The sequence below is a fragment of the Emys orbicularis genome, chromosome 1, assembly GCF_028017835.1.
Source record: "Emys orbicularis isolate rEmyOrb1 chromosome 1, rEmyOrb1.hap1, whole genome shotgun sequence".
NCBI classification, from domain to species: domain Eukaryota; kingdom Metazoa; phylum Chordata; order Testudines; family Emydidae; genus Emys; species Emys orbicularis.
Genome location: NC_088683.1, coordinates 151,922,526 through 152,063,088, shown reverse-complemented (window position 1 = coordinate 152,063,088; position 140,563 = coordinate 151,922,526). Strand labels below are relative to the sequence as shown.

The window sequence follows — 140,563 nt, the reverse complement described above, 5'->3', positions numbered from 1 at the left end:
AGGGAAAGCTTCACTCAGGCATGGACCTCTGAGGTTCAACACCTGGAGGCTGAATTTGCACAGCCAGAGAGCAGGGCTATTACAGGGGCCCAGCGCGGGGCTGCAAGGATTAGGGATGCCTTGAGGTAGCAATTTGAGGCTGAAAACCAGCAGTGATATCTGGTGCCCTGCACGGGAGTGAAGTGCAGTAGTTCCAGTCTTTAGGAATCAGTGTTTGCTAAGCAAACAAGCAGACTTGCAGTGCCTGTTTATTTCCTGGGCTAAGGAGTCTTTTACTTTATGCAATAATAAAGAATGTTTTCAAAGCCAAAAAATCCATTTATTGAAAAGAAAAAAAAATTATTTATTGAAAAGAAACAAGGGGGTGGAGTGGGGAACAGTACAATCACAGATTCGCGTATGTCCTGTCTGGTGTGCTGTGCAGTGAGTGCTGCACTTCAGGACAGCTATACTGCATGGTTGTGACAATGCGGTTCTGGCGGAACCCAACTGAGAGTGCCAACTCAGGACAAATTGCTCAAACAGGGCAGTTACAGCCCAAGGCTGGGGTTTTTCCACCTCTAAGGCAAACCAAACCAGCCAGACTAAGAGGACTTCGGTCTCACCCCACTGGCTAACCGCAAGTCTCACAAGCAATCTCCTTAGGCACTCCAGTTTCCCAGTATCACCACCAGTGCCACTCGTTATGGGGACAAATGGTTATGAAAACCAAGACCCCAGTAAAAGAAAAAGGTTCTCCTGATCCCAAAGGACCAAGCCCCAGACCCAGGTCAATATACAAATCAGATCTTACCCACAAATCACGCTGTTGCCAATCCTTTAGAATCTAAAATCTAAAGGTTTATTCATAAAAGGAAAAAGATAGAGATGAGAGCTAGAATTGGTTAAATGGAATCAATTACATACAGTAATGGCAAAGTTCTTGGTTCAGGCTTGCAGCAGCGATAGAATAAACTGCAGGTTCAAATCAAGTCTCTGGAATACATCCCCCGCTGGGATGGGTCCTCAGTCCTTTGTTCAAAGCTTCAGCTTGTAGCAAAGTTCCTCCAGAGGTATGAAGCAGGATTGAAGACCAGATGGAGATGAGGAATCAGCCTTATATAGTCTTTTCCAGGTGTAAGAACACCTCTGTGGAAAATTACAGCAAAATGGAGTGTGGAGTCACATGGGCAAGTTCCTGCATACTTTGCTGAGTCTCAAGGCATATTCGCCTTCTCTCAATGGGTCCATTGTATAGCTGATGGTCCTTAATGGGCCATCAAGCAGGCTGGGCAGAGCTAACACCAGTTTGTCTGGGATGTCACCCAGCAGCATAGCATAAGTTTGAAATACAGACAGTATAGAGCCAATATTCATAACTTCAACTACAAAATTGATACACACATATAGACAGCCTAATCATAACCAGTAAACCATAACCTTGTCTTAGACACCCCATTTGACCCCCTTTATACAAGATTTGCGTGCCACTACAGGACCTTGGTTGCAACAATGATCTATATGGTCCCAGATTATATCAATAACGTCACAATGGTGATGGGGGTTGAGTGCAGAGGGTAAGGGTCGTGGTTTTCAGGGCTGGGTGGTGAAGATACTGGTGTTGGAGGCAGCGGGTGGCGTGAAGAATACGGAAGTTGGGGAAAGTGGGTTGGAGGTGACAGTGGGGCACAACGGAAAGAGTTTTGGGACAAGGGCTGTAGGGGGGGTGGCGTTTGCGGTACTGCTCCTCTTTCTGCATGGCTACCAGCTCCTGGATAGCGTCTGCTTGGCGCTCCAGGATGCTTATGAGCCTATCAGTGCTTTGCTGCCGGTGCGCGGTGCTTTGCCGCCGGTGCGCTGCATTTTCCTGACGGATCCTGCTTTCTCTCTCCCTCCAGTTCTGTGCTTTCTCATTCTCTTTAATAGATTGCCACATCACTTCTTGCAGCATGTCTTCTTTGCTTTTTCGCGGTCTCTTCCTGAGTCTTTGCAGTCTCTGAGCAGGCGATAAGAGGGATGGCTGAGGTCTCAAGGTTGATGCAGCTGTATAGGCAAAATGCAACATTTAACAGAGGCAGCATTGTTTATACCAGACAGAGTAATGATTCCCCCCGCACTTAAGGAGTAGAAAACACACAGTGTCTACACAATAGCATAATTTTCCCGTCCGAAACAGAGCACACATATCCCACGGGAGCCTCAAAATGGTGAGTAAGGGGGACTGATTGTTTCAGGGCTGCACTGTCCTCTGGGTTTCTGTGCCTTGGGGAGAGCCAACAGCTTCAGGGGGCACCTACACTGAACACTGTCCCAACATTTTCCACAGGAGTTCATCCTGGACGATATCTCGCTGCTGAGGGTGACCTGGGAAGCAAGGGAGGGTCTTCTACTGCAATGCGGCTTCCGCCCTGGCCCATATGCAGCTTGCCTGTGTGCAGCAATGGTCCCCCCGCCCCTCGCGGCACAGTGGCGCGGACACGTTAGCCTGGCTGGGACAAGGACCACGGTGGCTCTCCTGATAAACCTGCGCAAGCGCATTGCACACGTTCTGGATGAGACATTCGAGGAGATTACCGAGGCCGATTACCGCGATGTGATAAACCACATCAATGCATGATTCCGCATCTAGGCATGCATGCCTAACCCTCCTCTCCCAAACAGCCCGCACCGAAAAAATTCCTTCCCGAAAAAAAAACCGCTTACCGGGAACCTGCTCTTCTGTTTGTCCTCCACCAAGTACTGGCCGCTGCGACTGGCTACCTTCCTGGCTCGAGAAGAGCTCCTGGCTGCATGGCTCCAGGGATTCCGGGGTGTCTCCATCCGGCCCATCACCATCACTCCCGTTTTCCTCCTCCTCCTCTTCCTCCTTCCCCCCCCCCCCCACCGGCTCTGAAGTGTCCATGGTGGTGCTCGGAGTGGAGGTGGGGTTAACCCCAAGTATCGCATCCATCTCTTTGTAGAATCGGCAGGTCGTGGGGGGAGCACCCGAGCGGCCGTTTGCGTCGCGGGCTTTGCGGTAGGCACTCCGCAGCTCCTTCACTTTAATCCTGCACTGCAGGGCGTCCCGGTCATGGCCCCTTTCCATCATGTCCTTTGATACCTTCCCAAAGGTATCGTAATTCCTACGGCTGGAGCGCAGCTGGGACTGTACAGCTTCCTCCCCCCAAACACTGATGAGGTCCAGCAACTCACCATTGCTCCATGCTGGGGCTCGCTTGGCGCGTGGAGGCATGGTCACCTGGAAAGATTCGCTGATAGCACTCCACACCACGCCGGGCTGAACAAACAGGAAGGGGATTTTTAAAATTCCCGGGGAATGTAAAGGGTGGGTCACATGGTTGGTTACCTGAGGGCAGTAGAGTTTGAACTGATGACCAGAGTGGCTAGAACAGGCATTGTGGGATACTGCCGAATAATTCTGGAGGCCATTCACAGCTCATTGGGCGGCCACACTGGCGCTACAGCGGCAGCGCAATATTCGCTATTCCTCTCGGAGAGGTGGAGTACATGCAGCGCTGCAACCACGGAGATACAGCACTGCAAATGCCTTGCCAGTGTGGACGGGGAGTGAGTTACAGCGCTGGGGGCGGCTTTACAGTGCTGTAACTCGCAAGTGTAGCCAAGGCCAGAGAGAGCTGCCAGCATTTTCTTTCAAATTAGGTAAGCTTCTGGGGCCTCTCCTGGTTTCTGCTCTTCCATTATATACAGTTTCTTAAGGGAAGACGCAGGCAGTAATATTTTAAGAGCACTTATCATCCATTCCCGGGGTCCAGTGGCAGTCCGCTCCCAAGAACCTATGCCTATGTCTAGAGCATCTGCATCACAAGGAGAGGCGCATAACTGAGCCAATTGTGTTAAGTCCATGCCATCAGCAGAGGGCATTTGCCAAACTTGGGCCAGCCATGGAATGGCTGTGTCACACTGTGGCCCCAGTCTCTCAGCAATAGCCTTGGCTTGACTAGGAGACCATCTTACTACGTCCGTGACCAGCTCTGTTGTGGGAAGATTGGCTCCTGCAACTACGTGTTTAACCTCCCTTGTGGCAACATTATGCATGTGTGGCCAATCGGGGTTAAATGGGTTTTTGGGGACAGCATCAGGGACTATCTTTATTTTCCCAGGGGGCTCCAAATCACAATCCTCTCTTAACCTTACAGCTGCTACCACCCCCTTATGGGCACTAAGTTGGACACACAATTTACTAATCTTTGCCTCACACTCCTGATGGTCTGCTGCTGCCTTTGCTGCCCTGTTCTCTTCTGCCAAGAAGCGATTTGCAGCTCTTGCTTCTTCTAACAGAACTTTTGTGTGTGTTAACTCTTTTCTATACTGTTCTGCATTCCTGCTTGCCTTGTCTCTCTCCTCTTGTATATCTTTAAGGCCTGGTCTACACTAACCCCCAAATTCGAACTAAGGTACGCAACTTCAGCTACGTGAATAACGTAGCTGAAGTCGACATACCTTAGTTCGAACTTACCGCGGTTCAGACGCGGTCCACACGCGGCAGGCAGGCTCCCCGTCGACTCCGCGGTACTCCTCTCGCCGAGCTGGAGTACCGCAGTCGACGGCGAGCGCTTCCGGGATCGATTTATCGCGTCCAGACCAGACGCGATAAATCGAACCCGGAACTTCGATTGCCAGCCGTCGAACTACCGCGGTAGTGTAGACCTGGCCTAAGTATAGTCACCATTCTGAGCTTTTCTGCTATCAATTCACACCTCTGTCTCACATTTATTCAAATGTTGTTGTAACTGCTTTTTCTCAAGCTCTAGTTCCTGCCCTCTCTTTACCATTTCAACCATGTCCAGACATGCATAAAATAATGCCCATGCAGCAGCTGCATCCTTTGCACTACCACGTGGCTTAAAGGTTGTGCAATATTGTTCAAAGCTCAGACTAGCTTCAGTCAGGGGATTCTCACCCTTAAAACACCCCCTTTCTCAGGGGCATTTCCCCTTTTTCATTACCCATCTCTCTAACGTGTTGGTTTTCTCCTGTCTCAAGTGAGCATCTTTTTCAGCCATCTCTATTTCCTTATTTCACTAATGATCCCCACCAACAGCTCTTTCTAAAACCTTTATTTTTAAGGCACTACTCTTAACTCCTTATTTCACAGTTCTACAGGTATTCTAATTATGATTCTTAACAGAAGGTTACCAAATAGTGTATCAGAGAGAGACCTTGCTAAAGGAGCTTGGTCTGAAAAAGGAAAAGAAAGAGAGCTTACTCAGGTCAGTGCCTTAGTTTCCCTACTCCACAGCAAGTACTCAACAATTACCATCTGATTAGGGTCACGCATTCTCCACCAATTTGTTACCAGATCTGCCCGTTACTTTGGGGAATGCTCATTTATTTGGGTTACTCTTCGGGGGGGGGGGAGCGGGAAAGGGTGTCCTGTTCCCTGGAACTGGACACACACACACACACACACACACCCCTCTGAGCGGACCGGGTCAATCAGCACTTTCAACCTGACCCCTTATATGTCCCTGTACTCAATGGCCTGGATCATGTTCCAGATTCAGCACATCCCTATCCCCACTCTCACATCACAATTGTACTGGTAGCAACCTTCTTGATGAGCAAACCCCGCATCAGAACACTTACTTGAACATAGGTAGGGGTTTTTGTAGAGAAACAACAATGGTTCAAGGGAGAACACTAGATTTGTTTATGGGTAAACTGATGACTCAAGGGTTTTCTTTAGGCTAGACAATAGGAGCTGATCACTCTTGGCTATGGGTGGTGTTTTCTTCCAGGGAGCTCACAATGCAACTAGGCTGCTTCAGTATTTTGGATATCCATCAAGGATTCATTACTAGAATTGGTCTGATAACTGCTGAGCTGGGTGTGGGCAGGCGTAGGTTCATTAACATCTGGAGCAGAGATTCCCATGATGCAGTGCTTCCCTACTTTTCTGGTCCCAGAGTTCGTGTGGTCCCTGTCCCATCTTTCATGCAGATGAGGCTAGGGGAGTTGTCTCTGCTCTCCATTCTGTATGCAAATGGAGATGTCTTAATTTTGTCACCCTTGTCAGGAAGGGTCTAGGTGTGTCTCCCAACGCCTTTCACTGCTCTCTGCAAGTCTTTTCTCTGATCGGTCTTGGTTCGAGCAGAGACTGGCTGGGGTGGGGTGGGGGGGGAGTGTCCCTCATGAGTCAGACAGGCCAGACACTGCGCCCTGGTTCCCCAAAAACACAGAGCTGACTGGTATCAGTTTTGGGTTCCTGTATTCCATGTATAACATGTAGCTGTGGATTTACCAGTAACAGACCATGAAAACAACATCCCTATGGTCAACACCAATAAAGAGATGCATCACAAATCCATAATCAGGATGGAAGAACAGCCAAGGGTGGGTCAGCAACCAGATCACTCCCACAGAGCCAGCCATCTGATGCCTGATTGGAACTGGTCCATGACTTCTACAAGACACTCACTGACCTTCCTGAATAAGTGAATTTTAAACAGTGGTCTATAATTGAAAAAAAGAGTGGATAAAAGGGGCTACAAAAGAGCACAGCATTATTAATTATAATAATATGGCATCACTGCAGCTCTATAAGTAAGGTTTGGTTGAGTGTTGCAATTACAGTATCCTCAGTGGAACATTTAGGCCCTGATCCTGTACTGAGAACAGCATTGGTGGATTGCTGCATCCATATGGACTTCCATTGTAGTCTGTCCATCACCGGAGGAAGCCTTGCTCTGTTCTTCTGATATTTTCAAGTAAATCCGTTAGTTAGTTATAACCATTATAAAATGTGCCCTTAGGAATTATTTTATGGTGAATCCAACCTTCTTTTGGTTCCCTGTAGCAAATAGAAGGCATAGGTTACTGTTAAAGTTTATTAATAAGGAGAGTTTTGTATTTAACATCACACTTAGTCCTATTTTTTTCTACTTCACAGTAATCATTAGCAAATATTTTGTTCTCAGATATGATTCTCATTGAATTATAGCTTTCATTTAAAAAAATTAAGTTTCTAGTCCTGAGTGTGAAGAAAATTTTAAAAGAACAAAAAACATAACCTGAGTGTAATTGATTATAGACTCATAGACTCATAGACTTTAAGGTCAGAAGGGACCATTATGATCATCTAGTCTGACCTCCCGCATGATGCAGGCCACAAAATCTGACCCACCCACTCCTGGAATAATTCTCTCCCTTGACTCAGCTGTTGAAGTCCCCAAATCATGATTTAAAGACTTCAAGTCGCTGAGAATCCTCCAGCAAGCGACCCCTGCCCCATGCTGCGGAGGAAGGCGAAAAACCTCCAGGGCCTCTGCCAATCTACCCTGGAGGAAAATTCCTTCCCGACCCCAAATATGGCGATCAGCAGAACCCCGAGCATGCGGGCAAGATTCTCCAGCCAGACCCACATTGACCATTGATACTAATTACCAGCGATGGCATATTATTGACTTATTGACTAAAATCACGTTATCCCATCAAACCATCCCCTCCATAAACTTATCAAACTTAATCTTAAAGCCAGAGAGGTCTTTCGCCCCCACCGTTTCCCTCGGAAGGCTATTCAGGAACGTCACCCCTCTGACGGTTAGAAACCGTCGTCTAATTTCAAGTCTAAACTTCCCGACGGCCAGTTTATATCCATTTGTTCTCGTGTCCACAGATGCAGTATTATCTGCCTGAGTCTGCAGGAAGCCTGAAACATGGGCTCTTAGTTGTCAGATTACCTCTATTCATCTCAGAGGGGTTGTTAACTTAGAAACCTGATGATGACCATTTAAATAGAAATACTGTTAATTATTTTACAGATGGTCATTTAAGTAGAAACATCCAGATAATGTGATGAGTGGATTTGATAATAAAAATGGTTGTTTTGAAAGTTGCATGTAAAGCAGGGCTTGTCTACAGTTAAAATGCTACAGCAGCACAGCTGTGCCACAGCAGTGCTTCATTATATACACTACCTATCTCAACGGGAGGGCTTCTCCCATTGGCATGGATAATCCACCTCCCTGAGAGGTGTTAGGTAGGTGGATGGAAAAATTCTTTAGTTGACCTAACGCTGTCTACATAGGGACTTAGGTTGGCTTAACTACACTGTTCAGGGGTATGGATTGTTCACATCCTGAGCAGCATAGTTATGTCGACATAATTTTCTAGTGTAGACCAGGCCTTAGTTATATATAAATAATATAACGTATCCTCCCCAAACTTATATAATTTACTCTTTGAGTACAGAATGAGTTTTGTGAACATATACAATTAAATTTGTTAATTAGTATGAGCTAAAAGCATTTTAAAATGACTCCTTTCTAAAAATGTTTTTGGTATTTTTTGGATTCTTCTAGCAAAGAAGTTCCCGTAGACTGACAGTAGACGATTTATTTATAGAGTATTCCAGAATCTAAAATATGGGTTATTTTGTAACTTGTCAGGTCTTGCAAAGGCCTTGGGCTTGGTCTACACTGAAAAGTTATATTGGCATAACTACATGTGTCGGGTATGAAAAAACCACAGCTCAACCGGCGTAGCTCTGCTGACACGGCTCCATCTACATTGGGAGTTATGTCAACAGAAGAGAGCTGTCTTCGTTCGGGAAGGTGGTGTTCCTACAAGAACAGAAAAACCCCTTCTGCTGGCATAGGCTGTGTCTACAAGATGAGATTATACCATCAGAGCTGTGGCAGTATAGTCTCTGTAGTGTAAACATACCTGCACACACAAATTGATGGCATTTCTGTATTTCGTCTGGTCTACACTGGCAATTTAAATTGGCATAGCTACGTCTCTCAAGGGTGTAAAAAATCTACACCACTGAGGGTATGTCTTCACTACAAAATTAGGTCGAATTTATAGAAGTCGATTTTTAGAAAGCGATTTTATACAGTCAATTGTGTGTGTCCCCACTAAGCACATTAAGTCAGCAGAGTGCGTCCACAGTACCATGGCTAGCATCGACTTTCGGAGCGTTGCACTGTGGGTAGCTATCCCACAGTTCCCGCAGTCTCCGCTGACCATTGGAATTCTTGGTTGAGCTCCCAATGCCTGATGGGGCAAAAACATTGTTGCGGGTGGTTTTGGGTACATGTTTTCAGTCGCCCCCTCCCTCCGTGAAAGCAAAGGCAGACAATCGTTTCGCGCCTTTTTTCCGTGCAGACGCCATACTGCTTTCAGCAGACGGTGCAGTAGGACTGCTAACCGTTGTCATCCAACCACCGCTTCCGCTGCAACTCTGCTCTCCTGCTCTCCTGGTGCCATGAATTGACCTCGCAGGTCCTCTCGTCGTTCTTTATAAATATCTATTCTCGTGGCATCCCGTCATCATCCACCGCTTCTTCTGCAACTCTGCTCTCCTGCTCGTGTCTCGATAGCAAATTTCTCCATGTTGTCTGTCATGGGCTCCCGGGAACGTGTGTTCTTCCTCGGGAAATGTGCACGGTGCTAACCATCATCATCCACCGCTTCTGCTGCAACTCTGCTCTCCTGCAGACGCCATACCACGGCAAGCATGGAGCCCGCTCAGCTCATCGCTGCTGTTGTGAGCATTGTAAATACCTTGTGCATTATCCTGCAGTATGTGCAGAACCAGAACCTGCAAAAGCAGGCGAGGAGGCGACGACAGCGTGATCACGATAGTGATGAGGACATGCACACGGACATAGACTTCTGTCAAAGCACGGGCCCTGGCAATTTGGACATCATGGTGGTAATGGGGCAGGTTCATACCGTGGAACGCCGATTCTGGGCCCGGGAAACAAGCACAGACTGGTGGGATCGCATAGTGTTGCAGGTCTGGGATGATTCCCAGTGGCTGCGAAACTTTTGCATGCGTAAGGGCAGTTTCATGGAACTTTGTGACTTGCTTTCCCCTGCCCTGAAGCGCAAGAATACCAAGATGAGAGCAGCTTGCAACGCCAGACAGCTACCGGTCAGTCGGGAATCAATTTGGAGTGGGTAAATCTACTGTGGGGGCTGCTGTGATCCAAGTAGCCAACGCAATCACTGAGCTGCTGCTATCAAGGGTAGTGACTCTGGGAAATGTGCAGGTCATACTGGATGGCTTTGCTGCAATGGTATTCCCTAACTGTGGTGGGGCGATAGAGATATGCGTTTCGTCTATCTTGAGACCGGACCACCTTGGCAGCCAGTACATAAACCGCAAGGGGTACTTTTCAGTGGTACTGCAAGCACTGGTGGATCACAAGGGACGTTTCACCGACATCAACGTGGGATGGCCGGGAAAGGTACATGACGCTCGCGTCTTCATGAACTCTGGTCTGTTTGAACAGCTGCAGCAAGGGACTTACTTCCCAGACCAGAAAATAACTGTTGGGGATGTTGAAATGCCTATATGACAGGTTTCAGAGTAGCAGCCGTGTTAGTCTGTATCTGCAAAAAGAACAGGAGTACTTGTGGCACCTTAGAGACTAACAAATTTATTAGAGCATAAGCTTTCGTGGGTTGTAGCCCACGAAAGCTTATGCTCTAATAAATTTGTTAGTCTCTAAGGTGCCACAAGTACTCCTGTTCTTTTTGCGAAATGCCTATAGTTATCCTTGGGGACCCAGCTTACCTCTTAATGCCATGGCTCATGAAGCCATACACAGGCACCCTGGACAGTAGTCAGGAGCTGTTCAACTATAGGCTGAGCAAGTGCAGAATGGTGGTAGAATGTGCATTTGGACATTTAAAAGCACGCTGGCGCAGTTTACTAACTCGGTTAGACCTCAGTGAAACCAGTATTTCCATTGTTATTACTGCTTGCTGTGTGCTCAACAATATCTGTGAGAGTAATGGGGAGACGTTTATGGTGGGGTGGGAGGTTGAGGCAAATCGCCTGGCCACTGATTACGCACAGCCAGACACCATGGCGATTAGAAGAGCACAGCAGGGTGCGCTGCGCATCAGAGAAGCTTTGAAAACCAGTTTCATGACTGGCCAGGCTATGGTGTGACAGTTCTGTTTGTTTTTCCTTGATGAAAACCCGCTCCCTTGGTTCACTCTACTTCCCTGTAAGCCACCCTCCCCCCTTCGATCACCGCTTGCAGACGCAATAAAGTCATTATTGTTTCAAAATCATGCATTCTTTATTAATTCATCTCACAAATAGGGGGATAACTGCCAAGGTAGCCCAGGAGGAGGGAAGCACCGGGTGGGATGGTGGATGAGGGGAGGAGGGAAGGACAAAGCCACACTGCACTTCAAAACTTATTGAATGCCAGCCTTCTGTTGCTTGGGCAGTCCTCTGGGGTGGAGTGGAGGGCCCCCCCCCCCAAGTTCTTGGGCGTCTGGGTGAGGAGGCTATGGGACTTAGGGAGGAGGGTGGACAGTTACACAGGGGCAGCAGCGGTGGTCTGTGCTCCTGCTGCCTTTCCTGCAGCTCCACCAGATGCTGGAGCATATCCGTTTGATCCCCCAGTAGCCTCAGCATTGCATCCTGCCTCCACTCATCGTGCTGCCGCCATCTCTCATCTTGCTCCCGCCACCTCTCATCTCGTTCGTCCCTCCTGTCCTCGCGTTCATTTTCTGCTTTCCTGGACTCTGACATTGTGTGCCTCCACACATTCTGCTGAGCTCTTTCAGTGCGGGATGACTGCATGAGCTCAGAGAACATTTCATCACGAGTGCGTTTTTTCACCACCTTATCTGCACTAGCCTCTGGGATGGAGATGATAAGGGTAGCGTTGAAACATTTGCAGCTGCAGAAGGAAAAAAAGGGAGAGTAGTATTTTAAAAGACACATTTTAGAGAACAATGGGTAGACTCTTTCATGGTGAACCAAGCTGTTAACATTACATAGCTCATGTGCTTTCGGTACAAGGTCGCATTTTGCCTCTTATATTGAGGGCCTGCCGGTTTGGTGTGACAGATCACACACGCAGGGCTGGGCAACAGAATTCGGTTTGCAGGCAGCCATGGTAAGCCACAGTCTTTCAGCTTCTTGAACCTTCAAAACATGTGGGAATGGTTTCAAATAGCAGCACCCTCCTTTCCCATACCAAGCACCCGTTGGGTTGGCCATTTAAAAGGAGGGGCTGTACTGGCCACCAATGCATCCCAAGTCTTCAGGGCAAATTAAACATTAAACACGCTTGCTTTTAAACCATGCATTATATTTACAAAGGTACACTCACCAGAGGTGCCTTCTCTGCCTTCAAGGTCCGGGAGCCCGCCTTGGGAGGGTATTGGCTTCAGGGTGATAAACAGTTCCTGGCTGTCGGGGAGAATGGTTTCTCCGCTTGCGTGTTGTGCGCTATCCTCATCCTCCTCCACCTCCTCATCTTCCTCGTCCCCAAAATCCTCATCCCTGTTGCATGAGATTCCCCCCTTGCAGGTGTCCACGGACAGGGGTGGGGTAGTGGTAGGGGCCCCCCTAGAATTGCATGCAGCTCATCATAGAAGCGGCATGTCTGGGGCTCTGACCCAGAGCGGCCGTTTGCCTCTTTGGTTTTTTGGTAGGCTTGCCTGAGCTCCTTAATTTTCTCACAGCACTGCTGCGGGTCCCTGTTGTAGCCTCTGTCCTTCATGCCCTTGGAGATTTTTTCAAATATTTTGGTATTTCGTCTTTTGGAACAGAGTTCTGATAGCACAGATTCATCTCCCCAAACAGCGATCAGATCCAGTACCTCCCGTTCAGTCCATGCTGGAGCTCTTTTGCGATTCTGGGACTGCCTGGTCACCTGTGCTGATGAGCTCGCCACACTGGCCAAACAGGAAATGAAATTCAAAAGTTCCCGGGGCTTTTGCTGTGTACCTGGCTAATGCATCTGAGTTGAAAGTGCTGTCCAGAGCGGTCACAATGGAGCACTCTGGGATAGCTCCCGGAGGCCGATAATCCCCTCATTGGGGAGGAGTACAGAAATCGATTTTAAGAGTCCTTTAAGTCGACAAAAATGGCTTCTTCGTGTGGACAGGTGCAGGGTTAAATCGATCTAACGCTGCTAAATTCGACCTAAACTCATAGTGTAGACCAGGGCTGAGAGATGTAGCTATGCTGACCTAACCCCGGTGTAGACAGTGCTAGGTCAACAGAAGAATTCTTCCTGTATCCTAACTACTGCCTCTCTCACGGAGGTGGATTACCAGTGCCAGTGGGAGGAGAACTCCTGCCAGAGTAGATAGTATCTATGCTGAAGTGTTACAGCTTACAGCAGTGCAGCTATGCCGCTGTGGCGGTTTAAGTGTAGACATAACCTTTGTCTTTATCTCTTTCAGAATTTTTGTAATGCAATAGCTTTTGAACAGCACATCCATTCACTTCCAAAATTTTTGGGACTGTTCAAGGCATCAGTGGCCAGAACCCTGTTTATTTTTGGGAAAATCTGAAAACCCAAAGGGGAAAAGTGGGGAGGGGCACATGGAGCTCTACCATCTGCTTAGCATAGCTTCTAGCACCTCTGCAATTGTCTACAGATCAAACAGCTGGTTGATAGGGGTATTACTGGAGGGTGTTAATCGCTGTCTCATCTCTCACCACCTTCCCAGTAGAATTTAATATATTGAAACCCTGAATGATTTATCTCCCAGACAAATAACAATGGAGGGGAGGGGAGGGGATGTGCTTACAGGCCCTGGCAATGGGAGGAGAATGGAGGACTGGTATGAGAGTGAGGGATAAATGGGGCACACAGAACCCCAGGCATGTGGGGTAAATGGGGGAGCATGCTATGGGGATGGGAGGCACACAACACTCATGGCAATGGGGAGAAATGGGGGACCCTGGGATAGGGAAATGGGGGCACTCAGAACCCCTGATGGGGGAAAGAGAGAAATGGGGGCACCCATTGAGCCCCTGCCATGGGGGAGAACAGAGAACCCTGATTACTCCTGGGGGAATTCTGCAGCACTGCGTGTACACAGAATTCATGTCCCCCGCAGATTTCTTTGCTTCCCTGCAGAAAAATGATTTTCTGACAGGGAAGCCAAGGTAAGCTGCAAGAGCAGTCATGCACCACTCCCTAGCTGCATAGGTACATCGTTTCAGACAGCTGGTGGAGAAGTAAATCACCACAGGGCTGGGGACACCCCAGCCAGTGGCTCCTACCCTGAGCCAGGATCAGCTGCTAGTCCCAGCTGGGCTGGAGGCAGAAGAAGATGGGACTTCCTCTTCCCCTGCAAGGAGTGGTTGGGGCTGTGTCAGACCCACCCCCAGAAACCTCTCCCAGCTGCAAGAAGCTCAGCATCCTCCCCTGTTTCCTCTTCCCATTACTCCTCAGCTGTGGGGTGAGAGGTCACTGTACTGGGAACTGCTCCCCCATCCACCCAACCCCCATGCATCCAGACCTCCCATACCCAGACACCCCTGCCAAGCCTCACCCCATATGTCCAGAACCCCCCCGGCCCTCCATACCCAAACCACACCCCACTGAACCTCAACACCTGCATCTAGAACCCCCCTGCACTCAGACCACCCCCCCACTGAGCTCCCTGCACTCAAACCCCCACCCTGATGAGCACCACACCCCTGCATCACGCTGAGCCCCTACATCCAGACCCCATGCCACTGACTCCCAATTAGCTGCACCCAAACCCCCTACCCCACGAAGCCACACTCCCCCAGCACCCAGACCCCCTGCTGAGCCCCCCACACTCAGACCCTTCTGCTGAGCCCCAACCACTTTCACCTGGAAGCCCCTGCAGAGTCCCATTGCCCCGCACTTAGAACCCCCCAATGAGCCTCTGTGCATCCAGATCCCGCCCGCACCTAGAACCCCCCCCCCCCACTGAGTTCCCTGCACCCAGATTGTCCCATTCAGAATCCTCTCACTCCACCCTGGATCTCTCCCCCCCCCCCTCCGAGCCCCTCCACACTTGGATCCTGCCTGCTTGAGCCTGCTTGCCCCACACCTGGTGCGCCTGGTGCAGAGGGCCAGGGCCCCAGGGTGTTTCTGGGGCAGGCCCAAGCCTTGTGCTATGGCAGGGTCAGGTGCAGCCTCACCACTGAGTCCGTGTCTCCGGGGAGGGTGGTGGGGAGACTGCAAGGTGATCTCCCACTTTTGTGCAACTAGTGGCCTGTGCTCCCCACTGGCATGCTGGAGCCTCTGCATTTATTTAACAACAAATAAAACTTGCAGAATTTTAAAATATTGTGCACATAATTTTTTGGCGCAGAATTTTTTGGCACAGAATGCTCACAGGAGTACCTGATGTAGGGGAAGGAAGATGTGGGGGGCCCACAGTACCCTTGGTGTGGGGAGAGATTGGTGGTATCTAGTATGGAGAAATGGAGGACACAGAGAGCCCTTGCCATGGGGAGGAAATGGAGGGCATTGGGGAAGTGAAAAGGGGGTGCATGCAGAGCCACTGGCATCAGGGGGAGTGTGCAGGACCCTGAGAGGAATGGGTGAAGACTCACAGAGCCGTTGGCTGGGTGGGGAGCTGCAGGGAATCCTTGAAATAGAGGGGTACAGGAGGGAGGCACACATGGAGCTGGGGGTGCGGAATGGAGGCATGCAAAGAGCCCCCGATGTGTGCAATGTAGTCGGCCTACATAAACTACAAAGTTTAACAACATATTTTGGATTTATGAATAGTTGAAACTGTTTCTGTTTATGCTGCAATGGTGATCCTGTAATATTTCTTTGTCGACTTGTATCTTATAATGAATATTGTGGTTGATTATTGATTTTGTTTTTGTATCAATTATTTTCAATTGACAGTTGGTGATAGTGTATTACTGCATGTTAAATGATCTGTGAAAAGCCAACAGCAAACACGTTCTTCATCCATAGCTCAGCTAGTTGGGCAAATCAGCACTTGTATAGCTGAGCTGCAAAAAAATACTTATGCTCTGAGCTTGTCTCCTGGACCTTTAGAAGTCTATAAGAGGGAGAAGAGAGTTTCTGTGCTTTGAACTTCTGAAGAGCTACTCACCTGGCCATTCTACAGAACTTGGGAAATCCCCTTGCCAACTGGTTTGAGCTTTGGCCTGCTAAACCCAGGGTTGTGAGTTCAATCCTTGAGGGGGCCATTTAGGGATCTGCGGCAAAAATCTGTCTGGGGATTGGTCCTGCTTTGAGCACCGAGTTGGACAAGATGACCTCCCTTCCAACCCTGATATCCTATGAATCTATGAAACTGCCCCGCCCCCCCAACCAGTGCTTCCATGAGCCCATTATGCTTCCCCCACTGCTGCCCCCCCCCCTTCCCAGCTATACCCTCTGCTTTCCCCCCCACCATTTTCTATTGGTAAATATAAGCACATACACTGTATGTATATGTACATTTGATGCCCAAATAAATCTGTTAGTCTTTAAGGTGCCACCAGACTCCTTGTTGTTTACGTTTGATGTGTTATTTTCAAGGGCAAAAATTCTCTTTCATTTTAACAATGTTCCCCCTCAATGCATATATCAAAGAACTGACAATCACTCTGCAACACACAACCTGAGCTCTGACCCATTAGTTTGGTATATAACATCGTGTGTGTTTGCGTGTGTGTGCACACACCTCCCACCCTCTCTTAATATTATTAAAGTTGCAAAGTCAAGCTCTCATAAGTTAGGAAATGCCAGAATTAAGTTTGCCCTTATATAGCACTTTATATGTTCAAAGCACTGTATAGATATTAACACTACTAACACCTTTTGGTATTGTTATCCCCATTTTGTGACTTGCAGAGAGAAAAGCAAAGTGACTTGCTCAGAGCCAGTCAAAGGATCTGGAGAAAAAAATCTGTCTGGGGATTGGTCCTGCTTTGAGCAGGGGGTTGGACTAGATGCCCTCCTGAGGTCCCTTCCAACCCTGATATTCTATGAATTGCTTATTGCCTGATTCCCAGCCCTGTGGTCATACCTTCCGACCACGCTGTACTCCTGCTCAAAGTGCTGAGCATGCACAGCTCTCATTGACTTCAGTTGCGTATGAGCACTCAGCACTTCTGCCAATTAGGCCTTAGATGTCTTACGTCAGCTGCCCCAGGTACTACATCTGGGTGGCATTCACCTGCCTCCACCAAAAAACCATCCTTTCTCTTCCTGAAGTTCCCTGCCTCATTCACTCACACCTTGCAACTTCTGCAACAAGTGAGACAAGAATCCTACACATCATTCCCTACACAGCCCTGATTGATTCCCAGAGCAGGTCCATCCTATGCACTGAAGAGGGAGGGGGGAAATGTGATTGTATAATTTAAAGACCATATCGTTGCCGCTTTTCAACCTGAGGGACTAGTCAAAGTTTGGGGCCCTATGAGTGTTGGGAGTAGAAATAGGTGATAGTCGGTTATTTCTTTGATGTAGTTTTGCTTATTTACCAAGAACGTAGAAAGTCGTGTGTCTTTCAGTGCAGAAGGATTCAAAGAGCAGGAAATGGCTTCTTTTGCTCACAGCACCAGGAACATTCTTTTTAAATGTAACTAAAAAGAAACTAAATGGATTCTTTGCTTCAGTCTTCACGGCTGAGGATGTTAGGGAGATTCCCAAACCTGAGCTGGCTTTTGTAGGTGACAAATCTGAGGAACTGTCACAGATTGAAGTATCACTAGAGGAGGTTTTGGAATTAATTGATAAACTCAACATTAACAAGTCACCGGGACCAGATGGCATTCACCCAAGAGTTCTGAAAGAACTCAAATGTGAAGTTGCGGAACTATTAACTAAGGTTTGTAACCTGTCCTTTAAATCGGCTTCGGTACCCAATGACTGGAAGTTAGCTAATGTAACGCCAATATTTAAAAAGGGCTCTAGGGGTGATCCCGGCAATTACAGACCGGTAAGTCTAACGTCGGTACCGGGCAAATTAGTTGAAACAATAGTAAAGAACAAAATTGTCAGACACATAGAAAAACAAACTCTTGAGCAATAGTCAACATGGTTTCTGTAAAGGGAAATTGTGTCTTACTAATCTATTAGAGTTCTTTGAAGGGGTCAACAAACATGTGGACAAGGGGGATCCGGTGGACATAGTGTACTTAGATTTCCAGAAAGCCTTTGACAAGGTCCCTCACCAAAGGCTCTTACGTAAATTAAGCTGTCATGGGATGAAAGGGAAGGTCCTTTCATGGATTGAGAACTGGTTAAAGGACAGGGAACAAAGGGTAGGAATTAATGGTAAATTCTCAGAATGGAGAGGGGTAACTAGTGGTGTTCCCCAAGGGTCAGTCCTAGGACCTATCCTATTCAATTTATTCATAAATGATCTGGAGAAAGGGGTAAACAGTGAGGTGGCAAAGTTTGCAGATGATACTAAACTACTCAAGATAGTTAAGACCAAAGCAGATTGTGAAGAACTTCAAAAAGATCTCACAAAACTAAGTGATTGGGCAACAAAATGGCAAATGAAATTTAATGTGGATAAATGTAAAGTAATGCACATTGGAAAAAATAACCCCAACTATACATACAACATGATGGGGGCTAATTTAGCTACAACGAGTCAGGAAAAAGATCTTGGCGTCATCGTGGATAGTTCTCTAAAGATGTCCACGCAGTGTGCAGAGGCGGTCAAAAAAGCAAACAGGATGTTAGGAATCATTAAAAAGGGGATAGAGAATAAGACTGAGAATATATTATTGCCCTTATATAAATCCATGGTTCGCCCACATCTCGAATACTGTGTACAGATGTGGTCTCCTCACCTCAAAAAAGATATTCTAGCACTAGAAAAGGTTCAGAAAAGAGCAACTAAAATGATTAAGGGTTTAGAGAGGGTCCCATATGAGGAAAGATTAAAGAGGCTAGGACTCTTCAGTTTGGAAAAGAGAAGACTAAGGGGGGACATGATAGAGGTATATAAAATCATGAGTGATGTTGAGAAAGTGGATAAGGAAAAGTTATTTACTTATTCCCATAATACAAGAACTAGGGGTCACCAAAAGAAATTAATAGGCAGCAGGTTTAAAACAAATAAAAGGAAGTTCTTCTTCACGCAGCGCACAGTCAACTTGTGGAACTCCTTACCTGAGGAGGTTGTGAAGGCTAGGACTATAACAATGTTTAAAAGGGGACTGGATAAATTCATGGTGGCTAAGTCCATAAATGGCTATTAGCCAGGATGGGTAAGAATGGTGTCCCTAGCCTCTGTTCGTCAGAGGATGGAGATGGATGGCAGGAGAGAGATCACTTGATCATTGCCTGTTAGGTTCACTCCCTCTGGGGCACCTGGCATTGGCCACTGTCGGTAGACAGATACTGGGCTAGATGGACCTTTGGTCTGACCCAGTACGGCCTTTCTTATGTTTATGTTCTTAGTTTGCACCCCTGACCCACAAACCCCCTCCCAGGTTTCTTCCAGAGTCAGCCACCATGTTTCAGCTGGTCTTTCAGGCTCTGTGCCTCCCAGGGTATGACTACACTTGAAACGCTGCGCTGCTGTAGTGCTTCAATGTAGACACCACCTACGCTGATGAGGGAGGTTTTCCTGTCACTATAGGTACTCCACCTTACTGAAGTAAATTCCTACTGTAGACAAGGCCTCAGTCTTTTCCAGTTTAATGTGTGTTCTCCCCCTCCTGCACCCTCACTCACAATACCTGGTTAAACCCTCTAGCCACCAGGTGCTAGTTTCTGGATGGCCTTTATTAGACTTTGTTTTAGGTGTGGCCCCCTGTCTCTTATAACTATCTTAAATGGGGGACTCATTCACGCATCAATTCAAAGGAGGTTTTATCTCAACCCGTAGTTTCCCAACTTTTGAGCACTTGATCTTTGCAACTCATGTAGCTTTGTTAGCATAGGTTTTTTCTGTTAGTGGTTTCTCACATTTTTAATAAAGAAAAAAGGCAAAACCTGTTTCTGTTGTATGCACCTGTTATAGACCCTGCCTGCCTCGGCAGCAGGGTTTGAATGCTGAACCTTCAATACTGCAGCACAGACCTCTACCACTCCAGCTAAAGGACTAACTTCACTAGCTCTTAAGAGGAAAAGGCTGTTTTCCTCTGTGGACCAGCCCTTACAGGCTGGTACAGAGAGCCTCTCATTCCTCCCTCTTCTGGGGCTATGTGACCCACCTAAGGACTAGTTGGCTCTGGGTTCTTTGCACCTGCTACCTCCATCTAGGTGCATAACTTAATAGACACTCCCTGTGACTTCTAGGACATTACAGATTATAGTTACAAAGAATCAAGGACAGACCGTTTATAAGGCAAACATTGTATTCCTTAGAAAGATAGGAGTATGTGATGTTCCCCTGGTGTTATCTGGACTGGTGATCTGCTAGGTCACTCCAATCCTTGGAGGGCTCCAGCTAGGGATGCCAGCTCGGGTGGGGCTGGGGATGAGGGTTGGGGGTGCAGGAGGGTGCTCCAGGCTGGGACCAAGGGGTTCGGAGGGCGGGAGGGGGATCAGGGCTGGGGCAGGGGGTTGGGGCACGGGAGGGGGTCAGGTGCAGGCTCCAGGTGGCACTTACCTCAAGCAGCTCCCAGAAGCAGCGGCATGTCCCCCTCTGGCTCCTACGCAGAGGCACGGCCAGGCAGCTCTGCACACTACCGTCTGCAGGCGCCGCCCCTGCAGTTCCTGGCCAATGGGAGCTACAGGGGCAGCACTTGGGGTGGGGGCAGCGTGCGGAGTCCCCTGGCTGCCCCTATGCGTAGGAGGTGGAGGGGGGACATGCCACTGCTTTCAGGAGCCGCGTGGAGCAGGACAAGCCCCTGACCTTGCTCTCCAGCTGGAGCGCCAGAGCGGGGAAAGACCTGGACCCAGCTCCCTAGCAGGAGCTCGAGGGCCAGATTAAAACATCTGGAGGGCCGGATGCGGCCCCTGGGCCGTAGTTTGCCCACCACTGCTGTAGTTGGAGGTGGAAGTGAGAGGGAGAGCATGGCAAATGTCTCTCCCTTTTATCGTGTTCTTTCTTCCCTCTTGGCTTTGCCCCTCCCCCCCATTCAGGGTCAGGTGAGCATTACCTTATCATAGTTCCTGACTGACCAAGGACTCACTGGAGAGTCCAACAGATCCTTTGTTGCTGCCTAGGCCAGTGTCCTTTGGTCCTGTGAGGCTGGGCTGAGTTTGTCCCATACATGCCCTGACGAGGTGTGAACTGCCTCTCTGTTCCTGGAGAGTTTGCCTGGGCTTGTTTTAAGCCGTGAGGACACATTTTCAGCCTCATAACTATATACATGAAATTGCAACCTATAACATTACTATAACAACAATGCTTAGTGCATCATGAGCTTTCTGAAGACACCGACATGACAAACTTTGCATTGGATACCACACAGTCATATTAAAAGGATGAACATGGGGGTGTAGGGTGTTCCCCCAAGATACAGAATGTCACAGGGTAAAATAAAAGAAGGGGGAAAGGTAGGGAATTGGGGATACTAACTGAATAATTAACCAATCACACAGCAATAAGTGAGATTCCCATTAACTTCAGTGGAAATTGGATCAGGCCCTAAATGCTCACAGACTAAGAAAATATAACAAAAATGCCCACTAGTCTCCCCGCAGCTTTAGGTGGCTGGTTGAGTTGGAGCTGAATGAGAAGCAAGTGGTATCCCCAGCTGGGAAACCAATATATGTCCTGTTTGTGTGGAGTGGGTTTCGGGTGTATGCCTCAGGTCCTGCCCGGCTCCAGTGCTGGGGATAGGATGACCAGATCGCAAGACTAAAATATCAGGACACATAAGGGAGGAGGACACACAGCCCTAGGAAGCTGTGTGTGTTTTGGGGGATGTACGGCCCCTGCTGCAGCCTTTGCTGCAAGCCATGGGGCAGGGGTGCAGGGCCCCGGCTCCAGCCCTGTCTGTGCTGCTGGCTCAGCCCAGCTGACAGTCACCTCACCTCCCAGCAGGGCTGGTGAGTGCGGCCAGGGGAGGGGACAGGGCATGGGGGAGTGAGTGTCTGGGAAGTCTGTGTGGGGGATGCTGGGCAGTGGGGGAGATCTGTGTGTGTCGGGGCGCTGGGCAGTGGGGAGTCTGTGTGGGGCACTGTGTAGTTGTGGTGGTGGGGCTGTGGGGAAGGGCACTGGGTAGTGGGGGAGGGGGAGATCTGTGTATGTTGGGGAACTAGAGAGTGGGGGGTTGTGTGGGATGCTGGGCAGTTGTGGTGGGGCTGTGGGCAGGGGGGCACTGGGCCGGGGTGATGGTGTGCAGGGCACCATGCATTTGTGGTGGGAAGGTTGTGCATGTGGGGGGGGGGCATAGCGGGTCTGCGAGGCACTGAGCACAGCTGGGTGACGTGGCATGGGCCTGCCCTCAAGAAGAAGGGGCATGCTGGCAGCACAGGGCAGGAAGACTAATGTGCGTCTGGCCATGCCATGCATGCCCCATTGCACCTGGCTGGCCCCCCCACCTACTGCTCGCCTTCTCACCTGAGGGCTGGGGCAGGGGGAGGAGGGGCGGGGTCTGGGTCTGGGCGGCGCTTATCTGGATCAGCTCCCAGGAGGTGGCTGGCAGGTCCCTCTGGCTCCTAGGGTCAGGGGCGGCTAGAGGGGTCTCCACATGCTGCGCCCGCCAAGAGTGCCGGTGATGCAGCTCCCATTGGCCAGGAACTGTGGCCAATGGGAGCTGCGGGGGCGGGGCCTCCGGGCGCAAGCAGCGCGCAGAGCCTCCTGGCTGCCCCTGACCCTAGGAGCCAGAGGCACCTGGCGGGGGCAGGGTCTGGGCAGGATGGCTCCCGGGAACCGGCTGGCAAGTCCCTCTGGCTCCTAGGGTTAGGGTCAGCGGGCGCAGCTCATGGAGACCCCTCTGGCCACCCCTGTGCCTAGGAGCCGCAGGGTCCTGCTGGCCACTTCCCAGGAGCTGTGCAGAGCCAGGTAGGGAGCCTGCCAGCTAGGGTGATCAGTCCAGCCCCGTGCCAAATATTGGGTCAAATGGCATCCCGACGGTACATCGGTCGGGATGTGGGACAAACAGCTAAATATTGGGACAGTCCCGATTTTATCAGGACATCTGGTCATCCTAGCTGGGGAGGTCTGCTGGGGCCCGCTGATAGTTAGTCATCTCAGATGCTGTGGAGGCTCCATCTGCCCTTTTTGGTCTCAGGCCCTTTGGCTAAGGCTTTATCTACACTACCCACCTTTTAGCGACACAGCTGTGCCGCTACGTGCAGTGTAGCTGCTGTTTGTCGGCAGGAGAGAGCTCCTCCCACCAACAAAAATCTTCCACCTCCAACAAGTGGCAGCAGCTTTGTCAGCAGGAGAGCGCTCCTGCCAACAAAGTGCTGTTCGCACTGGCGCTTTTCTTTGATAAAACTTTTGTCGTTTGGGGGAGTATCTTCCATCGACTTAGTGCTGTCTACGGCAGGGTGCTTAGGTTGGCTTAACTATGTCATTCAAGGGTGTGGATTTTCATACCCCTGAGTGATGTATTTATGCAGGCCTAATTTTCTAGTGTAGACCAGGCCTGGGGCTGCTGCTCCTCAGCTGCTGTGTAACCTCGCTTCCCTGCAGCCAGCTTTCACCACACAAACAGTGTCCTAGGTGGGCTGCACTCTTGTGATGGGGCTGAAACTGTTTGCCCTGCTTGTCAGTCGAACTCACAGGTTGTTTGTGTCTCAGGCACAGACTAGACAGGTCATGTCCAATTTCCCCATCCTCTGTGCTGCAGTCTGTGGGAACTGCATTTTCAAGTCCCCCAAACTGACTACACATATAACACACTGAAATCAATGGGTTACACACGGAACTTAAATTCAGCCGGAGCTGTCCGGAGAGGAGATCTGGTAAATATTTTCAACCCCCTTGGAGTTTTTACAGCATGTTGAGGGAGAGGGAAGTGGGGGGCATGTCTGGGAAATACTGTGTAAGAATCTAAGCCCTGGTTATGCGAGCAGGAATAGCCCCATTTTGCAGGCAGCTGAACCAACTACCAGTATTTGGCAAACTCTTTCTGAGAAATAGTGTAGCTAAGTAGATGAGCCTTGAGCCTGCTGTATTAGGGGGCAAAGTCTATCCCCAGCTTGTGTAACCTGTGAGACCTTGCTCAGTGATAAGAGTAAAGGGTACACAATTATTAGTATTAGCAGAAGTGAGACTAGAACTCTTGGTCTCCTGGTTCCCAGTGGACTGCATCTTCCCCTAAGCAAAAGGCTATGTAGATTTGGGAAAGGAGCAGGATTTATTTTGTCTTTATCCTGCCTGGAGGGTCACTGTGTGTGGACTGCTGAAGTGAGACACTGGGCTGGTGCATGCCCAGTGTAAATGGAATCTTGAATGGTTTTGGCAGCAAGCCAGAAACAAGCTGTGCGGTGTGAAACACAGACAAACAATGGCAATTTTCAGTGTTTTACAACTCAACCATATTTGGAAAGATTTTCATGAGGCCAGCAAAAGTCAGCTCCCAAGTCCTGCTGCAAAACCACGTAGGGAAGGATAGACAGTCACCAAGAATTTTTAATAATGGGAAGTGTAAGGTACCCATATGAACATAAGAACGGCCAAACTGAGTCAGAACAAAGGTCCATCTAGCCCAGTATCCTGTCTTCCGACAGTGGCCAATGCCAGGTGCTCCAGAGGGAATGGACAGAAAATCATCAGGTGATCCATCCCCTGTCGCCCATTCCCAGCTTCTGGCAAACAGAGGCTAGGGACACCATCCCTACCCATCCTGCCTAATAGCCATTGATGGACCTATCCTCCATGAACTTATCTAGTTCTTTTTTGAACCCTGTTCTTAGTCTTGGCCTTCACAACATCCTCTGGCAAAGAGTTCCACAGACTGACTGTGCATTGTGTGAAAAAAATACTTCCTTTTGTTTGTTTTAAACCTGCTGCCTATTAATTTCTTTTGGTGACCCCCTAGTTTCTTGTGTTATGAGGAGTAAATAACACTTCCTTATTTACTTTCTCCACAGCAGTCATGATTTTATAGACTTCAATCATATCCCCCTTTAGTTGTCTCTTTTCCAAGCTGAAAAGTCCCAGTCTTATTAATCGCTGCTCATATGGCAACCGTTCCATACCCCTAATAATTTTTGTTGCCCTTTTCTGAACATTTTCCAATTCCAATATATCTTTTTTGAGATGGGGCGACCACATCTGCACGCACTATTCAAGATGTGGGCATGCCATGGATTTATATAGAGGCAATATGATATTTTCTGTCTTATTATCTATCCATTTTCTAATGGTTCCAAACATTCTTCTTCGAGTGATTGCTCATATAGATTCCAATTAGGTGTGTATGCGCCGCATGCACAGTCGTTGGAAAGTTTTTCCCTTAGCAGCACCCATCGGGTCAGCTGTGGAGCCCCCTGAAGTGGCGCCTTCATGGCGCTCAATATATGACCCTGCCGACCCAGCGCCTCCTCAGTTCCTTCTTACCGCCAGTGACGGTTGTTGGAACTGTGGCGTCTTGCTTTGCAAGCTCTCCACATTTCCCTAGCTTCTATTCGGACTGTTTGTATTGTGTAGTTGTTTAGTTCTTAGTTATTGTAGTTAGTTAGCTGTTGGGTTGGCGGGTTTACCCTCCACCCCGACTGTGTTCTCCTTGGGGGACTTACATGCCTAAATCCCAGGGGTTCAAGCCCTGCAAGTCCTGCAACAAGCCCACGCCAATGGGCGACCCCCACGACGCTTGCTTAAAGTGTCTGGGGGAAGCACACCAAGTGGACAAGTGCAGGATTTGTAAAGGGTTTCGCCCCAGAACAAAAAAGGAGCAAGACTTTTGCCTCAATCAGCTCCTTCTGGAGGCGGCACTCAGACTGCAACCTACATTGGCGCGGCAAGACCTGGCACCGAGCTCATCGGTGCGCAGTGCCCCAGCGGCAGTGGTGGAAGTGGCACCACGGAAGGACTCTGGGAGAGACCTGTGGCACCACTGCTCCCTGGCACTGAAATCGGCAGGATCGATCTGGCACCAGTCCCATTCCCTGACATAGAAGCGGCACCAGAAGCAGGGGAGGTGTGGATCTCTGACTCAGAGACCCACCCCTTTGGAGCCGACCAATGGGGCGCATCCCAGACAGGAGCACCCAGGGCCGAAGTCTTTGGAGCCAGCACCGTTGACTTCGGCCCCGCAAGGGTGACCGTCGAGTTTGGTGCCGTTGGACTCCCCGAGCCAGGTCATTGAGGAGGTGGAATTGCCATCCACCCCGGACACCTTTGAGGCTGCGAGGGACCTCATTGCCATGACAGCACCAATGTCCCCGGTCCTTTGAGCCAAGTCTCCTGTACCGCAACATGTGGCACCGTCTTGAGGCAAACTGGCGATGCTCCATCCCTCAGCACCACTGGTGGAATCATGGCACAGCTTGGAGTCCTGGCACCGCTCACAATTGCGGCACTGGTCAGACTCGCAGCACCACTCCAGATCGTGACGCTGATCCTCACGCCGATCCCATCTCGCAGCAGGTCCCGCTCCCAGCACCGGTCATCCCGGCACTGGTCAGTGTCCCCACACAGATCCTGATTTCGGCACCACTCCCCAGCATCGCGACACCGCTCCCCAGCATCGCAGCGCCACTCACTAGTCCAGCTCCGCTCGGCACCGCCCTGGCCATCGCGGTCCCGGTCCCTGTCTTCGGACTCAGAGACAGGGTCTAGATTCTCAGAGCAGGGTCGGCACCGGTTGAGCCATGGAAGGCCTGAGGTGGGGGGCAGGGCCATGGCCTTTGCAGTGGCAGGGACCAGCGCAGTGGCCATTTTGGACCCTGTGGGCGTACCACCAAGCCCAGAGCACCCAATCCAAAGGTTCCCATTCGGCGACCTCTGAACTGCAGGTGCCGGAGGCATCAGCCAGTCACCCCACCCCTAGGGGTGCCGAGGAGGTACCCGTCGCTCGACCTCCCCTGGAACCAACCCCAGTTCCTGAGCCTGATCCAGGTGTGGTTGGCCCCGACAGAGAAGCAGGACAGGAGGCCCCTGGAGACCAAAAGGGTCAGGAGGACCCTGTTCCCCCATTAGCCTCCTCGTCATCCTCCCCGGATGAGACGGTTGCAGGCACCTCTGTCTGTGGACCGCCCCCCATAAACAGCTGCGCCCACCAGGACCTCCTTTGCAGGGTGGCACGAAATATGGGCTTGCAGGCCGAGGAGGTGGTGGAGTTGGAGGACCATCCGAGGGTGGCTATACAGAACAATGCTAAGACCATTTGGCAGACCCCGGCCTCCATCCCTCCCACCGGGAAGGGTGTGGAGAGGAAGTATTTCATCCCATCTAAGGGGTACGAATACTTCTTCACACACCCGCAGCCTTACTCATTGGTGATGGCTGCAGTAAATGAGAAGGAGAGGCAGTGACAACAAGCCCCAGCACCTAAGTCCAAGGATGCCAAGCGCCTAGATTTATTGGGGAGCAAAGTGTATGCTATGGGAGGGCGGGGGTGTTGCAACTCAGGATTGCCAAGCCAGCAGGCAATTCTGAGTAGATATAGCTTCAGCTCCTGGAACTTGATGCTCAAGTTTAAGGAGCTGGTGCCAGCGGAGTCCAGGGAGGAGTTTAGAGCGATAGTGGAGGACGGCAAGGCGGTGGCATGGACCTCTTTACAGACCTCACTGGACGCTGTGGACTCAGCGGTGCTCACCTTGTTCTCTGGTATCACCATGAGGCGTAGCTCATGGCTGCAGGCTTTGGGACTCCCGCCCCAGGTTCAACAGACCATGCAGGACCTGCCTTTTGATGGGGCAGGTCTGTTTGCAGAGCAGACTGACTCTAGGCTGCATAGCCTAAAGGACTTCAGGGCTACCATGAAATCCTTGGGTATGCACACCCCAGCAACCCAATATAAACATTTAAAGCCTCAGCAGCAGCACTCCTATCCTTCTCGGCCGAGGCAGGACTTTTATAGGAGAAGGGGCAGGAATGGCAGACGAAAACCTTCCCACCTCCCGCCCGGGCAGGGCCAGGGACTAAAACATCATTGGGTTCAAACCAGGCCTTTTGAAGGTGGCGTGAGGATGGCGCACCAGCCTCACTTCCGGATCCTTCCCCGTCTTTCTTGAATTGTCTGTCCCACTTCTACTGTGCTTGGTCCCAAATAACTTCGGACTGCTGGGTTCTTCGCAAGGTAGAAGTGGGATATTCTCTCCAATTCTGCTCCCTCCCACCCCCCTTCCCCGTCCCTCTTTAGGGTCTCTCTTCAGGGACCCTTCTCATGAGCAACTCCTTATCCAGGAGGTGCAGGCACTCCTTGCCATGGGAGAGGTTCCTCAGGAGATCAGAGGCAAGGGATTCTATTCCCGATACTTCCTAATCCCCAAGGCCAAGGGGGGATCTCAGACCCATTCTAGAGCTGTGAGGTCTCAACAAGTTCATGGTAAAGTTGGAGTTCCGCATGGTCTCCCTGGGCACCATTATTCCCTCCCTGGATCCGGGAGACTTGTACACCGCCCTCGACATGAAAGACGCATACTGCCATATAGCTATTCGGCCTGCACACAGGTGATTCCTATGCTTCGTGGTTGACCACAAGCATTATCAATTCACAGTCCTACCATTCGGCCTCTCAACAGCCCCCCGAGTATTCACCAAGTGCATGTCGGTCGTGGCCGCTTTCCTCCATTGGAGGCAGTTGCAGGTATACCCCTACCTCAATGACTGGCTGCTCAGGGGCCACACCGGGAGGCAGATGGAATCTGAAATCTGATTGGTCAGATCCACATTCGAGAGACTGGGTCTCCTCGACTGGGTCTCCTCCTCAACTTGAGGAAGTCAACTTTGGCAACGACTCAAAGAATAGAATTCATCGGGGCGGTGTTGGACTCGGTTCCGGCAAGGGCACTTTTGCCAGAGTCCCGATTCCAAGCCATGATGGACATCATTCAAGGGCTCAGGCAATACCCGACCACTACAGTAAGGGAATGCCTGAGTCTCCTTGGCCACATGGCAGCCTGCACTTACATGATCTGGCATGCCAGACTGAAGCTCAGGCCTCTACAGTCATGGCTCACTTCGGCCTATCACCCGTGACATGACAGCCTGAATTCAGTGGTCACAGTGCCAGGGCAGGTGCTTGATTCCCTTCAATGGTGGCTCGACCCTCGGACAGTGTGCAAAGGAGTCCCCTTCAATCAGGGCTGGATTAACCTTTTGTGGACCCAGGTGCCAAACATATTTGTGGGCCCCTAAGTAGTCATTGTGGACTCCGAGTATGGGCTTGGTGTGGTAGTGCCATAGTATACCCGGTACTGAATCTCAGAGACATTTTTCATTTTGATCACACACCTCTACGTGACTATATGCATTGCCATACACAGCTCCCTCAGCCCCCAGTTTCTCATTGAGCTGTACACCCATGTGGGTTTACCAGTGTCCACAGTGAGTAGAACTTTAACAGTGATCAGGGAAACTTCCCACAGTTTTATCTCCTTCCTCATTCAGACCTTCTATAGCCATGTCTCCAGTACAACCCTATTTCACCAGTCACAGTATGTGGTCCTAGTCTCAGCTCAAAGTTCCAAAGCCAGCAGATACCTGATCAATTCTGACAAATCCCTCCTTCAGCAACCCATCCTGCCATTTGAGCAAGCCACTTGCAAACACCATTTCCCCAAAGTGAGGACTTAGCCCTTGGGAATCTGAAGACACCAGCCTTTCTCCCTCTGCTCCCATCTACATGCTAGTCTACTACCTGATCACCACTACATGCTTGTTTCTATTTTGGACTTGCTCCCCAACCAGCTGGGGCTATTCTCCTGCTGCAAGCCTGACCTGCTTCCTCTTTCCATGCATCCTTTGACATTCCTTTCCTACTGATGACCTCTGTTCCTTGAGGTTAATTCCAGTTTCTTTATCAGCTCTAGCTTAATGGCCCCCAGTAGTCATAGAGCCACCTGCAGCTTCTCTGGCTATAGACAAGGGGCCAATTGCCAGAAGCCAGCCTTAGATAGCTGCAGCTACTAGTCAAGAGAGGGGTGGCAATTCCAAGGCCGAGCATGCTTGAACCTTGCAACGGCGGCACTAGGGACTCTAAATCCTCTGCACTGGCCCTAGGCAGCTGCAGACTCTGCAGTTAAGCGCTTCCCTCCTCTAGGCCATGGCTTTAAGTACCTGAGATGCCCATCACCTGCAGCAGAGGCCACCATTTCCCACGCACCCCTCAGCTAGCACATAGGTGTGCAGAAAGTGCAGCCTGAATGATTTTGGAAGCTGGGGTGCCAGGCGGTTCCCATCCCTGAGCAGCAGCTCTGCAACAAGCTCACATGGCCCCCCTCTGCTATGGGACCAGGACCCTATGAAGACAGTGGAGTTACCCCATGTATAACCAGTTCTGTCCAAAGCCTGCTGAAGTGAGTGGGAGTCTTTTCATTATCTTTAATGGGCTGTGTATAGAAGCAAAGGACCCCATTCTAGACTCTAGGAGCAAAGTGCATTCTATGCTGCACTGGTTTACTATTGTAACAGGAAGGTCTCACATTACCTAGTGAATAAGCAACACCTCCTACAGCACCTAACTTTTTCTGAGAGGCTTCCCACCCAATTACTAAATGTAAACCTGCTTCGCTTACAAGGGCTGAAAATATCAGGTAGTATGGTCACAAAAGCAAGGCACTTCTGAATTCAGTAGGAATTTTGGATGTGCACAGAACACAGACAGGACTGGTTCCCACATGGTTACAGAACTGCTGTAAAGTGGAACCATTTTCAGCTTGTGTGATTGGAGGATATCTGGATCCATATTATAAGACTGTCCTACATAAATGAGGAAAAGTTGAGGTGCCTTTGTTATTCTTTTGTTCCACTCTTCGTTTCTATGGGGAATTTGCCAATGCAATATTACTGTCTTCCTTTTAAACAAACAAAACAAAACAAAAAAAGGTAATGGCTGTTGAAAATAGCAATTCCAGTCCTAGTTAGCGCTGGGGAGATGCCAGCATTTGTTGCTCAATTTTATCCTACTTTTTCTACAGCAAGTTAAGGTGGATCAGCATATTTGATTTGGGAGAAATTATGATTTAGTTGAGCAGGGGATTAGACTAGATGACCTCCTGAGGTCTCTTCCAACCCTAATATTCTATGATTCTATGAGTCTATGATTCTAAGTAACAGCAGCCTAAATTGAGCTTGAGCACTCCTGAATTTTGAGTGTGTTCAGATCTGGAAGGCAGGTGCTAAATTCCCTTTCTGAATATTAGATAAATCTGGAAAGGAAAAGCCAATTTCTGCTTCCATGGCTCAGAAGTGGAAATCCTCCTGCATGCCTGGTACTGTATCTAAAGCTGCCCAGGTCCTCTAGTAGAGCCTCCCCTCCCTTACTTATTTTAACTTCTGGTGGGATCCACATATCTCCCCTGCTAGGCTTCAGATAGAGAGGTGCACTGTCCATTTAGTCCACCCAATTCCTTCTTTGGGGGCTGCAGGGCAAGGTCACACCAGCATCCCTAATCCAGTCTGGAGAAGTCTTCTGAGGGTGATATCTGGGCCAAAGCCTTCTACTCCTTGGGCATACTTGTTCCCCATTCACTGTGCCACCCACTTCTAGCAGCCAGCTCTCCATTCACAGCAAGCTGCAGCTCATGGGGTCTCAGCTTCCTCACTCCCTCCCACTCCCTTTCCTGTTGATAGCTGCCAAGGGAATGCTGGGAAATGTAGTTCCTTCCCTGTTCCAGGGCCAGCTCTATAGGCAGGGAGATGGCCAAGGAACTACAGCTCCCAGGGCCCCTTGGGTTCTCAGCTCCCATGTTGGATCCCTGTTGCTCTGAGGCTCCTTGCTCTCTTGGCCTCCACTTCTGCAGCGCTGCTAGAAGGGAGGAAATGAGTGTTATGCGACCCTTCTGAGCTTGGGTCCGGCACTATGGAGCCATTGGCGCTATGGTAAATCTGGTACTGCCTTCAACAGCCCTCAGCCCTCCTTGTCCCTAGTAACGGACGCTTCAGCTCTGGGATGGGGAGTGCACTTGGGAGACCTCCAAACACAGGGCCTTTGGTCGCAGGACAAGCTCTCCCTCCACATCAACATCAAGGAGCTGAGGGCAGTGCGACTAGCATGCCAGATCTTTCAGGCCCGACTACAAGGTCAGTGCGTAGCAGTTCTGACGGACAACACCACTGCCATGTTTTACATCAACAAGCAGAGGGGAGCCTGGTTCTCTCCCCTATGTCGGGAAGCCCTCCAGCTGTGGGAGTTCTGCATAGCCCACTCCATTCACCTGGAAGAATCCTATATACCAGGAGTTCAGAACACACTGGCGGACCACCTCAGCAGGTCCTTCCTTAATCACGAGTGGTTTCCCCAGGTTGATCTGTTCGCCCCCCGGAGCAACAGAAAGTTCCCAATGTTCTGCTCCTTCCAGAGACACAGCCCAGGCTCAATCATGGACGCATTCCTGCTACTCTTGGGAGGCCGCCTGCTCTATGGCTTTCCTCCATTCCCTACTCCAGGTCCACAAGGACGAAGCAGAGATAATTCTGGTAGCACCAGCGTGACCTCGACAACACTGGTACACCATACTCCTGGAACTGTCAGTGGACACCCCTGTCACGTTGCCTCTCCTCCCCGACCTGATTACTCAAGACCACAGTCACCTTCATCACCCCGACCTGCAGTCCCTCCACCTCACAGCTTGGAAGCTTCATGGCTGAACCCCGTGGAGCTTCTAAGGGAGGTCCTACTCGGCAGCAGAAAGCCCTCCACTAGAGCCACATATCTGGCAAAGTGGAAAAGATGTACTTGTTGGTGTGACCAGCGTCGTACACCCCCTCTCCAGGCACCTGTACCTCTCATCTTAGAGTACCTTCTGTGCCTGAAACAGCAAGGCCTGGCAGTGTCCTCCATAAAGGTACACCTCACTGCTATCTCGGCCTTCCTACGGTTGGTCGGTTCCTCAATGGTCTGGAATGGCTACATCCCCAGATCAGATAGCCTGTCCCTGTGTGGGACCTTAACTTGGTCCTCTCCAGGCTAATGGGGCCCCCATTTGAACCACTGGCGACTTGCTTCCTTCTCTATCTGTCGTGGAAGGTAGCCTTTCTCGTTGCCATTACTTCAGCAAGGAGGGTGTCTGAGTTAAAGGCCCTTACCTCAGACCCACCTCATACAGCTTTCCACAGGGATAAGGTGCAACTCAGACCTCACCCGGCCTTTCTTCCTAAGGTTGTGTCACGCTTCCACACTAGTCAGGACATTTTCCTGCCTGTTTTTTATCCTAAGCCTCATGCCAGTAGCCGTGAGCAGAGGCTGCACTCCCTGAATGTTTGGCGAGCACTAACTTTTTACATCAAGCTCACTAAGTCATTCAGGGAGTTGAACCAGTTGTTCATAGCGGTGGCAGACCGGATGAAAGGGCTCCTGGTCTTAGCTCAAAGAATATCTTCCTGGATCACGTCATGCATCCACACATGCTATGAGCTGGCCAAAATACCAGCCCCGGCTCTTACGACACACTCCACAAGGGCTCAGGCCTCATCAGCGGCATTCCTGGCCCAGGTCCCAATACAAGAAATCTGCAGGGCAGCAACTTGGTCCTCAGTACATACATTCACCTCTCATTACGCCATCGTCCAGCGTGCCAGAGATGATGCGGCTTTCGGCAGAACGGTGCTCCAATCAGTGATTCCATAACTAGGCTTGGAATTGGAATTGATATGAGCAATCACTCAAAGAAGAAAAAACAGTTACCTTCTCATAACTGTTGTTCTTCGAGATGTGTTGCTCATATCCATTCCAAACCTATCTGCCTTCCCCTCTGTTGGAGTAACTGGCAAGAAGGAACTGAGGAGGCGCCAGGTCGGCAGGGTCATATATTGAGCGCCATGAAGGCGCCACTCCAGGGGGCTCCACAGCCAACCCACGGGTGCTGCTAGGGAATAAACTTTCCGCTGACTGTGCATGCAGCACGCACACACCTAATTGGAATGGATATGAGCAACACATTTCAAAGAACAACAGTTACGAGAAGGTGAGTAACTTTTTTCTGTTATTTTTTTGCCTGCTGCTGCACATTGAGCGGATGTTGTCAAAGAGCTATCCACAATGACTCCAAGATCTCTTTCTTGAGTGGTAACAGCTAATTTAGATCCCATCATTTTGTATGTATAATTGGGATTATGTTTTCTAATGTGCATTACTTTGCATTTATCAACTTTGAATTTCCATTTGATAAATTGAATCCATTTTGTTGCCCAGTCACTCAGTTTTGAGAGATCCTTTTGTAGCTCTTCGCAGTCTGCCTGGGACTTAACTGTCTTGAGTAGGGGTCCCTGCCATTCTCCATGTCATTATGAATGTAGATATGAAAGGCTGACCATGTTTTTATTTCATAAATGTAAAGGTCAGAAAGCACCACTGTGATCATCCAGTCTGACCCCTTATATAACAGGCCATAGAATTTCACACAGTAATTCCTGTATTGAGCCCAATAATTTGTGATTAAATTACATTATATATTTTAGAAAGATGTAGTGATTCCAGGTGATGGAGATTTTATGACAGCCTTCAGTAATCTGTTCTAGTGGGTAATTACTCTCACTTTAAAATGTGCATAATATTTGTGTCTGTTTGAAATTGTGTGTTGTACATTTGATCTACATTTTGTAGCTATTCCAGGAAACATTTCTGATAAGAAAGAAATTTGGAGTGTATTCAGCTTTGTATTCTTTCTCTGACATGAGTGTGGTATGTGGAGATAAGACTAGTTGTCATTATTAAGCTGTTAAATAACGTAGTGTTAGAAGGTTGGAGTTAAAATTGTGCATTACAGTTTGATGTGTGACTTGAGGATGATAGTATTGTTGAATTTAAAGTGTGTGTTAGAGAGTTTATCGGCGTGTTGGTGTCATTTATGTCTTATGATGGCACTGGGCTAGTGCTTGGAAACTGCATGTGAATGTTGTCTTTAGCTTAGATTTTCCTTGCTTTTTAGTATGTGCATTATGAGGAAATTCACTTGAGAAATGTTGATTCTAAGGCCTTACTATACTATAAATCTCATCAGTTTAACTGGATTGATTTAGACACCAATGACCAAATTAAGCTAAAGCAATATAAGCAATATTGAAACTGATTCAAGTGGGTCTATGTAACAGGGTTGGGACTCACCACCCGGCGCCTCCTACTGGTCGTCTCGGGAATTAGCTCAGTCCAGTGGAGCGCCCTCTTCTGGTGGTGTCCCGCCCGTTATCTCGCCCTTGGTTGGCGTCTGAGCCCACGCTGCTCTCCAGCTCGCAGCGTCCTCTTCAGGACCACTGCCCTCCGGCAGTGCCCCTCAGTCCATCCACACCCCCTTCCAGGGGGGTTAACAGAAGTCTTTGCACTAGCCTCAGCGGCCTGCCACAACCCCCAAGTCTAGCCCCTCTTACGTCAGGGGGCAGGTTGCAGCCTGACTCAGCCCCTGCTCCACAGCCCAGTGCAGCACAAGGGGGAAAGGGGGGGACCCAGGCCCGCCCGCTACTCTGGGTCCCGATCCAGGGACCCTCTAACGGCAGCCTCTCGGCCCTCCTTCTCTCCCTTTGCCTTCAGCCTTCCCTGGGTCACTTCCCTTCTGACCCCATTGCACCCTCTAGGCCCTTCTATTCAGGTCTGGCAGTCTGGCAGGTACCAGGCTGAAGCTCCACTCTGCTTCCCTGAGCCTGCCCAGCGCTGCACTGTCCTGGGTGCTGGTCTCCTGCTCAGCAGGCAGACCTTCCTCTCTGAAGGTCTGGGACAGACTGACTGCTCTCTCCCTGAGCAGCCTTTTTATAGGGCTGAGCCTGGCCCTGATTGGCTGTCTCCAATCTGGGCCCTGATTGGCTCCCAATAAGCTCTTCTCCGATTGGCTGCCTATTTGCGCAGGCTCACTGGCCTGCTGCAGCCTAAATTCTCCAGGAGTGGGACAGCCGCCCCACTACAGTCTACATAAGGGGTTTGCACTGGTTTAAGTAGATCAGTTTTAAATCAGTTTTAGTTAAATCAGTACATTTTTCTAGTAAAGACTAGAGCTAAGTTAATTTGTATGGAAATTATTGTTATATGGGCCCTAGATGACCTGCAGCATGAGGGGCAGATAAAATATGAATGAAATTAAAGTCGCAAGTGCCTTTCATCTGAGGATCTCCAAGCAATCTGAAACTATTAATTAAATAGATCTCATACTCCCCCGAGAAGTAGGTCAGTATCAATTATCCCCATTTTATAGATGGGGAAATTGAGATACAGGAAAGAGAAGTTCCCAAGGTAAAAGAGCAAGTCAAAGGCATGGCTGCGAATGGGATCCAGGAATCCTCACTCCCAGTTCCTTTGCTTTAACCCACTAGACCCAAACTCCCTTGTTAGAGCAAGGAATAGAATCTAGAGTATCCTGACTTCCCTTGCTACAACGCTCTAGGACCCACTTCCCACCCAGAGCTGTAGGAATCCTGATTCCCAATCTCCCTGTGCTAACCCATTAAACCCCAGCCCATTCCAAAGCTGTCAGTTAGTCATCTCAGATGCAATGGAGGCTTTGACTCCTTGACCTTAATGCCTTATCCACTAGATCTACTTTTCTCTCTGGGAACTATCCACCCTAGGGATAGAGTCTGTGAGGGGGCGCATGTCCAAGAGCAGAGATGGGATAGTCTCTCTCTGTGTGGCTCTGGGGAAACCCCACCTGGAATCATGTACTCAGCCATTGACCCCTCAATCCCAGAAAGACAGTGACAAGCTGGGAGAGCTCAGAGAAGAGCCACCGAAAACACTTCAGGGATCAAAGGGGTCTAGTTCTGAGGAAAGATTCAAAGTTAAATGGGCCAGATTTTGTTTGTGGCTTGCAAAGTCAAGTTAAAGTGCATATGCTTGTGTATATTGGGCACCCCTGCAGATGTACAGCGTGAACAGGACTTGTCAGCATCTCTGTATAATAAGCTTGTTGCAAATGTGGTGCATTCATGGATGTGTGTATTGTTGGGGCTGAGTTTGCATAATGTAATAACCCCCAGCAAAGGCCACTTGGAGACCATTTCTCTGGGTGAGCTATGACTGTTACGTAACTGGGCAAGAGTATTAAGGTCTGGACTGCACTGAGACCAGCTGCAAAGAACTGCTTATAAAGTCAGAAGAATCATGATTGTGAACTTAAATGCTAATGTTTTTAAGCAGCTTCTTTTTTTTTTTTTAATCCCTCCTTTAAATAAAAAAAGTAACCAGGGAAATGAAATGTAAAAACAATTTGAGATAATGTAAAAATTCAACACTCCAAATACTGAGGGGACCGATTTCTTCCATCACATGGGTACCACTCCACTACAATGGGAGTAAGAGATAATAATCTTAAATAATTTTCTGTGGACATCCAGTGAGCAAGCATTAAGATTATTATCTCTTATTAGTGAAGATCCCCAGGTTTATAAATAAAAGATATGGCAACAGTAGTAATTTTTTGGCATTTATATCATGAGCTGAAATTTTGGTGTGAAGTGACCTCATACACACAACTCACTCTCTTTTTCCATTTTTCTGTCTTTGTCTCCTTCTCCGTCTTTCAGGGTCCACTAAGAACCTGTAGTAGCTCTGGAGTGAGCCCCCCCCTTCCGGAGGAGCTAACCCTGCCCGAATCCCTGAGGCCATCATCTCAGTCTCCCGGGGAACAGTGGAAGGGGGGGAAAGTGACACAAATTTATGTTTTCATCCAACTGGGCCAAGGAGAATGGGGGTCCCACACCCAAAAGAATGAAGACTCGACAGAACAAAGACTCGGTATGTGAAAGAGGAGGAGGTGGTGGGTAACCAAGGACTGGAAAAGAAGGAGAGCTGTGGGTCAGGACTGAGGTGCATCAGAAAAGCTATGTGGTGAATGTAGGACTGGAGCAGTGGAATGCTGTGGGTTAGCACTGAGGGCTTCAGCAGAGCTGGAAGGTGGGGCAGGGGTTGCATAGCAGGGGGAGCTGCAGGGCACACTCAGTGTGTTTTCTCACATCTTAGATGTCAATGCGGAGTGGACGGAAGAAGGAGACTCCCGGACCCCGAGAGGAGCTCAGGTCACGGGGCCGAGCCTCCCCAGGTGGCATCAGCACTTCTAGCAGTGATGGCAAAACTGAGAAATCCCGGCAAACCAATAAGGTAGGAAACATTAGTATGATATTGAGTGGTACCATGAGGTCCACCAAGATCCTGGCAGGGATTGGTTCTTCCACCCTGCCCTCAGGAACTTTCTTATCCCCCAACCATTTTACCAAGAGGTTATCCCCCACCGACCCTTTTCAGTGTTTGTTTTTGCTAGGTTGTGACCTGCTAGAGAAACCATGACTCCTAAATCCCCAGGGTCCTGTGTCAATCTGTCCAATCTGTCATTTTGTGTACAAATCACTTGTATGTCAGCTGTCTCTCACCCACTGTGGGAGCTTCGGGAAGGAGTTCCATGTGTGACCCTTCTCTCCTCTCCCTTGCAGAAAGGACGGGTGGAGGAGTCCTGTACCCCCAAGGGTAACAAGCAGGGCCGGATGGAGGAGATTTCAGAGAGTGAAGGGGAGGACAGCAATGCCCCCAAGAAAACCAAAACTGAGGTGAGTTTCCCTTTGCACCCCACAAACACCTCCATGGTCTGGTGCAGGAAAAAAGCCTCTGGGAGTTCCCCTCCCTCCCTCTTGCGCTGGATCAGGTCCACGGACCCGTCTAGCCCGCTGCCCCGGCTGCACTGGATCACACCATTGTGTTGGTTGTGGGCTGACAGGCTTTACCAAGCAAGAAGAGACAATCCTCACCCATAAATAGGCCTCCTCCTACATTTCAGGGGCTTGGCACTTCCCTTTCTGGGGCAGGAGGTGGCTCCCCAGAACCCAGGAGCATGTAGTTCCCCAGGATATCCCTGTCAGGTCTAGCATATCTTCCGTCCAACTTGTCCTCTGGGGTTGAGATCATGCTGGCCACAAATCATCACTTGCCGGATTTAGGTCTGGCTCAGCCAGCTAGTCTGGGACCTCCAAGCAGCCCTGGATGTGATCAGCTAGCTTGCTGCTTTGTCAATTCAGGGACACTGATTGTGTGTCTGGACTGTCTGGAACTGCCCTACAGTGATTCTAGTTAAGTGGTTATATGAGTTAACACTCATGAATTCTCTTCCTGGCTCTGGGAGGGCTATAGGGCCTAACAGTTTAGAGCAGAGGAGACTGGGAATCAGGACTCCTGGTTTCTATTCTCAGCTCTTCCCCCGACTCAGTGTATGATCTTTGCCAAGTCCTTTCCCTCTCCTTATTACTGTTTGCATTTCAGTGGTGTCTAGAAACCCCAACCAAGATTGGGCCCATTGCTGTAGGCACTGTACAAACACGCAGTAAGAAAAAGCTGTGCTCTAAAGAGCTTACCTCTAAATAGACAAGACAGGTGCAGGATTTTTAAGCTCTTTGGAGCAGGGTCTTCTTGTTATATGTGAGTACAGCACCCAGCACATTGGGGTCCTGATCCATAATGGGTTCCCTACACGTGACTGCAATCCACAGAATACTAATACCATTTTACAGATAGGAAACTGAGGCACGGAAAGATGAAGTGACTGGACCAGTGTCACACAGGTCTGTGGCAGAGCAAGGGATTGATTCCAGATCTCCCAAGTCCCAGTCTAATACCTTGACTACAAGACCATGCTTCCTGTGTAACAGGGGTATCAGATATCTGGCCTGCATGATGTATTCGTGTGGCCTGCAGGACATATTCACATTCTCCAGAATCTCTGCTTTCATTTTTTAGAGAAGTAAGTTTCTTGCCCTTCTGCTTGCAGAAATGACCTTTTAAACGTGACCCGAGTGTAACTGATTCAGTGTTGTCTGCCTGGGTCTGCAGACAGCCTGAAATGAGGACTCAGAGGAGGGAACTCCTCAGTCCGTATTGGGTCTTTTGCTCTTTACACAACAAACATAATATGAAGGAACCACATAGGCACAGTGGGGTCCAAGGACATTCAGAGGAGATTCACAGAGACAGGGACAGGGAAGGTGGGGAGCAATAGAGAAAGGGGGATGGGAAGGAAGAGACATGAGGGGCAGAGATAGCAGTGGCCCAACAGGCTGCGGGTTTCCTTCCTCAGTGCTGAATGTGACGATAAGGCATTGAACAAATAATAAATAATCACTGAATATTTAGTTAGTTCATAAAGGCCATATTCTCCCCTTGATCTCTGTACAAATCTCCTACTGCTGTGGAGGGGGATAGTCCTGAATTATAGCCTGGACCACAGACCAGAATTCAGCTCTTTCTTCCAAATACGTTTGACACTCCTGCTTTATAACTGTTCTCTGTGCGTCAATTACCCCCTCTGTCAAATAGGGCTAATGATACTTACCGACCTCCCTGGGGTCATGAGACTTAATTCAAGAATGTCTGTCAAATAAGTGGAGCTTGGCAAATGGAAGGCACTAGGATTGTTATAAATACACTGCCAAAGGACATCTGCTTCCATCTGCTGTGAATCTGTTGCCTTTTCCTTTTCTGGGACATGAATAAAGTAGGGCCAGGGGAGGAGGAGCATCTCACAACCTTCTTTAGTGCCTCCAGAGAGGAGAGTCACTGGGGACTACATGTAAGGGGTGTCAGAAAAGGGTGACCTTCCTTCTCAGCTCCTATAGCGAGGGGCTGAGAACTTCAGAAAGGAGAATCTCTGGGGCTCAGAAAGGGTTAACTTTTTTGCTCATGCTCTGAGGGGCTGTCTGATATCTCCCTCCTCTCTGTACCTCAGGAGCTACCATGTCCCCAGTCTCCCTCGGATGTTGACAGCCTTGATGGTCACAGCTTCAATGATGAGATGAGCAGTGACCCACGGGACATTGACCAGGATAACCGGAGCACCTCGCCCAGTGTCTACAGCCCAGGCAGCGTGGAGAATGACTCAGACTCGTCCTCTGTGCTGTCCCAAGGGCCATCCCACTCCTACCGTCATCCCTCACTGTTCCCCCAGAGTCCCCCACCTGCCCCTCCAATTGACAGCCTAGCCCGTCCACTCGAGCCAGGTTTCAGCCTAGCAGGCGAGGTCCACCCTCAGGCCCCTGCAGGTGGCTACCACTCTCAACTTGAGACTCAGGCATCGAGGATTTTCCAGGCCCAGGCACCACCAGTGCCTGCCTCCTCTTCCTCTTCCTCTGCTGCACATGCTCCTCTTTATCCCACTGCGAGTGTGGTCCAGGGGGGGCCCAAAGCCACTACTGGAGGGGGGGGCCTCCCAGTGCCGGGAGGGCGTGAACAGACCCTTGGTGCCAAGCACAACCCACCACCCACTACTCCCATCTCCCTGGCCTCTGTGGCAGGGGGGCTACCCCCTCAGAAGACTCCCCCAGGCAACCCCCTGGTAGCACCCCCAGCTTCTGCTCCCTCCTTCCCCCATGTCACAGCCAACCTGCCTCCCCCACCAGCCCTGCGCCCACTGAATAATGCGTCCACCAACTCCAACTCACCTGGGATGGTGGGGCAGGCATTGAGTGGGCACCTCCCATCGCCCCATGGGATGGGGCAGGACAAGGCACCTGCCCCACCCCCCTCACGTTACCCCTATGCCCCCCCTCCACCCAGCTCTTCTGCTCAGTACCCTCCACCTCCCCCTGCCCAGGCCCTGCCCAGCTACAGTGCCTCCTATGCCCACTCTTTCCCCCCACCTAGTGGCCTCTCCATCTCCAGCCAGCCCCCCAAGTACACCCAGCCCTCTCTGCCCTCCCAGCCCGTGTGGAGCCAGGGTCCACCACCCTATGGCCGCCCCCTGGGCAACACCAGCTCCCACCCCACTGCCTCCTTCCCTGGCCAGCCCTCCCAGCAGCCACCACAGCAGCACCACCACCATGGCCATGGCACTGGAGCGGGGGTCTCCCCAGCCACAGCAGCTCCTCCCCAGCCACCTGGAGGTTACCCCCACCCCTTGGAGTCAGGCACTCATCACCCTTCACATGTTGCCTATGGGCTACGTCTCTACCCACCCCACAGCCAGGCCTCATACAGCCAGGCTCCTTCAGCCTCCTCTTCCTCCTCCTCCTCCTCCTCCTCCTCTTCCCAGGGGACATACCCAGGTGTCTGCGCTCACCCCCAAGGGCAGAGTCCTGCTGCCTACGCCTTCCCTCCGCCACCTCCACCCTCACCTGCGCATGGAGCTGGCCCACCAGTCACCTCTGCCTCTGTCACCCTCTCCACTGTCATAGCCACCATGGCCTCCTCCTCAGCCCCCTACAAGACGGTGTCACCCCCTGTTCCTCCCTCCACTGTGGCCCCCTATGCGAAGCGGGCAGGCTCACCTGCCCCCACATTCCAGCCCCCAGCTCCCTACAAGCCAGGCTCACCCCCTTCTTCCTCCACTTCATCATTCCGTGCAGCCACGCCCCCCGGGTACAGAATGACCTCTTCTCCAGCGGCTGGCAGCTACAAGGCCCCTTCACCTGCTCCCACTGCCCCCCCATTGCCTGGCGGCATGGGAGCCCCTGCTCCCCACCTACCACCACTACCACTGAGCGCTGCACAGATCAAGCAAGAGCCATCAGAGGAGTACGAGCCCCCGGAGAGCCCAATGCCGCCGGCTCGGAGTCCCTCACCAGCCCCCAAAGTGGTGGACGTACCAAGTCATGCCAGCCAGTCAGCCAGGTGAGCAGGGAAGAGCAAGAGAGAGAGGGAAAAATAAGACAGAGGGAGGAACATGGAGACAGAGGGAGAAAAGAAGGGGAGAGAGGAGGGTGGGGGAAGGGAGGGCAGCTTTTCAGGGCCTGCAGCAACAAGTAACCCCCACTGGAATCAAAAAGAGTGACCTATCCAGAGGGTGGGCCTTGCAGCCCCTGCATAAATTAGAGCAACCCAGTTTGCAGGGGGGGCATCGTTGCAGCCCGACACAGTGCCTATACCAGGGAATTTTCCCCTGGACTTTTGGTTTATGGTACCTGTAAGCTGCCACAGTGGCATACAGTGGTGGGAGAGGGGATGAGAATCTCACCCTGTGTGTTTGGGGAAGGAGATTGGGCCACAGAGGTAGGGTGCTGGATGCAAGTAAGGGAAAACCATATGAAAAATAAGGGACAACACTTTATTTTAAGGGACATTTTAGGAAACACCATTTCCCTTAGCATATCATGTATTTGTCTCTCAAGTGTACGTTTTTTGTGTCCTCATAGATACAATACAAATATCATAAGCTTCAGTGAATTGTTTAAAATGGTACTTATCAGTTTTCATACATTTCAATACATCTTTGTTCTGAAATCAATTCATAAAACTCTTTACATGTACAATTGAAATAAACTTTAATTTGAAGCTCAGCCTTAACAGAATCAATATTTAGCAAGTCTTTTTACACAAGGAAAATATTCTTTCCGGTGCTGCATTTGAGGTAGAAATGAACATAATAAATTCCATAAGTTTTAAGAAACTGGGAGAAGGAGCTGGCTACCATGTTTCAAAGTCCCACCCTTTCCCCTGCACACAATATTCACTGAACCTTCTTTGCTGTAACATACTAGTGCCCATATGTGGCAAGCATTTGCTATTTACTTAGTCATTAATGAACCTTTCCCTTTCCAAAAGTTTTCTAAATTCTTCCTCGCATTTCCTTACCTGTGTTATAAGTATAAAAACAGGCCTGGGGTCGAGAAACTTCTGAATATTTAGTATGTTTTAACAACAAAGTCTCAAACATGAAGCCACATCCAAGATTTTTTATTTCAGGTGCACAATTCAGTGCAGTCTTAAGACAATACCAAAAGAGAAAAAAAAATTGAGCTTTGTGGTTAGTTTTTCTTAAAAGTAGGGCTGTCAAGCAATTAAAGAACATAATCGCAATTAAGCGCACAATTAATCGCACTGTTAATAATAGAATACTATTTATTTAAATATTTTTGGATGTTTTCTACATTTTCAATATATTGATTTCAATTACAACACAGAATACAAAGTGTACAGTGCTCACTTTATATTATTATATTTTATTACAAATATTTGCACAGTAAAAACAAAAGAAATAGGTGAATTGAAAAATACTAATACAAGTACTGTAGTGCAATCTCTTTATCATGAAAATTGAACTTACAAATGTAGAATTATGTACAAAAAAACCTGCGTTCAAAAATAAAACAATGTAAAATTTTAGAGTCTGCAAGTCCACTCAGTCCTACTTCTAGTTCAGCCAATCGCTGACAAACAAGTTTGTTTACATTTGCAGGAGATAATGCTGCCCGCTTCTTGTTTACAGTGTCACCTGAAAGTGAGATCAGGCGTTCTCATGGCCTTGTTGTAGCCAGTGGTGCAAGATATTTATGTGCCAGATGCGCTAAAGATTCATAGGTCCCTTCATGCTTCAATCACCATTCCAGAGGAAATGCTTCCATGCTGATGACGGGTTCTACTTGATAACAATCCAAAGCACTGTGGACCGATGCATGTTCATTTTCATTATCTGAGTCAGATGCCACCAGCAGAAGGTTGATTTTCTTTTTTGATGGTTCGGGTTCTGTAGTTTCCGCATCGGAGTGTTGCTCTTTTAAAACTTCTGAAAGCATGCTCCACATCTCGTCCCTCTCAGATTTTGGAAGGCACTTCAGATTCTTAAACCTTGGGTCGAGTGCTGTAGCTATCTTTAGAAATCTCACATTGGTACCTTCTTTGCGTTTTGTGAAATCTGCAGTGAAAGTGTTCTTAAAATGAACAACGTGCTGAGTCATCATCCGAGACTGCTCTAACGTGAAATATATGGCAGAATGTGAGTAAAACAGAGCAGGGGACATACAATTCTTCTTCGAGTGATTGTTCATGTCCATTCCAAGCAGGTGTGTGCGCGCCGCGTGCACGCCAGCCGGAAGATTTTACCATAGCAGCGTCCGTAGGGTCGGCTTCGGTGCCCCCTGGAGTGGCGCCTTCATGGCGCTGTATATAGGGGCCCGCCGACCCTCCACCCCCTCAGTTCCTTCTTACCACCGGTGACGGCTAGCTGGAACTTCACTTGCTCTTCAGCAATCTTGGTAGTGTCCCGTTTCTTCCTTGTAAATAGTTTAGTTAGTTTTAGAGTTCGTGTAGATAGATAGTTGTTGGGGGGTTTTCCCCAACGCATTCATCGCCCCGCTGGGGCATACCCGGGTCCCCAGGGTTTAAACTCTGTAAGGACTGCGGGAAGTTCATGCCAAAGAGTGACCCGCACTCTTCCTGCTTACGGTGCCTAGGAGAGAGCCACCAAAGAGACAGGTGCAGTATCTGCAGGGCATTCCGCCCCAGGACTCTCAAAGATAGAGAGCAGAGAATCAAAGTTTTACTAATGGAAGTGGCCCGGCGGCCACATTCGGACCCTGGGCCGGCTGACGCGGCGCCCAGCACTTCATCCTCGGTGCGTAGCGCCCCGGCACCGGTAACACGTCATGAGGCTAAAGCCTCCAAACCCCGGCACTGGAGAGAGTCGGCACATAGGAAATCGGCCTATTCTCCAGCCCAGTGGCACCGCTCCCCAGCGACAGTGGGTACTGCTCCCCCTAGGTCCTCCTATTCGGAGACCTCAGACTCGGAGGCGGACTCGTACCGCTCCAGCAGATCGAGGAGCAGGCGGTCGACCTCGCGGGTGAGCCTCCAGCCTTATCCGCCACAGTGGCAACAGCAGTGGCAACCGCCCCCCCAGTGGCCGTTCTGGACTCCATGGGCCTACCATCAGTCCATGGGACAGGCGTACGGGCCCCGCTCAAGGTCCGCATTGGTCTCATCGACATCGGTGGCTCCGGCTCAAATGTCTCCACCACCGGCACCGCCGTCTGACAGGAATGTGCCACAACAGAACCTGGCACCGCCTAGTCAGATACCGTTACCGGCAGGGACCGTGGTTCCGACACCGCAGGCACCACCCAGCACACCTCATCGTTCGGTCTCGACCCTGGTACCGGCCGCGGTGCCGCATCCTGTACGTGCACCGGCCACGCAACCTGAGTACCGTGTGCCGCAGGCCCCCACAGAGGCCGAGGGCATAGAGGAAGGCCCTTTGCAGGTGATCTCCTCCTCTTCCTCTCCGGATGAGGCGGTCACAGGAACTTCAGCGGCACCGGCCCTAGAGGACAACAGGATCCTCCAACAGTTACTCACGTGTGCAGCCCAGAGCCTCTCGATCCAAGCCGAGGAGATCGAAGTGGATACGGATCCGGTGGTCGACATCCTGACCCTGTCGGGCCCATCCAGGGTAGCCCTACCTCTGATAAAAACTATTGCGGACACATCCCGCACCTTGTGGCAGACGCCGGCCTCATTAGCCCCCACGGCCAAGAGGGCAGAGAGGCGATATTTTGTCCCCTCCAAGGGCCATGAAACACCTTTATGCCCACCCTCCCCCGGACTCCCTAGTGGTGGATGCGGCCAACCAAAGGGAGCGTCAGGGATTCCAAGGGGCTACACCAAAAAACAGGGAGGCCAAGAAGTTGGACCGGTTTGGGAGAAAGGTGTATTCAACAGGGGGGCTGCAGTTGCGTATAGCCAATCAACAGGCTATAGTGAGCCGGTATGGTCACAATACATGCTCGGCACTGTCTAGGTTCACAGAACTCCTTCCTCAGGAATCGCGAACCGAATTCTCAGCCCTAGTTGAAGAAGGGAAATTAATTACCCGAGCGTCCCTCCAGGCAGCCTTGGATGCGGCGGATGCAGCCTCATGCACATTGGCGACTGGGCTGGTCATGAGGCGGGGAGCCTGGCTTCAGGTCTCAGGCCTTCCACATGAGGTCCAACAGACCATCCAGGACCTCCCCTTCAAAGGGCCCATGCTCTTCTCTTCTATAGGGGGAGGGATAGCTCAGTGGTTTGAGCACTGGCCTACTAAACCCAGGGTTGTGAGTTCAATCCTTGAGGGGGCCACTTAGGGATCTGGGGCAAAATCAGTACTTGGTCCTGCTAGTGAAGGCAGGGGACTGGACTCGATGACCTTTCAAGGTCCCTTCCAGTTCTAGGAGATAGGATATCTCCATTAATTTAAAAGACAGATAAGCGGCTGCATAGCCTAAAGGACTCAAGGGCTACCCTTTGATCGCTGGGCTTACACACCCCAGTTACCCATCGTAGGCAATTCAGGCTGCCACAGGCCCCGCGGCCGTACCAGCCTCAAAACCGCACAGACGCGTTGCGCAGGCGGGCCGGGACCGGCAGAAGGAGGCAACAACAACAGCCCTCCGCCCAGTCATCTGCCCAACCAAGACCACCACTGGGGCCTAGGGCCCCATTTTGATGGCACGGTCGGGGACAACCTACCGGTCACAACTCTGGATCCGTCCAACCCTACCTTTTTGTCACGTCTGTCCCCCTTCTATCGTGCATGGGCCCGAATCACATCGGACAGCTGGGTGCTCTGCATGGTAGAGAGGGGATATTCTATCCAGTTCTCCTCCCTCCCGCCCCACCAGCCCCCCTCCCCGCCCCTCTTCAGGGACCCCTCTCACGAGCAACTTCTAATTCAAGAAGTGCAGTCCCTCCTCGCAGCAGGGGCAGTGCAGGAGGTTCCTCAGGAGTTCAGGGGCAGGGGCTTCTATTCCCGCTATTTCCTAATATCGAAAGCGAAAGGGGGCCTCAGACCTATTCTGGACTTGCGGCGTCTAAACAAGTTTGTGAAAAAGCTCAAGTTCCGCATGGTCTCCCTATCCTCCATCATACCCTCCATGGATCCAGGAGACTGGTATGCTGCCCTCGACTTAAAAGACGCATACTTTCATATTGCAATAATCCCTCAGCACAGGCGTTACCTCAGATTCGTCGTAGGCAACGCCCATCTTCAGTTTACAGTTCTACCCTTTGGACTGTCAGGAGCCCCAAGGGTCTTCACAAAGTGCATGGCAGTCGTGGTGGCCTTCCTACGCAACCAGGGAATTCAGGTGTTTCCCTACCTGGATGATTGGCTCATCAAGGGCCGTGCCAAGGAGGCTCAGGTGGTTTTCATCAGGAAGACCTTCCTCGAGCTCGGCCTCCTCCTGAACGAGGCCAAGTCCACACTATCTCCAACCCAAAGAATAGAATTTATAGGGGCGGTCCTGGACTCGACACACGCCAGAGCGTACCTCCCAGAGACCAGGTTCCGGACCATGTCCAGCATTATTCTTGGTCTCCAACGTTACCCGACCACTACAGCAAGAAATTGCCTCAAGTTAATGGGTCACATGGCGGCGTGCACCTATGTGGTGGGCCACGCCAGGCTCAGACTGCGTCCGCTCCAGTCCTGGTTAGTAAAGGTGTACCGGCCGGCCAGGGACTCCCTAGACTCCGTAGTGACGCTCCCTCGACCAGTGCTGGATTCCCTCCAGTGGTGGCTCGACCCACGGGAGGTCTGCGCCGGAGTACCCTTTCTCAGCCCCCAGCCCTCTCTATCCCTGGTAACAGACGCATCGGATCTGGGGTGGGGAGCGCATCTGGGGAACCTCAGAACCCAGGGTCTTTGGTCACAAGAGGACCTTTCCTTACACATCAACGTCAGGGAGTTACAAGTGGTGCGTCTGGCATGCATGACCTTCAAACCCCACCTGGCAGGCAGGTGTGTTTCCGTCCGTACGGACAACACACCAGTGATGTTCTATATCAACAAACAGGGTGGTGCACGCTCCTCTCCCCTGTGCCGAGAAGCCCTTGCGTTATGGGACTTCTGTGTACAGAACGCAATTCACCTGACAGCATCCTATCTACCGGGGAAGCAGAACGGGCTGGCAGATGCCCTCAGCCGCTCGTTCCAGGGCCACGAGTGGTCTATTCGCCGAGACGTAGTATCCTCAATTTTCCGTCTCTGGGTCCATCCCCAGATAGACCTGTTTGCCTCAAGAGAGAACAGGAAGTGTCAGCAATTCTGCTCCCTCATGGGACACAGTCCCAGGTCCCTGACGTACGCCTTCCTCCTCTCCTGGGAAGACGGCCTACTTTACGCTTTCCCCCCGATTCCCATGGTTCACAGGGTAATCCTCAAGACTCGCAGGGATCACGCTCGTGTCATCCTGATAGCGCCGGCATGGCCGCGCCAACACTGGTACACATCGCTCCTGCACATGTCCATACGGGCGCCCCTCAGGCTGCCCCTGCTCCCAGACTTGATCACACAGGATCGGGGTCGCCTACGTCACCCGAACCTGGAGTCGTTCCACCTCACAGCCTGGATGCTCCATGGCTAAACCCTGTGGAGATGCAATGCTCTCATCAGGTCAGGCAGGTCCTTCTCGGTAGTAGAAAACCCTCCACCAGGACCACGTACATAACCAAGTGGAAGCGCTTCTCCATCTGGGCCGAACAGCGGGGGCAGGTTCCTTTGCTTGCCCCGATCCCTCTCATATTGGACTATTTGCTTCATCTGAGACAACTAGGACTCTCCCCCTCTTCGGTTCGAGTCCACTTGGCAGCTATCTCCGCATTCCACCCAGGAGCAGGAGGGAGCTCAGTTTTTGCAAACCCACTGGCTAGTCACTTCCTCAAGGGCCTGGACAGACTGTTCCCGCATACTCGTCAGCTGGTCCCGGCTTGGGACCTCAATTTGGTCCTGTCCACCCTCACAGGGCCACCTTTCGAGCCTCTGGCTTCGTGCTCGCTGTTATATCTTTCATATAAGGTTGCGTTCCTAGTGGCTATCACATCGGCCAGGAGAGTGTCGGAGCTTAGAGCACTGACATCAGAGCCTCCATACACGGTCTTCCACAAAGACAAGGTCCAACTCAGGCCGCACCCAGCGTTCCTTCCTAAAGTGGTCTCCCAATTTCACATGTCAGGACATTTTTCTCCCGGTGTTCTATCCGAAGCCACACTCCTCCGCTAAGGAGCGTAGGATGCACTCCCTGGACGTTCGCAGGGCCCTGGCATTCTACATTGAAAGGACTAAACCCTTCAGGAAATCAACCCAACTTTTTGTTGCCGTGGCTGACAGAATGAAGGGGCTCCCGGTCTCGTGACAGCAGATCTCCTCTTGGATCAAAACCTGCATCAGAGAATGCTACCGTCGGGCTAACATACCAGCCCCGCCTATCACGGCCCACTCCACAAGAGCGCAGGCCTCCTCCGCTGCATTCCTGGCCCAGGTCCCGACGCAGGAAATTTGTAGGGCGGCCACATGGTCCTCAATCCACACTTTTACAGCGCACTATGCCATCACGCACCAGGCCAGAGATGATGCAGCCTTCGGCCGCACAGTACTTCAGTCTGCAGTGACCTCCGACCCCACCACCTAGGTTCAGGCTTGTGAGTCACCTGCTTGGAATGGACATGAACAATCACTCGAAGAAGAAAAAACGGTTACTCACCTTTTTGTAACTGTTGTTCTTCGAGATGTGTTGTTCATGTCCATTCCAATACCCACCCTCCTTCCCCTCTGTCGGAGTGCCGGCAAGAAGGATCTGAGGGGGTGGAGGGTCGGCGGGCCCCTATATACGGCGCCATGAAGGCGCCACTCCAGGGGGCGCCGAAGCCGACCCTACGGACACTGCTATGGTAAAATCTTCCGGCTGGCGTGCACACACCTGCTTGGAATGGACATGAACAACACATCTCGAAGAACAACAGTTACAAAAAGGTGAGTAACTGTTTTTTCTCCCCTAAGGAGTTCAGTCACAAATTTAATTAATGCATTATTTTTTTAATAAGAATCATCAGCATGAAAGCATGTGCACTGGAATGGTGGCTGAAGCATGAAGGGGCATATGGATGTTTAGCATATCTAGCACGTAAATATCTTGCAATGCCAGCTACAAAAGTGTCATGCAAATGCCTGTTCTCACTTTCTGGTGACATTGTAAATAAGAAGAGGGCAGCATTACCTCCTGTAAATGTAAACAAACTTGTTTGTCTTAGCGGTTGGCTGAACAAGAAGTAGGACTGAGTGGACTTGTAGGCTCTGAAGTTTTACATTGTTTTGTTTTTGAGTGCAGTGATGTAACAAAAAAATCTACATTTGTAAGTTGCACTTTCACAATAAAGAGATTGTACTACAGTACTTGTATGAGGTGAATTGAAAAATACTGTTTCTTTTGTTTATAATATTTACAGTGCAAATATTTGTATTAAAAATAATATACACTTTGATTTCAGTTACGACACAGAATACAATATATATGAAAATGTAGAAAAACATCCAAAATATTTAATAAATTTCAATTGGTATTCTATTGTTTAACAGCGCAATTAAAACTGCGATTAATCACATTCATTTTTTTAATCGCAATTAATTTGTTTGCGATAATAGCATGAGTTAACCGCTTAATCGAGAGCCCTACTTAAAAGATTAGGTTTCTTCAGGCTGAATTCTACACTGAAAACAGGGTCTAATCAACAGTTACTTTGAAGCTGCTCTGCTAAGGTTGATTCAGCCTGTCCTTACTGATACGACAAATTAATGAAATAAGGAAGTCTAGGGATGGTCCCTTAAAATAAGGGATGGGTAGTCACCCTGCACAGAGGGGACTGCTGGGGCGGGACACAGCAAGGGAAGGGGTATATCAGGTGTGTGGGGCACAGCTGCTTTCCACAGCTCTCACTGGCTGCAAGATCCCTGTACACCCTCCATCTTCCTTGATACATTTCCAGGCTTGTGCCAGTCCTCACTATTCCCCTAGTCCTCCATCTCTCTCACACTCTGACCCTTGTGCCTCTGTTCTTCTCCACAGGTTCAACAAACACCTAGATCGTGGCTTCAACTCCTGCTCCCGTACAGACCTTTACTTCGTGCCCCTGGATGGCTCCAAACTCGCCAAAAAACGGGCGGATTTAGTAGAGAAGGTCCGCAGGGAGGCTGAACAGAAGGCCCGGGAGGAGAAGGAGCGGGAGAGGGAGCGGGAGAGGGAGAAGGAGAGAGAGAGAGAAAAGGAGAGAGAATTGGAGAGAAGTGTGGTAGGTGTTGCAGTGACCCCACTGGGGAGAATGGGGCTGAGCAAGAGGTGATGTTTAGGGATCACAGTGCCCCCTGCTGGGGGAGGCTCTTGTTAGCCTCTGACACTGAAAAGCTTCTCTGCTCTCTTGCAGAAGATGGCTCAGGAGGGCCGGCCAGTGGAGTGTTCATCTCTCGGCCCTGTCGCTCACCGTCCATCCTTTGAGCAAGGCAGTGCCGTGGCTACCGTCCCGCCGTACCTGGGCCCCGACACTCCAGCTTTGCGCACGCTCAGCGAGTACGCCCGGCCCCATGTCATGTCCCCCAGCAACCGCAATCACCCCTTCTATGTGCCGCTGGGTGCTGTTGACCCCGGTCTGCTGGGCTATAATGTGCCAGCCATCTACAGCAGTGATCCAGCCACACGGGAACGGGAGCTGAGGGAACGGGAGGCCCGGGAACGAGACCTGCGGGACCGGGACCTGCGGGAGCGTCTCAAGCCTGGTTTTGAAGTCAAGCCAGCTGAGTTGGAGCAGCTCCATGCTGTGCCTGCTGCTGCCATGGATCCTTTCCCGCGCCATGGAGGGCTGGCTCTGCAAGCAGCCCCTGGCCTACACCCTGCTTTCCCCTTCCACCCAGGGCTGGGCCATCTGGAGCGGGAGCGGCTGGCACTCGCCACCGGCCCAGCCCTGCGTCCCGATATGTCATATGCTGAGCGACTGGCGGCTGAGCGGCAACATGCAGAGCGGGTAGCTGCCCTGAGCAATGACCCCCTGGCCCGACTGCAGATGCTCAATGTGACGCCCCATCATCACCAGCACTCACACATCCACTCCCATCTCCATCTGCACCAACAGGATGCCATTCATGCAGGTGAGGGGAGTGCGAGGGCTCAGGGTGGGATCCCCAGCCTCCAATGCTCTTTTTCCCCCGTAGGTTGTCTCATTGGCTCATTTTCATACTGTATCTCTTGTCTACACCAGAAAATTTAGGTGCTTCCAGTTCTGGTTCTAGCTTCTGAGCAAGTCTTTGAATCATCTCAGCCTGCACATGTTCAGTGCTAGTGTAGAAGGAAGGCGCAGGCAGCGCCACTGCATGGGCTGTCTTGGCCCTTTCAGTGCAGTCCCTCAATGCTTATGCCCAGCTCAATTACAGCCCCGAGCACTGGTGGGATCAGATGGGAAGCTCTCCATCCACTAGACACATGTCGAGCTGTACTCAAGTAGTCCCAGCTCTGCTTAACTCCTCCACCTCATTCAGGATAGGCCTAAGCAGTCTTGGCTAGTCTTGGCTCAGCCCAGCCCCCCTAACTCCATCTTATTAGAGGCACAGAGACCTATTCCAAATGCAGTTTTATTTCATTTTTTAAAATATTGCTGTTTAATAGCATAGAACTCTCTATACAATTTTTTTTTTTAAGTTTTAAGTCTTTATCCTTTTGGACCAATGTGTTTCAGCTCCTGAAAATGCAAGCACACCAGAGAGAGGCTAGCGGACACACACAGCATCACATGGCTGCTCTTATCTTACTGGGTGCTGATGTGGGCAGTGTCTTGGCTGCAGCTCTCAGACTCCTTGATCTGAAAAAGTGAAACCAGGGGCACTAGTAACTATAGACACAGACACACCCCTATGCCCAAAGAAATCCGAGCTCTCTGCTCACCTCCTGATGTCTCCTACTGCCTAAGTTGGGAGATGAGGTGCTGGGGGTGGGAGTAGGGGAAGTTTGATGGCTGGGCTACACAGAGAGACCTGGAGGGATGTCCTCCCATCAAAGTTGGGTCCTGGCCATTTATATCTCAGCATCCTAAAGAGAAACAAGGACAAGGAGAAGTTCAGCAATGACAAACTCAAGAAAACAAACCCCAGCTACCCAATAGTAGAAAATAATTGTACCAAAGAGAGGAAGCACCATATCCCCTTGAGCACTCAAAAGCAGCAGTGCCAGCCATACCAATCTGTTGGGAACCTGGTGACTGTATGCGTAGGCACCTGGATGGTTTGTGTAGATCTGTGTCCCAGCACAGATCCATAGACGGCCCCATTCAAAGCAGTTAGAACCAATCAAAATGATAACAGGAGCAAACTAATATCCATTATTCCCCTTTTACTGATGCACCTCCTACCAGCATTCCAGCATCTAACACCACATAATGATATGTCCATCCAGAAGAAGCAGCTACCATACTAAATAGTAATATGCTGATGAGGTACAAAGTACGTGCAAGCTCGAGTGCCTGCATGTTGGGCATCCAAAAATAGAGGCACCCAAAATGAATGGACACTTTTGAAATGTAGCCCATGCAGCATATGGGCTTTATGTTGTGCATGCAATATGTGGCCTCATGCCTATGCTGCACATCTGCTCCAGAGGGCTGTGCCTAGAACTGGAGGGTGCCCAAACTGGAAGTGCCCAAATGCCACGCTCTGGTGATGGTTGCAGAGGAGGGTGTTGCGTGTGATCTTGCAGAACAATTTTCCGTGAGCTAGTGTGGATACAAGGAACAAATACAGAAACAAATGGGACTAAAAATGATTGACCTTGCAATGGTTCTGCCCCTAGTACAGAACAGCCTGGCTGTGTGTGTCTCTCTCTCCCTCCCCCTTTGTTCCTCACTTTCTTCCCCTACTTCCATAGCACAGAGTACCTATGGATATCTTCTCTCCCCAGCCTCAGCCTCTGTTCACCCCCTTATTGACCCATTGGCCTCGGGGTCACATCTCACTCGGATCCCATACCCAGCTGGTACCATCCCCAACCCACTCCTTCCTCACCCACTACATGAGAATGAGGTGCTGCGCCACCAACTTTTCGGTAAGAACACTGGTGGGAGCTGTGGGGCAGGACTGAAGGGCACCAACACAGCTAGAAGAAGCAGAACTGGGATAACAGTGAGAGACTGAGGTGCATTAATAGCTATGGGGTGCTGTAGCACCAGGACTGGAAAATCAGGGTACTGACAGGTTAGGATTGAAAGGCACTGGCAGAGCTGTGAGAGGAGAACCCAGGGTTGGAATACTGGACTGGGAGGTGCAATAGGTCTGGATTAAGCAGCATCGATGGAGCTCTACTAGTGGGGCATGATTGAGTCAGGGAGGAGTGGATGATGATGGGGCTGAAAAGATGACACGATGTGTTCTTTTTCTTGCTTTTCTTTGGTTGAAGCTGCCCCCTACAGGGACTTGCCGGGATCTCTCTCTGCTCCCATGTCCGCAGCTCATCAGCTCCAGGCCATGCATGCACAGTCAGCAGAGCTGCAGCGTCTGGCTCTGGAGCAGCAGCAATGGCTTCACGCCCATCACCCTCTGCATGGAGTGCCACTCCCTACACAGGAGGATTATTACAGGTGTGTAGAAGCCACTGCTCGGGGGAGTGGGATATAAAACCTTTTGCCTGTAAGGCACTGGTTCAAATCTGGCCCCAGGATGAGGGAACTAATGGGATAAGGGAATGGGATAGGAGGTCCTTTGCCTCAAGGTACCAGTTCCAATCAGATCCCAGGTTTGGGGGGACTGGAATATGGAGTCTTTCACTTCTAGGATGCACCAGTTCCACTATGGCCCCAGGTTGGTAGCGATTGAAAGTCATTCACATCTGATGGCTGTTCCATGGCCCTCATGCTAAATGAGTATGTGAAGTCTCAGCCCTGTTCTTAGGAGGGGCAAATGCCTGCTTCACAAAAGCTGGCAGCACAATTGGCACTACTAACTGATCTCCTTGTTGTCAGAGGACTGAAAGGGTCACAGAGCTGGATTCCCCCTCTCCTCTGTGAGGGCTGTCTCCGGGACGGGGAGAGCACATTGGCAGGGGAGCAGTATGTGTGTGTTTGGAAGTGACTGGGTTGTACTGCTCTGGGGATTTACCAAGGATTCAGTTACTGAGCCAGCAATTTTATCAGGGACTAAATTGACGTGAATAAATGAATAAATACAATTCACAATATTAAATCCTCTCTCTCTCTTTCTCTCTTTTCCCTTCATTCTGCTATTGCCTTGCCTCTCCTAGTCACCTGAAGAAAGAAAGTGACAAACCCCTTTAAATGGACCCCAACCCTCACAATGACATCATCATGTCTCCCTCTCCAGAGGAGCAACCAACCAACCAAATCCTGGGGAGGGGAAGCTGTAGAGTGATATATCCCGATCCTACTCAGCACCGTGCAAGACAAGAAGGGGTGGAGAAAACAAGACGGCCACCCTGGGAGCAAAGAGGGGGAGGGGAGAGAAGAGGGGAAGGGAGTAAAACACCAACAAAAAACTTGGAGCATTGGCTGGACTTTGAAAGGGGCACTGAAAGAGACAAAGTTGATGTTGCAAAGAGCTGGTGCTACAAAGAATCATGGGGGATTCAAAATGGCTGCTGCTCCATCTTCTCTTTTAAAAGTTATTGTGTTCAATTTTTTAAAAAATGGTGGACAGCATCTTGAGACTTTTCTCCATAGGGCGGCAGCCCCTTCTGCTTCTTTGAGTGAGCAAACATGGCCAAGAGGCAGCCATTCAAACCCTGGTGGAATTCCTTTTCCAACTGGCCCCACCCCACCCTGTTTGATTTGATGTAAGATATGGCTTAGAAGTGCAAGGCATCATGGGACTTTTCAAAAATGGGCAATGCTGCTTCCCACACTCCAAACCCTTTCAGGAGTGAATGTGGCAAAGAGATGCAAGCACCATTGGAACTTTTCAGAATGGACACTGTGACTTTCCCACACTACTCTTGAGGGACTGGGCCTGGCCATGAGGTGCAAAGCACCATAGGACTGTTTTCAAGAAGGTGGCTGTATTTTCTCCCACCTTGAGGGAACAGACATTGCCAGAAGGTGCAAAGCACCATGGGACTGTTTTTGAGATAATTGCCCCTCTCCCTCCCAGCCCACTTGGAAGGGTTGATGTGGTCAAGAGACACAGGATATCCTGGGACTGTTTTCAAGATGGTGGCTGCCCCTTTCCCTTCACCCATTCCAATTGATGTACTTTAACTCATGCACATCCCATTAGACGTGGCGGTTTTGTGTAGCAATTTGTGACTCTCCAATCCGTGTGTGTGTGTGTGTGTGTGTCTGATCTCACAGTTGTATATCTCGATCTGTCCCCATATATATATTTACTTAAAACATTAAAAAAAGCTATGGAAAAATACCCAAAGTCCCCCACATTCCCAGCCCCCAACATGCATTCTAATAATTTATATATATAAATATATATATGAAGCTCTTAAAAAAGAAAAGCAACCAAACAAAAAACCCTTCCAGAAACTGACTTTCTTGTGTTCATTTCAAAGGAGCTGGGAATAAGGGGATGTGAAAAACAGCACACTGCACTGCAGTGTGTGAAAATGGAGCGTGGTCCCCCAGATGCACAGTGGCCCTAGCTCCAGGATGGGGTGTAGGGAGATGGGATGTGGCCAAGTCATGAAGAGTGATACCTCTGAGATAGGGCCCCCAATGCGGGGGCAAGTTGGGGGTATAGAAAGATTTGACATGTGCAAGATATGAAGGGCAGCTTCTCTGAGAACACAGCACCTATGACTGTCAGCTGGGGTGTTGAGATAAGGGTCCTGTGCATGATATGAAAAAAAGGTGACCTAGTGCCAGGTTGTGGTGTGGAGGAGATGGAGATGGCGAGGGAACAAAGGGCAACACCCCATCAGTCAAGTACCCCCAGTATTAGAGAACTGTGGAAATCTGAGGCATAGCCAGAATATGAAGGGCAATACCTCCAGTAGCACAGCACCTCCCAGTGGCAAAACACAGTGTGGGGGAGAAGAGGCAGGGCCAGGGCATGATGAACAACACTGCCCCTAACAGCAGAAGGCCCCTTTTATGCCAATCTGCTTGCTAAGAGATGGGGCAATATATGAAGAGTAGCACCTCCTGGAGCACAATAGCCCATAACACCAAGTTGGGGGAGGGGAGAAAGTGCATGTCCAGGGTATGAAGGATAGAATAGTGCCGCCTAACATGAGGTTGGGGTTCTGGCAGATGCAGTGTGTCTGGGGTATGAGCAGTACAGCAGAACCTCAGACTTGCGAACACCTCAGGAATGGAGGTTGTTCTTTCAAAAATTTACAACTGAACATTGACTAATTACAGCTTTGAAACTTTACTATGCAGAAGAAAAATGCTGCTTTTAACTATCTAAATATAATGAAACAAGCACAGAAACAGTTTCCTTCCTTGTCAAAGCTTTTTTTTAACTTTCCCTTTATTTTTAGTAGTGTATTTTTAACACAGTACTGTATTTGCTTTGGGGGGGGGGAGTGGGGGAAGCTGACTCTGCTGCTGCGTGATTGCATATTTCCGATTCCAAATGAGGTGTGTGGTTGACCAGTCAGTTTGTAATTCTGAGGTTCTACTGTACTTCCTGCAGCCCAGTACCCCCTAATGCCAACCTGGGTTATGGGGGAGATGGGCATGTCCAGGAGCTGAGGGGCATCACCTCCACACCTCATTGCTGTGAGTGTGCAGAGCAGTGGTGCAAATAGAAATCATTTCTTGCCAGTACTGCAGTCATGGGAGGGACACAAGGGAGGACACATGACTCTCCATGTGACTCCTCCCCGTCCCCAGCCCGGGGCCCCCATGCACTCCCCGTCCCCTCCGACACCCCCCTTACCTTTCTAAAATGATGCTTTGGGCTCCTGGTGCCACCTGTACTTCCAGGTGTCATTGAGGATCCAGCAGCACCCCAAATTTAAAACTTCTTAAATGAAAGAAGGATAGGAAAGACAATCACCCCACTTTCCATTAACACACTAACAGTGCCTCCCTTATGTCCAAAGTAAGCATCCCCCAAACTAAGCTTCTGCCAGCTTGCAGAATTTTATCTAAGTATTGCTCTCCACCAGGCACTAGGAAAGCATCTGGGTTTGATGGAAAAGAGGCATAGAACTGTGTGTGCCATGTACATCTTGATAGAACTACAGCCCAAATTGTTTTATTATTTTTCTCAGCAAGACATACAGGAAGGGCAATCAAAATCAGCCTGGCAGACAGGGCTGTCCCTAGCCATTTTGGTGCCCTATGCAGCCCCCCAGGCCTCCGAAGGGGGGGGTCAGGAGCAGCCTTGGGGGGAAGGGGGGAACTGATCCCCAGCACAAGCTGGCAGAGGGGATCTCCACTTCCTGTCGCCCCGTGTGTGCAGGGCAGGCCCAACCCTGCACTCACGGGGCGGCGGGAAGTGGAGAGACCCGGCCCCAGCCTGCTCCGCTCTGCTCCCCTGGCTCCCAGGCTTGGGGGGCAGGGGGGAACTGCCCCCCAGCACTCACCGGCAGCGCGGCTGGAAGCCAGCAGTGCGGAGTGGGCTGGGGCCGGGTCGCTCCACTTACTGCCGCCCAGTGAGTGCAGGGCAGGCCTGACCCCTGCTGCAGTCCTCAGAGAAAGGGGTGGAGTGGGGGCAGAGCAAGAGCAGGGGCTTTGGGGAAGGGGTGGAGTGGGGACAGGGCTGGGGCGGCGCAGGAGTGTGGGCCGTGGGGAAGAGGCGGAGCAGGGGCGGGGACAGCTTTCCTGGGCAGCTCAGACGGCCGGGGGATCAGGCTGGCCACTGGAGCAGCACACAGCTGCATAGGGCACCAGGAAATTTGGGGCAATTTGGTGCCCCAAATTTCCTGGTACCCTACGCAGCTGCGTACTGTGTGTATGGGTAAGGACGACCCTGCTGGCAGAACATGCATGCAAACTCTCTCTGGATAAGCAATTGATCAAAATCACATTCTCTGATCTCTTGGGGCCAAATCCTGTTCCCATTGAGATCAAAAGGAGTTTTGCTATTGAGTTCAATGGGAACAGGCTTTGACATTTGGAGAGGAAAGAACAAAACCACTCAAGCAAGGGTTTTTGCTTATACCACAGGCATCAAAGGCTGCTGACTCATGTGAGAAAGTCAGCAGACATCTGATCTTTGTCCATTGCAAGGGAGAAATCAGCAATCAATGAGGCTAGAACAGTCTCTGTACCATATCCAACTCATAAGTCCATCTGCAAAGGATCAAGGAAATATGAAGGCTCCAGATTACCTTCAAGTCCTCAGTCCCTTGGTTAGAATGCTCCTATTAGTATATGTTCATAGTCCAGAGGCTGTAGCAGGAAAGAGGCAAAATGGATATGTTTCCAGGCCAGGGCCTTTTAGCTTCTGCCAAGTGCCAAGTAAAGGGAAATCTGTTCTTACTGTGAAAGATGGTGTTTGGAGTCACATGGGCAAGTTACATGTCCATCACCCCCACCCATATTCTAGTTAGAACAGGGGTCAGCAACCTTTCAGAAGTGGTGTCCCAAGTCTTCATTTATTCACTCTAATTTAAGGTTTTGCGTGCCAGTAATACATTTTAACGTTTTTAGAAGGTCTCTTTCTATAAGTCTATAATATATAACTAAACTATTGTTGTATGTAAAGTAAATAAGGTTTTTAAAATGTTTAAGAAGCTTCATTTAAAATTAAATTAAAATGCAGAGTCCCCTGGACCAGTGGCCAGGACACGGGCAGTGTGAGTGCCACTGAAAATCAGCTGGCATGCCGCCTTTGGCACGCATGCCATAGATTGCCTACCATTGAGTTAGAACATTCACAAAAAGTCCATTAAGTGTAGACAAGTGTTTTCCAGGGTTCATTGTGAGCTAAGTGTTACTTAATGGGCCATTCAATTTGACTTGTCCCTTCATGTGCTGGTTAAATACCTAGTGGGCATTATCACAGGAGCAAACACAGTAAATGTAGCTAATATTCATAACTTCAGATACCAAGATGAATATACCTGTATAGAAATAGCATAATCATAAGTACCAGCTATTTCACCTACATGACTATTCCCAAAAGAGATTCTGAAAAATCACACCACGTACCTGAGACCCTATGTGCCAGCACCATGCCCCACTGGAGTTTTGTTATCTGTTATGTAACAACAGAGATGGAGCCAGTGACATGACTCCGTTTAGCTTAAAAGGGCAAGGTTAATTTTTAGCTGTTCAGGTGTGACCGCACCTTTCATCAGTGAGGCTGGCTGGCTGGCACACATTCAGGTTAATGGGCTTCAGTATGCCTTTGCAGTTACCTTTTTAATGTTCATAAACCTGGTATGTGCTGAGGTGGTTTAAAGCATAACACAGGTTTTTAGGTTTGCAAATCTGTGAACCTCTGCCTCTTTGAGATTTTATTTTATTTTATTTTTTGCTGGTCATAATGTGGGAGGGTATCCTCTCCACCCTCTGCTCATGAGGTTATGTATTTGTCTTGTAACATTCTTCTGAACACCAGTTGGAAGGATTTACCCCCCACCCCATAAGTGTGGACTGAGTCTTTTCTCTCAAGAAAGCATGTAATTTTTTTCAGGTTCACACTGATGAACACAGAAAACAATTGGGGCTGTTAAACTTTCTTCAAATTCCATAGAAAATTTAGTTCAGCTATATTTTCCAGTACAGTGATGAAATGGGTGTTAATACTCACTTTTCCACAAAATGTGTAGTATTTCAGTCTGTTTATATGGAATATGGGAGTTGGATGAGGAGTCATTTCAGCGTATGTATGACTTATTAAAAGACAATTTTTAAGTAGAACTGTATCCTAAACTGCATTATGATATTGAATCTCCCATTGAAATGCAATGTTTGGGTACTACTTCCTTTATAGGAACAGAACAGACTCCTGAAACTCTTACCACAAAAGTGGTCCACAGACATGGAAATAGTCCCATTGTCTTCAGTAGGATTGATCAAATGATTAAGGGTTTACAGGATTAGGTTCCAAGTTTGTAAATTGTTCTAGATGAAACTGACAATGCCTAAACTGTCAGATTAGAAGGGGCGTCATTGGAATAAAGGTGGGCAGATGTGTGATAAATCTTAGCTCTGTTGCTAAAATGAGGGACATATTTTCAGCAAAGTTCTTGGCAGATTCCTGAGGTAGCTGGTTTAAGGTCATCAGTGTCCGGCATTATAATCTTCACTTATAGTTCTCTCACCCACAAAGCTGGAAAAGTAGGCATTTGTTTTCTTTGTTTTGCTGCTCCAGTTCCATTTAGCAAAATGCATGTTAGAGTAGTCTGTCTGCAAAGAAGAATTCTATGTACACTGGGGACAACACCTGATTCCTGTCAGGCTGCAGAACTGGTCTGAAATCAGAATCCAAACATCCTCTGGTCAGTGCAAGCACAGGCATTCCTCTAATGATTTGGACTTGATGTGATGCAGTATGAATGTCATAGATAATTCAGACCAATGGGGAGAAACAGAATCAAAAACACTGTTTAAACACCTTCCGTCCTCCCGCCTCTCTCTCCTCCCCCCCCCCACTCGACCAATTTAACAGCACAATACATTTGCTAACAAACTTAAACAAAGCCTTTGTTTAAGTTTGTTAGCATATGCATTGTGCTGTTAAAAGCCATATAAAGAATGAATGCCCTCCCTAGCCCTGTTCTCCTTTCAGGAGCAGAGTGCAGCGGGGGGGGGGGGGGGGTAGCCCCAAGTCTTTCAGGTACCCTGTACCCCCTAAAAATCTCTTGCCTGTACAGCGTACTGGAGAGTACCACCGTACTTGCACTACTGGTGCAGAGATAAATTCGCTAAAGGCAGCGCACTGTTGTGCACAAACCGGGGCTCTATCACTTCTCCCAATCTCCCCTCTAGTCTGAAAACCAGCATTGGGTGCCTGGGGCTGCGCCGGACAACTACTTCCTCCCTCCCCTTTCCTCCATCTTTCTGCCTTTCTTCCCCTTCTCCGCACGCTATTGCTGCCGGGGGCGTGGCTTATATTCGTTTACACCAATAGGAAACCACGTCATCTACATATAGCTTATTTGTTCAAAAAAGCCCTCTTTTGCGGGGCTCAAAATACGAACCGCGTGGCACTGGGGGCCCCGGCACCTTTGTAGAGGCTGTGCAAAGCCGCCAAGAGGGCTGCTTGCCTGGCCTGCAAGTCACCCTCAGCGGGAGAGCTGTACAGCCAGGGTGGGGACCCGCGCTCGAGGGGGGATTTCTTAGTGATTTCAGCTCTTTTAGTATTTGTCTAGCAGGTTTCCTGGTGTGCCAGGAAGCCTCTGAGGACGGTGAATATCAGACTTGGGGTGAGCCGTGTTGTGCTCTCAGGGCACTTAGTTTGGGGTAGGGGGTGGGGGACTGTGAATAAGCAGCCTGGGTAATAAAGCGCTCACCAGGCGGGGACGGACGGCGGGAGCCGGCCGCGGTGCGCGCGGTCAGGTGGGGCGGCGTGCACAGCCAATAGTGGCCTGCTGGGGGGGTTGTGGGCCTCTGTGCAGAGACTGCCTGTCTGCGGGGCGTAGGAGAGGTGCGGCGGGGACCAATTCCCCTCCCCCATCTTTGGCGGCATCTCCTCACGGACTCTCCCCCAAGCCATGATTCCTCCCAGCCTCTAGACGTCAGGACGCGGGCAGGCGGCAGCGGCGCAGGCTCGCTCTCCTGCCGAGGCAGCTTCCCCCGCCCGCCCGAGCCCATGGTCCTGGCCGGGGCCGGCTGCGCCGCCAGGGCGCGGTGACATGAGCGTCCCCGCCCCATGTCCAGCCTGCAGCGCCCCATGGCTGCTCCGGCCCAGGCCCCGCTGGGCTCGCTGAGCGCCGAGCAGGCCAAAGGTGAGGGCGTGGGCGTGGGGGCGGGCTGGCGGATAGGAGCCTCCCAGGAGTCCCCCTGCTCCCCCTCCGAAACTTGTCTCGGCCCCCCAGCAAAATGCGGCAGCAGCGCTGGCCCGCGCGCTGCGCGATACCCAGCATCTTGCTCATTGCAGAGGGGGGAAGCGCCCTCCCTGGCCGGCGGAGAGGGAGCACCGCCCCATCCCTAGCCCACTTGCCCCTGCTCCCTTCCCAGGGCCAGGAGCGGGCCTGACTCCTCGGCTCCCCTGGCAGAGAGTGCTCCAGCGCCGCTGGGGAGGGGGGCTTGGGCGGCGCGTCGGCCTCTCACTGCTGTGCCTGTCTGTCCCTAGTGGTTCTGGCCGAGGTCATCAAGGCCTTCGGCTCCCCGGAGAATGCCCAGCGCATGGAGGAGGCCCGGGATAACGCCTGCAATGACATGGGCAAGATGCTGCAGTTCCTGCTGCCCGTGGCCACACAGATCCAGCAGGATGTGATCAAAGCCTATGGCTTCAGTAATGATGGAGAAGGTAGGTTCGCCCTGCTTGGGAAGGCAGAGCTGGGCTGCTGCAGGTTTCCCTTTCCTCCCTTTGTATTTGAGGGTCTCTCCTGGAGCAGGGAGCATACAACCTCGTGGGTCTAGGGGAATGGGCAATGCAAGCAAAATTTCAGTTTAGCCGTTGGTTCCATATGCAGGATTCTCCACCTGTGGCTGCAGCTCCTTTGTCTGGCCACAGGATGGTATCCTTGGTAAACCTACCATCTGGGGAATCTTGTGTCAACAGTTAGACTTGTTCTGAGCTGTTTTCTCTCTTCTCCTTCTCTCTCTTAGGGGTCCTGAAATTTGCCAGACTGATAAAATCTTATGAGTCCCAGGACCCAGAGATTGCAAACATGTCCGGGAAGCTAAAAGCCATGTTCCTGCCTCCAATGACACTGCCCCCACATGGGGCTGGGACAGGGGGTGTGGCTGCCTCCTGAAACTGGGACCCTCTGCTGGCCTTCCTGGTCAAGGTCACATGACACTCAGTGTGTGAGAATTTTTGCCTAGTTATATTCCAGGACTGCTCTCCACCATTATCATCAGTGTGCTGCAATTGGTCAGAAGAGCCACCTACTTCCTGGAAGCTCTGCAGCAACTGGCTTCTTTGTGCATCTTTGATTTTTGTGCTTGTGAATAAAAGCTGCTTTGAAAATGTCCCCCTGTGTTTCTGAGTGAGTCTTTGTCCAGTCTGGATCCTACTGCTGCTTCCTGGGAAAAAGGGCACTCCTCACTGAATTTAAGGCAGAAGAGAGTTCTGGTTATCTCCTCCCCTACTGGTAACCCTGTAATCCTTGTGGCTCTGCCTTGAGGAGACAGCACGTTGCGTGAGATAAATTAGAGGAAATAGAAATCATGACCCCCCCCCCCATACCACACATCTTAGCCTGGAAGTAAAAGGCTTGAAACCAGTTAACATTTTCTAAACATCCAACCTTGTAGGCCCAGCAGGGAGTGCTGTAGGCCAGCACTGAGAGGCAGCAGAGTGAAGGGGGTTCAGAACTGGAACAGCAGGCATGTAGGTGTGGGGCTATATGTATATCTCTCAACCTGCCAAGACCCAAGAATCGGATGCAATGGCTCTGTCTAGTTTTGGAAAATAGGTTGTGTTTAAAAATGTGGTAGCAGAGACTACTTAATAACACATGTTTATACTAGTTTAGGTGTGTTTAACACTTTTAGCGGGATCCTAGGGTTGATCACCACAAGGTAACATGTTTCTAAAGGTGTTAAACTGTCTTCTTAAAAGACAGTGTTTAACAATGTGTAAATTAAAAGATGTTGGCTAAAGTATTCTTAAACACAATTTATTTTCCTAGTCTAGACAGGGCCAATGTGTGACAAAGACCCAAAATGAGGGGCACAATACATTATTGATGCATGAAATTTAAGAAGCTGCACAATTCTTGAGAGTAAAGGCCTCTATAACTCAGGGTGGGTCTACAGTAGAAAATTAGATTGACCCAGATACGTCGCTCAGGGATGTGACACCCCTGACTGATGTAGTTAAGCTGACCCAAGTCCCTGTGTAGGCAACACTAGATTGACGGAAGAATTCTTCCGTTACCCTAGGTACCACCTCTCGGGGAGGTGGATTTACTGCAGTGATGGAAGAACCCTCCCATTGCTGTAGTAAAGGTCTACACTGAAGCAGCACAGTGGTATTTTAAGTGTAGACCTCCAGGTGCTTCCTTGGCTTTAGAGGCTGATAAAAGGGACCTGTGGTGGGAGAAATAGATAGACCTGTAGCATTTAAAGTGTAGACATAGCCTCAGCCTCATGATCTGCATTTCTGATATTAATTTTCAACAATAAAAGTGAGGGGACACCACATTTGTGGGGAATGTAGGTACACTGGGATTTGAATGAGGGGCATTTGACTGATGTGACTTCAGGGCAGGAATGAAGGCCAATGACAGAGCTGTGTGGGAACTGTGTGCAGGGGGGCTGCAGGGCAGGACTGAGGGGCATTGGCAAAGCTGTGTGGGGAGCCCAGCACTGGAATAGCAGGGGGGCTGCAGGGCGGGACTGAGGGACATTGGCAGAGCTGTGTGGGGAGCCCAGCACTGGAATAGCAGGGGGCTGCAGGGCAGGACTGAGGGACATTGGCAGAGCTGTGTGGGGAGCCCAGCACTGGCATAGCAGGGGGCTGCAGGGCAGGACTGAGGGGCATTGGCAGAGCTGTGTGGGGAGCCCAGCACTGGAATAGCAGGGGGCTGCAGGGCAGGACTGAGGGACATTGGCAGAGCGGTGTGGGGAGCCCAGCACTGGAATAGCAGGGGGCTGCAGGGCAGGACTGAGGGGCATTGGCAGAGCTGTGTGGGGAGCCCAGCACTGGAATAGCAGGGGGCTGCAGGGCAGGACTGAGGGGCATTGGCAGAGCTGTGTGGGGAGCCCAGCACTGGAATAGCAGGGGGGCTGCAGGGCAGGACTGAGGGGCATTGGCAGAGCGGTGTGGGGAGCCCAGCACTGGAATAGCAGGGGGCTGCAGGGCAGGACTGAGGGGCATTGGCAGAGCTGTGTGGAGAGCCCAGGACTGGGAGGGCCCAGAGCTGTGGCTCAGGCAGCAGCTTCCAGGTGACCAAGTTTTATTTGCTTATGTGTTCTCTGTGATTCTATTACCAGTCCTCCAGTGAGGGCGTAGACTTAGTGGGGAGGAGGCGGGGAGAACAGGCAGTTCCTCCCTTGCTCACCTGCCCACCCCCTCAGGTTGGATGTCCCCTCCCCCACTTGCCTATCTATTTATTAACTCCGCTCAGGGAGAGATTTGCAAGTGGTGAGACGGAAGCCCTTTGTCCTGGGCCCGGTTGCCTGATCTCAGGCTTCTTCCTTCTCCCTCTGCCCCACCTCACCCCAACTCTTGTGACCATGTGGGGGGGGGGGGAAGTATTAGGGCTGGAGAGGTAAGTGGCATTCAGAGCCTTACTGATTGGATTAGATGCAGACGAGTCAGGGGACTCTTACCAGCCCTGATCTAGGAATGTCAGGTAGGGTGACCAGATGTCCCGATTTTATAGGAACAGTCCCGATTTTGGGGTCTTTTTCTTATATAGGCTCCTATTACCCCCCACCCCCATCCCGATTTTTCACACTTGCTGTCTGGTCACCCTAATGTCAGGTCCGTTAACCATCTTGTCCCAGGCCTCATGAAATTAGCCATGCTTTCCCTCTGGGTGCTATCCCCACTCCATGGGTCTGTAACAATCTTCAGTCCTGCACCCCCTTCCCAGGAAATTCTTCCTGTTTCCTTGGTATCTTCAGTATTGTTTATCTCCTTTTCTCTAGGCTCCTCTGACTGAGAGCTGCCGTACTCCATCCCCCTGAGCCTCTCTTCCTTCCTTCTCAGTGGGGACCCCTGCTGCCGGGGACCTGATGCCATCCTGTGGGTGAGTGTATTTCTCCAGGGGGTTTGTTGGCTTTAGGGTCTGATCAAAGGGGCCTGTGGTGGGAGAAATAGATAGGAAGTGAGAGGCAGACGGGGAAGTGAAGACCCTAGAGGGAGTGGGCAAGGGGGCTATAAGGGAGCAGGAGTGATGGGATTCAGCAGGGCTGTATTGGGGGTCAGTACTGCTCACCCTAGCAAAAGTAACGGCTCATTTGCATTGAAGCACAGATGGGGAAGGGATTGGCCCATGTCCCATGGCAAGTCAAAGGCAGAGCCATGAATAGAACCCCTGAGGCCAGGCCTCTCCCCACTCTAAACCACTCGCCCTGCTCCCCTTCCAGAGCTGGGAATTAAACCCAGCAGTTCTGACACTCACCAAAAGTGTTTGCTATGCAGATTCCAGCAGACAGCACTGCAGGAAGGCACTTTCAGAAAGCTTCCTATACAGCCAAAAGGGCTGGCAGCTGAATTGTTTTGAAATGACTGCTGAAATTCTGAATTCTGCAGAAGGGTCTGGATTCCACAGTGTCACAAGAGTCACGGAGCCTAGCATACCGGGGGTCCCCTCCACCGTGGCTTGAGCCACGTGTCCCTGGCTGACATCTAAGCCATGGTCAGTACCCAATGAATTGAAGTGCTTAGCGCTGTAGAGTTGTCAGTGAGAATGGAATGAGGACCCTTAATGAGGTCTCTCCTCTCCCTCCCTGCTCCCATGCCCATGGTACAAGAACACTGGGGCATAGCTCCAATGCTCATTCTTCCCGTCTGTCTTCCACTCTCTCTTTTCTCCTCTGGAGGAGGGACCAGGCAGAGCATTAACATAGCAACTGCCAGATCTGGTCTGTCTAGTCCAGTCTTCTGTCTCTGACAGTGGCCGCAGCCAATTACTTCAGATTAATGTGTAGAAATCCCTTGGTTTATTGTGCAATAACTTGTTTCCAGGAGAAGTTTCTTCCTTACCCACCTTAGTTAGTGATTGGGTTATGTTCGGCAGCAGGAGATGTACTATCCTGCTGTTTTTTCTTATCTAATGTAAATGTGGATGTTCTTGTTAGCCATATAAATGTCCAATCCTTATATGAATCCTGCTAAGCCCATGGTATCAGAGAGACAAGGTGGGTGAGGTAATATCTTTTATTGGACTAACTTCTGTTGGTGAGGGAGGCAGAGCTCTTCTTCAGGGCCTCACCAACAGAAGTTGGTCCAATAATAGATAACTACTTCACCTTCATTGTGTCTCTTATATCCTGGGACTGACGCGGCTACAACTACACTGCATACAAGTCCTTGGTATGGCAGTTTGCAGTGCTGAATTCCACAGACTAATAACACGTATTTAAAAAACAAATTCCTTGTATCAGCTTTACATTAGCTCCCTTTCAGTGTCATTGACAGTCCCCTTGCTCATATGTTATGAGAAACAGTGCATAGGAGTGCCTGATTCACCTTCACTATCCAAGTCCGTATTATTATTAGACAGACAGCATAGTCAGGAGACCTAGTTTCTGTTCCAGGCTCTGTCACTGACTTGCTGAGTTACCATAAGCAAGTCACTTTCCTCTCTGTGCCTTTTCACCTCTCACTCTTTGGCCTGATTTACCCTTAAAAATTAGCTCAACCTAGCTATGTTGCTCAGGCAGGGGGGTGAAAAATTTTGCACCCTGGGCACCATAGTTAGGTTGTAAGCCCCAGAACAGACATGGCTAGGTTGAGGGAAGGATTCTTCTGTTGACCTATTTACTAGGCCTGGTCAACCTAATTTCCAAGTGTAGGTATAACTGCGTTGCTCAGGGGTGTAAAAAATCCACCCGCCTGAGCAATACAGTTAAACCAATCTAATCTCCAGTGTAGACAGTGCTAGGTCCCCCAGAGAATTCTCCCGTCAACCTAGCTACCGCCTCTCTGGGAGGTGGAATACTTATGCTGACAGGAGAGCTACCTCCCGTTGGCATAGGTAGTGTCTTCGCTGATGCGCTACAGTGGCTCAGCTACACCACTGCAGTGTTTTAAGAGCCCTTAGAGAGATGGATTTACTACATTGACAGAAAAAACCCTTTTGTCACTGTAGGAGGTGACAGCTGCAGCTGTGCTGCTGCGGTGCTGGGAGTGTAGACATGGCCTTTGTTTTGTCTATTTAGACTGTAGGCTCTTTGAGGCAGAGGCTATCTCTGTGTCTAATATAAATGCATTGCCTAGCACAACGCATCTCAAGTCTCTAGTTGCTGCCCTACCGCTACTGTCATGTATACATTTCTTGTCCCCTCTTATTTGTTACCTCTCTAAACTGTCCCAGTCTTTCCAGACCTGAGAGAGGGTAACTAGAGATGAGCACAGTGTTCCAGGTGAGGACATCCCACTGATTGGTGCAACAACATTGGTATAGCTCCAGTAATTCTTCTCCATCCCATTGGTCTGCATCTTAAAGCCTTGTTGGATTCTTTGATGGCTACTGCCCGTTAAGCAGACGTTTCATTGAACCTCCACAAGGACACCCAGGTTCCAGTTAATTTAGAACCCAATAAGATGTAGGATGAGTTCACATTATTCCTTGCAATGTCTGTTACCTTGCACTTGTCAGCAGTGAATTCAATCCACCATCATGCTGCCTGTTCATCTTACTTGGGTAGCTCCTTCTGAAATTTTTCACTGTTTTATCCTGTCATGACCAACATAAATATTTTGGTGTCATGTACAAATGTTGCCACCTCACTGCTCACTCTCTTTGTCAGATCAGTAAGAAATATGTTAAATAACCGTCCCATTACAAAACTGTGGGGCATTCTACTCCTAACCCTGTGTCACAATGGAAATTGCCCATTTATTCTACTCCTTGTTTCTCTTAGACAGTTTCCATTCCATGACAGAATTTCACCTCTCACCCCATGCTACTTGCTTTTCTTAGCAGTCTCTTGTAAAAGCCTTTAATAAAGGTTTTTTGAAAGCTATGTCAGCCAGTTCTTAATCCACTATTTTATTGATAAATTCAAAGAATTATAATAGATGTTCCTTTGCAGAAGCTGTGATGTTTGTCCCTGTTTGTTATGTTCACACAGAGGGTTGGTTTATAATGCTATTTTTAATCATTGTTTCAGCCAATTTTCCTGGTACAGAAGTAAGACTCTCTGGTCTGTAATTCCCATGGTCACACTTAGCGCCTTTTTTCAAGGGTTGGTACATTGGCTCCCCTCCGGGATAGTTGCTGATTTTAATGAGAGTTGCATATTCTTGGTAGCAGCTCATCTGGTGAGTTTTATTTTTGCCCGGGTGCCTATTGCTGTTTAACTCCTCCTTCTGCTACCCTAGTGACCATCAGAATTGATCTCTGTGATCTCAACCTGCCCCTGCTACAGTGGAGCAGTAATTTCTGCCTACTGTCTACTGGACAGTGATGCCTTTGAATCATTGACATCTCTAACAAGATGTCTTTGTCTAACCTGAGTGCTCCTTAGCACCTATTGGCTGCTGCCCAGTCCTAGTTGAAGCAATTCCCCAAACTTTATTATTTTTCTGTGCCGGTAATCTAGTTCCTTGCTAAGGTGCTGCCCATTCCTTGTATAAATTCTCTCCCTCCCCCTGCCCCCCTTCAAATTCCTGTGCCAATTAAATGTAAATCCCTCTTCTTAACATCAGCTTCGTAGCCATATGTTGAGACTCTGAAGTTCCCCTAACCTAACTAGTCTTTTGTATGGAACTAGAAGTGTTTCAGAGCTGCAAAGCCCCTGGAACTAAGCATTCTTTCTAGCAATCTAAATATAGCTTCCAGGACTTCTCTCCTACACTTCCCTGTGTCATCAGTTTCAGAGTGTACCACAGGCTCCTCCTCAGCCACCACTAGTAGTCTGTCTAGATGTGTAGGATCTGCCACCTTTGTAGCTGGTAGAAAAGTCACTGAACAGTTCTTACAGTCACCAGTTATCAATAGTCTAATGATCAAATCTCCACAAAATACTCAGCCTGTGTACATCTCACATCTGTATCCCCATCTTCTGGAGCACCCTTCTTGTGGTGAGGAGGAAGGACCAGCCTCCTCTACCTCTCTTTGGAAGATGGATCCCATTTCTTTGACCCCCTAGTTCTCCACTTCTCCCCCTCAAATGGAGGATTGGGAAAGTCAGTTCTAACATCCCTATATTCCATAGCTATTAATATTTCTCTCTGCATCTCCAGTTCAGCTACTTTGGACTTAATATGCTGTATTTGGACTCTGCAGGCCCCATGCTGCTTGCACCAGGTGATGCATATGCCATTTGGTTGTGTAAGTATATGTGCTGCACTCTGAACAGTAACCTGGGTAGCCCCAACCCTGGCTAATCCACTGATGCTCTTCATCTCTCAGGCACATCCCAAAAGGATGATCAAGGGCAGGCAGAGCAAGGAAGGATGGTCTTGTGGTTAGAGCACTAGACTGAAATTTGGGAGACCTGGGGTCAATGCCTGGCTCTGCCACAGACTCTTTGGGAAAGACACTTCATCTACCCTATGCCTCAGTTCCCCATCTGTAAAATGGGAATAACTTCTCTACCTTGTAGGAGTGTTGGGAGGGCACTTTCTTTCATGCTAAGCTAGATAGTTCAGAATAGCTGAGTACAGTCTCAGCTGCTTTCAGACCTCCATGGAGTGGCTTACCTGGTGGCAACAGACATTGTGGGATGGGACTAATTGCACCACTGCAGCTGCTGGGCCAGCATTTGCTGTCTGCATTGGCCCTGCAGCTGTGCAGTGACCCCGTACAAGTTGCAATGATGCTATGATCTGCTCTGCACCATTGCAAGAAGCTTTGTGTGTTTGGTGTGAAGCATGTTACTGACATGTTGGTGGGGAGGGGAGTTACAATGCCCAAATGCGTGAGTGTAGACCGGGCCACAGAAGAGGTCACCAAAGTAACCCCTCCGTGGGTGGGCGGGGAACACACCAAGAATAACTGAGAAGAAAAAGGGGGGGGGGAGCCAAAAGGAGAAGCAGAAGTTTGTGCAAAGCAGCTCAGGGCTGAGGAGCTGATGGCTCAGCGACGCTTCCTGTTCCCTGACTTGTGTGCTATCTGAGCCACGCACTTGCCTTTCTTCTGTTTGTGCCCCGCCACAGGGAGAGTGTGAGTGAGACGGGGAGAGAAGGGGAGTCAGAGTCAGAGAGAGGCAGATGGACTGAGAGAGGGGGACACTGGAGAGGTAGATGGCCAGAGTAACGCATTGGGAGCTCAGCATTAGGGAGTTGAGCAGAGACAGCAGACGCTTACTTCCCTTTTCTTGTCAGCATTAAAAGCTCTTTTCTTCACGTTTTTCAAGTTCCTTTGGTTGTAGCTACCCAGCTCCTTGGCTGCTCTCCCTCGACGATGGTGAGGTAAGAGGGGAGCTGAGAAGGTGGTGCGGGTGGGACAGGTGTTGGGGAATCATCTCACTTGCTCTATCCCACTCACCCCCAGTACAGTCCTTTCCTGGGGATGGGTCTGGGATCATACCCCAGGGGTGTGTGACAGAGGACCTTCCCAGGCCATCTGTTGTACGACCCCCTCAAGGGTTGGGATCCTTTTTGGGGGACCACTCTGCTTACTGTACAGACCCCTCATGGAGGTATGGCTGTATACCCTCTGTCTGTCAGCGTTTACTTTTTCCTGCTTTTCTGCTCTCACCTAGGTGGTTCCACCGGGACCTGAGTGGACTGCAAGCTGAGGCCTTACTCAAGGGACGAGGAGTTCATGGAAGCTTCTTGGCTAGACCCAGTCGAAAAAATCAGGGAGATTTCTCCCTCTCTGTCAGGTGGGTAACTCAGACCCCATCCTGCCACATTGTTGCCATCCCAGGGATATGTGGATGCTTCGCTCTCTGCCCCTTCCCTTTCCCGTGGCCCCTTTCTGCCTATACCATCCCCAGGATATATATGGGGCTGTGCTTTCCAGCCCATCACTCCCTCCCTTCATCCTGCCCCCTGCCCAAAAGATACCCGAGGGGCATCATTGTCTGACCCACCCTCCGTCTCTACTTCCTGGCCCCATTCCCCCTGCACCCCGTCCTGGGAGGGACTTTACTTTCCCTTCCCCTTTTCCTGAACCTCTCCTGTACTTCACCAGACTCCTCTCTGCCTCATCCCTCAGGGTGTGTGACCAGGTGACCCACATTCGTATCCAGAACACCGGGGATTATTATGATCTCTATGGAGGGGAGAAGTTTGCCACGCTGTCTGAACTGGTGGAGTACTACACACAGCAGCAGGGTTCACTACAGGATAAAGATGGGACTGTAATAGACCTGAGGTATCCACTGAATTGCTCCGATCCCACTACAGAGAGGTATGGAGTAAGCAGAGCAACCACGAGTCTTTTACTGAGGGGCTAATGCCCACCCTCACAGCCTCGTCCTGCACACCTGTGAACTGAGGGGCTAATTCCCGTGGTACGCCCCTCTTCACCCCCCTGAACACAGTTTTGGTACCAGACTGTCTGGGACTGAGAGCATAGCCCAGCCCCTACTCCAGAACTAACTAAATATAAAATGCCCCCCTCTCCGGTCCTTTGCACGCAAGTCTGTGAAATTCAATGTGGGCCCTGCTTATATTTGGCAACTTTGACTTCCGCTGTCTCATCGGTTTTGCTATTTATAACTTGTTGCTAAAAGTGAAAATTGTGATGCTAGTTACAAGAAGAGGCCTGCAGTGTATGACCCAATGCCCCTCACTCCTGCCCTGCAGCCCCCCCAGCTATTCCAGTGCTGGGCTCCCCACACAGCTCTGCCAATGGCCCGCAGACCTGCCCTGCAGCCCCCTGCTATTCCAGTGTTGGGCATCCTGCTGATGGACCTCTCAGACTATGCTTTTCCAGTCCCCACTTGGTCTCCCTCCCCTATTTGCATATGTCTTTGGCACTGTGTTCCTAAATCAAATCAGGTGGTTTGCACTGTGTTGTGCTCTCAGCCCCCTGGTGGTGGGTGGCTGTTCCACAGCAGTGCCCCTCGCCCTGGGGCAGGGTTGCGGTCCTGTGTGGGGCGCAGCACGTGTGTCCCTCAGCATTTTGTCTGCTCCAGTCAGGGCCGTTGGCTTGGGCTGGGGCTCTGCAGCTTCCTCCCTTACTATTGCGGTTGGAAACTTCTCTCCCCCCAGCTCTTACGAAAGCTCCTTTTCTCACTCTCTCTCCCTGAGAGATTTTCCATCACGTGTCTTCCCTGAGCTGGGCCACAGGGGGGTTAACTATTTCCTCTCTGCAGATGGGGAGAACAGAGGCCCAGCCCTGCAATGAGACAGGGCAAAAAGAGCCCCTTGCCCTGGCAGGAAGGGCTGCCTGCCTCCAGCCCCCCCAGAACCCCAGGCTGGGAGGAGCCTGCCCTAGGTGTCTGAAGACAGGCCAGCTCCTGTAAGGTGTGATGAGGTTTTCTTCATTGCCTGGCCCCACTCACGTGATCAAGGTCAGGGTGACAGAGGATTTATATCACTGTTGTGTGACAGCCAGGATCCACAGCCATTTACTTCAGTGTTAGTGGGTGTGTAAATCACAAACTGAACCTCGATGGCTTGCTAATCACACAGCCATTTCTTGCTCTCCAAACAGTTCCCTCTGCCCCTAAGCTAACATGCAAAATGATCAGCCGGTAGCACGTGCTTTTACTGAGTCACCACAGCCCGATGCTCAGATGAAGAAGAAATGTTGGGAATCGTTTTGGTTTGTGAGTGGTTTCATTAATCTGTTCAAGGTAGAAACAGACCGTGAAGAGTTGGAAGCCACATTACAGCAACCACTGAAGCACAGCCTGGACTTCAAAACAGGCGCATGAAATTGCCACAGCACTGATTAAATGTGAAAGAGGGGCCAAGTGAGCAGCTTATTGTCATGCCAAACGTGCCTGGGAATAGTGGCCTCAGAAAGAGTATTTGAAGTAAATAGGATTCATTTACCAACTACTTCTGAAAGAAAATTTGACAAACTCAAATAAGAAAACACAAACGACCCAGCTAACAGCTGAGGAAATCCTTCTAGCTGGATGGTCGAGAGGAGCAGTCCAGGGATCTCCAATCTGACTGGGACCATCAAGAGGAAATTGCTGATGATGGGACCATGTACAGAGGAGGTTGTGTCATAATACAACACAGCATGAAGTGAGAAGTACTGATCATAATCCATGGCCTGCAGCTGGGTACTAAGAATGCAAAAGAGAGCTGGAGGTGGCCTAGTCCAGCCACACAAGAATGCTGCCACAAAGGTAGTAAAATTTAAATACAATACCTCCGTCAATAGAGGAAGCCAAATGCAAAGGGATGGCTGACATCACATGAGATACATGATCACCCTTGGTCTAGGGTAGAGCTAGATCAGGGGTCAGCAACCTTTCAGAAGTGGTGTGCCGAGTCTTCATTTATTCATTCTAATTTAAGGTTTTGCGTGCCAGTAATACATTTTAACGTTTTTAGAAGGTCTCTTTCTATAAGTCTATAATATATAACTAAACTATTGTTATATGTAAAGTAAATAAGGTTTTTTAAATGTTTAAGAAGCTTCATGTAAAATTAAATTAAAATGCAGAGCCCCTGGACCTGGGCAGTGTGAGTGCCACTGAAAATCAGCTCGGCACGCATGCCATAGGTTGCCTACCCCTGAGCTAGATCTACTAGAACTAAATAGGAACCTCTTATTAGTGAGCAAGTACGCAGCTTCTTAGAAGATTGAGCCGTTGCAGACCATGCTGAGTAGCAAGGGAATAACCACTGTGAAGCACTGAGCTCACCAGGGGATTCCAGACGTGTTAGTAGCAGAGAATGGCTCACAATTCACGAGTGGCTCATTTCTGCTGTCCACATTAATGTATCAGTTCCACACCGCATGCCACGCCCTTATGTGCACTCAAATGCAGTCATTTAGCAGAAATGTTGGTACAAATAGCAAAGAACTCGAGAATCAAAATAAAAAAGGGTCCTGACAAATTCATGGAATCCCTATTTAGCTTTGTGAGTCTATCACAACTCACCTCACAGGCTTCCTTAGAGTCCCCAGTTCAGAGACCTTAGTGCCACCAGCTAATAGACTTCTTCAGCCAGAGACCAGTGACCCTGGAGTGCTTACCAAAGAGCAAGAAACTGCAACATAAGAAAATTGACAAGAACGCTGGAGTCACCCCAATGCAAGCAAGAGAGAATGTTAATTCCAAAAAGGATGGGGCTGGAAACCTTGTCAACAGCTGCACCACTCACTGAGAGGTAGTGTCATAGCCTCTCCTGAGGTTCAGTCCTACAGGAGGAACAGAAGAAATCTAGACAAAACCAAGGAGTTTCCATTGGCGCTCTGTATCTAGCGGACACGTAAAATGCTACTGAGAAGCCTTGTGCAATAGGAGAAGTAACACACGTGCCTAGTGACTCACAATGAAAACTACCAAGAGTAGTGAACAGAGACAGACCTACCTCAATGGCCAAACAGATCCCTGCCGAAGGACCTGTTCTGGGACTAGGAAGTGGCTGTGTGATCTGAAAGCCATCAAGCTTCAGAGATCAGAGATGACACGTGTCCAATTAGAGTCAGAATAACCTTCTCCTTTGTCAGGGGATGCAGGTTATTTACCCAGATCAGGCAATCTAGACATCCCATCTGTGTATGTGATATTGAACTGGCTGTACTGGTTGGGCATTTGTATTATGTTTCAGGTGCATTTCATTTTCCAAATAAAGGGGGAATTGTAACTGTAGCTACTTACATCACTGGATACTGACCCCGGCTGTGCCCTGCAGTGAGTCACTGGGTAGTGACCCCTGCTGTGTTAGCCTCACCCCCGTGAGGGGACTGGGCCAGAACATACAGCTCTTAACATCGCCCCGCCTCCCCCTGTGTCTCACAGTTATTAAACCTGTCTTCCACTTAGCTTTCCTCGGGCTCCCTGCCCCTGGCTCACCTGTCCCTTCTGTTCCAGGCCCCATCCACCTTGGCACCCCTCAGGTCCTGCCCCTCCTGGCTTCGCTCAGCCACAGGCACCTTCCACTCATCTCCCCTCTAACTCTTGGTCCCTCCACTTCTTTCCCCCATACATCATCCCCATGTGCCCCAGGTCCTGTACCTCACTTGGCTTCCCTCTGGCCCTGCAGTCCCCCGCTCTTGTCTGACCCTGTCCCATTTTCTCCCAGGTGGTACCATGGGCATCTATCTGGCCCAGCAGCTGAGTCTCTGCTCCAGTCCAAGGCCATCCCCTGGACTTTCCTGGTGCGTGAGAGCCTCAGCAAACCTGGTGACTTTGTCCTGTCTGTCCTGACTGACCAACCCAAAGCTGGGCCTGAAGCCCCACCAACTGGGGCTGCTGGCACCCCTGGGGCTCGGCTTAAGGTCACCCATGTCAAGATCATGTGTGAGGTGAGAGGGATGGGGTGAGGTGCAGGGAAGGGAGCAAGCAGAGGGAGGGAAGGAAACATTTATCTATGGCAGCTGTTTGATCTATTTTTACCAACAGGAAGATATGGAAACTGCTGGAATGTTTTTGTATCCAACAATGTATATGAAATCCATGCTAAGGGCTTGGCTGCCTACTGTCGGGTTCCTTAGTCCTTGCCTGGTCTGAGCAGTGGCTGTGGGGGATGGCTGATTTTGCTGCATCCAGGATGAGGGAGGAGTCTAGTGCAGACACAAGTGGCAGGAAGACAGGAAGGGAGCTGGGTAGCAATGGGAGCTCCTACATTGGACGGAGCAGAGATGTGCAGAGCCTCAAAGGAGCCTGTGAGATTGAAGGAGAGTTGAATCTGAAGCCTGAACCAGACAGTTATGCACCTGGGACAGGGAACAAAGTGTGACACAGGGAGGCCAGAGAGGAAGATAGCGGAGAGAAGGAAGGTCAGTTGTTTCTGGTCTCCTTGGCTCTATAGGGTTCTTCAAACTTCATAGGGAGTTCCAGAAATGAGCTACTGAGCTGTGATGAGAAGCTGAGGAGCTACAAGCCTCTTGCAGGAGAGAAGACCTTGTTGAGGTCCCTAAGCCTAGTCTGGTGGATAAGATCAACCCACACATTACTAGGTCTTCTCTCACTCCATACTATGATCCTTCTTTGAGGATGATCCTGGTTTGGTCCTGCTTTGAGCAGGGGGTTGGACTAGATGACTTCCTGAGGTCTCTTCCAACCCTAATCTTCTATGATTCTAACATGGGTGGGTTTGGGACAGTGGAGAGTGTATGCAGGTGAATTATGGGGAAACAAAACAACTAACCTTAAACAAGAGCTGGGGGGGAAGTTGACTTCCCTGGGTTTCCACCCATGCAGCAGGACACCCGGGGTCAGCTCACCAACTTACAAGTTTGATGGTACCAGAACAAGCTCTCAGTTGCTCATCATGCCAGGAGGGTGTGACACATACCACATGAGATGCGGTGCTTCAAACTCAACAGGGCAAGACCTACAAGACCTACCCAGGGCTTCATGTCCTAGTGTAACAACCTCCCATGGCACTGGTTGTAAGATACACCATGGGGGGCAGTGGGTCCATTAGGTGATGTGAATAACACAGCTTTACTCTCTCCAGAATGGGAGATACACAGTCGGAGGTGCTGAGATGTTTGACAGCTTGGCAGACCTAGTGGAGCATTTCAAGAAGACTGGAATCGAGGAGGTGTCCGGATCCTACGTGTACCTGAGACAGGTAAATGGGCTCCTTATGTCAGGGATACTTTTGGGGGCTTCACCCTCTGTCCCTGTCTACAGCATGTGTCCATCTCTGTCCTATCCCTCTTGCTTACCAAGCCTTTCCCTTCTTCCTTATCCAGCCCTATTATGCCACCAGAGTAAATGCGGCAGACATTGAGAACAGAGTGCATGAACTGAACAAGCAGAGCCTGGCTGAGGAGACAGCCAAGGCTGGATTCTGGGAGGAATTTGATGTAAGTGATTGTGTTGTGACTGTCTCCATGTTCTGGGAGACCCTGCTCCCAATCTCATTCTCTTTCCCTACTCCATTAATGGATTCATCCCTATCATGACCTATGTCAGGTCATCTCTGAACCTGGCCCCCATTACCACAGAATCTGAACGCCTCACAATCTTCAATGAATTTATCATCCCCACACCCCTGTGAGCTAGGGCAGGGTATTAGCCCCATTTTGCGGCTGGGGAACTGAGGCACAGGAAGGCTGTGCAGAGCAGGGAACTCAACCCAGCTCTCACGAGTCTCCTAGGCTACTACCCTAGCTACTGGACCATCCTTACTCTCTGTGCTCCCATTCCCCTCAGTGCTCCCCACACCAATCACAGCGGGTTGCTCTGCCGTAACGATTACTCTTCCCCTCTCAGAGCCTGCAGAAACAGGAGGCCAAGCATCTGTATGATCGGCATGAGGGGCAGAGACCTGAGAACAAGGGAAAGAACCGGTATAAGAACATCTTGCCCTGTGAGTCCTGCCCTCCCATCAGGAAGACATCCAGGGGCTGCATGTTCCTGCCTCAGCGGGAGGGCCTGACACATAGAGGGGCAGTGAAGACCTGGCAGAGCCCTGCCTAGAGTTACCCCAGAGGAAGCCTCAAACTGGCTGGGGTTTATTTGCCGTCCCGTGGGGGATGAGCTACACGGGGCCCCTGACTGGGTATTTAAGGCCATAAAGGATTTAGTGAGAGGCATTGCCTCCTCTGCATGCCCTTGTGGGTGTGGGTGTGCATGCTCATCTGGATACACTGGCTCATTGGGCTGATCCGGCTCAGAGGGTAAGTGGGGGGCACTGGGTTATATGGTCCTGTTAGTCTGATCCAGTATGAGGGATGGTGGGGAAACAGGGTTTGATGGGCCCATTGAATTAATCCAGAGTGTAGGGAGTGGGCTACATGTGGGACCAATGCCTGAATTTTGGGGTGGGGGGATACCTCAGTGTTGTGTTAACCCCTTCCTTGCCTCCCTAGTTGATCATTCTCGAGTCATCCTACAAGGCAGGGACCCAAATATCCCCGGAGCAGATTATATCAATGCCAACTACATCAAGGTGAGCCTCCAGGAATGCTGCCATGTCTTGGGGAGGGGGCACAGGACACCTGGTTCCTGTAACCCCTTCCCTTCCCTTGTCCATTTGCCCCTCTGTAGAACCAGCTGGTCAGCCCAGATGAATTCACCAAGACATACATCGCAAGCCAGGGCTGCCTGGATGCCACCATCAATGACTTCTGGCAGATGGTGTGGCAGGAAAACTCTCGCATCATTGTGATGACCACCCGGGAGGTGGAGAAAGGGAGGGTAGGTGTCTCAGAGGGCCTGCTGCCATGTCTTGCACCCATCCCTCCTCCTTTCTCCTCCCCGCCCCCAGCTACTCACCGCTTTACCTTTTTTTTTCTTCTGTTAGTCTCCTCGTTTCAGTCATCACCTTTTCTTCTTGTTTCCTCACAGAACAAGTGCGTCCCCTACTGGCCAGAGGAGGGCAGCACCAAAGAGTATGGTCCCTATATTGTGGAGAATATTGGAGAACGTGATGCCCTGGAATACAAACTCCGACAGCTCTGTCTCTCGCCAATCGACAATGTGAGTGCCACGCCCCTGAGCATTAATTGTTCCTGGGACTTTCGCTGTGGCTAAGCCTTCAAGATTGGGAATTAGTGACTGTGGCATTTCAGGTGACATTAGGCAAAGGGACCTGTAACTTTTATGGTCCTGGTTCCAGTCTGGTCCTTGGTTTGGGAGGAGTGGGAGACTGGCAGGCTTGAGGATCAGGAGATGGAGCATGGGCGCTTTCACCCCTAGGTCCCTGTTCCAGTCCAGCTGGAGGGCTTCATTGACCAAATATTGTTTCCCTCTCTCTGTCATTTGTTGTTTGGGAACTAAGTTGGCCTGTTCTCAGTCTGGAGGTTAATGGGCAGAGACCCTCAGTCCCTTTGTCATGCAGGATGGGAACCTAAGGGACTGGGGGACATGGGGAGGATGGGGTGGAACTGTGCACAACCTGCCATATGTGTGTTTTGTTGCCCCCTAGTGTAAGGCTGTGCGAGAGATCTGGCAGTACCAGTACCTGAGCTGGCCAGACCATGGAGTCCCCAGTGAGCCAGGAGGGGTGCTCAGCTTCCTGGACCAAATCAACCAGAAACAAGAGAGCATCCCTGAGGCTGGGCCCATAGTGGTGCATTGCAGGTGGGTGTGGAAGCAGTGCCTGCTCATTTCAATGCTCCTACTGCTGTGCTGCAGGGAGTTGGTTGGCTGACTCCACAGGGGGCAGTCTCCCCAAATGCCACACTCCGCAGTGGTCATGGTCCTGCTGGAAGTGGTCTCTGTAAACTGAACACCCTGATTGCTCAGTCATTAAAGATCGTGTCTGTTCCCTGTGACTCGAGTGAATCCCTTTGTTCTGGCAAATCCAAGTGCTGGCACTTCCATTCCACCTTCCTAAATCCACCCCAAGCTCAGGCTGGAGATCCCATTCTCCTTTCCTGTCCTAATCTCTTGTGTAGTGTTTGTGTGCTGCTGCTAAACAATGCCACGCCACACCCCAGAGGTGGCTGCTTTGTAGCAGTGGGTGCAGGACAGCCTGGGAAACCCTTGGAGTTGCTGCCAGTGGCTGTAAGTTGCTGGAGGAATGTGTATGTATGGTACTGCCATCTCCTGACTTCTGCTTGTGCCCTTGTGTGCAGTGCTGGGATTGGCCGCACTGGAACCATCATCGTCATCGATATGATAGTGGAGATGATTTCAACCAAGGGTAAGATACTTCCCATGCCTATGCTTTACCTGCAGGGCTCTGCCCCATGGTCAGTCTTCTCCGCCAGCTGGGTCCTAAAGGCAACTTCACTAGCTGGGAAATATCAGGCATGTGGGTGAGAAAGCGGTTGCTTGAATATCCCAGGACCTTAATAGCAGGGGAGGGTGACCACACCCCTTTGCCAAAGATCCCACCATAGGGCCAGGGCAGAGGAGAGGTGCAGGGGGCTGCCACTGGGGATTGTAACTGACCCATTGGTGGAAGCCTGGCAATGCCTGCTGGCTGGCTGTCCCGGGATAGTAGTTGGATCTCTGGTGCTCTCATTTGTGGATATAACTGCTCAGTCAGTGGAGTGTTAGTGTTGCCCAGGGATTGGCACTCCCACCTGGTAGACTTAGAGGCAGGCAGGCAAGAAGGGAGTCTGAGTAGCGGGAGAGAACTGAGGGCTGAAGGTACCAGTGTCTCCTCCCACCCTAGGGAGGGGGAACCTGCTGGGATGAGGTTCCGCTAGGATTTTGTCTGGTGACCTCGCAGGCTGGGGATAGGTATATGGTGAGGAACTTATTGCAGCAGCCTTCAGCCCATAACTGCCTCTTTGCCTCTCCCTGTCCCCCAACGCACCACCTCCAGGGCTGGATTGCGATATAGACATCCAGAAGACCATCCAGATGGTAAGGGCCCAGCGCTCAGGAATGGTGCAGACTGAGGCCCAGTATAAATTCATCTACATGGCCATCTGCCAGTTCATAGAGACCACCAAGAAGAAGCTGGATGTTATGCAGGTGAGAATGGGGATGCCGTGCACTCAGTCCCAGGAGATGCTATGCTGCTGGAGGTGCTGTCTGTCATAGCCTGACCATGCCCCATTTCCTCACATCCTAGCCTGGCATAAGGGGCCACGAGGCAGCTGCCCTTTGCCCCCTGCCACGCCCCATTACCCCACACCCCAGCACTGTGCTCTCGCCCATTCTCCAGTCCTCTCTTGTCTCATTTTCTCATGCAGTCTCAGAAGGGGAGATCCAAAGAGTCTGAATATGGGAACATTGCGTACCCACCTGCGCTGAAGAACCAACATGCCAAGGCCTCCCGAAAGTCCTCTAAGTAAGAGCTGTGGCAAATCAGGAGTCCCCCACCCTCCTGGGCATTAGCCGTGCCCTTCCCCACCCCCACCCGGCCTCCCCACCATTCTGGCGCTGCCCTCCTGGCTCTCCATACCCTGCTCACCTCTCTGACTTTCTCGCTGTCTCACAGGCAGAAGGAGGAACCAACAGTTTATGAAAACTTAGAGAACGCCAAAGGAAAGAAAGATGAGAGAGTGCGGAAGCAGCGCTCGTCCGAGAAGGAGAAACTGAAGGGCTCACTTAAGAAAAAATAACCTCCCGCTGCAGGTGCGATCAGGATCTGGGCTGGGATCATATCCTGGCGAGTGGGGGTCGTTCTGTTCTCTGGGTGCCCCAATAAGATCTTCATGTGCAGACCCACCTGACTCTATGGCCTTGTTTATGCGGCATGTTTTGCCAGGATAGCTGTACTGGCAGAGCCCCCTAATGGAGACACAGCATAGAAGGAGTGTTTCTGTCATCAAGTAGCACCATCCCCCTGAAGGACATTCGCTGTGTCAACAGAGGCCCTCTTTTGTCAGCATCTCGCATCTAGGTGGGGGTTTTGCCACACCCCCAGACCAACACAGCTGAGCCGACAACTTTGTAGTGTAGACCTGCATTCTGGCAGTACTTTTCATCTGTTTTCTCTCTCGTTCCAGCTCCCCTCAGCTACGGAAGACACCCTGTCCTAGGTCAAGTGACTGGGATCCCCTCGCTGTCCTTGCACCCTCAGTCCAGTAGGCACGTCCCATCTGTTCTGCTTTCCAGCCTGCTGCTTTAAGATACTTTTTAACAGTCAGATAAATAATATCCTCTTTAATTTTCTTTGGCCACTAATGGCTCAAGCTCATCTCCAGCCCCATTTGTCCTTCGCAAGCTCCTCTTATGGGAGACAGGCCCCCACAGGGGTTAACCTCAACCCCGGCATGAGACTAGCTGCTCCTGCTAAATCAGCTGTTGTTTGACGCTGGCCCTTTAGATGCTTGCTGCTTAACCCCTTTCAGCTCTCCCTTGATCCAAGAGAAAATTCTCTCCCTGCCCACCACCTGTGCCACCATCTCCTCAGCCTTGCGGGTCCACTCGCTTCCTTGTGGTGCTGTAAATACTCATGGATTTGAGGTGTTGGTTTTGTTTTCCTTTGTAAATAAACCAGGAGTTTTGTCCGATTCTTTTATTCTCTGGTGTTTTCAGTTTTCGCCAAAAATTGGGTTTTGTTTTTTAAAATACTTTTGTTTTTGAGCCGCACAGACCTAGCGCAGGGAGTGGAACAGTCGGTTTCCTTGCTTCTGCCAGGGCCTGGTGCATGAACCTGTTAGCAGGTTCTCTCCATATGCCCAAGTGTCATTGCCTTAGGGTGAATTGCCAGTGTGCCAGTCACACCAGGCAGTCCATTGACCTGGGACTGGATTGGAACCAATGCTTGAGTGGTGAAAGGCCCCATATGGTATTCCGAACCCACCCTGAGCCAGCCAGTGCCTCTTACCTGGCCCACCTAGGATCCGGTGCCCTAGAGGTGAAAGGCTCTCTATCCCATTCCCTGTCTCTGGCTGAAGCAGACAGTTCCTTGCGTTGGGATATGGTCAACAACTGTGGATTTTACCCTGTGCAGTCAGTGGCTGAGGTCCTAACTGCTCAAAAACATGCTGTTATTCATGCAGAATAACTTTTTTTTCATTTGAGCCTCTGGAAGGGCATTTCTGGAATTAGCTAATTAAGCCTGGTACTCACACTGATGGTTGGGTAGGGCTTATATAGGGTTGGTTTGCCAAGCACTGAAATGCAGCCACATCTTGGTTCGGAGGCAGTAGCTGTTCAACGGCTGTACAGCAACACTGTCACTTCTTATCCTAAACAATTGTTCAAAGAATTCCATTCCCAATTGTAGCTACAAGCAAAATGTTTGGGATGAGAGAATGGAATGGGCCCTGGACCCTGATTCACAGCCCAACTCTTGGGGAAAAGAGCAGGGTCTGTTCAATAACACAAGAGGTTAGGGCCTTGTTGTACGGTCTCTGCTGATCAGTGCAGGCTGCAGAGCCAGGCTTCCCAAGTGTGTTTTCATTTCTGAACTAGAAGAAAAGCTATTTAAAAAAAACAAACGAGTGGGTTTGTTAACCTGGCCCTGCCGAGGCAGAGGCGTGGCCGGCTGACGAAAGTGAATGACAGTGTCAGGTACTTGGACCCTCAGTGATGAGCACAGCATATGAAACTGAACAGAATGGGGAAAAAGGGATAGCAAAACTCAAAAGGCTGTGTCTGTTTCTCCTCCCTGTCTCTGTCAGGACTTCATCCCAAACCCACCTGTCTCAGGCCCTGTCTACACTACAAAATTAAGTCAACTAAAGTTAAGTTGCCGTAAATAAAGCGATGCTCCATGTCCATACTTGTGCCTTCTCTTGGCAGTGCGTGTCCTCACCAGGAGCACTTCCACCAACTGAAGTGGGGTGTCGTGGGACACAGACAGCTAGAGCCTGGCAGCCCTCGGACTGAAAGCCTCTGCTTTAGGCATATCTGGCCCCCACCCAGCTGTTAGAAAGGTGCTGACAGCTCAGGCTGTTGGGGGGCAGGGGGGCAGCTGTGAGCCCCTGCCAGGCTCAGTTTCACAGTAGGGAATCTAAAAGCAGTGAAATCAATATTCTTGAGTTTCATGGCTGCTATTATTTCACATTTCAGCTCCAGCTCTGGCTGTCTGCCACGGGGGGGGGAGCGGTGGTTCACAGCTTTGAGCCCCATGTGGGGAATCACAACTGGAGCCCTGCCCCCGCAACTGAGAGCCAGGAGCCAGAGAGGCAATGTGAAATAATAGCAGCTGTGTAACCGACAAGAATGTCAATTTCAGCACTGGTAGGCTCCCTGCAGTAAAACTGAGCCCTGCACAGCTCTGCCTGTCAGCCCCCGGGTGGGGAGAGCTCCAGCTGTGAGTCCTGCTGCTGTTTCCCAGTGAGGGATTGGTGGAGGAGAGCCTCAGCCCAGCTGGGGCTAACAGCCAATGTAAGTAATACAGCATCTGTGTAGATATAACTACATTGACGTACACACTATGCCTCATGTGGAGGTGGTGATGTCAGTGGAAGCAGCATTGCCAGGAAGGGGTTAGGGACTGTCACTTTCCACACTGATGGGTGCTTTGCTGATCCATGGAGGTGCAGGGGAACGAGGCTGAACCAAAGGGCTGATTCTGCCCAGGAGAGGCAGGGTGCTGCAAAGGTCGGCTGGGGGCTCTGGCAAAAGCCAGGAATGGGAGAAGTAGTGAGGAGGAAAGGGCAGCGCTGACTGAAGTGACTGTTTACCACTGATGGCCCCAACACCACTATAGGGCAGGGAGGGAAGCCCTGAGCTGGGGCAGGGGAGCTGAGACAACAGCTCTGAGGCTCCCCAGGCTGTTGAATAACCAGCACTGTGGAACAGAAACCAGAAGGAAGGAGGCAGCTGCAGAGCAAGGTAGTGTAAAGTGGCAGTTGCATTCCTGACCCTCAGAGGAGCTATACTGTCTCTCTCCAGCTCCATGTGCACTCCATTCCAGGCCACAGCCAAAGCCCCAGGCCTGGGCTAGATGCCCCCATTTCTTTAACCCAAAGCTGTGTCCAGCAAATTAATGGTCCTGGTGCCAGGGTGAAACTCCAGGCTGGGGAATGACAAAAGAAGATAGCGCCACAAATGGCCACACTGGCTCAGACCAATGATCTGTCTAGAGCTGTAGCCGGTCTTCCAACTAGTGCCAGATGCATCAGAGGGCCTGAACAGAACAAAGCAATTGTTCAGTGATCCATCCCCTGTCATCCAATCCCGTCCCAGCTTCCGGTGGTCAGAGGCTCTGGGATACCCAGAGGATGGCGCTGCATCCCTGACCACATTGGCTAATCGCCATTGATGGACCTATCCTCCATGAACTTATCTAGTTCTTTTTTGAACCGTTATACTTTTGGCCGTGACAACATCCCCTGAACAGCAGCTCTGGCATGACTTTGCCGCATACCGCTAAGGTGGGGTGTGGAGACCGAGACGCTCTGCAGTAGCGCTCTACTCTGATCCTCACAGATACCTTTCACCAGTCAATTGCCATCTGTGCAGCAATGACAATTCTTTAGGAACCATCTGGATCTCTGCCTGCTAGTGCCCCTCTCACTAACACCACATTGCACAGCACTGCACAGCTGCAGGGCCGATGGGCAACTCCTCCCCCTCTAGAGTGGACAGTCTACAAAAAGACAGATTCAAGAGATCTGGGGGGGGAGCTGCTGCAGTTCCAGGCGCTCCCAGCCAGCAGTCTGGAGCAGATAGTTTTAACTGCCCTTTGTGTTTTCATCACTGTATGGAAAACAAAGGGGGGGATCCTTAACAGGCAGAGCCCCACTTTCCTGTCAAGTAGCATGGGGCTCCTACAGTTCAGCTGCTCACCATCCCCATTAATATTTATGGCATTTCCCTTTGGGGCTGCCCTTGAGTTGGGGAACCTACCATCGCAGCGTTCTCAAAAAAAAACAAAAGGAAAGGAAAGTTCTAGTCCTTTTCCACATGAAGATCCAGAAACTGAACTCATCAGGACTGACACCGCCCCCAACCCTTTCAAGAGCCTAGAATCGTCATACTTTAACCCGACAGCCACCCAAATCTAGCCATAGCTTTTTGGCCATTGTGTTGTGGCAAGGCCGAGCCACTCATACTGCAACTGAAGGCCCCATGGCTAAAACAAGCTCCAGCCCAGCTGGCTGCCTACAGCTCAGACAGCTCCCCTGTAGAGCTGACATTTAGTCACAAGCAGGTCACTTGTAAATGCCAGAAGCAGAGGTCAAGTAGTGGCCAAATAAACAAAGTCCAGAAATAGCAAGAACAAGGGGCTGTTTTCTAAGTCCAGCTCTACTGCCTGAGGCTGATGAGTTGCCTGTTCTGTGAAATGGGGATAATACTCCCAGCATGCACAAGGTGCAGAGGCAGGAAAGTGAGTTTAAGTCCATAAAACCCTGCTGTGTCCACATGGTTAATTTCAGCCAACCCTCTCCTCCCCCGGAGGGAAAGCTAAACATGGCCCAGAACACTGCGAAAATCCACGTAGGAAGGAAGCAGCTTAAATATTGGCACTATGCAGAGTGCCCAGCAAATGTCCACCCTATTCCCCCTGCAGCAGGAGATGGGATGGGAGATCCTGTGTAGGCCTCCTATAGGAAAAATAATAAAAGGAGACCATTTAATTCAGAGGTTTGAGAGGAGCAGAGGGACCAAGGGGGCTCACCATCCTAAATCCAGTGTGTGCTGAGCAAGAAAGGCAGGGAGAGGGCTGTATTAAATACAGCTCTGTTTATCCAGCCTCCCAAGCAGCATGCTCTGCAGGAAGTGCTCACAGCAGCAGTCTTGCTGTTGTGGGGCTTTTTTCATCCTCTTGGCTCATGCAGCTGACAAGGCAGTGGAATCGGCTCTGTGCACGTCAAGTAATGGAGAACATATGTATAGATGAAGCAGGTGTGAAACTGAGATAAGAGGGTGCTTAGGAAGGGAGATGATGAAGCAGCTTCTAACCATGTAGGTCTTGCTATGAGCTCAGCTCCAGAGTGTATCAGGCTGGGATACAAGAGTGACCCTGCCCAAGTGTGCTGGCAGGAGAGCTTCATGCATTAGTTACGTCCATCACTCCCCCCTAACACAATGAGGGTTTCACATTCCGTCCCCCCTACCATCTTGGTCCTGGTCACTGCCACCCCCAAGCCCCTCTTCTAAACCAAAAGAAACACAGAACTCATTTTCCACACTAAACACACCTGGGACAAGTTTTGGTTCTTTTTTTTTACTTTTACAAACTTTTGAAAGAATCACTGAGCAGATAAAATTATGTGATCTGAGAGCCCAAAAATGGCAGGAGCCCCATGAAACCTTCGTTCAAGAGTTTTCCCATGGGAAAGGGAGGGCTGGAAGAGAAATTAACAAGAGATTCATTGAACTGAAAGCTAGGTGCTGGTACCAAAACAAAGGCCTCACAGGCTTGGCAGACACAGCAGTTACGATTCTAGTCCTATAAAAATCCAAGCACTAGCAGAGGCTGGGTGTGAATAACAGGTCCCCAAGGGCTCACACTGCCCACCCCTGCCCGAGTTTAAAACCACCAAATGGGATTTAATAGGACCCAAATGAAGCAGGAATTAAACTAGCCAACTGGTTAAGCCCAATGGCATAGATGGCTCCCAACACTGGGGATTGGGTACCAGCTTGGCCATTGCATTGGGAATTTCAAAGTACGTGAGAGAGAACAATCGGTGAAAACTAACAGGCACCAGCAGAGGGCCCAGGCAGAGGGAGAATCTTGGGTGAGGGAAGATCACCAAGGTCACTCACACATCTTGCTCTGCCAGTTGGTGTGAATGGTTCTAGCAGTTTCATTTCTTCCCCGGTTTGGTCAGGAGGCTGTCACTGTGGGGAGAGAGGAATGAGACATTATAGTCTGGAAGGCACACATGCAGGGGGTACAGTTTAACAGCTGATCCAGCCTGACATTTGGAAAAAAGTTGGCCTCCAGCCCTGGCTTCACTAGCATGTCTCTCAAAGCTCCATGAGCCTCCTGGGAGAGGTAAAAATTCAACCCATTTTGCAATGGCAGAAATAAAGGCAGAGGGAGGAAATGACTCAAGATCACACAACTAGACAAGGCCACAGCGGAAACAGAACCCAGGAGTCCGGACTACCAGGCCCCCTGCTAATGTTAACCCATTAACTAGGCCCCTGAAGACTGGCTGGCCTTCCCCTGTGTCACACGTGGGATTCAGCAGGGGGACAGACTCTGGGCCCAGGAGATCACCATAAACACTAAGTCTTTGAGGGCATGGAGGGAGTTTCAGCCTGCTTGGAGAAAGCCTATGGAGAAAGGGATCCTGTATGGAAAAATACCCTCCCCCCCACCCCCCTGCAGCAGCCAAACACACCCACAGTATGCAATTCCCATGCCAACTGCCTCCTTCCATGATCCCACCCCTCCTCAGTCTGGGCTCTCCACGCCACCTGCTTGTCTCCTCCACTTTCAGGAACCCACCCTGATCCCATCTTGGCCTGCACTGACCATGCTGCTAAAAACACTGATTCACCACCCATCTGGCCTCCAACCTCTCTCATCCATCCATGGTATTATCTCACTCCCATTACCCCAGTATTGGAGCACCTCACAGCGTGATGTATTTGTCCTCACCACTCTCCTGAGAGCTACGGCAGTGCTATTAGCCCCATTTTACAGCTGGCCTACATCCTCATAGGTCTTTAAGCACCAAACTCCCACTGACTTGCCCAAGGGCACACAGGAAGTCTGACAGGGCAGAGAATTGAACCCAAGTCTCAGGCTAGTGCTCAAACCACTGGACCGTCCTCTTCCATATGGCACACCCCCCTTGCTGCCTGAAACTCGGGGATACCCAGCAGCCCTGCCTCCCATGTGATGGAAAAGGGCTCACACAAAGTGATCTGTGCCTTACCTTCCTCTGCATGTCAGGAGAGGCAGCCAAAAAGAGAACAGAGAAAAACAATTAGATTTAACTTGATTTGAATCCTGAGCTTTAGAAATATAAGCAAGGCCCTCCCGTGCTATCCATGGACTCACCCCATTCAAGAGAAATGTGATTCAGAGGGACAAAGCTCCAGAGGGGTATCTCTGGGACTCAGAACACCTTTCACTCCCTCTCTATGTGAATGTTAGTTTGGGGGAAAAGGAGGAATCCATCTTCTGGAGCTATTTGGAGCCTCTATGACACCACTGCCCCCCTTACCTGGTGAAGCCCTCATCCTGTAGGTTCAACTGTAAATTATCAGCTGTGAGATACACACGGTTCTGCGACGCCGCAATCTGGAAGAGAGACCAAGTGAGGGCAGGGTGGCTGCAGTGGGAGCGAGTTCACAAAGGGGTGGAGTGAATGAGACCCCTCCACACAACTGCCACCTTGCGCACACATTTTTGAGTGGGACAGACTCTGTGCTGTTGAGTGTAGCCTGAGTCCTTGGGAGGGGATGATGTGTTAAGGGGCTTCCAAGAGAGGTTGGGGAATCCCCATCAGATTAGCAAACACCTGTGAGGGATGCTCTAGGTTTACTTGGCCCTGCCTGAGTACGGGGACTGGACTAGATGACCTCTCGAGGTCCCTTCCAGCCCTACATTTCTATGACGCCTGCTAACTGAGGCCTTGATATTTGAGGCTGCACCAGTTAAACGTTAAACTCCGTTTAAACACAGATTTAGTTAAGGTGGTGCAAAGTCATGTGTGGACATTCTTAGTCTAATTTAAACCTGGCTTATGTTGATTTACCATAAATCAATACAGAACTGGGTTCAGTGAACCAATATAAGCCAGGTTTACAACCAAATTAGGAGTGTCTACATGGAGTTCTGTATTGGTATAATAGCACATCTTAGTTCAAGTAGTACAAGTTTGAATAAGGACAAAGCCACGTCCCACATCCAGTGCCATCAGATTTTGAGAACTAGTGCTCATTTCAACTTCCCATCACATTGACCTTTGACCCCCAAGCAGGCATGTGCCCACTTTCCCAGACCGCAGGGTACTGGGGCCTCTGGGTGGCTGTGGCTGGGTATGGGGTGCTGAAGTTTGATATAGATCTGGCTTTACGGTGGGGGGGGTCAGCTCTCCCCCTCACACACCAAGATCACAGATCAGTACAGACAACCCCCACCCTGAACAGAAGGGTGGGGGTATAAAGGGACAAGGTCAGGAGGAAGCAGGTCACATTCGCCTTAGACTCATCACATGGCCTCTGGAATGGGTGTGGGGAGTGCAAACAAGTTAGTGAAGGGGAATGAGACAACCCTAGCCCCCTAACTCACTGTCTTGGAGATGTTCTGGGCAGCTCGGATCTTGCGCAGCTTGATATAGCCTGGGTTCTTGCTCAAGGCTTCACCAATGTGAGGACGACAGTAAGTTAAGGGGGAAATCTGCTAACAGACCCTCACCCAGCTTCCTCCTCCTAACTGAGTGTCACCGGATTCTCTCTGAAACAATGCTCACTGAATCAGCTTGACCTTTGACCTCATGGGACAGCACAAGCCTCCCCAAGCCAAAGGCAATGGGACTGAGTGGCCGTAGCTGGAAGTTTGATGTAGATCAAGTAGGTATCAGTTGGGAATGGAGGCTCCAGCCTATCACCAAGATCACAGGCCAATGCAGACGGCCCCCATGTTCTGCCCAGGGAAGGGGGACAAATGATAGAAGAAGGCAAGTCACACCTGCCTTCAATCCATCACATGGCTTCCAGTATGTGTACCGTGGGCTGAGACAGACTCCCAGAATCCCTATGTCCAGCACACTTCCCCGACCACACCCACAGGGCATGAAAAGGATATCATCTTGGCAGCTGTGGCTTCCCCCTCTGCCTGGACAATCTTCTGCTTCTGTTCCTGCTTGGCCTTCTCCACCAGGAACTGGGCTCGCTGGGCCTCTTGCTGGGCTAGGGAGGGAAAAGGCCAAAACCAGAGACATTAGAACCAGGTTCCATCCTTCCAAATCCCATGGCAGGATCCTTCCTACAGTCTATTCTCTGGGGCTCGTACTTCTCAGGACCTGAAGTTATGGTATCCTGGGCCCTTGCCCAGCTAGTCATTTACTTAGATTGTCCATTTTTTGACACAGGGACTGCCAATTTATGTGTTGGCAGTACCTAGCACAGGGAGGCTGGGGCCCCTGGGCACAACCACAATACAGCTACAAACATTAATAGTCAGGAACTGAGCGTAGCTCCCTGAAGCAATAGGAACTCAGGCTTGCTGCAGGAATGGAGAATCTTCTAGTCCATCTTCCATGACCAACCACTTTCAAATGCTGCCCATCAAATACACAGGTTCTGGATGCTGGCCAAAGGAGCCAGACTTTGGCAAGACCTGACTGTGATTATATCCATGTGATGTTAGTGCTATTCTAGACAAAACTTTCGGCACTGAATTTCCTTATATGAAAAGGAAAGGAATGGAACTGCCTGTGGCTAACAGTCCCAGTCGGATTCCAGAGTTCACCTGTCACAGAGGCAGATGGCCTGAGGATTCCAAAACAGAAGGGCCGCTCCTGCAGCACTCATCCCCTAACACTGTGCTGAGGCTTGAGGGCAGCACCAACTCACCCACTTGCTTAGCCTCAACAGCCGCTGTGTACTCGCGGCTGAAACTTAGCTCTGTGATGGCCACATCATCCAAGATGAGGCTGAAATCCTTGGCTCGCTCTGTCAGTTCCCGTCGGATTAGCAGAGAGACCTGAAATGAAAGAGTGGGTAGGAGGGGCAGGACTTTAACTCACAGATCTCTTCCCAGTTACCATTCCCTCCAGAGCATCATTGCCCCCCTCCCCTTCAACCCACTTCCTAGGGACCCTAGTTCCCAGTATCCTAGGCGATAAGGAGAGGATGCTTGGGCAGCACAGGACCCTTGCATAGGAACCAAAGAATTGCCAGACCAAGACCCACGGTCCATCTAGTCCAGTACCCTGTCTCTGACAGTGGCCAGGGCCAGCTGCTTCAAGGAAAAGTATAAGAAACCCTGCAGCCAGCAGATGTGGAAAACTGTGACCATGTTAGGTTTCAGCCTGGTCTCTAATAGTCAGAGATCGGCTTAAACTCTGAAGCATAACTTTTAACATCCCTTTCAAAATGTGTGTTGCCATTAACTAACTCTGGATAGTCCTGATACCTATATGAATAGCCACTCTCTTTCAATCCTGCTAAATTCTTGGCCTCAGTGACATTCTGTGGCAATGATTTCCTCAGTTTAGTCACTTTCAATGTCATTGAGAGTCCTCTTGTTCTTGTGTTCGGAGACAGGGAGAAGAGAAGTTCCTGATCTCTTCTCTACAGGGGTCATTATTGTGTAGACTTATGTCCCCTGTTATGTCTCCTTTCTAAGGAAACAATCCCAATCTTTTTGGTCTCTCCGTTTTTCCAGGCCCTGGATCATTCTCATTACTCTTCTCTGAACCCACTCCAGTCCCACAATATCCACTGGAGATGGAGTGACCAATACTGCACACAGTATCCAGAGAAGGCTGCACCAGTGATTTATATAAAGGCATTATGATATTCCCTGTATTATTCACAATCCCCTTCCACATGCCTCCTAATATTTTCTTTTTTGACCACAGAGGCTGATGTCACGGAGCTGTCTGTGTTGCCCAGGTCTCTCTCCTGAGCTGATACGGTTAATTTTGAATCCTATAAGGTGCAGAGGTTCAGCTTTTTCCCTCCACCATACATTACTTTGCATTCATTGACACTGGATTTCATTTGCCATCATGTGGCCCATTCCCCTAGCATGTTTGGGTCTCTCTGAAGTTCCTCCCAGTCGCCTCTGGTCCAGACTAACCCAAATAAAATCTGCAGATAAGAGTTGTTTCCTCACTGCTCACCCAGGTGCTTTACAAATCATGAATACATATATTAAACAGAATGGGGCCTAGTACAGTCCCTTGAATACCCAGTTGTTAACCTTTAATCAGATGCCAACTAACCATTTATTCCTACTCTTTACTTTCTGTCTTGTAGCCAATTTTTGATCTATAGCTATATGTTGTCTCTCACCCCCACAATGACTTAGCTTCTTTAGTAGGCTCTTGTGTAGGACCTAGTCAAAGGCTTTTTGGAAGTCTAAATAAATGTCAACCCTTTCTCCACTATGTCCCTTACATGTGCAAGTAATTCTGAGATGTATGAGACATGATTTTCCTTTGCAGAATCTGCGCAGGTTAGACACTATCAGATCATGAAATTCTAGGTGTTTTGTTGTTTATAATAATTTCAACCTGTGTGCCAGGCACAGATATACGGCTCACTGCATAGTAATTCCCCAGATCACCCCTCGAGTCTTTTTTAAATACAAGTACACCATTTTCTATCCTCCAATTCTCTGGAGCAGAGGCTGCTAATGAGTGTGTGAATATTTTTGTTAGCAGCTCTGCCACTTCATCCTGAAATTCCTTCTGTAACCAGCTGGGCCTGGTGATTTTTTGCCTTTTAAATTATCAATTTGGAACAGACCTCATCTTCACTACCAGGAAAGAACAGATCATGGTAGGAATCCCTCCAACATTCTTAGTGCTGAAGACTGATGCAAAGAAAACAGGCAACTTCTCAACCAAATCCTTATCTTCCTTAATTGTAACTTTAACCTCTGATAATCCAGGGGACTCACCAATTCTCTCAGGCTTCCTACTTCTGATATGTTGAAAGAATCTCATTTGTTTTTTGTCTTTCACTATTTGCTCTTCAAACTCTATTTTGGCCCTTCTAATTTCCCTCCTACACACTGTCTGCTATAATTTATGTTCCTGTTTATTGGCTTCATTAGGCCCAACTTTTGAAAGATTTTTGTCTGGCTTGAATAGCATCTTGAATCTTATTTGGTTATATTGGTTCACTCCTTGCCTTTCTGGATCCCTTTTAGTTCAACAGTGCCCATGTCTTCTCAATTATTGTTTTTATAAGTAGCATCAATTCTACCGCTTGGGATTTTACCTCCGTTACTTTTATCATTTAACTTCTAAAAGGGCTTTTTGACTAACCTACTAATTTTATTGAAATCTCCCTTTCTAAAGTTTAGTGTAACTTTTTGGTACCCTAACTGCCCCTAGGATGTTGAGCCTTATTATACTGTGGTCACTATTACTTAGTGACTCAGCTACTGTCACTTCTTGACTTAACTATCAGTTTCTTAAGACTAAAATGAAAGTATTCTTTCTTCTCTTGTGCTGTCTAGAACTTGCTTCTTGGAACAGCTCTCTTAAAATGTTTATCAATTGCTTCTCTAAACTTGGTCCCGTTGTGCTATTGGACCAGGCTGTGTGTGGGCAGTTGAAATCCCCCATTATCTTCATTAAGTTTTCCTGCCTCTGATGTTTCTCCACATTGTGCACTCAATTTCCTCTTTTTGATCTGGAGGCCAGTAATATATTCTTACATCTTGGGATTTGTATCCCTGGAGATTCAATGGTGTGGTCCTGGCCAATGAGAATTTTTATCTTGCTGGATTCTATAGAATCTTGTAGATACAGCAGTGCTCTGCCATCTCTTCAGTCTAGTCTGACTGACTTGTATAGATTGACCTTATGTCTCCTTCCTTAGGAGTTTACATTTGGCCTCCAGGATCTCTTTCCTACATTTCCCTGTGTCTCTGGTCCCAACATGTACCAGGACGGACCACGGGCTCCTCCTCACTCACCAGAAGCCAGTTGAGGTTTCTCATGGTATGTGCCATCATTGAACCTGGCAGGAAAGTGACTCTGACCCTGGTGCCAAAGGGCTAATCCTTCCACACTAGCCTCTGTCCCTTGTCCATCCTGTGCATCTGGGGTGGGAGTGTGGGGGGGAGTAAGCTAACTCCAGGCAGGCTCTAGCACCTCAGATCCCCCACCATGGGATAATGAACAGACCTGAGCTCGCTGAGTGATGAGTTGTGAAGCATTGAACTTGGCCACAACACTTTTGAGCACCTCGTTGACGATGGAAGGAAGGACCCGCTCCTCATAGTCCAGACCCAGGCGCTGGTACATTTTGGGCAGCTCTCCAGCATTGGGGCGTGAAAGGACACGCAGAGAGATGTTCACCATCTGCAGATCTAAGAGACAGAAAATCACATACTGACTACATCCCCAAAGCCCAGCCTGGCTCTCACCAGCTCTGCCAATACCCCTAAATCTGCAGACCCCAGACCACTACTCCAGTCCCCACTTTCTGCTAAAGTCTTATTCCTGGCTTGCAGCTCCACCCCCATTATTCCAGTCCACTGCTTAGGCTCCACAAATACCCTAGTATTCTACCATTGGGCTAATACAGAAACAATGGGCAAAGGACTGTGTCCCTTCCCCTGTCCTGGTCAAGTAAATGGTCTCACCTTTGGAGCCCGTTGGGGAGGAGATTTTTCGGGGTCGAGCTCGGATATCATAAATTATTGGATACTGAAACCAGGGGATTCTGAAAAGCCAAGGACGAAATCACATGTTATACAATCAACAGAGGTATCACAAAGGAGGGAAAGGAGATTGGGATGGAGAGTGTGCAACAGGAGGCAGGGGGAACAGTGAATCCAAGGACTGAATAATATTGGGGAAGAATGAAACCATGTTTAGGGCATTAGTTTAGGACCTGGAAGACCACAAACTCCTTCTCTACCACAGCCTTCCTGCATGACCGTGGGCAAGTCAGTCTCTGTGTGCCTCAGTTCCCAGACTGTAAAACAGGGATAATAGCATCGCCTTGCCTCACAGGGGCATGGTGAGGATAAATACATCAAAGATTGTGATACGAGGAGCTTAAATTCTACAGTAATGGGGACTAAACCCCCAGAAGTACCATAGGTAGATCAGTACTAATGGGGCAGCTGAGCTGTTACCTCAGATGTTTTCTGCTAAAAACTTTAACTTTTTCCTGTTTTGATGATGACATTACAACAAGTGGATTTGTTGTATTCTCTCCCTATTTTTTAAATCCAGAAAGTGGATGTGTCACACGTGATACAGTTATTTTGACAATCTCAATTTAGCTGTGATGTTGCCACCTCATTGCTACAAGTTCCTAACTTTGCTGCTGCCATGTGGCTGGTACCCTGCAAAGCTCTGTCAGCAGCACAGGTCCTTTCGGGATCTTTAGAATAGATAGGAGATTGTTTTAAATTAAGATTTAGGAACTACAAGAATGTCTCTGCTCCTGAGATTAAGGCTGCTTTTCCAAGAAAGAACTTACTGGGGGTAGCAGTGAAAGTCTTGGTTTGAACGAGGAAAAAGATCTTTTACCTGCAAGAGCAAATTAGCTCAAAAGGAATCTAGGGATGTGGATGAAACCCCATGAGTCCCCTCCCGCCAAGTACCTCTGCCCCTTACCTGAAGTGCAGCCCCTCGGCCAGGATCGTGTCTGGCTGGATCCCACCGATACGGTTGAAGAATATCGCCCTCTGGCCTCCTTCCACTGTGGGGAGAGCGGGCAGCAGTCAGGCAGGGCCGGGGGTGGAGCGCGGGCCGGGCCGGGCGAGTAGAACACCGGGGGGCGGGGGGAAGTGGAGCACGGGGAAGGTGTGCGGAGCACGGGGCCAGTCGAACTCACCGGTGAAGATCGACTCGCGGACCCCGTAGGCGACGGCGCCGGCTCCCAGCAGCAGCTTGAGGGCGGTGCCCATCCCGCGCGGCCCGGCGGGGAGGCGCCCCGCCAAGTCCTTCAGGTTCTGGGCCATGGGGAGGGAGCTCGGTCGGGCGCTGCGGGACGGACGGACAGATAGGCTGCCGCGTAAATCAGACAGACAGTCCCCCTCCCCCCAACCGCCCGTCCCGTCACTTCCCTGGGCCCCGTCGCGGACTCCTCTACGGCTGGGAGCTCAGTCCGCGCTCCCCGAACCAGCCCTCACCTGCCCCCACGTTGCCGCTACAGGAGGAGGAAGAGGGAGAAAGGACACCGGAAGTGTCCGTTTTCTAATCCCTCCGACTGGAACTGGTGACCGGAAGCGGGTCTACCTTTTTCCAACATGGCGCCCTGAGATTAAAAAAGCAACCGGGTAGAGGCCGTGCCCGCTTCAAAGATAGCGGACGGAAACAACCCTCGCCGCGGGGAGGCTGACGGGGAGCGAGGCACAGGGAGGGTAAATATCCGGACACAGGGCACGTGACATCGATGTTTAGGTTCTCTTACCGGAAGCAGCCTTTCGCACACCGGAAGTGCTAGGAATATGGCCGATTATTAGGCTCTCTCTCCGCGCCGCTGGGGGAAGCGCGAGGCCCCGGTTTAGAAGAGCACGAACTGTAGCTGTGACGCCGCTTCCGGTTCTAAGATGGCGGCGCCCACGCGGCAGCTCCGGAGACCAGCAGGGGACGCGGCGGCGGCGGAGACGGCCCCGGCGGCGAAGCGGCCCCGGGGGCAGCGGCGGCGGCTTCTTGTGCTTCTCGAGGGAGCGAGTCTGGAGACCGTGAAGGTGCCGGGGAACGGGGCTGGCCCTGGTGGGGACTCACCGTGACCCGCCTTGTCCTCACTCTCGCCTCTTTGGTTGCAGGCTGGAAAGACGTACGAGCTGCTGAACTGCGACAAGCACAAATCGCTGCTGCTGCGAAGTGGCCGCGACCCGGGGGAGGTGAGGCCCGACATCACACACCAGGTACGACCCCGTTGTGCAGGTCCTAGGGAGGGCCAGGTCGCTGTGCCAGCAATCAGCTCCTGCAGGAGGCGCTTATGCAAAAGCCACCCAAAAGGGAACGTTTTCTCTGGACTCCCTTTAACAAGAGATCAGCTTGTTCCTTGAAGCAGGATTGGCCCTTCCAAAGATTTTTCTTTTAAGTTTATAAATCACATTGCCCATGTAAACACCTACCTTTTTAAATTCTGCTGCAGCAGAGCCAGTGTGCCTTTTTGGATCCTTTTCTCACCACTTCCTCAGCAGAATAGTCCCGTCCTGCTCACTGTGCCCAGACCCTGATGTCTGAGAGTTGATCCTTCCTTTTAGCATCAAATTCTCTGGTGTCATGTGCTTCCCCCATTGTGTGCTTTCTCTCTTAAGAGCCTCCTGATGCTCATGGACAGTCCCCTGAACCGGGCTGGCCTGCTGCAGGTTTACATCCACACCCAGAAGAATGTTCTCATTGAAGTCAATCCCCAGACCAGGATTCCCAGAACCTTTGATCGATTCTGTGGTCTGATGGGTAAGAGGTTCAAACTGCTTCATCCCCATTCTGGCTCCCCACTTATGACCCTTTGACCCTCTAGCCTGTCTCTGTTTTATTATTTGCTTCTCTCTCCTCCACTTGTTTGAGCCCCTGGTTCAGTAGTTCCTCCCCTTAGGCTGGGGGAGGGGCCTTCAGATATGAAGGAGCACAGGATGGAAGGAAGCCATAAATATACAGGGCTGAAAATTTTGAGGAAAGACTCAAAGAGTCATATAGACTCAGACTTTAAGGCCAAGGTCTCAGCCTCAGGGGTGCTGCCCCAAGGGAAGGTTCTGCATTGGAAATTAGGAGGCTCAGACATGAAACTTGAGGCTTTTCCCAACTCAGCTTGCTGAAGAATAGGTACTCTAATGTTGGCACATGAAAATTTCCTGGTTCTCTTCTTCTCCTCCTACCAGTTCAGCTGCTACACAAACTCAGTGTCCGTGCAGCCGATGGGCCCCAGAAACTGTTGAAGGTAAAAGTTTCTATTCCTAACTGTTGAGGGGGAACTTAATGACTCTGTGGTGCTCTGTAAGGGCTGAGGATCTGTTAGGAAGTGAGCCTCTGCTGCTGTACAGAAACGTTGTTTTGAGCCCCAAGATCTCACCTCTAAACCTCAAGCTAAATGTGTTTTCCCCATGCAGGTCATCAAGAATCCAGTGACTGATCATCTCCCTGTGGGCTGCATGAAGATAGGCACCTCTTTCTCAGTCCCCAACGTGACGGATGTGCGTGAACTGGTTCCCACTGCAGAACCTGTTGCAATTGTTGTGGGAGCTTTTGCCCATGGCTCGGTAAGGGTAGTGGTGGCTGACACACCTCTTCTCCCATCACTGATTGCCTGGGGGAGCAGTAGACCTGTCATGGGAAGTAGGGGACTCTTTCCTTTTCAGTATAGATCATGGTTTTCCTGCACTAGAGAGGGGATGCTGTTGATGCAAGGCCTGTGCTCTGCTGCATGATCGCTTATGTTAAGGGGGTATTCCCTTTCAATTCCTCTCCCAGAATTGCACTGAAATTTTATGATCTTATGCCACACCCATGCCCACCCGCTTCACCTGGATACAAGATGTTATGAGTTAGTAGCTATCCTGCTTCAAGGGTGGGTGTATATCAGTTTTGGGTGGATTGCAGTACATAGTGTGACAAGTACTGGAAGTGCAGCAGTATTGTCAATGGTTGGGGGTATTAACTGACTGGATAGTAACATGGATTTCCTGCTTCCCCCTCATTCTTCTCTCTCCCCAGCTGAATGTTAACTATACAGAGAAGATGATCTCCATCAGCAACTATCCCCTCTCTGCTGCCCTGACCTGTGCCAAGATCACCACAGCCTTTGAGGAGGCATGGGGGGTGGTGTGAGCCCTCCATAATTGGCCCGGTGGAGTAGGACTCTGATCTTTCTAGAACTGGCAGCTATTTTTCTACTTGTGTGTGTAAAGAGCAGAGTCAACCTTGGCTGAAGGCTCAGCGATAGAGTTCAAGGCATACCGTGCTGAGCTTTCCTTCCATACAGGCTGCTCCCATGGTGAGAGGCCAATGGGCACCCCTCTGGGGGTGTTCTTTCTCCTTATATTAAAATTACTTTTGATAAAAATGCATTTTTGTGCTGTGAATTTTTTAACTGCAGGTGAGGAGAGATGCTAGAGGGTCTGTGCCTGTATTATGACCTTTGCTGCCATAAACCTATTCCTCAGCTGCAGTGGATAGCACAGTCAAGAGTAACTGTCACTCAACCATAGCCTGATAAACATGAGCCAGAGAGGTCTCCCACAGTAGATATTTAACATTCCTTGGACCTATGTTCCCTGGGGAGGAGGTTTCACCTCTCCCACTCACCAGAAAAAGCAGCTGAAGCAGGAGTGGGGAGGGGAAAAAAACAGGGAACAATTTTTATCTGGGATGACTGAAGTAGAAAATTCAGAGGTGGTTCCATCCCCACATAGTGGTGGTGTTTAGTGCTTTACAATCATTTGAAGTCAGCATAAAGGAGTGTCCACCAGAGGGCAGCAGAGAGATAAGGCAACATGTAGAGGGTGTGGAAAGTGGAGAGGCATTGCCCTCTGCACTCCTCACTAGTGGGTCTCTGACCCTGTACTCTCTGTTCCCCTCATCACATTGACAGAACAGTTGAACTTGAACACAGCAAACTTGACAGGTGATGCTTCAGCACAGGATGAGTCCATCCCCTGTGCCAGTTCACGCATGGTACAAACTGAAAGGAGACAACAGGCAAAGTTAGGAATAAAGCAGCCCCCATTGACATCGGTTATCCCTCAATCCTGACCTGCACCTTTGCTGTTCTAGGCCCTGCCCCACTCTGCAGCTGTACCCAAGTCTCACCTTTTGGCTGTTACTCTGCTTTCTTTAGCTTTTCTTTCCGTGGCACAAATGCTCTGCGGACGTAAGGCAACACAAGCAGTAAGGTGAGGAATATCATGTGGCCTACGAAATAAATAGAGCTATACACCTGTGTGGAGAGAGAGGGGATTAATGATTAGCTTGCATGGTGGTCTCTCCTGTCCCCCAAAATCTTGCTGCCCTTTCAAGGTTTTTGTACCTTGATCCACTTGTCCCAGGTAAAAAGGCAGAATGGCACCAGTGAGTAACCCATGAACATCCAGTGGATGGTTTGCTGCAGCACATAGTAGAGAGGCTGCAGGAAAGTGATGGAGGCCCAAGCACTCAGAACAGGAGAGTCCCGCACTAGGGTGATTGCCTGACAAAAAAGGAAGGAGTGGTCAGTATGATATTCCTACTGTCACTTGACATCTGTATGCATTACACACAGGGCCCTGTACATTCAGTGATCATAGACAGAATTGGCCTCTATGCTCTGAAAGATGTAGTGTTGTCAGACTGCAGACAGTCAAACAATGACTCTGAAAAAAGTTCAGTAGAGTTTTAATATGAGCCCTAAAGAGATTAGCTGTAAACTAGGGTGGTCAATTGCAGGTAATGCCTGCCATTAATAAACCACAATTAACACATTAATGACATACCTGTGGGCAGGGTGGAAGGCAGCAGCAGCAGGGGGCTGAAGCCCCAGCTTGCAGCTCTGGAGGTGGCACAACGGCTGGAGGGGGTGCTGCACTGGAGCAGCCTGCAGCTTCCCCTGGGGAGGGGGCTGAAGCCCAGAGGCCCCAGCCCTGACCCTCTATTTGAAAATAGCCCCCACCCCCCCAAATATAAATAAATGGTATTCTAATGTTGTTTTAACTGTGATTAATCACATTTTTTTAATCACTAGACAGCCCTACTATAAACTATTTCACTGTTGATAGTTTTAGCAGATGCAACCAGATCATGTGCTTGCAAGCTTCCCAAGTGTCCAGAGCCTCAGTTGCCCCCTACCCATATGCCAAACTGGCTTCCTCCCTGACATCTTCTATGATGGAATTACAGATTGTCCACACAGATGCCAGCAGTCTACTTAAGAGCAAACAATATGGTGTAAAATGCAGAAACATAAGGGACAGATCAGTTTTATATTTAATTCAGGTAAAGCTTCCAGCGTGGAAGTTTCCCAAAGTTACCACAGACTCCTGGGTCTTTAGAAACCATGGGGCCTTGGCTATCACAAGCCATCCCCCTGCTAATATACCAGACACAGCATACCTGTCTTTCAACGATGACTATAAGGAACTCCATTTGGAAGCACACAAGGTAGCCAGAGTGCAGCCCATGCCACACAGCCAGGAAGAACAGGGCCAATGCCTGTGACAGAAGCTTGTTACCCAAGAACTTCAGCCGTTTGAAGATGTAACTGGAGCCAAGAAGAGAAATTCAATGCAGTTGTGATTGATTAGCTCCTTTCCCCTCTGCACACTGGGGACGTGTTCTGAGAGACTGAAGGCCTCTGTGTCCCTTCAGTGGGATAAGCAGCACTAATGAGGGGAGGCCAACCTGCTGAGAGCACTCAAGTGCTGGGGCAGGTGAATACTTTGCATGACTGAGCACTTGTCCAACCAGGAGCTGGGTCAAGTCATTTCAAAGGGTCATGAGACGGGAAAAAACTTTCCATCACAACTGCTTTGGGGCCACATTGGAACCAGTGCTCTAGAGACAAAGGGCTTCATACTCCATTCCCAACATCCCTGCCCCAGCAAGCCCTCCAACTTCTGGCCTGGGCCTAGATTGAGACTGGTGCTCTGACTGTGAAAGGCCCCCTGCTCACCGAGCCACCCAGGCATTGGTGTTGATGTTGAAAGAAGCAATGGTCCCCGTGAAGAAGGGTGTTGTCTCGAATAACCAAACCTTCATGTTGGCACAAGCGTCCCACTGTGGTTTCCCATTCTCATCTCGGCCATTGTACCCAAGGCCAACGAGGATGCAGACTCCTTCCTGTGAGAAACTACACATATCAGGGAAAAGCAGCACCTCCTACTGGAGAAGTCAGAGTTGGGCAGTTATAGGCTCCTCCCCCACAATGGCACAATGCCTACTGTTGGTAATGGCAGAGATGAACTGCTACAAGTTGCCTCCCTACTGGCTAGGAAGGGCAGAACTGGGTAGCAGCAGGATACTTCAACTCCCTTGTCTGGCTATTATGTCTCACTCCCCACAACTGAAGCGGGGGGGGGAGGGGCGGGAGGGGGCCTCACTTTTCCCATCCTACGAAAATATGAAATGTCAAGAGTTTTCCACATTCCACAAGGAGTTTTGGGTTCACCGAATCAGCATTTTCTGATTAATCTATTTTGTCAAAACATTCCCAACCAGCTCTTTGTCACAGCAGTCCCTGTGAAGGAGGGCTGATCAGAGCAGCTATAAGGTTCCTTGCTCTGATGCATCTGTCCTAGTCAAGTTAAAAGGGGAGTTTTTTTCAGGGCACATCCCCCTTCTGGACTCACCGTGACAAGCCAACAGGTGACATATTTGTAGAGTATCACTTTGCCCCAGATCAATATGTAAAAGCATCGGAACCAGAAAGGCTGTTCCTGCAGAGATACAAAGAGAACCCAGGAGAAAAAAAAATGGTGGCTGAAAACTGTCCAGGTGTTATATTAGCTCTAGCACATCATCTCCTGGATCATGGAGGATAGTCCCTAGTGAAGCAGGCCAGTGGAAGGATTCACATTTGTGACTTCAGAGAACCCAAGAGCTCAGGTACCCTAAATACCGAGCTAGCTAGCAGTACTGAGACACAGACAGCACTGCTAGATCTGAGCACGTGAGGTCTCATCTCTCTAGTCTGATCTAGTGTTTAAAGGAGAGATGCTCAATTTTATATGGCTAAGAATAGTTAATCTCCTGTAATCCAACTATTTTACAGCCAAATACCATCTGGAGCAGTAACATAACAGCCACTTCAGAAGCATTTTAGGGTTAATATTAGGGCTGTCAAGCGATTAAAAAAATTAATCACGATTAATCGCATTGTTAAACAATAACAGAATAACATTTATTTAAATATTTTTGGATGTTTTCTATATTTTCAAATATATTGATTTCAGTTACAACACAGAATACCAAGTGTACAGTGCTCACTTTATATTTATTTTTTATTACAAATATTTGCACAGTAAAAAACAAAAGAAATAGTATTTTTCAATTCACCCAATACAAGTACTGTATTGCAATATCTCTATCATGAAAGTTGAACTTACAAATGTAGAATTATGTACAAAAAAAAACTGCATTCAAAAATAAAAAATGTAAAATTTTAGAGCCTGCAAGTCCACTCAGTCCTACTTCTTGTTCAGCCAATAGCTCAGATAAACAAGTTTGTTTACCTTTGGAGGAGATAATGCTGCATGCTTCTTGTTTACAGTTTTCAGAGTGGTAGCCGTGTTAGTCTGTATCAGCAAAAATAATGAGGAGTCCTTGTGGCACCTTAGAGACTTAACAAATTTATTTGGGCATATTGTCACCTGAAAGTGAGAACAGGAGTTTTCATTGCACTGTTGTAGCCAGTGTCGCAAGATATTTACGTGCCCGATGCGCTAAAGATTCATATGTCCCTTCATTCTTCAACTGCCATTCCAGGGGACATGTGTCCATGCTGATGACGGGTTCTGCTCAATAACAATCCAAAGCAGCTTTCTTTTGGGTTCTGTAGTTTCCGCATCAGAGTGTTGCTCTTTTAAGACTTCCGAGAGCATGCTCCACACCTCATGCCTCTCAGATTTTGGAAGGCACTTCAGATTCTTAAACCTTGGGTCGAGTGCTGTAGCTATCTTTAGAAATCTCACATTGGTACCTTCGTGTTTTGTCAAATCTGCAGTGAAAGTGTTCTTAAAATGAACAACATGTGCTGAGTCATCATCAGAGACTGCTCTAACATGAAATATATGGCAGAATGCTGGTAAAACAGAGCAGGGGACATACAATTCTCCCCCAAGGAGTTAAATCACAAATTTAATTAACGCATTTTTTTAACGAGCGTCATCAACATGGAAGCATGTCGTCTGGAATGGTGGCTGAAGCACGAAGGGGCATACGAATGTTTAGGATATCTAGCACGTAAATACCTTGCAGTGCCAGCTACAAAAGTGCCATGCAAATGCCTGTTCTCACTTTCTGGTGACATTGTAAATAAGAAGAGGGCAGCATTATCTCCTGTAAATGTAAACAAACTTGTTTGTCTTAGCAATTGGCTGAACAAGAAGTAGGACTGAGTGGACTTGTAGGCTCTGAAGTTTTACATTGTTTTGTTTTTGAGTGCAGTTATGTATCAAAAAAAATTCTACATTTGTAAGTTGCACTTTCACAACCAAGAGATTGCACTACAGTACTTGTATGAGGTGAACTGAAAAATACTATTTCTTTTGTTTATAACTTTTACAGTGCAAATATTTATAATAAAAATAATATACACTTTGATTTCAATTACAACACAGAATAAAATATATATGAAAATGTAGAAAAACATCCAAAATATTTAATAAATTTCAATTGGTATTCTATTGTTTAACAGTGCAATTAAAACTGTGATTAAACACAATTAATTTTGAGTTAATCGCATCAGTAAGCTGTGATTAATCGACAGCCCTCGTTAATATTTTTATTTCTAAATTTTAAAGTCCTTGTTTGTTCCTGGTTATGTAGAAAAACTGATGAACTTTAGGGAGAAATCAGCCATTTCTCCAAGGATCTCAAAAAGTCAGATCAGTTTCAAACTCAAGTGAGTTAACCTGCAGAGTGAGCTGGACCTGCTGAGTAAAGTCACTACTTTATTTTTTTAAGCAACAACATTGACAAACAAGCAGGACCTTGAATGGATCCTTCATTGTTGTGTTGGCATTAGGGAATGCTTAGTTTGTAAAGTCTTGAAAATATATGGTTCATGATTTCTTCTTTACCTTTTTTAAGTATAAAAAATCCTAGGAAACTATATGCAAAGAACTTTGTTACGGTAATGATTAACGGTTAATCATTAAATGATCAGGAAATATAAATGGTTCCAACAGTAACTGGATTGCACTAAGTTTCTTGTTCAATTTATAACTCAGTATTCATGTTCGTCATTAAATGCAACCCCCCGGGCATGCAATGCCACTGAATTAGTGGGGGGTGTTTAACATTTCCAGTTACTGACCCTTCTGTGATATTTAACTAGGCAATCCTTAAAAGTCCTTTCACTTAGTTTTCTAGTTTTACAATTCCTGTCTTGAGTAGCTGGTGCCACCTACAGGAATAGATTAGCTTCTAAAGCTCAGCTCTAACTACTAACACTAGTACTTACCAGGTATGCATCAGAGATGAGGTCTTCATCAGAGATGTATGGGCTCACTAGGGTATAGGTTACCAGAAAGAAGAGGCCTAGGGTAAGGCGCTTGCCAGCAGGCACAAGGCTGGGGGGGGGGGGGGAAGGAAGAAAGTGGAGATCAGAGGTCAAATGTTGCAAAGAAACTCAAGACTCCCAAATTGAACAGAATTTAAAAAAAGAAGTGGAGCTAAGGGCTCCGATGGGGCTGAAGGAGGATCCACTGCAGTGGCCACCCCCATTGGGAACTGGGATCAACACCCCACCAGGCTTGGGCTGGGTCTGCATTGAGTGTTGCAGACTCAGAACAAAATAATAATACCCAAGAGCAGTGCTAAGGAGGGTGCTGCATTGTGGCAACTTTGTAGGGGAGTCTTTGGAGGCTGCATCCCCCTGAGAGTCAGTACTGAACCCTGAGATCCAGTGTGGTGCTAGATGGCAATGTACTGCCATCTAGGTAAAGGGTGCTTGGGGCTCTCATGAGGGAGGGGGCCAGAGTGGCTCTGGTTACCTGTTGGGTCTTTGGCCTGGAACATCAGTCATCTCGCCCCTTGCCAGTTTCTGATAGTCTGTCATGGAGAACTGGGGCCCCACCATGAAGGCACCATAGAAATAGGAGAAACCCGAGACCTCCAGTAAGGTAGGAACTCCATGGACTGCAAACCGCTTCTGTTCAGGGTTCAGGGACCCCTGTATCAAAGGGAGCGACATTAACATTTCCCTAGACTAATCGTGGATTTAACTCCCCCAATCCATCTCCCCTCTGGTTTGAGTTATAAACTGCTACACTCAAAGGTCTCACCAGTTCACTGATTCCTGTAAGATACAAGCCTCCGGCTCCCAACAGCAACAGTATCTGCATTCAAGGCCCAATCATGGGGATCCACGCTCCCAGCTGATCCCTCAACAAGGGGAACTGCACCCGTCCCCTCCAGCATGCCAAGTGCAGTAGGAGCTGCACTCCTAGTCTCCTCTAGGCTGCAGTGGCATGCACACACCCCAACTCATACAAAGCTTCAGTGCTAGGATCCACACTTCCCAGCAGAAGGATATATTCCTGGGGCACAAGCCCATTACACTACTCACTAGTTTTGCTGCTTGAACTTCACCTTGGAAGTCTCAACTGAACCATGTTCTCTTATTATCAGTGGTAATTTGTCTGGGTGGGGGACAGGGTGAAGCCCCAAACAGTAGACATGCAAGCGATATGTTAGAATGGGGATTAGGAGACAACAGCAGAGATTCTAGTCTCTCTTCCTCCATAAGGAAGCAGTATTTCTCACACCCTACTTTGCGATAGGGTGACTGCTCCCAAGTTGCTAGGGTCCTGGTCCCAACACCCTAAACAAGGAATAAGGGGGAGGGGCAGGTCATCTACAGGGGTAGGAACCCTATGGGACTGAAGAGGGGAGAACAGGGATGAGACTGAACCAAGGGAAAGGAGCACAGGAAGTCTTACCCATTGTTGAGATGTCTGTAAGACTGAGTATTTCCCCAAAGGAAGGGCCCCATTGTTCAGGACATGGGGAACTAGAAGCCCTGAGGAATGGATTTTATGAGACTGGGGAGAGAATACGATCCTGTCATGGATCCCAGAGCTGAAGTGGCTAGCCCCAGCTGTGATTACTATTGTCCCAGACAATCCCTTTCCACTCTGGGGTTCATGCCTCTTATACACACACAGATGCACCCTCCCAGCCATGGCTTTGCTGAGCTGGGGATTTAGTTCTTTGACTCTCTCCCCAGAACTTGACTCCTCTGGCCTTCAGCTCACAGGAAAGAAGTGGGAGAGGAGAGAGATGGGGCTTCACTCACCAAATCCTTCCCTCCATCGTAATAATCGACGGCCAAACCTAGAGATAGAGAGATCAGAATTACGTTGAGACCATCTTTGAAAGGATAGGGTTGAACCACTAAGGATTTAAACACCTCCTCACCTTTGGGGCAGGAGTGGTGGAAAGCATATACACGGTGTGTGTAAAGGAAGGGAATAGGTGGCATCACTCACCAATCAGCTTGAGAGTCAAGACACAGTGTGGCATGGTCCACTTAATGTCATAATGCTCTGTGGCAGTGAAGTAATAACCAGCCATAAGGTATGTCTGAAAGAGACCATGGTATGGATTACTCAGGCTGACTACTCCAGCAAAACTTGTTCTATCCCCTCCCACGCTCACTACTGGGAAGTAAAGGATTGGGTAGCAGCAGCAGGCTCCCCACTCTAGATGAATGCAGAGAAGGAGGCGGCACTTACTATTTGAAAGCAGAAGGTGGTCAAGACAGCAGTTATCGTGCGGCCCATAAGCCTCAGTATGAGGAACTGGATCAGGACACACAGCAGGGAGTGAGTGAACTGTGTCCCTGTGGAGACAGATGGACTGGGAATTGAACTACACAGCAGCTCCTCACCACAGGTTCTCAAACTGCAGCAAGCTCTGAGCCAAGCAGCCCATTTCTCCCCATATCCCTCTTACCGAAGTTGAAGTAGGCAATTGAGAGCCCTGTTAGGGTGTTGTACAGGTGAATGAGGTAGACCTCCTTCTGGAAGAGGAAATAGCGCTGGAACAAGGCAAAAGGGTATCCTTGGTGGGGAAAGAGACAGGAATATAACTTAGTGCAAACAAGAAGACAGGTTTATACAAGTCTAAGCAATAAACCTCTAGGGCCCATAAGCGGGTATGTGTGCTCCTGGGCTCTGTATTCCCCCTCCCCAGTGGCCCAAGAATTAAGGTTGCCTGTGCAATCTTAATTCAGCCCCCTTGTGTATATGCATTATGATAGTCTTTAATTACATAATCACATACTATTATTTCCACAGGGTCCCTACCTCATTTAGTGCAGGGGATGAATGGTGCTCACTGAATAGGCATTTATTCAATACTTTGTTTTCTCCTCATTGTTCAATGTGTGGCTCTAGGACTTATTTACTACACACTATTCAAACCCTGCTCTGAAGACAAAATTATTAATTTCTGCATAGACTTTTCTGCAGCACTCATCGCTATAGCATACAAGTGCTTCACAAATGTTAATTTATCTTCACAACACCCTGGGAAGCAATATGATATTATCCTTATTGTACAGAAGGGAAACTGAGGGGCAGAGGTTAAGGACAAAAAGTTCCCTCTAATTTTAGGTGCCCAATTTGAGATGCATTGGATTTTTTTCAGAGTAATTAGCATTATATAGCACTTTATATAGCACTGACTTCAGCTGCAGCTGTGAGTGCTCAGCACCTCTGTAAATCAGACCTCAGAAAGGGAGGAATACACAATTAGGCTATGTCTACACTACAAAATTAGGTCGAATTTATAGAAGTCGGTTTTATAGAAACCGGTTGTATGCAGCCGATTGTGTGTCCCCCCACATAAAATGCTCTAAGTGCATGAAGTCGGCGGACCGCGTCCACAGTACCAAGGCTAGCGTCAACTTCCGGCGCATTGCACTATGGGTAGCTATCCCACAGTTCCCGCAGTCTCCGGCGCCCATTGGAATTATGGGTTGAGATCGCAATGCCCGAATGATGCAAAACAGTGCCGCGGGGGGTTCTGGGTACATTGCGTCAGGCCCCTCCCCCTCCGTCACAGCAACGGCAGACAATAGATTCGCGCCTTTTTACCTGGGTTACCTGTGCAGACAACATACCACGGCAAGCATGGAGCCCGCTCAGCTCAGCTCACCGTCACCATATGTCATCCGGGTGCCGGCAGACGTGGGACTGCATTGCTACACAGCAGCAGCAGCTATCTGCCTTTTGGCGGTAGACGGTGCAGCATGACTGGTAGCCTTCATCAGCGATCGGGATGCTGGTAGCTGTGGGGCTGGCAGCCGTAGGGCTGCATTGCACCAGTCCCTTGCCTTTTGGCAGTAGATTTATTATGACTGGTAACCGTCCTCGTCGGACAATCATGGCTATCAGTCATAGTATATTATTTTCTGCCAAGTATTGTCTGCTAAGCACCCAGAAGAGGCCGAGGGCGATCTGGGTGCTGGCAGACATGTGGCTGGCACACGTGGGGCTACATTGCTACACAGCAGCAACCCCTTGCCTTTTGGCAGTAAATAGTATATTATGATTGGTATCCGTCATCATCATACTGGTAAGCGCCCAGTATTTGCTGCCAAGCACCCAGAAAATGCCGAGGGCTATCAGTCATGCTGCACTGTCGTCTTAAGATGTAAAAAATAGATTTGTTCTGTATTCATTTCCTTCCCCCCTCCCTCCGTCAAATCAACGGCCTGCTAAACCCAGGCTTAGGAGTTCAATCTCGGGGGGAGGGGGGCATTCTGTGTGACAGTTGTTTGTATTTCTCCCTGATGCACAGCCACCTTTCTTGACTTTAATTCCCTGTACCTGTACGCCATGTCGTCACTCGCCCCTCCCTCCCTCCTTCCCCTGGTCTTTCAGATACTAGTTTCGCGCCTTTTTTCAGACCAGACGCCATAGCTAGCACTGGGATCATGGAGCCCGCTCAGATCACCGCGGCAATTATGAGCACCACGCGCATTGTCCTGGAGTATATGCAGAGCCAGGACATGCCAAAGCAAAACCGGGACCAGCCGAGGAGGAGGCGATTGCAGCGCGGCGACGAGAGTGATGAGGAAATGGACATGGACCTAGACCTCTCACAAGGCACAGGTCCCAGCAATGTGGAAATCATGGTGTTACTGGGGCAGGTTCATGCCATGGAACGCCGATTCTGGGCCCGGGAAACAAGCACAGACTGGTGGGACCGCATCGTGTTGCAGGTCTGGGACGATGCCCAGTGGCTGCGAAACTTTCGCATGCGTAAGGGCACTTTCATGGAACTTTGTGACTTGCTTTCCCCTGCCCTGAAGCGCCAGAATACCAGGATGAGAGCAGCCCTCACAGTTGAGAAGCGAGTGGCGACAGCTACCGGTCAGTCGGGAATCAATTTGGAGTGGGCAAATCTACTGTGGGGGCTGCTGTGATCCAAGTTGCCAGGGCAATGAGAGACCTGGTGATATCAAGGGTAGTGACTCTGGGAAACGTGCAGGACATAGTGGATGGCTTTGCTGCAATGGGATTCCCAAACTGTGGTGGGGCGATAGACGGAACCCATATCCCTATCTTGGCACCGGCGCACCAAGCCACCGAGTACATAAACCGCAAGGGGTACTTTTCAATGCTGCTGCAAGCCCTGGTGGATCACAAGGGACGTTTCACCGACATCAACGTGGGCTGGCCGGGAAGGGTACATGATGCTCGCGTCTTCAGGCACTCTGGTCTGTTTCGAAAGCTGGAGGAAGGGACTTTCTTCCCGGACCAGAAAATAACCGTTGGGGATGTTGAAATGCCTATCGTGATCCTTGGGGACCCAGCCTACCCCTTAATGCCATGGCTCATGAAGCCGTACACAGGCAGCCTGGACAGGAGTCAGGACCTGTTCAACTACAGGCTGAGCAAGTGCCGAATGGTGGTGGAATGTGCATTTGGGCGTTTAAAAGCGCGCTGGCGCAGCTTACTGACTCGCTCAGACCTTAGCGAAAAGAATATCCCCATTGTTATTGCTGCTTGCTGTGCGCTCCACAATATCTGTGAGAGTAAGGGGGAGACATTTATGGTGGGGTGGGAGGTAGAGGCAAATTGCCTGGCCGCTGATTACGCGCAGCCAGACACCAGGTCGGTTAGAGCAGCACAGCAGGGCGCGGTGCGCATCAGAGAAGCTTTGAAAACTAGTTTTGTGACTGGCCAGGCTACGGTGTGAAACTTCTGTTTGTTTCTCCTTGATGAAATCTCCGCCCCCCCACCCACCCGGTTAACTTTACTTCCCTGTAAACCAAACACCCCACCCTCCCCTACCCTCCCCCCTTCAAGCACCACTTGCAGAGGCAATAAAGTCATTGTTACTTCACATTCATGCATTCTTTATTAATTCAGCACACAACTAGGGGGATAATTGCAAAGGTAGCCCGGGATGGGTGGGGGAGGAGGGAAGGAAAAGGACACACTGCACTTTAAAACTTTAAAACTTATTGCTCTGGAAATCATCTAGGGTGGAGTGACTGGGTGGCCGGAGGCCCCCCCACCGTGTTCTTGGGCGTCTGGGTGAGGAGGCAATGGGACTTGGGGAGGAGGGCTGTTGGTTACAGAGGGGCTGTAGCGGCGGTCTCTGCTCCTGCTGCCTTTCCTGCAGCTCAACCATACGCAGGAGCATATCAGTTTGATGCTCCAGCAGCCGGAGCATCGACTCTTGCTTTCTGTTTACAAGCTGACGCCACTTCTCCTCTTCAGCCCGCGATTCAGCACGCAACCTCTGCTCTTCAGCCCGCGATTCAGCACGCCACCTCTCCTCTCGCTCATATTGGGCTTTTCTAAAATCAGTAATTGACTGCCTCCACGCATTCTGCTGTGCTCTGTCAGCGTGGGAGGCAGTCTGTAGTTCAGTAAACATTTTGTCACGCGTCCTTCGCTTCCGCTTTTGAATATTCACTAGCCTCTGTGAAGGAGAAACATTTGCAGCTGGTGGAGGAGAAGGGAGAGGTGGTTAAAAAAGATACATTTTAGAGAACAATGGGTACACTCTTTCACGTTAGATTTTGCTGTTCACATCACACAGCACATGTGCTTTCGTTACAAGGTCGCATTTTTCCTCTTATATTGAGAGCCTGCAGGTTTGGTGTGAGAGATCACTCACGCAGTGCCAGGCCACAGATTTCAGCTTGCAGGCAGCCATGGTAAGACACAGTCTTTTGGCTTTTTTAACCTTGTTAACAAGTGGGGATGGTTTAAAACAGTACTGCTCTCATTAACCATACCAAGCACCCGTTGGGTTGGCCATTTAAAATGGGTTTGCAATGTAAAAGGAGGGGCTGCGGTTTCAGGGTTAACATGCAGCACAAACCCAACTAACTCCCCTCCCCCACACACCCAATTCTCTGGGATGGTCACTTCACCCCTCCCCCCCACTGCGTGGTTAACAGCGGGGAATATTTCTGTTCAGCAGAGCAGGAAGGGGCACCTCTGAATGTCCCCTTAATAAAATCGCCCCATTTCAACCAGGTGACCGTGAATGATATCACTCTCCTGAGGATAACAAAGAGCGATAAGGAATGGATGTTGTCTGCATGCCAGCAAACACCGGGACCATACGCTGCCATGCTGTGTTATGCAATGATTCCAGACTACGTGCTACTGGCCTGGCGTGGTAAAGTGTCCTACCATGGCGGACGGGATAAGGCAGCCCTCCCCAGAAACCTTTTGCAAAGGCTTTGGGAGTACATGAAGGAGAGCTTTCTGGAGATGTCCCTGGAGGATTTCCGCTCCATCCCCATACACGTTAACAGACTTTTCCAGTAGCTGTACTGGCCGCGATTGCCAGGGCAAATTAATCATTAATCATTAAACACGCTTGCTTTTAAACCATGTGTAATATTTACAAAGGTACACTCACCAGAGGTCCCCTGTGTGCCCACAGGGTCTTGGGTGAGTTCGGGGGTTATTGGTTCCAGGTCCAGGGTGATAAACATATCCTGGCTGTTGGGGAAACCGGTTTCTCCGCTTCCTTGCTGCTGTGAGCTATGTTATCTCCATCCTCATCTTCCTCGACCCCGAACCCGCTTCCCTGTGTCTTTCTCCAGTGAGGGACGCATAGCACATGGTTGGGGTAGTGGTGGCTGCACCCCCTAGAATGGCATGCAGCTCCGCGTAGAAGCGGCATGTTTGCGGCTCAGCCCCGGACCTTCCGTTTGCTTCTCTGGATTTGTGGTAGGCTTGCCTTAGCTCCTTAATTTTCACGCGGCACTGCTGTGCGTCCCTGTTATGGCCTCTGTCCTTCATGGCCTTGGAGACCTTTTCTAATATTTTGCCATTTCGTTTACTGCTTCGGAGTTCGGCCAGCACAGATTCATCTCCCCATATGGCGAGCAGATCCCGTACCTCCCGTTCGGTCCAGGCTGGAGCTCTTTTGCGATCCTGGGACTCCATCACGGTTACCTGTGCTGATGAGCTCTGCATGGTCACCTGTGCTCTCCACGCTGAGCAAACAGGAAATGAAATTCAAACGTTCACGGGGCTTTTCCTGTCTACCTGGTCAGTGCATCTGAGTTGAGAGTGCTGTCCAGAGCGGTCACAATGAAGCACTGTGGGATAGCTCCCGGAGGCCAATAACGTCGAATTCCGTCCACACTAACCCAATTCCGACCCCCTAAGGCCGATTTTATCGCTAATCCCCTCGTCGGAGGTGGTGTAAAGAAACCGGTTTAAAGGGCCCTTTAAGTCGAAAGAAAGGGCTTCGTTGTGTGAACGCGTCCAGGCTTAATTCGATTTAACGCGGCTAAAGTCGACCTAAACTCGTAGTGTAGACCGGGCCTATGTGACTATCTGTGAAAAGTTTGGTTTAAGTGATTTCCCCAGTATCACATAGGAATTTTGTGGTAGAGACAGGGATGAATCCAACTCTCCAGGGCGGCATTCAACTGCCTTAATTATGAGACCTCTCTTTCTGCAATCCCCAACTTTATTCATCTTCCAACTTCTGCACCAAACGAGGCAGGGGTTCTATAGACAACAGCCACCTTCACTACGCAACCTTGATTTGTTCTCAGGGTCCCATACAAAATGTACAAAGGAGCTGTGAGAGGATAGAGCATGCTCACTGAGGATGGAATCTTTGGAGATTTTAGCTGTTAAGCGCTGCAGGTCTCTACTGAACATATGCAAACTGGTTTTTCAAAGGCTTATAAATTTGGGCAGATTTTCACAGGGACAGCAAAAGGCATCTCTCTGCCTCTGGACACAAATTGCAACCCCTGCTCCAAAGCATAGGGGCACTAGAGCTGTTCAAGAAAAATGTCTCAAAGATTAAAAACAAAACAAACAAACATCATTCTCAGAAACAACTGAACCATTTTGGTGGAAACTTTCCCCAAAAAAATTCAGCCTGAGGCAGACACTCAATGGGAAATTTCAGACAAAGTTATAAGCAATTGAAAACAAAATCTTATATTGGGAAGTGTCAGGCAACCCTAATAATTGCTATCACTTTTAGCTCCACCTATAATTATTGGGCTGACAAGTTTACAAATTCGTGGTAGCCAGAGGAATAAACATCCTTGCCAGAGTCCAACAAAGAAAATGAGGACCCACCCGCAAGGTCCAGGGGCAAACTACTACTTAAAATAGGACTCTCCATTATGAAAGCATTTCCTGAAGCTCAGCAACACATTTGATCATGTTGACACGGATAAGAGTCACAGTTACTTGCTTCTCTTTTGAAGACGCTCAGTCCCATTGGTCAGGAAGTGGGCGAGGAACATCCGTATGCATGATTACATTACCCTAATGCTGCTGCTTACTACAGTCTCATCTTCTCTCTCCTTAGGAGTCAAATTACTTCCAATGTCATATTGGCCCGAGTTAAGAATGACCTAAGCTGTTGACCTGGCCCGGTCTATAGGCTATCATAATAATAATTAGATACAATTGTCAATACCTTAGTTGAATTACAACCTAATTTCTCCAAGAGCAGTCTATGCATGAGCTTTAACTATATGGAGAGGTTGAAGAGTCATTATTAAGATTATTCAGGATAAAAAAAGTGGGGTGCCAGCTTCTAAAATGAGTGCTAACTTTCTTATTTTGATTAAAGCTTATAAATAAATGTGGTAATTAGGATCTAAATTCTCAGAAAATTCATTCTGTATTCCAGTTGTAAATCTCATGATTTTGGGGAAGTTATACTGTGTCCTTCATACATAAGAGATTGAATCCCTGGTGCAAGTGCAAAACACAACCACAGTTACAAAGCTGTGGCCAGTGACTCTACAATGTATTCAGTATCTTATTGTTGCATTCTGCACTGCTCATAGGGAAACTATGCTCCCCTTTATGACACTGCTATTTCTGTCCTTTGTTTTTCTTCCTTCCCCATTCTCCTTTCTCTACTTCTCTCCCTCATCTTTGGGCTTGTCTACACTGAGTTTGGAATTGAAATAATTAAATCTGTTGCAATTCACACTTTTTGGTTATTTTGGCATAAGTCTACATAGACATTCATTCCAAAATAAGAGTGCCCACTCACCGATTCATACTGAAATAACTGATAGCTATTTCAATTCCACTTTCCACACAGAAAAGCCCTAAGTCTCTTTCTTTCCTCTAGCAACTTACAATTCCCACAGCCCACTCTATCCACTAAAATGATCAGCAGTAAAAATGAATCATCATCAGGCTTGAAGGGATACGAGACATTTATTGTCTTCCTGAAATGACTGACAGACTGAAACACGATCGGTTTATATTCAATGCATACGTGGAAAGGTTTTTTCCCCTCAGTCACAATGGCTAGAAGCTTTCTCCCTTTCGGCAAGCAAAGTTTAGTTTCTGCAGTATCTGAACATATCATACAAGCTCCAAAATGACATCTGTCTTAGGCAAAGGAGTAATCTGTTCCCAAAATCACCTCTACCAAAACCAGAGAAAATACTGAAAGAAGCAGCAGGGGAAGTTTCTCTAGATGGTGCCAAGGAAGAAGTGGAAAATGCCAGATAAAGGCCTGGTCTATACTAGAAAATTAGGTTGGTTTAACTACATCGGTCAGGGGTGTGAAAAATCCATACACCCTGTGCGGCATAGTCAAGCCAACCTAAGTCTGTAGAGATAGTGCTAAGTTGATGGAAGAATTCTTCCTCTGCCTCTTGGGGAGATGGATTACCTATGCTGACTGGAGAACCTCTCCCAATGGCATAGGTAGTGTCTACACCAGTGGTTCCCAAACTGGGGTTCACAAAATGTTACAGGGGGTTCTCGGAAAAAAATTCCCTAATGGTGGACAGAACTGTCCCTAGGGACTCTGGGCAGCACGGGGCCAGCAGCCTGGAGCCCCTAGACTTCCAAGAGCTAAGCAGATCAAAGCAAGCATATCTATCACACTGAGGAGATTTAAACTTCAAGACTACTTATAAGAAATGGAAAGGGAGGTGGATATTTTTTGCTGTTTTTAAAATTAAATAGGCAGCTAGTATTGTTTTAAAAATTATTCTGAAGAACAAGTTTAAGCTTTCTTGTAACGTCCGTTGTTTGCCTGGACTGCCCAAGACCTGAATGCTTGTATACGAGGAACTCTTTGAGTTGGCTTCTTAAATACCTTCATGATGTTTCACATCTGATACTCCTTGATGAAACATTGGAGCCTTGTGTTATAACAGGCTTATTCAAAGAGATACAAGCTACGAAAGTGAGATCTTGGAAGACTGTTACCGTTTTCATAATGTAATAAAAATACTGTAACGATAAATAATAAATCATGTGTAATAAGCATGTCATAAAAACAAATTTTATATTTCCAAGATCAATGCTTTTATAATTTATGCTCAGGTAAAGGAGAAAATCCCTGGAAATATTCATTTTTAGAAGGGGGTTTGCGAGACTTGACATTTTAGTGAAAGGGGTTCACAGGTTGTTAAAGTTTGGGAACCACTGGTCTACACTGAAGCTCTACAGTGGCGCAGCTGTTCTGCTGTAGTGTTTTAAGTGTAGACATACCCTAAGAGAATGCACAGATCAATTCGACATTGAGGCATTTCAACTCATGGCTGATGCCAGTGTCAGAAATAGAGACTTTGGGGGAAGCCAACACCTGGATCTGGCCCACTAATGCCCAGACATCTGGCCACCCAACACTGTGGGAACAGTCCAGATAGATTCACATGGCATTAAATTCCCAGCACATCAGATAGTAGGAACACTAGAATCCTGGTACCATAAGATCTGGAGGCCATCAACATTAAGACATCCAAGTGGAGGACACTGGATGTTGTCCATCTCAACACCTGGAGCCCTGGAATCAGGACAAACCTATGGTAATAGTGGTGCGAAGAGTCAGGAGCCTCATGGCTCACCTTATTTTTCCTTGATACTGAGGGAGAAGACTGACACTGAGAGGCAGTCTCTCACAGATTCACTGGTTTGCCATGAGGACTCAATGTAGGAGCAAGTCTTTTTGCCCACAGGTTTCAGAGGACAGGACCATGAAGGTGAAGAGCTCCAGAAGGGCAGTATAATAGCACCCTTACCAAAAACTCAGAACACTGTAGCTAAATCCTGACCTGCCCAGATGTCCCCAGGCCCAGAGAGTGAGGCTACCAGATCTTGACTCACCAATGCAAGCCTGAGAACTCAGAGGAACCTCTCTAGGCACTTTAGTGCTAGAGCATGACATCCCCTCAGAATTGCCTCAATACAACATAAGGCAGCCCTCCAGGGTTCACAGGTATGGTTGGTGAACAACTTGCACATGGAACGTCAGTCAAGCAGGGGCGGCAAGTTATATGGGCTTGTGGTGCCTGTGCTCCAGCAATATTCAGGGCCCGGGGGCCTGGGGCCACCAATGTTTGGGGCCGGGTCTCTCCCCCGGCCCCGTCTGCCACCCCTGTACGCCTCCCCCGAGTGTCCCCCAGCCCCCACTTGCTGCCCCCGCATGCCTCCCCTGGGTCCCAGAGCGTCCCTGCCTCAAGCCGCTCTGCTGGCTCCCGGCATCAACTGCCACTGCAGGGTCCTAGTGCCCCCCATCCACTAGTGCCAGGGCAGGCTGACCCTAACCCTGTCCTTCCGCCTGGGACCCCTCCCTTTTCTGGTGGGAACCTCCACCAGCACAGGGGGCCCCCCCACCCACAGTCACCACTCCTGCCCCACGCTGGGCATGGGGCAGCCCCATCCCCCACCCCCAGTGAGGCTACAGCAAGGGGCGGCAGCAGGAGAGGAGGCGCACGTGTGATGATAGCCCCCGCAACACCCACCACAAGGGAGGCGAGAGGGCTTCCTGGACCTGAGAGGGGCCCTAGGAGCACATGCAGTGACAGTGGTGCGAGGTGAGTGTGCTGCCGGGAGGGAGAGGGGGGCCCCTTCCCCGGAGCTCGCTGCTGCCGGCGGGAACAGGGCTGGGGGGAGTCCTCCTCTTTGGCCCCAGGTCTGGGACAGCCTGCCTGCACCCCAAACTCCTCATCCCCAGCCCCACCCCCGAGCCCACACCCCCAGCCAGAGCCCTCACCCCCCATACCCCAACCTTCTGCCCTAGCCCTGAGTCCCCTCCCACACTCCAAACCCCTCATCCCCAGCCAGAACTCTCATCCCCCCCACACCCTAACCCTATGCCCCAGCCCTGAGTCCTCTCCTCCATCGTGAACCCCTCATCCCTGGCCCCACCCCACAGCCCTCACCCCTGCACCCCAACCCTCTGCCTGAGCCCCTCCCACACCCCAAACCCCTCATCACCATCCCCACCCCAGAACCCTCACATTTTTACATTATTTTAAAAAATATATATCAGCTTACAAGGCAGGTGTGGGGGGCGGGACTTGGACTTGTTCTGGGCACCACCAAAAATTATACAAACCTGCCGCCCCTGCAGTCAAGAATGAATAAAATAGAAGAAATAAGAGTTGAAGAGCTCTCTGGCCCACTGATATCAGTTTTTAATAAAACCTGGAGTATTGGGGAAGTTTCAGAGGACTGGAAGAAAGCTAATGTGCAAATATTTATAAACGTACCACAGGGTGACCAGGTTAACTGTAGGCTGGTTAGTCGAACAGTGACTAGGAAAACAATGGAATGGTGGAAAGAAGACTCAAAGAATTACAAGAATAGAAATATAATTAATGCCAGTCAACATGGTTTAATGGAACATAGGTCTTTTCAATCAAATTGTTTTTAGTCAGAACTTTGTCAGCTAAGCATGTAATAACTGACATATTAAGTATTATTTGTAATATTGTAGCACCTCTAGAAGCCCTAGTTATGGAGCAGAACCCCACTGTGCTCGGGGCTGTCAAAAACACAGTTCCTACCCAAAGAGTTTACAATCCAAGTATAAGACAAAAAGACAACAGATGGGAATACAGAGAAATGGGACAATATTAGAAGTTATTGACTTTCTATAAAAACAACAGGGAGTCCGGTGGCACCTTAAAGACTAACAGATTTATTTGGGCATAAGCTTTCGTGGGTAAAAAAAAAATCCTTCTTCAGATGCATAGAGTGAAAATTACAGAAGCAGGCATTATTATACCGACACATGAAGAGAAGGAAGTTACCTCACAAGTGGAGAACCATTGTTGACAGGGCCAATTCGATCAGGGTGGATGTAGTCTACTCCCAATAACTGATGACGAGGTGTCAATTCCAGGAGAGGCAAAGCTGCTTCTGTAGTGAGCCAGCCACTCCCAGTCCCTATTCAAGCCCAAATTAATGGTGTTCAATTTGCAAATGAATTTTAGTTCTGCAGTTTCTCTTTGAAGTCTGTTTCTGACGTTTTTTTGTTTAAGTATAGCTACTTTTAAATCTGTTATAGCATGTCCAGGAAGATTGAAGTGTTCTCCTTCTGGGCTTTTGTATGTTACCATTCCTAATGTCCAATTTGTGTCCATTTATTCTTTTATGTAGAGAAGTAACTATACTTAAAAGTATACTATAAAGTAGCTATACTGGAATACTGCATCAGTTCTAGTGTCCACATTTCAAGAAAGGCAATGAAAAAATTTGAGAGGCTTCAGAGAAGAGCCACAAGAATGATTTGTGGTCTAGAGCACATGCCTTATAGTAAGAGGCTTAGGAACTCTGTCTCTTTAGCTTATCAAAAGAAGCTTAAAAGGCAACCTGATCTTGTTCACAAGCAGAAGGTATCAGATACTAAAAGACTCTCAAACTAGCACACAAAGGTATAGTCAGATCCAATGGCTGGAAGCTGAAACTAGACAAATTAAATTAAAAGGGTGCCTTTTTTTTTTTTTTTTTTTGGACGGTGCACATAATTAAGCAGTAGAACACATTAACAGGAATGTGGTGGATTCTCCATCACTTGAAATCTGTAAATCAAGATTACGTGTCTTTCTAAAAGATTTGCTCTAGTTCCACCACAAATTAGGTGCAAGAATTACTGGATGATGCCATATGGTCTGAGTTATGCAGGTCAGACTCGATGATCACAGTGCTCCAATCTAATGTTAAAAAAATCTATGACTCTACCTGCTTCCCCTCCAAAGTAGAATAGGCACCGTGCATGTTAGTCAGCAATAGGCATTGGGCCAACTCAGAAGCTCAGCTTGAAGCTAAGAGACTTTGCTTCACCTGTCATGGAAGTGCTTGTAATGGTGCCCAAGTGGGTACCCGTCTTGCTCTGTCAATCTGTTTCCTCACTTCCCCAGGTGGGTATTGTAGTTTTACGAATGCTTGATAAAGATCTTGTAGGTGTTTGTCTCTGTCTGAGGGGTTGGAGCAAATTTGTAAAACTATAATACCCACCTGGGGAAGTGAGGAAACAGATTGACAGAGCAAGACGGGTACCCAGAAATCACCTACTACAGGACAGGCCCAACAAGGACAATAACAGAACACCACTGGCCATCACATACAGCCCCCCAGCTAAAACCTCTCCAGCGCATTATCCACGATCTACAACCTATCCTGGAAAATGATTCCTCACTCTCACAGACCTTGGGAGGCAGGCCAGTCCTCGCTTACAGACAACCCCCCAACCTGAAGCAAATACTCACCAGCAACTACACACCACACCACAGAAACACCAACCCAGGAACCAATCCCTGTAGCAAACCTCGTTGCCTACTCTGTCCCCATATCTACTCTGGCGACACCATCAGAGGACCCAACCACATCAGCCACACCATCAAGGGCTCATTCACCTGCACATCCACTAATGTTATATATGCCATCATGTGCCAGCAATGCCCCTCTGCCATGTACATTGGCCAAACCGGACAGTCCCTCCGCAAAAGAATAAATGGACACAAATCGGACATCAGGAATGGTAACATACATAAACCAGTAAGTGAACACTTCAATCTCCCTGGTCATTCTATTACAGATTTAAAAGTCACTATCATTGAACAAAAAAACTTCAGAAACAGACTTCAAAGAAAAACAGCAGAACTAAAATTCATTTGCAAATTTAACACCATTGATCTGGGCTTGAATAGGGACTGGGAGTGGCTGGCTCATTACAGAAGCAGCTTTTCCTCTCCTGGAAGTGACACCACCTAATCTATTATTGGGAGTGGACTACATCCACCCTGATTGAATTGGCCCTGTCAACACTGGTTCTCCACTTGCGAAGTAACTCCCTGCTCTCCATGTGTCGGTATATAATGCCTGCATCTGTAACTTTCACATAATGCATCTGAAGAAGTGAGGTTTTTACCCACGAAAGCTTATGCCCAAATAAATCTGTTAGTCTTTAAGGTGCCACCAGACTCCTTGTTGTTTTTGACTCAATGGGGAACATGACGAATTCTTAGAGGACAGAATGCTGTGGGATGTGTAGAAAAAACAATTAAAAGTTGTTGATGGTGTTCACAGAGCAGCTGCAGATCATGGAGTGCCACTTCTGGGCCTAAGAAATGAGCACCGACTGGTGGGATCGCATCATAATGCAGGCTTGGGATGACAAGCAGTGGCTGCAGAACTTTTGGATGCGCAAGGCCACATTCATGGATTTGTGCATCAAACTCGCCCAGCCCTATAGCACAGAGACACCAAAATGAGAGCTGCACTGACACTGGAGAAACGAGTAGTGATCACACTGTGGAAATTTGCAATGCCAGATTAACGGGTCAGTTGAGTATCAATCAGAAGTGGGAAAATCCACCACAGAGGCCATTATCATGCAAAGGGACAGGGCCATTAATCATCTCCTAAGTAGGACTGTGACTCTTGGCAACGTGCAGGACATAGTGGATGAATCTGCTGCAATGGGGTTCCCAAACTGCAGTGGGACATATCCCTAATTTTGCACCAGACCACATGGCCACAGAATACATCAACAGAAAGGGCTACTCTTTTTTGGTTATGCAAGTGTTCATGGATCACTGGAGACACTTCACTGACAGGGCTGGTCAGGGAAGGTGCATGATGCTTGTATCTTTAAAAAACACAGGATTTTTTAGAAAGCTACAAGCAGGGACTTTCTTTCCTGACCACCAGATTGCCATTGGGAATGTTGAAATGCCAATAGTAATTCTGGGGATCCCAGCCTACTCCTTGCTTGCCCTGGCTCATCATGAACTGTACACTGGCTGTCATGGATCCACAGGTCTGGTGCTCTGGAACAGTCCCTGGGAGGACCCCTTCAGAGTGTTCACCCCCTTAGGGTCTCTCATTCTCATTGGGGTAAGCCCATTAGCTTCACCGCCTCGTGGAATTGAACCCTGGAGCCTTCAGCACCGCTGCTTACTCCGTGAAATCCCCTCAGAGTTTCCACTTGATTTGGACACCCGGGGGAAGGCTTGCACACCCAAAGGGAGCAGTGCACCCCCAACTTCCTTAGACTAGAATGACTCTCAGCGAGTGTTGTAAAAAACAGAAGGGCTTATTAGATGTCTGGAACACAGCATAGGAAGTACTTGGTTAGCACAGAGAACAGAAAAGTTACAGCCAAGTCCACCTGGCTCTGTCCAGAGTTCTCTCTGACCTATCGAGTCCCAGTCCAGAAGCCAGAGTCCTCCTTCCAACAGCCCACACTACCAACACCTGGCCCCTCCTCTGTCCTTTGTTGTTTCCTGGGGGAAAACAGGTCACCTGGTGTGACGATGCTGCCTTTGGTGGGACCCAACTGAGAGTGCCAATTCAGGACAAATTGCTTAAAGCAGGGCAGTTGCAGCCCAAGGCTGGGGTTCCTTTGCACACCAAGGCAAACCAAACCAGCCAAACAGAGAAGACTTCAGTTTTACCCCACTGGCTAACCACAAGTCACACAAGCAATTCCCTTAGACACTCTAGTTTCCCAGTATCACCACCAATGCCACTTGCTATGGGGGTGAATGGTTATGAAAACCAATACCCCAATTAAAGAAAAATGGTTCTCCCGATCCCAAAGGGCCAAGCCCCAGATCCAGGTCAATATACTGATCAGATCTTATCCACAAATCACGCTGTTGCCAATTCTTTACGATCTAAAATCCAAAGGTTTATTCATAAAAGGAAAAGAGAGATAGATGAGAGCTAAAATTGGTTAAATGGAATCAATTACATACAGTAACGGCAAAAGTTCTTGGTTCAGGCTTGTAGCAGTGATGGAATAAACTGCAGGTTCAAATCAAGTCCCTGGAGTACATCCACAGTCCCTCCAGAGGCAAGAAGCAGGATTGAAGACAGGCTGCTGCATCTCCTCCATCTTTTTATAGTCTCTTGCTTGCTTTGTTCCAAAGATAAGCTGTCCAGCACGTGGCATGGAAAAACCTTAGAGTTCTGTCCATAGCCATGTCCCTGCATACCTTGCTGAGTCACAAGGTGTATCTGCCTTCTTTCAATGGGTCAATTGTATAGCTGATGGTCCTTAATGGGCCATCAAGCAGGCTAGGCAGAGCTGACACCAACTTGTCTAGGGTGTCACCCAGAAGCATAGCATAAGTTTGAAATACAGACAGTGTAGAGCCAATATTCATAACTACAAAAACGATACACACATACAACTAGCATAATCATAATCATCAAATCACAACCTTTCCATAGACACCTTACACGACAACCTTTGTACAATATTTGCTGCAAATACATAACAGTGGTTGCAACGATGGTCACAGAGTCACAGGTTATGTCAGTAATGTCACACCTGGCTACCACCCTTAGCTCTTTGTTCTCCAGCTGGTCACAGCCAGTTGGCTTCCTGCAGAGGGTGTCGGCAGCCCTTGGTCATTAGTTGCTAGGCACCAGATGTCCAACCATCGGAGCGGCCATTGTCTGCTGAGACTTTGACAAGCCCTTCCCATCACCCAGTTAAACATGTAGCACATAGGGGAAACTGAGGCACACAGTATTCATACAAAATATTAAGAAAATTCCCATCGTCACACTGGCCACCTTGACAGCACCAAGGAGAGATTTAACTACAGGCTCAACAGGTGCAGAATGACAGGTTTCTGGGAGATCAAAGGGTGGCTGGCACTGTTTACTTACAAGATTGGAACTCAGTGAGACAAATATCCCAATGGTTATAGCTAAGGCTAAGATTTTATCACGAGGTTACGGAATCTGTGACTTCCAGAGACCTCCGTGACATTTTCCGCTTCAGCCCTGGGGTGGCAGAGCTGGAGGGCCCCCCCATAGCCCCCTGCTGCCACAGGCGGTGGGGGGGACCCTAGAGCCCCAGAAGCAGTGGGTGCTGGACCCTCCTTCCTCCCCGTTTTGTCAGTTATTTTTAGTAAAAGTCAGGGACAGATCACAAGCTTCTGTGAATGTTTGTTATTGTCTGTGACCTGTCCCTTTTACTAAAAATAACCGTGACAAGATCTTAACCTTAGTTATAGTTGCCTGCTGTGTCCTGCATAATATCTGTGCAGCAAAGGGAGAAAAATTTCCACCAGGGTAAAAGGGCGGAGGTGAAGCAGTTACCTACTGAGTTTAAACAACCAGACAAGGGCTATTAAAAGAGCATCGCACAGAGCTACACAGCTCAGGGAGGCTTTGAAAGAGAAAATGAAGATTTCCTGGACAGATGGCAGGATATGCTTCTGCGGGCACAACATTCTGAAGAATCAGAGCAGGCGGCGCAGCGGAGACAGAAGGACGGTGAAGAAAATTGGCAGCATGTGATCTCCAGAAGAAGAAAGAGGAGCATCCATGTACCAGCAATGCAGATACAGGTGAGCAACCGTTTTCATGTTCTCTTAGATACAGGTACTAATGCGGAGAGTGGACTAGATGATACATCTGAGGGAAGGGAGCAGAAGGAGACTCCACCGATTGGAAGGCACGAGATGCACTGTCCTAGGGATGGAGGTTCCACGACCACCGCTCCCAAGAGAAGGAGGCGGCTGGTGGTGGTCGGGGACTCCCTCGTAAGGGGGACTGAGTCATCTATGTGCTGTCCTGACCGGGAAAACCGAGAAGTGTGCTGCTTGTCTGGAGCTAGGATTCACGATGCAACGGAGAGACTGCCGAGACACATCAAGCCCTTGGATTGCTACCCCTTCCTGCATCTCCACGTGGGCACCAATGATACTGCCAAGAATGACCTTGAGCGGATCACTGCAGACTATGTGGCTCTGGGAAGAAGGATAAAGGAGTTTGAGGCGTAAGTGGTGTTCTCGTCCATCCTCCCTGTGGAAGCAAAAGGCCCAGTAGAGACCGTCTAATCGTGGAAGTCAACGAATGGCTACGCAGGTGCTGTCGGAGAGATAGTTTTGGATTCTTTGACCAGGGATGGTGTTCCAAGAAGAAGGATTGCTAGGCAGAGACGGGCTCCACCTAACGAAGAGATGGAAGAGCATCTTCGCAAGCAGGCTGGCAAACCTAGTGAGGAGGGCTTTAAACTAGGTTCACCGGGGGAAGGAGACCAAAGCCCTGAGGTAAGTGGGGAAGTGGGATACCAGGAGGGAGCACGAGCAGGAGAGTGCAAGAGGGAAGGACTCCTGCCTCATACTGAGAAAGCAGGACAATCAGCAAGTTATCTTAAGTGCCTATACACTATTGCAAGAAGCCTGGGAAACAAGCAGAGAGAACTGGAAGTCCTGGCACAGTCAAGGAATTATGATGTTATTGGAATAACAGAGACTTGGTGGGATAACTCACATGACTGGAGTCCTGTCATGGATGGATATAAACTGTTCAGGAAGGACAGGCAGGGCAGAAAAGGTGGGGGAGTTGCGTTGTATGTAAGAGAGGAGTAGGACTGCTCAGAGCTCCAGTATGAAACTGCAGAAAAACCTGAGAGTCTCTGGATTAAGTTTAGAAGTGTGAGCAACAAAGGTGATGTCGTGGTGGGAGTCTGTTATAAACCACCAGACCAAGGGGATTAGGTGGACAAGGCTTTCTTCTGGCAACTAACAGAAGTTACTAGATTACAGGCCCTGGTTCTCATGGGGGACTTCAATCACTCCGATATCTGCTGGGAGAGCAATACAGCAGTGCACCTGACAATCCAGGAAGTTTTTGGAATGTGCAGGGGACAATTTCCTGGTGCAAGTGCTGGAGGAACCAACTAGGGGCAGAGCTCTTCTTGATCTGCTGCTCACAAACAGGGAATAATTAGTAGGGGAAGCAAAAGTGGATGGGAACCTGGGAGGCAGTGACCATGAGATGGTCGAGTTCAGGATCCCGACACAAGAAAGAAAGGAGAGCAGCAGAATACGGACCCTGGACTTCAGAAAAGCAGACTTTGACTCCCTCAGGGAACTGATGGGCAGGATCCCCTGGGAGAATAACATGAAGGAGAAAGGAGTCCAGGAGAGCTGGGTGTATTTTAAAGAATCCTTATTGAGGTTGCAGGAACAAACCATCCCGATGTGTAGAAAGAATAGTAAATATGGCAGGCGACCAGCTTGGCTTAACAGTGAAATCCTTGCTGATCTTAAACACAAAAAAGAAGCTTACAAGAAGTGGAAGATTGGACAAATGACCAGGGAGGAGTATAAAAATATTGCTCAGGCATGCAGGAGTGAAATCAGGAAGGCCAAATCACACTTGGAGTTGCAGCTAGCAAGGAATGTTAAGAGTAACAAGAAGGGTTTCTTCAGGTATGTTAGCAACAAGAAGGTGGTCAAGGAAAGTCTGGGCCCCTTACTGAATAAGGGAGGCAACCTAGTGACCGAGGATGTAGAAAAAGCTAATGTACTCAATGCTTTTTTTGCCTCTGTCTTCACAAACAAGGTCAGCTCCCAGACTACTGCACTGGGCAGCACAGTATGGGGAGGAGGTGACCAGACCTCTGTGGAGAAAGAAGTGGTTCAGGAGTATTTAGAAAAGCTGAACGAGCACGAGTCCATGCGGCTGGGTGCACTGCATCCGAGGGTGCTAAAGGAGTTGGCAGATGTGACTACAGAGCCATTGGCCATTATCTTTGAAAACTCATGGCGATCGGGGGAGGTCCCGGATGACTGGAAAAAGGCTAATGTAATGCCCATCTTTAAAAAAGGGAAGGAAGAGGATCCGGGGAACTACAGGCCAGTCAGCCTCACCTCAGTCCCTGGAAAAATCATGGAGCAGGTCCTCAAGGAATCAATTCTGAAGCATTTAGAGGAGAGGAAAGTGATCAGGAACAGTCAGCATGGATTCACCAAGGGCAAGTCATGCCTGACTAACCTAATTGCCTTCTATGACGAGATAACTGGCTCTGTGGATGAGGGAAAAGCACTGGACGTGTTATTCCTTGACTTTAGCAAAGCTTTTGATACCGTCTCCCACAGTATTCTTGCCAGCAAGTTAAAGAAGTATGGGCTGAATGAATGGACTATAAGGTGAATAGAAAGCTGGCTAGACCATTGGGCTCAATGGGTAGTGATCAATGGCTCCCTGTCTAGTTGGCAGCCGGTATCAAGCGGAGTGCCCCAAGGGTCAGTCCTGGGGCCGGTTTTGTTCAATACCTTCATTAATGATCTGGAGGATGGCGTGGATTGCACCCTCAGCAAGTTTGCAGATGACACTAAACTGGGAGGGTGGTAGAGACACTGGAGGGTAGGGATAGGATACAGAGGGACCTAGCCAAATTAGAGGATTGGGCCAAAGGAAATCTGATGAGGTTCAACAAGGACAAGTGCAGAGTCCTGCACTTAGGACGGAAGAATCCCATGCACTGCTACAGACTAGGGAACAAGTGGCTAGGCAGCAGTTCTGCAGAAAAGGACCTAGGGGTTACAGTGGACGAGAAGCTGGATATGAGTCAACTTCTTGTTGCCAAGAAGGCTAACAGCATTTTGTGCTGTATACGTAGGAGCATTGCCAGCAGATCGAGGGACGTGATCACGTCCCTCTATTCGGCATTGAGGCCTCATCTGGAGTAGTGTGTCCAGTTTTGGGCCCCACACTACAAGAAGGATGTGGAAAAATTGGAAAGAGTCCAGTGGAGGGAAAGAAAAATGATTAGGGGGCTGGAGCACATGACTTATGAGGAGAAGCTGAGGGAACTGGGATTATTTAGTTTGCAGAAGAGAAGAATGAGGGGGGATTTGATAGCTGCTTTCAACTACCTGAAAGGGGGTTCCAAAGAGGATGGATCTAGACTGTTCTCAGTGGTACCTGATGACAGAACAAGGAGTAATGGTCTCAAGTTGCAGGGGGAGGTTTAGGTTGGATATTAGGAAAAACTTTTTCAGTAGGAGGGTGGTGAAGCACCGGAATGAGTTACCTATGGAGGTGGTGGAATCTCCTTCCTTAGAGGTTTTTAAGGTCAGGCTTGACAAAGCCCTGGCTGGGATGATTTAGGTGGGGATTGGTCCTGCTTTGAGCAGGGGGTTGGACTAGATGACCTCTTGAGGTCCCTTCCAACCCTAAGATTCTACGAAAGACCACTTCAAGAGTGATCCACAGTAATGCGCTGTAGTGTACTGTATTCTACCAGGCTCTGCTGTTTTGTGGCCTGTTAAGAACGGTGTGGTGCTTGGTGTACATGTATGATTCTAATACTATCAATGCACCTATTAATTTTGTCTGTGACCAATCCTATGAGTTTTGTGACACTGTGCAGTAACATAATTGGTTGCTTTCAGAACTGCTAGGCACTCGGCAACATATGTTGTGAACTGATTATGTTCTAAATAATAGAATTTTATTCTGTTACCAAATCAGTACACCCCCCAGTGCAATTTTAAAATAAATGCATTAAAAATTAATAAAACATAATAAATTAACAAGAACGGAACGTATGAAGGGAAAAGAACATTCATGTCAATTTCAGCTACACAGACCAATTGTGGTTTTCACAGGTCAGTGTATGTGAAGCTGTGATTGTCTTTAATGTACCCAGGGTGGAGTGGTATGGGTAGTGCAGCAGCCCCTGATGCCATGTGGAATGTTGGGGGCAAGGCAGGGAGGTCCCATAATGGAGTTCTCAGTGGGTTGCAGAGGAAAGTGAGCCCTGGATTGTTGAACCTGTAAGTCCATCAGAGTTGCAGTATCTGTGATTGCTGCCTGAGAAGCCCCATTATGTCCTGGTGTATTTCACTCTCCTTTTCCTGCTGGGACTCCCAGGCCTCTGTCCTTTCCACTCTTTCCTTCTCCAAGCTGCCTGCAATGTTGACCTTCCAGGCCATGTGCTCATGGTCTGATGCAGCACTGGCGTGCAAGATCTCATTGAACATGTCATCCTGAGTCCTCTCCTTTCCCTTATCTGGCTCAGGTGTTCCCCGGGTGTGGTGGGGGAAATGTCAAGGCTGCAATGGCAGCAGCTGCAGAGAAAACACAGAGCAGTACTACAGTCAGTATAATCACAGTCAACATAGTTACAACAGAAAGTGAAAATTAGATTCAGAATTCTCCCCTTCCCTTGCACCTCTAAAGTGTTAAACAAGACTAGCTTATGGACACTTATGCTTTTGAGTTCCTGATCCCTGGTGCCATTCACAGCACCAGCCATGGTGAGTATGAGCACCATGCATGAGGGAAATGAGAGAACTGCTCGGCTGCATGAAACTATAAATATAGGGAAATGGTATGGAATACTGGCACCATTTTCCACAGGCAGTCGAGATTTTCACTGGTATCTCACTCCTGAAGGTAACAAAGGCAGACAGAGAGCCCAGTTGCTGCTGGCATTCCAAAGCCATGCAGGCTCGTACTAGCCTGTGTATTGCAATGGTGCCTGCCAAAGTTATCGCTGAGTGGCATGCAGAAAGTTTCCTACCGCAGAGGAAGAAATAAGGCTGCCATCCCTAAAAACCTTTGGGAGAAGATTCCAGAGTACCTCAGTGAAAGTTTCATCCAGATCTCTCAGAAGGATTCAAGGGACATCCCAGCGTACATAAGCTGCCCCACAGGGTCCCCCTTGCCTAACTCTACAGAGCAATGAAAGGCAGATCACAACACTATCTCTCTTTGTTGTACCACTGCCTCTTCTAGTTTGGATAAATTAATGCAAAGTCGATAGCTGCATCCTGTTAAGTTGGGGGTGCCATCATTGTAATGGGAAATAAATCGACGCACTTACCTGAGGTTCCTTCCTCTGCATTGGGCTCATCTGTGCTTGGCTGCCAGGACTGACTGGACTGCAGTGGAGTCTCAAACAGGTCCTGGTTCATGGCACAGTTGGACTCTCCAGTTGCCAGTTCCTCCATCCTCCTCTTCTCCCTTCTCCTCGCTGTTCAGGCTAGGGTCCTGTGGGTCAGGCTCCTTGGAAGCATCGATGTTAGAGTGTGGGGTGGTGGTGCCTTTGTCAAGTATCGCATGTAGCTCTTTATATAAGTAGCAGGTCTGCAGCTTGACACTGTATTGACTGTTGGCCTCCCTGGCCTTCTGATACACCTGCCAAAGCTCCTTCGCTTTCACACGGCACTGCTGCTGGTCCCCATCTTCTCCATCATCCCCTGAACAATCCCTTCATAGAAGTCAACATTTCCACAGCTAGTCCGTAGCTGTGCTTGCACAGCCTCTTCTCCCCATAGGCCAAGGAGATCCAATATCTCCTGTCTATGCCAAGCCAGAGCATATCTATAGCGTGCAGCCAACATGGTCAGCTGGGCAGCTGCACACAACAATGGAGAGCTGCTAGGTGTGCTCGCCAAGCCAGACAATCAGGAAAACACAAATTCGTGGGGACTTCTGCTCTACGTGACACCTGGGCAGTGGAGTAATGTCAGACACTGTAGGATAGCTGCTAGAGAACTGTTAGGGTCGACATCAGTTACTCAGCATCTACACTTTTGTGCTACATTGACGTTGGCTCTATACCGCTCAGGAAGGCAGTGTTACTATGTCGGCGTAACAGGGTGCTTACGTCAGTGGGAGACAAATTTAAGCGTACACACATGCACAATTAAGTCGACGCACGGCAGCTTATGTCGACCTAACTTTGTAGTGTAGGCCAGGCCTCCAGATCAAAATTGGCTAAAGTTCTTCCACTAACACACCACTTCTAACCATGAATAAAAAAACTATATGCAGTAAACACTAATTTTCACACATGGAAAAGGAGATCAACAAGGCAACAAAGGCCACTAGATTTCTAGCCTGTTGAGTTCCTGCTTGCCAACTTCAGCAGTTTCAAGGAACTCTACATGAGAAGGTTACATTGGTTTAAAACAACACCTTTGGTTAAACCAATTTAGATAGATTGTCCCTGTATGGACACTCTCTCTCTGTGGACTCTTCCTTCGGCTTAAGTTTGTTTCAGTTTAGCTTAAATCGATTCCTAATAGTCTTAAACTAAACCAAAATAATAGTATCCTCAAAGCCTTTTGCACTTCCTTAACGAAATCAACATAAAAATCACACCTTTAGTTAAGCCAGTGCAACTTTGTTTAGCAGCGGTAGCCACTCAGGTTCATAGACTCATAGACTTTAAGGTCAGAAGGGACCATTATGATCATCTAGTCTGACCTCCTGCATGATGCAGGCCCAAAATCTGACCCACCCACTCCTCGAATAATTCTCTCCCATGACTCAGCTGTTGAAGTCCCCAAATCATGATTTAAAGACTTTAAGTCGCAGAGAATCCTCCAGCAAGCGACCCCTGCCCCATGCTGCGGAGGAAGGCGAAAAACCTCCAGGGCCTCTGCCAATCTACCCTGGAGGAAAATTCCTTCCCGACCCCAAATATGGCGATCAGCAGAACCCCGAGCATGCGGGCAAGATTCTCCAGCCAGACCCACATTGACCATTGATACTAATTACCAGCGATGGCACGTTATTGACTTATTGACTAAAATCACATTATCCCATCAAACCATCCCCTCCATAAACTTATCAAGCTTAATCTTAAAGCCAGAGAGGTCTTTCGCCCCCACCGTTTCCCTCGGAAGGCTATTCCAGAACTTCACCCCCTGACGGTTAGAAACCGTCGTCTAATTTCAAGCCTAAACTTCCCGACGGCCAGTTTATATCCATTTGTTCTCGTGTCCACATTAGTACTAAGCTGAAATAATTCCTCTCCCTCCCTGGTATTTATCCCTCGGATATATTTAAAGAGAGCAATCATATCCCCCCTCAGCCTCCTTTTGGTTAGGGTAAACAAACCGAGCTCCTCGAGTCTCCTTTCATACGACAGGTTTTCCATTCCTCGGATCATCCTAGTAGCCCTTCTCTGTACCCGTTCCAGTTTGAGTTCATCCTTCTTAAACATGGGAGACCAGAATTGCACACAGTACTCCAAATGAGGTCTCACCAGCGCCTTGTATAACGGAACCAGCACCTCCTTATCCCTACTAGAAATACCTCGCCTAATGCATCCCAAGACCGCATTAGCTTTTTTCAGGGCCACGTCGCATTGCCGACTCATAGTCATCCTGCGATCAACCAGGACTCCGAGGTCCTTCTCCTCCTCCGTTATTTCCAACCGATGCGTCCCTAGCTTATAACTAAAATTCTTGTTAGTCATCCCTAAATGCATCACCTTACACTTCTCACTATTAAATTTCATCCTATTACTATTACTCCAGTTTACCAGGTCATCCAAGTCTCCCTGCAGGATATCCCGATCCTTCTCCGAATTGGCAATACCTCCCAACTTTGTGTCATCCGCAAACTTTATCAGCTCACTTCTACATTCGGTTCCGAGGTCAGTAATAAATAGATTAAATAAAATCGGACCCAAAACCAAATCTTGAGGAACTCCACTGGTCACCTCCCTCCAACCTGACAGTTCACCTTTCAGTACGACCCGCTGCAGTCTCCCCTTTAACCAGTTCTTTATCCACCCCTGGATTTTCATATCGATCCCCATCTTTTCCAATTTAACCAATAATTCCTCATGTGGTACCGTATCAAACGCTTTACTGAAATCGAGGTATATTAGATCCACCGCATTTCCTTTATCTAAAAAATCTGTTACTTTCTCAAAGAAGGAGATCAGGTTGGTTTGGCACGATCTGCCTTTCGTAAAACCATGTTGTAATTTGTCCCAATTGCCATTGACCTCAAGGTCCTTAACCACTTTCTCCTTCAAAATTTTTTCCAAGACCTTGCCTATTACAGATGTTAAACTAACAGGCCTGTAGTTACCCGGGTCACTTTTCCCCCCCTTCTTGAAAATAGGAACCACATTAGCTATTCTCCAGTCCAACGGTACCACCCCCGAGTTTACAGATTCATTAAAAATTATCGCTAACGGGCTTGCAATTTCTCTCGCCAGGTTGGAAGAGATGGTGAAGGGACACATTGCTTAAACAGACCCTACTATTCAACAGTTCCAAGTTCACAAAATCAGAGCTCTCAGGACACTTACAACAGAGATTCATGAAACCTATGTTTGAAGAGAAACTTCAAGTTAATGTCTTTTCTCTGTGAAAACACTTCTTGGCCCCATACAACCGCTTGGGAGCCTCAATCACTGTATATGTAGCTTACATATTTACCAGATTACATAGAAAGCCCTTTTTAATATGCTATATTTTGACAGAGGCTATTCCAGTGGTTCTCAACCTGCAGCCCACAGGCCACATGCAGCCCAATTAGCTGTGTGCTAAATGCCGCTGGGCCATGCGACAGGGTCCAGGTTCCCGCCTTCCCGGTTCAGCGGGGTCCAGGCTTGGGGCTGAGGCTGCCACCTGGCCCCACGTGGCGGGGGTTTGGGGCTGCCACCTGACCCTGCATGGTCCATGGTCCGGGGCTGCCAGCCAGCCCCACGGGGTCAGTGTCCGGGCTGCCACCCAGCTGCCCGGCCACCTGGCCCCCACAATGGGGTCCAGCAGGTCGGGGCTGCTGCCCAACCCCACACAGCAGGGTCCAGGGTCCCTGCCACCCACCCCAGGCTCCGCTCCTGTCCCCACTCTGTGGAGGGGTCTCTGGGTTGGAAGCGCTGGCCATAGGGGTCTGTGGGGAGGAGTCGGGGAGGGGCTGTGGTTCTCAACCTGTGGTCCAGGTTGTGGCCCACAATAAATAAATAGATTGAGAACCACTGGGTGTATTCTCTGAGGTGTACATTGATCTTAGCTGTGATGTAATTCTGCCACATAGTTTCTATCCCAGGTGAGGCACTGGCGGAGTGCCCTAGCTGTTAACCAATAAACATGCAATGTTCCCTCACCCGCCTGGTAGTTACTGGAGTGATATGCCATTTCAATGCAGTCCTGCTAACAGGGTGCCTACACCTTAGCAGGGAGCTACCTACATAGCCAGTTGGGTAGGAATGCTTCTCTGTAGAGATGTTTGGCATAGATTCATGTGTGCGTCACGTGCCTGTCCAGATGTAAGACAGTTCATACTAAATCAGAGGTGCATGTGATATTTATCACCTACATACAGTACCAAGGTACTTACGCTTCAAAATCCCTCAAAATGTAGATGTATTTATCCTTGTTTTACAGATGGGAAAACTGCAGCACAGTGGGTAAGGGACCTGCTCAAGGTTTCACAACACAGGGACAGAGCAGAGAATGGAACAGGAGTCCTGAGTTTTACATCCCCTGCTCAGTCAAGCAGGCAATGCTGTCTTATGTCTGTACATACACATTGGCTTTCCAATTTAAAAAGTGTCCCAAGGAATGGTGTTCCCAGCCCCACAGCCTCTTACAGCATAGAGTGAGGACTCTAAACACTAATTTTCATTACCATGATCTCATTCCTTTCAGTTACACCCCCATTTATGATAGAAAATAATTTCTTTGCTTACTAGCGGTTTAGGCCCTTCAGCTATTTGTAAGCTTATTATACCAAACTCCACCCAGAGCATCACTTGGAGCACCCTCCAGTTTGTCACTATCTTTCCAGGACTGAGGGTCCAGATCAAAGCAATGTCTCTGGTGGGATTATCTCAGAACCACACAAGGAAGGACTCTTTCTTATTGCTTTATCCCAGCATAAAACACCAGTGGGATTCGCTACCACCTTCCTAGGGAGTTTCTCTCTGACACTGAACATGCACGTGGCATTTCTGCCCAGCCTATGATGTGTCCTTCGGTGAACGTGTCTGCTTAGCCACCCCCTGAGGATGTGCCCATGCCCTTAACTGTCTGTGCATCCAGGGGTCTACACTGGCCCCAGTGCAGAAGGACAGAGGGCAGCGGGCACGCACACGCGGCCACACGAGACACGCTGGGTTCTGGCCGGCAGCTCAGGCTGGGGTCCCACGCTGCAGCCTAGGCGCACACAGGGGATGCGCAGCGCAGCCGCCTCCACGCCCACGCGCGGGGCGCGAGCGAGACCTTTCACCCCCCTCAGTCAGTTACCGGCTGCCCTTCGCCCTCGGCCCGCCCTGCGCCCGACCCCCGCCCTTACCCAGGAAGATGGAGACGATGAGGCGCAGCGCTTGCTCGGAGGAGCCCAGCGCCTCCGCTGCCCAGGCCAGGCCCAGACCGGACCCCGCCACCGCCATGTTCTCCCCGGGCCGCCCGGCCGGACCCACCGCCGCTCCCCAAACCCGGCAGCTGCAACAGCCGCCGGCGCGGCCCCCTCACCTAGGACACACCCACTTGATAGCTATTGGCTGCGCTGCTCCTGCCACGCTCCCCACGCCGCCTCCAATTGGCCACTGTGCGGCAGTGGGGCAGGGCCGAGAGCTAACTGAGGCAAAGGTTACTCCACGTGAGGGTGGAGCGACGAACGTCCTTGTCAACCAAGGATTGGATGAGCCTCTTCCGGGAATCAGACTCTGATTGGGCAAGATGGGCGGGGCCCTGAGTACGGGGTGGGGTCCGGCTCCCCATTGGTCATGCCGGGGACAGGAGAGAGCCAGTCAGGGGAGGGGGAGAAGGAGGAGGAGGAGGAGGGGGAGGCGAGGGTTACTGTCGGGCACTAGGCGAACGGCGGAAGAGGGTGGTGTAGCTAGCGCGGTCCCAACGGCCCACCAGCAAAAAGTTAGAATACCGTTAGCGTGGGCGAACGTTATGCATATTTATCATATGCTAATAAGCCTAGCGCACAATCGGCCTCATTTAGCCTTTCACCTGCATTTTTGGAGCGTGTCCTATTGTCACCACCCCTCGAGTTAGATGCAAAGTTAATGAGTTATGTGAAAATTAATTTAAATATCCAATGTACGGCTCTTCTGTTTTTATACCCTCAATTAATAAATCTTATGCTAATATTACTCATGAATATGCAAATATTATGTGCAGCGATGACTTGCCTCTGCTGTGCTCTCAGTCAGTGCTTTGCAGTTGCTGTAGTTGTGTTTCTCTTATGCATATGTTGTCCCTTACTAAAACTCAGTGTGGGGTGTTTTGGTTGGCTAGCTCCCAGTACCAAAAGAAAGGGGACGGGTCGATGGGAAATCAGAACCCTGATACTGACAGCCCCCAGGAACAAGGGGGAGAGGCCATTGCTCCTGGTCAGCCTGATTGACAGGGTTGGCAGGCTAATCAGGCAGTCAGGAAGCCAGAGGGGTCTAGTTCTCTGGGTAAGGGTCAATCCATCCTCATCATCATATCCACTCATTATACTCCACACCCGAACATAGCCACTCTATGAACTTCATACCCTCATATCTCAATGCCTGTACTTTCACCCATCAACCTTTTACCCCCAATCGGGGATATTGCTGATTATGTATTCCTTACGCCACCGGATCTTAAACCAAACTTTGCACCCTTGATAATCTGTACGTTATTCCCTGATAACCAGAAACTTGTATGCTCAAACTCTGTTCACTTTTTTTTTAACATCTTAATAAAAATTTTAAACATGGAATTGCCTGGGTCAGACAGAGTGGGGCCGAGCTAAGGAGAGAGCAGCAGCCCAAGCTGAGCTGGGGAGCAGAGCTGTGCCAGCCAGAGGGGTCAGAAAAGCAGCCCAGGAAGCAGGTCAGAGCTGGGAGAAGAGTCACAGAAGCAGCCCACAGAGCAGACCTGTCCTCACACCTTCTTGTCAAACTGTCTTAAATGGGCTATCTTGATTAGCACTACAAAAGTTTTTTTTCTCCTGTTGACAATATCATCTTAATTTTTGACAATTGTGTATTCTCTGAGGTGTACATTGATCTTAGCTGTGATGTAATTCTGCCACATAGTTTCTATCCCAGGTGAGGCACTGGCGGAGTGTCTTAGCTGTTAACCAATAAACATGCAGTGTTCCCTCACCCGCCTGGTAGTTACTGGAGTGATATGCCATTTCAATGCAGTCCTGCTAACAGGGTGCCTACACCTTAGCAGGGAACTACCTACATAGCCAGTTGGGTAGGAATGCTTCTCTGTAGAGATGTTGACAATATCATCTTAATTAATTAGCCTCTTAGAGTTGGTAGGGGAACTCCCACCTTTTCATGTTCTCTGTATGTATATATATCTCCTCACTCTATGTTCCATTCTATGCATCCGATGAAGTGGGCTGTAGCCCACAAAAGCTTATGCTCAAATACATTTGTTAGTCTCTAAGGTGCCACAAGTACTCCTGTTCTTTTTGCGGATACAGACTAACACGGCTGCTACTCTGAAAAAAAATCAGATGAGTTTCAAACTCGAGTGAGTTAACCTGCACTTCACCAGGGTAGTGTGTAAGCCAGGAAAGTTCCCCACAGTAGCAGGACTATTCCCCCGTTTACACATAATTAACTGTATGAAAGAGACCTTGCACATAATTAATATCATGTAAATATTCACATGCATAATTCATTTTATGGAAATTGTAAATTTGCACATTTGTAACATGATTTCCTCATGCATAGCTAAACATGCATTTTTTCCCCATATATGTAACTCGTATGGCGCACCTTCATCACTGTCATCATTGTTCATATATTTTCTGTGCACGGTGGCTCCCAGAGCAGATAGGAGAGAGATGATCCCTGCCCCCAAGGGATGGCAGACAAAATTAGACATACAGTGGTAATGAGAGTTTGTGGAAAAAGAGAGGAGCCCCAGCACTGTACTTACACAGTTCCCTATGTGGGATGGGCCCAGCCAGGGGGAGGGTGTGAGTCTCCCAGGGCTGTGATGCTTCCTGGGGATACCCAGGGGTGTGAGGCACCTTGCTACTACCTGCTTTTAGCCTGAGGAAGCCTCATCCATGTCTGTTAGGGGTCATCTCTGACTCCACCAGCCATGGGCAACACAAGCACTCCCCTCTTAGCCTGCACAGGCTCTGCTGTCGCTCTGCTGTCCCTCTGCAGGTAACCAATTGGCACACTCCAACCTTGAACTCTCTGAGTGTCCCCCTGAAGTGCCCAGCCCTTGATCCACTGGACACTCACAGAATTCACAGATCGGCTGCTCCCAAAGGAACTGTACACCCCAGCTTACCAGTTTCACCTCAGGATCACTGCTCCACTCAACTCACAGCACTTAGATTTGTTTATAATGAAATCAAAGTAAAAGTTTATTTAATGAAGAACAGAGATTGAAATAACAGCAAATATGTAGAAATATCAGAAACAATTGGGTACATCCAAAACAAAATCATAATACACCTTCTAGAGTCTAGACTTAACTAACAAGAAACTTTCCTGGTCTAATGAAGTTTAGAGTTCACCCAAAGACTTTCTCCCAGTGTTTAACAGCCAGATCAGCTGTGATCCTCCATTCACAAGACAAGCATACAGGCAGCTTGTCTCCTAGGTGAAGGCTACCGGGTACACCCCTGTACCCCTAGCTATATTTCAACAATCCAATGTCTTTACTCTTAAACAGGATTCCTTCTCCCCACACTAGTGTTTTTTTCCTGTAGGCTTCTTTTTTGTAGAATTTGCAAATTTTGTTTAGCTGATGGCTCTGTATGCAAATAGACTC

The 140,563-nt window shown here is 49.3% G+C and overlaps 6 protein-coding genes and 2 non-coding genes across 13 annotated transcripts; 5 read left to right on the top strand and 3 right to left on the bottom strand.

Moving 5' to 3' along the window:
• The first annotated feature begins 37,333 nt into the window (after positions 1–37,333).
• On the top strand, positions 37,334–55,529 carry ATN1 (atrophin 1). Its single transcript, XM_065414940.1, has 9 exons — positions 37,334–37,417; positions 37,643–37,780; positions 38,110–38,223; positions 40,389–42,268; positions 51,250–51,472; positions 51,605–52,322; positions 54,121–54,264; positions 54,616–54,796; positions 55,456–55,529. The coding sequence occupies exons 1-9, from the start codon at positions 37,340–37,342 to the stop codon at positions 55,487–55,489; spliced, it is 3,510 nt and encodes a 1,169-aa protein (XP_065271012.1). The 5' UTR covers positions 37,334–37,339; the 3' UTR covers positions 55,490–55,529.
• Positions 55,530–62,419: 6,890 nt separating this feature from the next.
• Positions 62,420–62,480, top strand: LOC135873153 (U7 small nuclear RNA). Its single transcript, XR_010561090.1, has one exon. It is a non-coding gene; the product is annotated as a U7 small nuclear RNA (small nuclear RNA).
• On the top strand, positions 62,427–64,221 carry C1H12orf57 (chromosome 1 C12orf57 homolog). 3 transcript variants are annotated; one of them, XM_065416777.1, is made up of 3 exons: positions 62,427–62,505; positions 63,375–63,551; positions 63,854–64,221. In XM_065416777.1, exons 2-3 carry the CDS (start codon positions 63,428–63,430, stop codon positions 64,000–64,002), a joined length of 273 nt encoding a protein of 90 aa, XP_065272849.1. In that variant the 5' UTR covers positions 62,427–62,505; positions 63,375–63,427; the 3' UTR covers positions 64,003–64,221. The 3 variants fall into 3 exon arrangements, with proteins under 3 accessions (XP_065272849.1, XP_065272855.1, XP_065272842.1); XM_065416783.1 differs by lacking the exon at positions 62,427–62,505 and adding an exon at positions 62,652–62,726; XM_065416770.1 differs by lacking the exon at positions 62,427–62,505 and adding an exon at positions 62,916–63,027.
• A 7,709-nt stretch (positions 64,222–71,930) lies between these two features.
• PTPN6 (protein tyrosine phosphatase non-receptor type 6) lies at positions 71,931–83,830 on the top strand. 2 transcript variants are annotated; one of them, XM_065399881.1, is made up of 16 exons: positions 71,931–72,284; positions 72,578–72,700; positions 73,036–73,230; positions 77,040–77,262; positions 78,420–78,536; positions 78,661–78,774; positions 79,184–79,280; positions 79,783–79,862; positions 79,961–80,110; positions 80,261–80,392; positions 80,841–80,995; positions 81,493–81,560; positions 82,191–82,342; positions 82,564–82,661; positions 82,812–82,948; positions 83,323–83,830. In XM_065399881.1, the coding sequence occupies exons 1-15, from the start codon at positions 72,277–72,279 to the stop codon at positions 82,933–82,935; spliced, it is 1,836 nt and encodes a 611-aa protein (XP_065255953.1). In that variant the 5' UTR covers positions 71,931–72,276; the 3' UTR covers positions 82,936–82,948; positions 83,323–83,830. The 2 variants fall into 2 exon arrangements, with proteins under 2 accessions (XP_065255953.1, XP_065255946.1); XM_065399874.1 differs by having other exon boundaries at positions 73,012–73,230.
• Positions 83,831–88,426: 4,596 nt separating this feature from the next.
• On the bottom strand, positions 88,427–98,030 carry PHB2 (prohibitin 2). 3 transcript variants are annotated; one of them, XR_010561287.1, is made up of 11 exons: positions 98,016–98,030; positions 97,718–97,866; positions 97,498–97,582; positions 96,513–96,592; positions 96,052–96,236; positions 92,759–92,888; positions 91,989–92,092; positions 91,473–91,550; positions 90,391–90,479; positions 88,988–89,056; positions 88,427–88,563 (listed from the first exon to the last, which is right to left on the bottom strand). XR_010561287.1 is itself a non-coding variant. In XM_065400575.1 (10 exons), exons 2-9 carry the CDS (start codon positions 97,842–97,844, stop codon positions 90,399–90,401), a joined length of 870 nt encoding a protein of 289 aa, XP_065256647.1. In that variant the 5' UTR covers positions 97,845–97,866; positions 98,016–98,030; the 3' UTR covers positions 88,427–89,056; positions 90,391–90,398. The 3 variants fall into 3 exon arrangements, 1 of the variants encoding a protein (XP_065256647.1); XR_010561288.1 differs by lacking the exon at positions 98,016–98,030 and having other exon boundaries at positions 97,718–97,920; XM_065400575.1 differs by having other exon boundaries at positions 88,427–89,056.
• LOC135873130 (small nucleolar RNA U89) lies at positions 91,146–91,399 on the bottom strand. Its single transcript, XR_010561080.1, has one exon. It is a non-coding gene; the product is annotated as a small nucleolar RNA U89 (small nucleolar RNA).
• Positions 98,031–98,435: 405 nt separating the features above from the next.
• EMG1 (EMG1 N1-specific pseudouridine methyltransferase) lies at positions 98,436–100,893 on the top strand. The gene is made up of 6 exons (XM_065420325.1): positions 98,436–98,576; positions 98,655–98,756; positions 99,156–99,297; positions 99,720–99,778; positions 99,948–100,097; positions 100,552–100,893. Exons 1-6 carry the CDS (start codon positions 98,436–98,438, stop codon positions 100,663–100,665), a joined length of 708 nt encoding a protein of 235 aa, XP_065276397.1. The 3' UTR covers positions 100,666–100,893.
• A 275-nt stretch (positions 100,894–101,168) lies between these two features.
• Positions 101,169–137,217, bottom strand: LPCAT3 (lysophosphatidylcholine acyltransferase 3). The gene is made up of 13 exons (XM_065416275.1): positions 137,121–137,217; positions 109,486–109,593; positions 109,266–109,372; positions 109,020–109,113; positions 108,827–108,864; positions 107,523–107,701; positions 106,991–107,099; positions 104,157–104,243; positions 103,481–103,647; positions 102,922–103,069; positions 101,864–102,022; positions 101,647–101,773; positions 101,169–101,518 (listed from the first exon to the last, which is right to left on the bottom strand). Exons 1-12 carry the CDS (start codon positions 137,215–137,217, stop codon positions 101,657–101,659), a joined length of 1,410 nt encoding a protein of 469 aa, XP_065272347.1. The 3' UTR covers positions 101,169–101,518; positions 101,647–101,656.
• Positions 137,218–140,563: the final 3,346 nt, after the last annotated feature.

Coding starts and splice junctions, on each gene's coding strand:
- ATN1 (XM_065414940.1), top strand. CDS start 37,340: ATGTTTTCATCCAACTGGGCCAAGGAGAATGGGGGTCCCACACCCAAA. Junction 54,265..54,615: donor GCTGCGCCACCAACTTTTCG/GTAAGAACACTG, acceptor CTTTGGTTGAAG/CTGCCCCCTACAGGGACTTG. Junction 54,797..55,455: donor ACACAGGAGGATTATTACAG/GTGTGTAGAAGC, acceptor TGCCTCTCCTAG/TCACCTGAAGAAAGAAAGTG.
- LPCAT3 (XM_065416275.1), bottom strand. CDS start 137,217: ATGGCGGTGGCGGGGTCCGGTCTGGGCCTGGCCTGGGCAGCGGAGGCG. Junction 109,373..109,485: donor AATTGCCTACTTCAACTTCG/GTAAGAGGGATA, acceptor CTGTCTCCACAG/GGACACAGTTCACTCACTCC. Junction 101,774..101,863: donor CCTGGGACAAGTGGATCAAG/GTACAAAAACCT, acceptor CTCTCCACACAG/GTGTATAGCTCTATTTATTT.
- PTPN6 (XM_065399874.1), top strand. Junction 72,701..73,011: donor GATTTCTCCCTCTCTGTCAG/GTGGGTAACTCA, acceptor GTACTTCACCAG/ACTCCTCTCTGCCTCATCCC. Junction 78,775..79,183: donor GATTCTGGGAGGAATTTGAT/GTAAGTGATTGT, acceptor TTCCCCTCTCAG/AGCCTGCAGAAACAGGAGGC.
- EMG1 (XM_065420325.1), top strand. CDS start 98,436: ATGGCGGCGCCCACGCGGCAGCTCCGGAGACCAGCAGGGGACGCGGCG. Junction 99,298..99,719: donor TCGATTCTGTGGTCTGATGG/GTAAGAGGTTCA, acceptor TCCTCCTACCAG/TTCAGCTGCTACACAAACTC. Junction 99,779..99,947: donor GGCCCCAGAAACTGTTGAAG/GTAAAAGTTTCT, acceptor TTCCCCATGCAG/GTCATCAAGAATCCAGTGAC.
- PHB2 (XM_065400575.1), bottom strand. CDS start 97,844: ATGGCCCAGAACCTGAAGGACTTGGCGGGGCGCCTCCCCGCCGGGCCG. Junction 96,593..97,497: donor GCCGAGGGGCTGCACTTCAG/GTAAGGGGCAGA, acceptor TTGGCTTTTCAG/AATCCCCTGGTTTCAGTATC. Junction 96,237..96,512: donor CTCCCCAACGGGCTCCAAAG/GTGAGACCATTT, acceptor TCTGTCTCTTAG/ATCTGCAGATGGTGAACATC.
- C1H12orf57 (XM_065416770.1), top strand. CDS start 62,952: ATGTCCAGCCTGCAGCGCCCCATGGCTGCTCCGGCCCAGGCCCCGCTG. Junction 63,028..63,374: donor GAGCGCCGAGCAGGCCAAAG/GTGAGGGCGTGG, acceptor GTCTGTCCCTAG/TGGTTCTGGCCGAGGTCATC. Junction 63,552..63,853: donor CTTCAGTAATGATGGAGAAG/GTAGGTTCGCCC, acceptor TCTCTCTCTTAG/GGGTCCTGAAATTTGCCAGA.